This window comes from Sorex araneus, chromosome 2, assembly GCF_027595985.1.
Source record: "Sorex araneus isolate mSorAra2 chromosome 2, mSorAra2.pri, whole genome shotgun sequence".
In the NCBI taxonomy this organism is placed as follows: Eukaryota; Metazoa; Chordata; class Mammalia; order Eulipotyphla; family Soricidae; genus Sorex; species Sorex araneus.
Genome location: NC_073303.1, coordinates 272,808,349 through 272,918,906, shown reverse-complemented (window position 1 = coordinate 272,918,906; position 110,558 = coordinate 272,808,349). Strand labels below are relative to the sequence as shown.

The window sequence follows — 110,558 nt, the reverse complement described above, 5'->3', positions numbered from 1 at the left end:
GCTGGTACCATCCATGGTTCCCTGAGCACTGTCAGGAGGGACTCCCGAGTACAGAGCCAGAAGTAAGCTCTGATGGTGGTGTGGCCCCAAAACAAAAACAAAAAGTACTCATTCTTCGAATTATTTCTATTTATTTATTTATTTGCTTTTTGGGTCACACCCAGAGATGCACAGGGGTTACTCCTGGCTCTTCACTCAGGAATTACTCCTGGTGGTGCTTGGGGGACCATATGGGATGCTGGGAATCAAACCCGGGTTGGCCGAGTGCAAGGCAAACGCCCCACCCTCTGTGCTATTGCTCCTGCCCCGATTCTTCGAATTATTCTTTACACCTTCTGTTACACACCATGGTGAACGACTGGAATGTGGTACAAAGCAAGGTATCGTCATCTGCCCTTAGGAGGCCCCTTCTAAAGAGACAGCCACATGAACCTTTATTAATTCTGTTTTTAGAAAAAAGTGCACAGCTAAGTGATTTTTACTACCTCATTAAGTTATAGCACAGCGGGTAGGGCGTTTGCCTTGCACGCGACCAATCTGGGTTGGATTCCTCCATCTGTCTCGGAGAGCCCGGCGAGCTACCGAGAGTATCCCGCCCACATGGCAGAGCCTGGCAAGCTCCCCATGGCGTATTCAATATGCCAAAAACAGTAACAAGAAGTCTCACTGTGGAGACGTTACTGGTGCCCGCTCGAGCAAATCGATGAACAAAGGGATGACAGTGCTACAGTGATAGTTCAGGCTAGCCCAGTGTTTCCTGGAGGTAGTGAGCACCGTGTGGGTGTGCAAGACTCTCCTCTACAAACCACCCGGGGCTGAGCCATTTCCTCACAGCCTCCCTCATGCAACCCTCACCCCCAACTCCAACAGCCAGAGTCAGTCACCGCACAACAGAGAAGTCTCCGGTCCCAGCTGAATGAGACAATCCTGAACTCTCCTCTGCCAGCCAGGCCCCTCCCAGGGAAACCCCCATAAAGGCTGGGGCAGTGCTGGTTACCATTCCGACCTCTGGGCAGCACTTCATGGCCCCGGGTGGCCGAACATGACGGGTGTGCCTCCTTATCAAATGGAACCGCTTGTTACAAAATCTGTGTCTGAGTGGCCCCTGTGTCATTGCAAAGTCCTCGTGACAAATGAAGGCTCTGGCACACAAAGCAAAGCTTTGTCAAAAGCAGTGTTACTCTACCATGGTAGAGTACTTTTCGTACTCTTGCTACTAACTTGCTACTAACGTGAGTACTAGAAGAGAGTACCAGAGTACTGCAGTAGAGCATTAAACTAATGCTTTTGACAAATAAAACGTTACTCTTAGCACTTCAGAAGCAAGAGGAAAGCGCTCAGGGAGGGTGAGAGAAGAAAATGTTTATAGAAAGTAGCAAGTTCCCCAGGAAAGTTCTGTGAGATCCAACTTTGTTTTTTAAGTTGTCATTATTATTATTGTTGTTGTTGTTGTTACAAAAAAGAATTGAGCAAGCCCTGGAGATGGCTCCAAGGGCTGGAGTTCATGCAGTGTATCGTAGGAGCTCAAAGTCAATTCTTTTTTTTCTTTTTTTTTTAATTAATTTATTCTTTTATTGAATCACCATGTGGAAAGTTACAAAGCTTTCAGGTTTAAGTCTCAGTCATACAATTGTCGAACACCCATCCCTTCATCGGTGCACATATTCCACCACCAAGAATCACAGTATACCTCCTCCCTCCGCCCCCACCTCCCCAGTCCCCTACCCCGCCTGTGTAACTGATAAATTCACTTTATCAAAGTCAATTCTTAAGCATGGCGTCCCAACATAATCATTCTAAAGCGCGTTGGTCCCCTCTCACTGTTCACAAATCATAGGCTTAAACTTCTTTTAAGCAGGACTGGAGAGACAGCACAGTGCGTCCTGCACTTTCCTTGCACGTGACTCACCTGGGTTCCATCCCCAGCACCCTACTTGATCCCCTGAGCCTTCCACTAGTGACCCCTGAGCACAGAGCCAGGAGGAACCCCCGAGCACCACAGGGAATGGCCCCAAAACAACTTCTCTCAAGGTCATGAGAGGAAAGACACGAAGGAGTAATTTAAGTTCTGTCAATAATGATAATAATAACGAAGTCTTCCATAAAGCTGGGAGTCGGCAACACATTCCAGGTTTTCGGTAGACTGGATTTGGGGCCTTACCTTGCCCTTCTGTGGCCCCAACCCTCCCCCGCTGCAACGCCAGGAGGATGAGCCCAGCCTTGACCAGCTCCTCTCCAGCAGCTGGTCAGCAGAGCAGAGAAGGCAGGGCCAGGGCCAGTCAGCCAACTCGGAGTCAAAGTTCACCCCATGACCACAGTTGCCTGCAAAACCCCAGAGTTGCACAATTTCCTGTGAGGGAAAAAATATCCCCATGGTGCCCACAGCCAAAATGACCTGCTATTTGATACCTGTAGCCTCTCCCTGTGGCGCAGCCTAGCACAGGCCTCACTGGACCATTAGTGAATAATCCTGTTGGCTTAAGCAGAGATACAAAGCCAAGTTTATGGGCCAGAACTTTCGTTCTTATCAGTAAGAAACAGACCAGACCAGTGGGAGGGAGGGAGGGATGGGGAGGGAGAGGGAAAGAGGGAGAGGGGGAGAGGAAATGAGGGAGTGGGAGAAAGAGAGGGGAGGGAGGGAGAGAGAGAGAGGGAAAGAGAGAGAGGGAGAGAGAGGGGGCGGATCTTCCTCTCAGAATGCTGAGGAGACATCTCTGGAGAAGACGGCTTCTTGGATGTTAACCAACACCAAGCAACCCACTCATCTTCATTGCTGAAGGCAAAGTCCACTTGTCTAGAAATCTTTAGCACAACCAGAAACACTGGGGAAAACTGTTAGAACTTGAGCCAGGCAACGCTGATCAGATTAACTATAAAGAACTTCATAATTCTTTATAAGTAACTACCAGGGTACACCCTGGCCTCCTGGAGTGAGAACGTTTCTTCATAGAGAACTGAGAGGAAAGGTTGTTTGATCCTATCTGACTCCTGTCTTCTCCCTCAGGCGGCGCTCACACGGGTCCCATCTCTCTCAAGGTCAGAAATTTCCCACAGCAACATTAGTCAACATGAGTTCACTTTGAAGTAGTTCACCCACCCCCCTTAAAAAAAAATTAGACACCATAATTTATAATTGTGTTCATGACAGGGTTTCATATACACCATGTTCCAATTTCAACCCTCCACAGACTGTCTTCTCCACCCCCACCTACACTTCTCCTCACGGTGATAGACTCAGTTCTTCATATTTTTTTTTAATCATCAGGGAGATGCAGATCAAAACAACCATGAGATACCACCACCTCACACCACAGAGACTGACACATCCAAAAGAATAAAACCAACCGCTGTTGGAGAAGATGTGGGGAGAAAGGGACCCTTCTACACTGCTGGTGGAAATGCTGACTGGTTCAGCCCTTCTGGAAAACAACATGGACACTTCTCAAAAAATTAGAAATTGAGCTCCCATTTGACCCAGCAATACCACTGCTAGGAATATATCCCGGAGAAGCAAAAAAGTATAGTTCTTCATTTAAAAAAAGAATTTTTTCACTGAAATCAGTGAGATACCAGTTACAAGGTTGCTCATGTCAGGATTCAGTTATATAATGTTCCAGCAGCCGTCCCTTGTCGCTTCCTGGGTGCGTATTTCCCACCAGATAGGCTCAGTTCTGAAGGTCCAACTTGAACTCCTCGTACTGGGGTCAGAGTCCTCCCCCGGTTCTGGGACCCATCAGGCATCCGTGGAGAACAAGGACTCACCTGGGAAATTTCTTGGCTCACACAGTGTCTTTCCTCCAGTCAGAACAAAGTCTCCCCCTCAGGGAGAGCAGAGCACTGAAGTGGCCCACCTGTGTGGGCCACTGGGGGAAATGGAGCTATTTTTGACAGAAACAACACCGTGCACGGTGAGCCTGGTGGGTGGCGTCTGGCCAAGATATTGGCCCCGTTTACATCCCTCAGTGGACCCGAGGGCACAAGCAATACGCAGTCCTAGGGGACCCCTTAGGCCTGTGACTTCGTGTTCTGTGACCGGACAGTTCAGAGTCTTGCTAACTGGGGCGGGAGGCTCCTCCTCTCCGAATTTCATTCAATCTGAAGAATTCAATTCAGCTCTGCCCTCAGAGGTCAAGATGTCACAGATGAGGAAACGGGCTAGACTGTGGGTCATTAACTTCCCCAAAGTTATTGTTCTGTTCTTTTTTTCCTCATACCCAAAATTCTCCTTCCCTTGTTTTTCTTGATTCGAGCCTCCCCCGCCCCAATACCACCTGCCTGACTTGATATCTCTCCCAGATAGAAGAGAAGTTGGCGAGGGGAGGATTCATACGTGAATATTCACCGTGGGCAAATCAGCATGTAGACCACTGTTTGGGGCTCACTCAAATAACACCTCTTAAATGAAGTAGTCGTATAAGCATCAGGTTGTTTTATCCTAGACCAGTCTGTTCCCACAAACAACTTTTTGCCAATACTTATCTAAGTTGTGGAGGCATTAGAGAGAAAAAAAGACATTAGTACAAATGCACACCATTTGGTCAAGATTTTTCTCTAACTAAAGATGTGACATTGGGGGGCTGGAGCAATAGCACAGCGCGTAGGGCGTTTGCCTTGCATGTGGCTAACCCGGGTTTGATTCCCAGCATCCCAAAAGGTCCCCCCAGCACCGCCAGGAGTAATTCCTGAGTGCATGAGCCAGAAGTAATCCCTGAGCATCGCCGGGTGTGACCCAAAAAGCAAAAAAAAAAGTAACATGAATAAAGACAGGAGATTTCATTTTTCCTAATTATATTGACATTGAAGTAAGTGAATTGTAACATTAAATGTTTCTGCTGAGCATCATTAAACATCAACCTGTGATGGGAATGAATTGGTCCAGCCCCTACAGAACACAGCATGGATATTTCTCACAATATTAAAAATAAAACTATCCTGTAGCCCAGAATTTCCACTCCTAGATATCTATCCCAAGAACACAATCACTCTTTGAAAAGATATATGCCCGTACAGATTTCTTGTAGTTCCTTTTGCAATAGCCAAGACCCTGAAACCACCCAAGTGTCCAACAACAGACGGGTGGATAAGGAAATGGTCATATAATCACATACCAAAGAACAGAATTCAGCTATAAGAAATTATGAAATATCACCTTTTGCTACAGTAAGTATGGAGATCGTGCTGAGTGAAATCAGTCAGAGAGACACAAATACAGAGTGATCTCACTCATGTAGGAGATAAAAACAAAACAAGGAAATAGCCAATGTCCCATGGAAACAAACACTTAAGACTCTGGCCAGAGACTGAAATTATCAACCAGGGAAGGGTGAGAGGCTGAGAGGGCCGTGAGGATCAGATGAAGGATATTGGCATTTAGTGGGGGCTGCCTGCAGTCTCATCTCATCCCTAAGGCATGTAAACATTTGCAATCATTTATTTTTTTCTTTTTGGGTCACACCCATCGATGCACAGGGGTTACTCCTGGTACAAGCACTCAGGAATTTCTCCTGGCGGTGCTCGGGGGACCAGATGGAATGCTGGGAATTAAACCCAGGGTCGGCCGTGTGCAAGGCAAATGCCCTACCCGCTGTGCTATCACTCCAGCCCCAACATTTGCAATCTTGTAAATCAATGTTACCTTGATGTTTAAAAATAAGCCTAAAGACTCAGCATGTGCATTTGGCTACATTAAATTCACTACTGAAAGTTCTACCTTTAGCCATCCCTATGTCCCCTTCTACCTGATTTCCCGCCTCTCTCTTTCCTCCTACAGGTTAATGGTCCTGTAGACCAGACGCTCATTTTCATCCATTTAGTTTAGATAATTTGGTTTCTCTGCAAACTTCTTTAAGAGTGAAATTGAGCAATATTTGTCTTTTTCCATCTGGCTTATTTCACCAAACACCACCCATCAATGTTATTGCAAATGAAGGGGTTTCTACGTATATATAAACAAAGAATATATATACAAGCTAATATATATGAATATATATCATTCAGTTGTATATATGTATATATAGCACTGTAGTACTGTCGTCCTGTGGTTCATCAAATTTGCTCGAGCGGGCACCAGTAACGTCTCCATTGTGAGACTTGTTGTTACTGTTTTTGGCATATCAAATACACCATGGGTAGCTCTGCCATGTGGGCGGGATACTCTTGGTAGCTTGCCGGGCTCTCTGAGAGGGATGGAGGAATCGAACCCGGGTCGGCCGTGTGCAAGGCAAACGCCCTACCCACTGTGCTATCACTCCAGTCCATATGCATACATATAGCTGACGAATAATACTGATATTCTTCAATATTCATTTAATCAGTTAATGGATACGTTGGTGTTTCTAGTTCTTGGCTATTGAAAATTATTGCTGCAATACACAAGGGGTGCAGCTATCTCTTTGAATTCACATTTTTGTTTTCTTCAGGAACATACCAAGAAGTGGAATGATGCAATCAGACAGAAATTCTGATTGTAATATCTTGAGAACTTCCCATCCTGTTTTCTATAGTGACTGTCCCCATACACAATCCCGCTGAAGGTGTAATAGGATTCCATCCTCTCTGCACCCACTACATCACTTTCATGTCTTTGGGATAGCTATGCTCACTGGTGTGAAGTGACCACTCGTTGCTGTTTTGGGTTATTTGAGGGAATGAGGGGCTGGAGCAATAGCACAGTGGTTGGGCTTTCGCCTTTCACGCAGCTGACCCGTGTTCGATTCCTCCGCCCCTCTCAGAGAGCCCAGCAAGCTACTGAGAGTATGGAGCCCACACGGCAGAGCCTGGCAGCTACCCGTGTGTATTGGATATGCCAAAAACAATAACAATAAGTCTCTCAATGAGAGACGTTACTGGTGCCCGCTCGAACAAATCAATGAGCAACGGGATGACAGTGAGGGAATGAGTCTGGGGCCACAGTCTGAGGTGCTTAGGGCTTACTCTTAGGGCTGTACTGAGGAATCTTTCCTAGCTGTTCTGATGGAACCAGGGGTTGGCTGCATGTAAGGCAAGTGCATTATCCCTTGCATTATCTCTCTAATTCTGCTCTTTTGATTTGCATTTCCCTGATGATAAGAGATCATGAAAATCTTTTCATCTGCCTGTTGTGTTGACCCTCTCAATATTCTACTGGACAAAAATAAAATACCCTATCTGCTCTGTTCCTCAAGAGAGAGTTTCAATAAAAAGTTTTTTTCACCCTAACTTTTACATCAAAGAGAGAATTAGTCAACTGAGTCAATAAACTAAGTTTCTGTATACTCAGACCAACATTTGTCTTCATCAACAGGTCAGCCTTTGATGATTAAAATAGAGTTATCAATCAGCATTATTGCGGGGCTAGCCTGTACACAGCAGTATGAAAGAGTCAGAAAAACTTTCTGGTCAGCTCAGATGTCTTCAGAGCTTGCAAATTAGAGAGATCCTTCCAAATAAAATTCTTATGTGGGAGGATCCTTAGATTTGTATCTTAAAAGTGCAGCAAAGTGTTGCTGGACCTTTTAGAAATAATGAGGCGGCGGTTTGGATTTCTTCTGCCTGTTTTTCACCCCGAGTTAAAAGTGTGCCGTGTAGAGGGCATCCTACGGCATATTGCCGGGGAAACAAAGGGAGCTTTGAGAGATGACCCCCCGCCTTCCTGGAATTTGCACAATGAATGAGGGAAAGCGGAGTTATGCACTCTCCCGCCTCCAACAATAACTGTTGACATTTTATTGGTAATCACAGAAGTCTGGCAATGAAGAACTCTTTTTTTTTCCCCCTCCTGGTTTACGAGAACTGTACTGAAGTGGAAAATGCTATTTGCTTAACAAAATCATTTTGTCTTGTGCAACATTAAATTGTGTCAATCAAGCAAATAAAGGAAGAAAGCCTCATTTATAAAATGGACGGCTCCTGGTTTCAGTTCACTGCGTCGCCGGCTCTTCCAGGGGGAAAACAATGAAGATTCTGTGGCTGGCTGTTTTTCTGCTTTTCTATAGTTCCTCCACCTGGGCAAAAACGAAACATTATTATCTTGCAATTACTGAAGACGTTTGGACCTACGCCTCTGACTCTTTGCAGAAGAAACTTATTGCAGTGGACACGTAAGTCAGCATTTCTATTGTTTATTGTGTAGAGATTTTACCAGCTGAGACAGTGAAGCCAATGGGAGCAAATGCTTAAGTTTGCTTGGGGCAGAAAAAGCACAATGTGGACTTGAGATCCAAGATGCTTGACTAGATCTCTTTTAAATTTCTGTTTGGGGCTTTGGGGGACTTTTTAGAGAGACTCTGTTACACTTACCCCTCTGTCCTGGAAGCTGAGTGGGCTTCTTCTTAACTCTCTGATGCCCCTTCAACTCCACCAAGTCGGGGTCTTTTTGTCTGATTGCATATTCTTAAAAGAACAAAAATATCAAGTGTTACATTTATTGTAATTACATTTTGCACGTCAAAGCCTCATTTGTGAAATCAAACATAATTTTAACAAACAAACCTGTGCATGAGAATTGCTGGATGTTTCCTGGCGGTGAGCTAAACTCAGTGCTCTCAGCCTCCATGTCCTCATCCAGAAAATGGACACAATAAGCTCTTGGACAGGGGCTGCTGGAGGCTTGGAAACACGCAAAGCTTTTAATACAGAGCGGGGCATTTCATGCAAGTTCGAGAAGTGTGAACTCCCTTTTCTGATGACCATCAGCAGAAGCCGACGTGATGCAAATGTTCTCCTGTTTAGTGGGAAACCCTTTTGGTTCCAGAAATAGTTTGCCAGACAGAGAAGCAAGAGGATCATTCTCCTGCAGGGACCTGCAATGCAACTTGATCTAGACAAAATTTGTCTTGCGTAAAAATATTAAATCTGATTGAAATGGGGCAAGCCGATATGCAGGGCCAGGGAGACAGAGCAGGACTCTGGGGTGTGTGTGCAAGAATTGTATGCATAATTGATCCCTGCCTCTGCAGGAGCCCCCAGAACTACACAAGATGTATCCTGGGTATCTGGGCTTCCACGAGCCCTAGACATTGAACCGTCCATCCTGGCTGGACGACTATGGCCAGAGGTGACCCCTGGACCCTCTGAACACTGCTGGGGTGGGGCGGGGGAGGGCATAAATAAATAAATAAATAAATAAATAAATAAATACATACATACATACATACATACATACATACATAAATACATAAATACATAAATAAATAAATAAGATATCCAACATGCTGGAAAACTATTTTTAGAAACTTTGGGGGAGACTTTTGAGCAGTGCTCAGTGGCTACTCCTCTCTCTGTGCTCCAAGGTCGCAGCTGGTGGTACCCAGGGAATGACACACAATGTTGGGGATCGCCTTAAAGCCAGTTCTAGCTTTGTCCCCACAAATTCACGTATAAAAATTTTATTTCAGGCATCTTGGCTTGCAAAACTTTTATTAGTGATTTCATACATGAAACATTTCGGCAGTACACCCTCCACCCACACCCCTCCCTCCTCCCCGCCCTGTATGTGCCAAGAGTAAGTATTGCTGGGTCATATGGAAGCTCAATTCCTAGTTTTTTGAGCGGTGTCCATATTGTTTTCCCAGACTGGACCAGCTGGCATTCTCACCAGCAGTAAATAAGGGGCCCTTTTCCCCCACATCCACTCCAACACTGGTTGTTTTTGTTCTTTGTGGTATGTGCTAGTCTCACTGGTGCGACATGATATCTCATTGCTGGTTTGACTTGCATTTCTCTAATGATAATGATAAGTGATTCAGAGCAATTTTTCCATATTTGGCCATCTCCATGTCTTCTTTGAGCAAGTTTCTATTTATCTCTTCCCCCTATTTTTTGATAGCACTGGTTGTTTTTGTCTTGAAAGATTCTACTGGTGCTTCATCTATCTTGGATAAAAACCGTGAGTAAATAATTATCTCCACAAATGTATTCTCATGGTAATAAAGCATCATCATCATCATCATCCCGCTGATTGTCAAATTTCTCGAGCGGTCTCAGTAATGTCTCCATTCGTCCTAGCCCTGAGATTTTAAAAGCCTCTCTTTACTCTCCTTCCCAATGGTGCTGCATTGGAGGCTCTTTCAGGGTCAGGAGAATGAGACCCAGCTTGTTACTGGGTTTGGCATATGAATACACCATGGGCACCTTGTGAGGCTCTCCCATGTGGGCAGGAAACTCCCAGTACTTTGCCAGGTTCTCCCAGAGGAGAAGAAGGCTATAAGGTATAAGTTGGCAGAGAATAAAGCATAAATAAGTCAATTAAAATCTGTTGCTAAGATTGTATCTAAAACATTTGCGACCTACTAGGCACTGCAGTCAACCCTGGTTCAATCCCCAGCACCATGTGTGGTCCTCTGAGCATTGCCCCAAGTGATTCCTGAGCACAGAACCCAGGCTTGGTCCTGAGCACAGTCAGCTGTGGCCCCCAAAAACAAAAAGAATAAATAAAAAATAGATCAACTTACATGTTAAATTTCCTAACCACTTACTGTCAATTGGTCTGTACTATCCTCATCAATTTTATGTGTGCTTGAAATTTTTCAGAGTAAAACCACAAATGCGTAGCTGATAATATTGTCTTCTTGATGACATATTATAATATCCAATTAATAATCTAGTCAAATCTCATGTCTATAATGACATCTTATTATTAATATTAATTTAATGATATGCAGTAAGGAATATTTCTGACCTCGGGATGCGTAACTGTAGAGGCCAGGTAGATGGCCTCAAGGGCTGGGGTGCGTGGTTTGCCTTCTGGAGACCCCACGTTTAATGCCCAGCACCTCATGCTCCCCATACCTGCTAGTACTACCAGGTGTAGCATGGCAGCCCTGGGCTACAGGGCCTGAGCAGCAGAGCCTCAATGCTCTGAGCATCTACCCCATAATTGAATGAAATGAAAAAGGTTGAGTCCATAGGGTGGGTAAAACTGAAAGCACTGGCAAAACAAAACATCAGAACAGAAAAACTCTGAGTTTGTGTTTTGGGAAAGGGCCTTTCAATCACTGTTTGGGGGACCCGGGGGCTACTCCCAGTGATTCTCAGGTGCAGAGTCAGGGGTCCAGTCTAAATGTCCGAGAATATGGTGCTACTCACGCCCTGTAGTACTGGCCAAGCTATGCTGGGTACCTCCAGGGTCACACTTGGTACTGCCCAGTGAACTGTGTCATGCCAGGGACTCGACAGACATCAAAGGTCTGTCACTCGCACTGTCACTGTCATCCTGTTGCTCATGGATTTGTTCGAGCGGGCACCAGTAACGTGTCTCATTGAGAGACTTATTGTTAACTGTTTTTGGCATATCCAGTACGCCACGGGTAGCTTGCCAGGCTCTGCCGTGCGGGCGCGATACTCTTGGTAGCTTGCCGGGCTCTCCGAGAGGGGCGGAGATTGAACACGGGTCGGTCACGTGAAAGGCGAATGCCTTACTGCTGTGCTATCGCTCCAGCCCATCAATGGTTTAGTTCAGGTGAACTTGAATAATAAATTATAAATTCTTTTTATAATTTATTACTCAAGTTACAATAATAATAAATAAATAATAAATTCCTTTTCCATTTGGGAGGCCACATTGGTGGAGCTTAGAGGCTACTCAGAGGACCATATACATTTTGGGGTTCTACAGGTCAGCTACATTTAAACCTTAACCCTCTACTACTTTCTCTCCAACTCTACCATAGAGTTGATAGAGTTGCCTACTGTCTTTTAAATGAAGAAACTAAGGTTTAGTTCTCTTGTATTAGTACCAGAGAAGTTTATTTCTGAGATGGAAAGTATTTCCTTACACTGAGTACTGCCATTTGCTTAGCTCAATGCATTTTCCGTCAATTCAACAAATCATAACAAGATAGTCTATAAAATACTGTCTCTAGCCAAGGGAACTTCCATGGGCCTGCATGTGCGAAAGTCTGTGTTTGATCCCTGGCCCCACAAAAGTATAGTTTCTGCTCCTGTTATTTATACTTAAGTAAGAGTAAAAGACATGTGTATAAAAATAACTTGCAAGCTCAAACTGTGTTCTGGGCCCCAATTAGGCATACTTCGGACTTTATTAACAAGATCCTAATCTCAGACTTGTTCTTTCCTGGTGAACTCTAGGGAATTTGAATCAGGGCTAAATTCTTTTTCCATGTTTGGGGCCACCCTGGTGGAGTTTAGAGGTTACTCAGAGAACCATATATAGTCTGGGTCAGCTACATACACAGCGAGCCCCTTGACCCCTGTCTTGTCTCTCCAGTCCCAAGGGGTGAATGCTTTCGATGGAAAAACACCCACCACAGAGCCCTTTGCCATGGTGACATAGGCTGTCACTCAGGTTTGGTGATTCTGATTTAATATAAAATTCTTATGAATATTCTTTTTTTTTTTTTTGCTTTTTGGGTCACACCTGGTGATACACAGGGGTTACTCCTGGCTCTGCACTCAGGAATCACCCCTGGCGGTGCTCAGGGGACCATAGAGGATGCTGGGAATCAAACCCGGGTTGGCGGCGTGCAAGGAAAACGCCCTACCCGCTGTGCTATTGCTTCAGCCCCTCCTATGAATATTTTATGCCAGTTTTTAAGTCCCTTGTTGGTGTGTGACTAAACCAGAAATTAAAGAGTAAAGGCATTATGAGCAGCAACAATGGTTGAGAAGATCACTGTATCACTATCACTGTCATCCCATTGTTCATTAATTTACTTGAGCGGGTGCCAGTAACATCTCTATTCCTCCCAGCCCTGAGATTTTAGCAGCCTCTCCTTACTCATCTTTCCCAACGATTTGAAGCTCTTTCAGGGTCACGGGAATGAGACCTATCGTTACTCTTTTTGGCATATTGAATACGCCATGGGTAGCTTGCCAGACTCTGCCTGTGCAGGCAGGATACTCTTGGTAGCTTGCCAGACTCTTATATATATATATATATATATATATATATATATATATATATATTACTCTCTATGATTTGTTGCCTACTGTCTGAACTACATCAAACATGGAAATATGGTATGGTAATTATGAAAAATGGGTAGGGAGTGTCTTACAATGTGACTCCATGAAGGAAGCCCAGGAGTCACACACAGTTCCCATGCTTCACGGTCGTGCACTGTGGAAAGCCATCCGGAGTGTGACGGTGGTTGGGTAGTGGAGGTCGGCTGCCAGGGCTGGGTCACTTGGGGTGGGGAGGGTTCTCACCCACCCCCCTCTGGGGTGCCCTGAGTTAAAGAGTGAAAGCAGCCTGGCGTGGAGTCCAGGCACGATTGAGAAGATATAATGGCATAATTTTTGGACCCATGGTACAGAAAGCAAACAAACAGCAGCCCAACCCACCCTATCTAACCCTAAGTTCTCTGATGATGGTAATAAGTGATAAGGATTCCCTACAGACTCGAGTTCATCTTTACTAATGCATTCCAAAAATTGACTTACATGTGTGTGTGTGTGTGTGTGTGTGTGTGTGTGTGTGTAAGGTATCCTCTGTTTGAGAAAACAGGAAATCAAGCACAACATTTTTTGTAGGGAAAACTTAACACTGAAGGCATTGCTTCAACCTCCTTTAAAAAGGCCTTCACATTTTTCAGGCTGTTTCAAACTTTCAGTATTTGCTGAAATGTCTGGAAAAGTCTCTATGAATGACTCAGACCCTAAGGTGGTCGGCAGCAGCCAGGGGTGGCATAAACAAGGAAGGAGGACTGCATGAAGGAATGATTGAGTCATCCTGAGTGTCACATCTTCCAGGCTCGACAATTTGCTGTCCCAGATTCTATTTTTCCTGCCAACAAATCTCAAAGAAGGTGGACAACTAGGGCCTGTTTTCAGGCTGTGCCTGTCGAGCCAGAGCGCTGGGGGGAGCTGGAATTCTCTCAAGTTTGTCTGGGCCCCAGGCTGTGTCCTTGCCAAACCATTAGTTTGGGACTGTCTGGCTCGGGAGTCCTACACAGAGTGAGCAGAATTTCTGAAGGACCCACACAGATGTCACTGTCACTGTCATCCCGTTGCTCATTGATTTGCTTGAGTGGGTACCAGTAACGTCTCCATTTTTGAGAATTGTTGTTACTGTTTTTGTCATATTGAATATGCCACGGGTAGCTTGCCAGACTCTGCCGTGCGGGTGGGATACTCTCAGTAGCTTGTTGGGCTCTCTGAGAGGGGCTGAGGAATTGAACCCAAGTCGTCCACGTGCAAGGCAAACGCCCTACCCGATGTGCTATGATGTACTCCCCTAAATCTCCAGAACCCTGGGGAGGAGTAATCACAATAGCACAGTTGCCTTGCAGATGGAGAGGGTGTCTGGACGGAACACAGCAAAAGCAAAGAATTCTTGAGGGCAGCGTTTCTTAACCCTGGAGCCAGGCAAGATATTCCAGGGGGAATCACAGGTAAAAGCTGCACAGATGGTGGGTCCTGGCAGGAGATTAGGGGCCCAACTGGTAGGAAGATAGGCCGGGGGAGGGGTCCGGGGAGGGGGACATGTAATAGGAAGGAAACAAGAACACGAGGGAGCCATGGGAGCAAAAAGGTTGAGAATCCTTCTCCAGTGGAAAGAGAATTAGGGAGATTCGAAGAGACTTGAGGGGAATTCAGCAAACCAAACCTGCGCTGAAGATGGAAGGGGCCTTATGAGAAGGGCTAAGGATGACACCGTCCTCAGAGACAGCAAGGAAACAGGTTTTAAGGGCACCATCGCAATGAGCCAAACTCTGCCGCTCACCTGAGCAGGACTGGAGGGTCCCCAGAGTGCCAGGGCAGGGCGCAGTGCATCCGACACCCTGATTCAAGGTGGAGCCGGGCCCAGAGAGGTGTGAAATCCTGGGGAGGGGTTGTCTTCAGCTTCTAAGTGCTCATTTGTTCTGCAGCAATGGAGCACATACAAAAATCCCCGTCTCCATGAAGGGAGCCCGGGAGTCACACACAGCCCCCGTGCTTCAGGGGCCATGTCTTCAACAGATTACTGACGATCTTCACTGTGGCACTGGAGCACTGTCATCCCGTTGCTCATGGATTTGCTTGAGCGGGTACCAATAACGTCTCCATTGGGAGACATTGTTACTGTTTTTGGCATATCAAGTACACCACGGGAAGCTTGCCAGGCTCTGCCGTGCAGGAGGGATACTCTCGGTAGCTTGCCGGGCTCTCCGAGAGGGATGGAGGAATCGAACCCGGGTCGGCTGCACGCATGGCAAATGACTTACTCTCTGTGCTATCATTCCAGCCTTCTTTTAATAATAAATAGTTAATTCTTTGATTGCACTATTAAGTCTTTTTAGTGGAATGCTTTAAAAATTAGATTAGGAGCCAAAGAGATTAGATTAGGAGCCAAAGAGATAGTCAGTGGGTAAAGTATATTATTACAGCTATTTTTGAGTCTCCGGCCATTAAAAATGTTGCTTCTGGATCTGAATATACCAGAAATGATAGGGACTGGCTCTAGGAATGTAGCAGGGTGTGTGTGTATGTGTGTGGGGGGGGGGGGGGCAATGGTATGTGTGGTGGAGGGGGAATTGGTAAAAAGAGAAACGTGACTCCTTGGAGGGGGAGCATATCTATTATACAGAGAAAAAAGGAGGTAACAGTAGTCAACGGGAAAAATTTCAACTAATGTGAATTATTTAGTGGGTTCTGGGAAGGGCTCCACCATACTCTTTCCACTGAACATATGGCAGCCAACTTCCTTTGAACTTCCAGGAACTGACCTCTTTGCTCCCTTCTGCTCTAGAAACTAAACAGGCCCCGGTAACCCTTCAGGGCTCTGTGGGGGCCAGACACAAACAGACCTCTGTCGAAGCATCACATGATGCGGATCATTTCTCAGTTTTGTTGAGATAAGTTTGTTTCACACATCAAAAAACAAAATCCAAATTGCCCCATAGCTGGAAGACTGCTTCATAAGCGGAGGGGAGAAGGCAGATAGAATAGAGAAGGGATCACGAAGAAAATGATGGCTGGAGAAACCAGTTGGGATGGGAGATGTGTGCCAAAAGTAGATAATGGACCAAACATGATGACCTCTCAGTGTCTGTGTTGCAAGCTATAATGCCCAAAAGTAGAGAGAGAGTATGGGGAATATTGTCTGCCATGGAGGCAGGGGGAGGGTGGGAAAGGGGGTATACCTGGGATATCGGTGGTGGGGAATGTGCACAGGTGGGGGGAAGGGTGTTTGATCATTGTGAGATTGTAACCCAAACACGAAAGCTTGTAACTATCTCTCGATGATTCAATAAATTTTAAAAAATTTTTTAAAAAATTGGATATTTGAATTTCTATACATGAGAAAGGAATTCCAACATTAAAATTCCTTACTCTATTGGAATTTCAGGCCAATTACTTTACAAGTCATTTCCCTCCAAACAATCTTTGTACCTTGATAGATGAATCCCAGATCTAGGCAATTCTCCTCCAGCCTTGGGGAATGAGAGATGCAGGAGACTTTCAATGCAATCCTTCTGACAAAGCTTGGTGTAGCTTTCTGAAGTAGAATGGGATTTGACCATGTTTAGCCAAACACTAAACACTTTGACCATGTTTAGCAAACTATATATACACACTTTACTGAAATAAAGCCTTTGGAATTCAAGGCCCGGGCTGGAGAGATAGCAGGGAACAGGGTTTGCCTTGCTTGCATCCAAGCCCAGTTCGAATCCCCAGCGCCCTGTAAGTTCCCCGAGCACAGAGACAGGAATAAGCCCTGAGCACTGCTGGGTGCGACCCCCCAAAGAAGACAAACAGAATTCAAGGGCTACTTTTAAACTTTGCCCTTATGTAAAACATGTGTCTGCAGGGCTGAAGAGAGAGTGCAGGGGTGAGGATGCTTGCCTTGTATCCAGCGGACCTCAATCCCTAGCACCATGCCTGGCCCCCCAAGCACCGCTAGGAGTGATCCCTGAGCACAGAGCCGGGAGTAAGCCCTGTACACTGCCCCTTGTGGTCCCACACCAGAAGAACAACAACATGTATCCACAGGCGTGGCAGGGCACAAACTCGAACCTCTCTATCGGAAACAGTCTCTTAGCAAGGAGAGTCAGGTTCAGGCCCCCGAGCAAATTCAAGGCTTGGACTGGCTTGTGTGAGAAGGGGGTCCCAGGTTCTGCTGGGAGCAGACGGGGGACCTCTCTGGGCAAAAGGCTTTGTGGCCACAGCCATGTGCCCCTGGGACACTATATTCCCATGATTTCCTCCCAGGAGCAAAGACCCACGAAGCGGTTCTTAATCTCAGGGCTCACAGCACCTCACAGTTACTCTTGGTCAAGCTTCTAGTGAATAAGCCCAGAGTGGGCTATGCCTGAGCTGCGGTTTGGGGGAAAGAATTTACACTCCCATCCTGCTGGGTTTTCTTGTATTTTTAAATTTTTATTTTATTTTATTTTAGTTTAGTTTGGTTTGGGGACCACACTCAGCAGTGGTCACTTCTGTGGACATGAGGGGCAAAGGCAAGCACCCTCCCCATGGGACCCTCTCCAGCCCCTTTTCTTGCATATTAATGTCCTTTGAAACATCTCTGTACTGTCTTGAGCCTTTCTTCTGCTTTATTCTAACAAAATGGAAACTGCCACTATTAGAAAATGAACACAAATACGAGAGGCAACAGCTGGAGCCATAATCTCCCCATCCCCAACACACACACACACACACACACACACACGCATGCACTCACGCACATACACACATGCACGCACACACACACATGCATGCACGCACACATGCACGCACATACACACACACACATGCATGCATCCATGCACGCACGCACATACACACACGCACACACACCATGGGTAAAAAAGAAGTCACTTCCTTATTTTTCTAATTTCCTGCTCAGTTTGCCTGCCAGCAGGACGGGGGAAGGAGACCCGCCTCGTCCACTCCATTCAGTGAACAATCTGAAAGTCCTGGGGTCCCGACAGTCCTGGGGAACTCGGGGTCCTGGGTGCCTGGTGGCAGCCCTGAGACGGTGGATGCTGAAGCCCTGGTGAGTCCAGAGACGGAGGCTCTGGTCACTCCACACCAGCTCTACCACCTGGACCGAAGCTTTGAGCCGATGGCCACGGGCAGCCAGGCCTCAGGGCAGTCCCGGGGGCTGTGGCTGGGAACCGGCCGTTTCCCTGCCTCGGTTTGTCAAGGACTGTGGGGCAAACACCCCACACGCAGTTTTCCCGGCTGGGGGGACCCAGGAGTTCAGAGCAGCAACCGAACTCACCTGGGGTTTGTGCTGAAGGCAGAAACCAGGCTCCACCTCCAGCCCTCAGAATCCCAGGGGACTCTGGGCTGGTGCCAGGGGCCCCTCGGTTTTGCTCAGATGACAGCGTCACTCAGCGCGCTGGGCCTTTGTGATCCAGTCCCGTAAGCTCTGCAGAGTGAGAGCCTGATTCTGGCCTGAAAATCAATAAGGAAAAGTCTCTCTCCCTCTTGCCATGAGCTGACAGCTGGGAAGCAACAAGACGGAGGTTATTCCTCGGTCAGGCATCCTCCAGCGCACGGGCCCTGGGAGGAAAATGGGGAAGGTCAAAGGTCACATCACACACACACCCAAGCACAAGCACATGTGGTAAATGGCCCCGGATGATCCCATAATTCAGGAGTCCCCAGAGAGTCTCTGAGCTGCCAAGGCCTCCAGTTAAAAGACCCTAAGAGCAAAACCAGTTCAGAAATTTGAATCTCTTAACTATAAATCTTCCCTCTTTTTTCCAGTTTGTGACTTCTTTTGTCAATGTTTCCTGCTTGCTTGCTTTTTTTAGTACTTTAAGCTTAATCACCCACCAATTAGAAGACAAACATTCCCTGTTTTCAGGTATTTCCAGTAGGAAGAACACAGGGGTGAGGAGAATCCCGAAGAAATGAAAGAACAAACCCAGCCATTGCACTAGCTCAGCTCTAACCTTGGTAGAGTGATGCTGAAAGGGAGAAAGCGAGAGAATCAGTTGAACACCACTAACTTTGCTTTAAGGGAACACAGTCACAGGCATACACACAAACGCTTCGAGGTCTTCAGAGTGACGAATGTTTATAAACTCATTTTCCTCCCAGTACCTGGAAGAGCCACACCATAGCTAAGCCGCGTCTCAGTTCTTTACCTTAATATTCCACTATGGAACTGGAGAGACAGTCCAGGGGCCAAGGGGCTTGTGGCCGGCCCCTGTTTAATCCCTGGCATTAGCATAAGCCCCCCCCCCACCCAGTACTCCTGAGAACCTCCAGGTGTAGCCCAATCCCCCTTCCCAAATGAATATTTCACTTCAATTCTGTGACCTGTTTCATATCACCTCTGTGTTATAAATATGAAAATATTGTAGAGTTGCTCTAATGCGGAGACTGCGAGATAGCTCAGCAGTTAGAGTGTGTGTGCCCAGCCCAGGTGGGTTTGTTTGTATGTTTTTCTCTTATCAGGCACACCTGGTAGTGCTCAGAGCTAACTCCTGACTCTGTGCTCAGGGGTCACTCCTAGCAGGGTTCAGGGAACCATATGCAATGCCAGGGATCGAACCTAGGTCTGCTGCGTTCAGGGCAAATGCCTGATTATCTTTCTGCAGCCCTGACCCAGGTTTGATATCTAGCACTACGTGGTCCCCCCAAAATTGTCAGGTGCACCCCGGGAGGCCATCTACACCACCAAGGGACCCATCCTCAAGTCTCACATCCAATCACTGTTTAGTCCTGTGGACCAAGAATCACCAATGGGGTCCCTTCCTGAAAGGAAATGCTCTGATGAGATGTATCATATCTTTATAGCCCTCACAGATGATTCTGCCACACACTACACATGGGACTCCACACAGCAAAGAAGCAGCAAGGTTCTGTGTCACCCCACCCCATTCTGTTCAGGGGCAACCCCAAGCAATGGGCAAATACTTCACATGCCACAGTCATGGGTTTCTCTTTCCTTACACTATCATGCCCAAGGCAATGGCTTCTGCTGGTGACCTCCTTCTCCTTTGCAGGGAACAGGCTAATTTCTACCTCCAAAGTGGCCCGGACAGAATCGGAAGGACGTACAAGAAGGCCTTGTTCGTTCAGCACACAGACGACACCTACGGGGAGACGGTTGACAAGCCAAAGTGGCTGGGCTTCCTGGGCCCCGTCATCAAGGCCGAAGTAGGAGACACCGTCTACGTCCACTTGAAAAACCGCGCTTCTCGGCCTTACACTTTCCACACACATGGCATAGAGTACTACAAGGAGCACGAGGGTAAGTCCAGGCAAACCACCTTTCCCAGCTAAGATTTTCTGGGAAAATTCCTGGGCAGTGAGAATCCCATGGCAAGGATTTCATCGTCAGCACCCAGTTCCTTTCCAAGCCTGAACAAGAGGGAAAAGGAAATGTGTGTTAATCCAAGAGAAAGCCAAAATGCAGAGGGAGGAAACACTCCTAGCAACAGAAATCACCTTAGTGGGGGCTGGATCGATAGCACAGCGGGGAGGGTGTTTGCCTTGCACGCAGCCGACCCAGGTTCGATTCCCAGCATCCCATATGGTCCCCTGAGCACTGCCAGGAGTAATTCCTGAGTGCAGAGCCAGGAGTCACCCCTGAGCATCGCTGGGTGTGACCCGAAAAGCAAAAAAAAAAGGAAATCACCTTAGCTCTGGAGCCCTGTGTGGGAACACCCCGTGGCCATTGTCGCCTCCAGACGACCTCAGGATCAGCTCTGTCCCGTGCAAAGCAGCCCAGGCTTCCTCAGGCATCAGTCAAATGGTGCACGGGACCCCACATTTCCTCAGAGGCCAAACCAAAGGGACATTTGCACATAGGAATTAGGCCGCAGATCAGCGGTGTCTAGAGACTAATGTCGAGGCCTGGGGGCAGTGGTCACTAGCTTAATGCTTGATGATAATGATGGCAAAAGGGTAATATTTTGTTGTAATTATGAGCAAGGGCTTCAAAATCACTAGACTAAAATTTGAAGACCATCTTTGCCTTTTATTGGCTGAATGTCCTTGGCCAAGTTACTGCAATTTTCTGTGCTTCGGCTTCCCGATATCTATACATATTGATAGATATATAATATACCTATATGTATTCATAGATGGATATCTGGATATATACATATATATCTATATATAGATACGCATGTATGTAGGTATCATATATGCACATGTATCTGTATCTATGTATATGCATATACATACTATCTATAAAGATTATACGTATATATGTATATATAGATAGAGAGTACAAAGCAATAGGCAACTAGAGTACAAAGTAATAGCTTAAAAATGCCAATTATAGAACTGAGTGTTAAAAGTGGGTAAGGGGCTGGAGTGATAGCACAGTGGGCAGGGTGTTGCCTTGCATGTGGCCGACCTGGGTTCAATTCCCAGCATCCCATATGGCCCCCTGAGCACCGCCAGGAGTAATTCCTGAGTGTAAAGCCAGGAGTAACCCCTGTGCATGCCGGTGTGACCTAAAAAGCAAAAAATAAATAAATAAAAAATAAAAGTAAGTAAAGGGATATTCTTGATAATCTTTCAGTATCAATATTGCAAACAGCAATGCCCAAAAGGAGAGAGAGAGAGAGAGAGAGAGAGAGAGAGAGAGAGAGAGAAAAGAAAAGCGCCTACCATAGAGGCAGGAAGGGGGCTGGGGGTGGGGGGAGATGGGAGGGAACCTGGGGACACTGGTACTGGGAAGTGGACAGTGGTGTGTGTAGGGATGTGTGTTGGAACACTGTATAACTGAAATCCAATCATGAACAGCTTTGAATGGGTCTGTCTCACTGTGATTCAGTAAAAAACTTTTTTTTTTCAAAAATGTCAGCTATATTATTAACTGAAATGTTGAAACAATGCAACTGCTTATACTGAAACTCTAAGGATCAAGTCTGGAACTTCAGATAAAATTAGATTTGGTTAATTATTAGTCTTCTTTTTTAGAGGGCTTGCTTTAAAAAAGATCAATATTGGGGCTGGAGCGATAACACAGCAGGTAGGGCGTTTGCCTTGCAGGCAGCCGACCCGGGTTCGATTCCCAGCATCCCATATGGTCCCCTGAGCACCGCCAGGGGTAATTCCTGAGTGCAGAGCCAGGAGTAACCCCTGTGCATCGCCAGGTGTGACCCGAAAAGCAAAAAAAAAAAAAATCAATATTGTGACAATATTACTTCATTCTGTTGTTCCAAAACAGTTATATGGATAGCATAGGCCGAGTAGGTATGAATGAGGCCCAACTGGCCCTGAGTGAACCATGGTTCGAGGCAAACTGACATGGATTTTCATCCTACTATTCTCCCCATTTTTGTGTCTGTTTGGAAACTTAAAGAATGAAAAGTAAAAGACATTTTTAACCCCATGTTAACGCATAAGCAAAACATCAGCTATCACATAAGGAGTCCCGTGTTCTATAGAACACGCTGGCATTTTGCTATTTCCAAAATGACTTGGGGGTGAAAATGGCTCGTGAACCTCGTGAAATCACAAAGCAGGATCTCACTGTGTTCCTGCCTGCTGCTCCCTGACGCCTCAGCCACGTCGGAAACAATTAATTAAATGCTCTATAGCGTTCCCTGGCCCTACCACTCAGGGAGCTCTCCTTGCCCTATATTCAAATGCAGCAGAGTCAATAAATATTTTATTTCACACATAAGTATTCATAACATTTTTTAAAAATTATTCATTCATTTATTTATTTTTAATTTTTTATTAGAGAATCACTGTGATGTACAGTTACAAATTTATGAACTTTTGTGTTTGCATTCCAGTCATACAGTGATCATTTACCCATCCCTCCACCAGTGCCCATTCACCTCCACCAATGATCCCCCGTATCCCTCTCACCACCCCCACCCCATCCCCTACCACCCCACCCTGCCTCTGCAGCAGGGCATTCCCTTTTGTTCTCTCTCCTAGTGGGTTTGCAATAGAGGTATTGAATGGCCATCATGTTCAGTCTATAGTCTACTTTCAGTTCGCATCTTCCAACCCGAATAGTATTCATAACATTTTAAAAGGGACACACACTCAAGGTTGACCAAATATGCGCTGAATGAATGAACAAACTATCAACTCTCTCATTTCAAGTTCTGACACATCCAGTCTGAAATTCCGTTCCCCGCTGCTTCCTAGGGGCCCTCTACCCTGATAACACCACAGGGTTTCTAAGAGAAGACGACAAGATCTACCCAGGCCAGAACTACACCTACAGACTATATGCCAGCGAACCTCACGGCCCCGGGCGTCATGACAGCAACTGCGTGACCCGGATTTACCATTCCCACGTGGATGCACCAAGAGACATTGCCTCAGGCCTCATAGGGCCTTTGATAATCTGCAAAAAAGGTATGTGTTCTCATCCTTGCTCAGAGAAGATAGCATCAATAAGGCAAGAGAAAGGCAATCTGGGGCCAGAGCCATAGTTAAGTGGGTAAGGACTTTGCCTTGCATGCGGCCAACATGGGTTTGATCCCTGGTCTCCCATATGGTCCCCTGCCGGGGCTGGAGCAATAGTACAGCGGGTAGGGCATTTGCCTTGCATTCGGCTGACCCAGGTTCGATTCCCCGCATCCCATATGGCCCCCCAAGCACCGCCAGGAGTGATTCCTGAGTGCAGAGCCAGGAGTAATCCCTGAGCATTGCCGGGTGTGACCCAAAAAGCAAAAAAAAAAAAAAAAAAGAAGAAAAGAGTTACCATATGGTCCCCTGCCTCACCCCAGCACTGCCAGGAGTGATTCCTGAGCCAGGAGTAAACTCTGAGCATCTCTGGCATCTCTGGATGTGGCAGAGAGAGAGAGAGAGAGAGAGAGAGAGAGAGAGAGAGAGAGAGAGAGAGAGAGAGAGAGAGAAAGGCCGTTTGTTTGTTTTCCATAGAATTTACATATTTGTCCTGATTGATCCTCCCCCATCTTTCCTTTCTTTTTCCTAGATAAAGAGAGTATAGGAAAAAAAGAATGATCGGACAGGGCCAGATAAGGATTGTGGAAGAAACACTCTTCCGCATTGCTCAATTGCAATACATTAGTGCTGTATCTAACGTCCAGCCACGGTGCTGAAGAAAGACACGATTTTACCTACTGTGACTCTCTTTGTAGCACTCCTTAAGATTGAACTATTTCTAAGCGAAGGGGCCAAGTCGTTAGCTCAAGAATGTGAAGTCAAGTTCTTATTTGAGCAGTAATTAGTTACCTGCAAGTACCTGTCTCAGATTATTGTTGTATGCACCAGAATACACCTACAAAAGTTTTAACAAGCCTTTTCATTTGCAAAAAAAAAAAAAACATTTAATTGTGACGTGTTCAGTAGGCATCCAGATAGGTGAGCTCTCCAAGCTTAGGAGACTGGCCATAAAATTCCTTAAGTATCTAGAGAGAGAGAATAATAGGGTGAGCACTTGCCTTGCAAGTGGTCAAGCCCAGTTTGATGCCCACAGATGAACCCTTAGCATTGCCAAGAGTGAATCCTGAGCACCAAGCCAGAAGTAAGCCATGAGCAGTGCTGGGTATAGCCCCAAACTACCCGACCCCCCCCCCCACAAAAAAAATTCTATATCTATAAAATAAGATGGACTTGTACAAAGTGTGGTATATCAGGAAGATAAATATTAGGGAAAAAATTAACTATAAGATGTGAAACCACATGCCATAGATTTAAGTGCTACATAAATAAAAAAAATAAATAAATAAATAAATAAATAAATAAATGTGACTTTTACTTCAGATTCTCTGGATGGAGAAAAAGAAAAGAATATTGACAAAGAATTTGTGGTCATGTTCTCTGTGGTGGATGAAAATCTCAGCTGGTACCTAGATGACAACATCCAAACCTACTGCTCAGAGCCAGAGAAGGTTGACAAAGATGAGGAAGATTTCCAGGAGAGTAACAGGATGTACTGTGAGTTTCCAGAGAAACATCATCATTTACCTTCTTCCCATTACCCTGTCCCTTCACTAAGCTTATTTCTGTACCTGAAGCAGTAGTGTATCTCTGTGCCCCTGGAAACCAATCAGATTGGGTGTCTAACTTGATGTTCAGTTGTTAGCCAAGGAAAGACAAAGACACCACATTTCTCCCCCAGAGAGCATCAGTTAGGCTTAATGTACCTCTATGGTATACTTGGGTAATGACTTTTCCTCCAAGCTCACTAGAAATATTATCAGTCTGCTTAAAGTTATTAAAATAAATGCCTGAAAACATACTGTAAAGCACTGAACTGTGATTAAGAAAGTAGTTTAAAGCAAGATCTAAAAGTCTGCATATACATATCCCTGGGGCTGGAGCAAAAGCACAGCGGGTAGGGCGTTTGCCTTGCATGCAGCCGACCCAGGTTCGATTCCTCCGTCCCTCTTGGAGAGCCCGGCAAGCTACCAAGAGTATACCACCCATAGGGCAGAGCCCGGCAAGCTCCCCGTGGCATGTTCATTATGTCAAAAACAGTAACAACAAGTCTCACAACGGAGACGTTACTGGTGCCCACTTGAGCAAATAGATAGACAACAGGACGACAGTGCGACAGTGCTATGCACATCCCTGGGTCTCAGGCCCGTGCATTATTTATTTCCTATTTTTAATTCACTTTATTTCTTCTAGAAACATTTTCTTTCTGGCTGGAGTCCTTTGTTCTCAGACACAAGATAATGAGCTCACTAAGCCTGCGTACCACCCAGAATTCGCATAAGAAACCAAATCCCTTTACACCAACTACATCAATTCTTAATGAATCTTTGTGTAGCCTCAAAATAACCTTTCTTGGGGAAACTGAAAGCACAAAATAAATTAACTATCAAAGCAGAAAAACAAGCATATTTACAAAGTACAGGCCCTGATTTCCAACTTTGGCTTAGGGCTGCCTTTGTTATATGCTAATACAAATAAATACCAGAAAGAGATATTCCACGTAGTAAAGAGGAATCACAACTTAAGGCCCAGGCTAGGCCCCAGTTTGCTTCCCAGCACCACAAGTTCCCTCAAGAATCCCCAAAGACAGGGGCTGGAGCGATAGCACAGCGGGTAGGGCGTTTGCCTTGCACCCGGCCGACCCAGGTTCGATTCCCAGCATCCCATATGGTCCCCTGAGCACCGCTAGGAGTAATTCCTGAGTGTAGAGCCAGGAGTAATCCCTGTGCATTGCCAGGTGTGACGCAAAAAGAAAAAAAAAAAAGAATCCCCAAGTACAGCCCTGGAGACCCCCTGAGCATCACAGGGTGGTCCAGGGAACCCATGGGACTTAGGGCCCCAGCAGCACAATTGAACCTTCAAACCTGAGCATCAAACCACAAGACTCTCCCAGAGGGCCCCTCCCAGCCTCCCGAGCACCCCTGAGAAGGCCCCCACATCCCACTTCCCAAGAGAAAAAGATACACAAAGTTCTAAAATATAAGCTTGGCTCTGGATCTCTGCAATATTCGGTGCATTCATAGAACTTCCCAGAACCAATTTTTCACCCTAGTCAAGCTCGTTTCAGTGGTGACCCTAAGTTTTCTCCCAAGGTTCAGGCCGTTCATTCTGTCCGGAAAGTTCATTCAGATCTCTGTAGCTCTGGGCACTGACCCTGCCGCCTTCCCCTACATTTCATTCTTTCCTCCTTCATGTCTGTTCCAATTGGTCTTCTGACCTTTTTTTAAAAAATGATTCACAAAACAATTCATATTCATAATAGAAAATTGCAAACTTCCAATAAGCAAAAAGATGTCAAAATCATTTCTATTTGCCCTGCAACATGATTCATGATTGACTGCTTCAGTCTTGTTTCCATTCACTACATATGTTTATGCTTTGTATAGATGCACATATTTACATGTTTACAAATGCATGCACACATATATGTGTATATATATATATACATATATATATATATATAGCAGGTAGGGCGTTTTTGCCTTGCATGCGGCTGACCTGGGTTTGATTCTTCCTCCCCTCTCGGATAGTCCGGCAAGCTACCGAGAGTATCTCGCCCGCACAGCACAGCCTGGCAAGCTACTCATGGCGTATTCAATATGCCAAAACAGTAACAAGTCTCACAATGGAGACGTTACTGGTGCCCACTCAAGCAAACTAATGAGCAATGGGATGACAGTGACATATATTCTGAGTACATAGGTGTTCTGTTCATTGTTCTACTCATCTAATGATATCGAATGACAAGAGTCCGGTCCAAAATGAAAGATGAAGTAATAGACAGAAAAGAAGTGGCAGGCACTTCCAACTTCAGTTTCCAGAAGACTTGTGTCAGCCAGATTCCATCCCTAACAGACTCTATTTCTGTAGAGGTCAGGATCCCTGTCCCAAACACAGATATGCATGTCCAATCACCATCTCTGTTTGACTTCCAGCGGTGAACGGATACACATTTGGAAGTCTCCCGGACCTCTCCATGTGTGCTGAGGACAGAGTGAAGTGGTATCTTTTTGGAATGGGCAACGAAGTTGATATCCACGCAGCTTACTTCCACGGGCAAACGTTGACTAACAAGAACTATCGAATCGATACGATCAATCTTTTTCCCGCGACCCTCTTTGATGCTTTGATGGTGGCCCAGTCTCCTGGAGAATGGATGCTCAGCTGTCAGAACCTAAACCATCTGAAAGGTAGGAGAGGCATTACCAAATAAAGAGAGTCACGTCTCTCTGCTAGAAAAGGGTGATTGCTGGAACCACCAGCTACAACTCTTGAAATGATCTGAGCTTCGAACAAGTTGTTTCATTTTATTCCCATCACAGGATGCATCAGTTGTGATTTTTTTTTTAGAAAGACTGGAACATTTTTAAAGTAATTAAATCTGAAAATATATTTATTTTAGAAAAGCCTTCAATGGGGGCTGGAGCGATAGCACAGTGGGTAGGGCGTTTGCCTTGCACGTGGTCAACCGGGGTTCGATTCCCAGTATCCCATATGGTCCCCTGAGCACCGCCAGGAGTGATTCCTGAGTGCAGAGCCAGGAGTAACCCCTGTGCATCGCCAGGTGTGACCCAAAAAGAAAAAAAAAGCCTTCAATGTATGTTACTGCCGCCTAAAAGTATAGTACTGTATATGTTTCTTAACTTAATAAATAGACAATATTGGAAGCTCCACAAGATCCAGTATTGTTTTGAAAAGTTGTCTAGTTTTCACAAAACTGATTTCATCAACTAGAGCAAAGTTTGTTCTCTGGTCCAGTTATTCCTTGGTTTAACTCCATCAATCTCTTCTGTATCTTTTAAGTATGAGATGATCAGATATTCTTAGCATTGGAAAAATACTAGTTTGTGATATGTCTCCTCATGACACTAGGTTTCATCTGGATCTCTGTGTATGTTACTTTGACCTTCAAATAAATCTCACCTGTCAAAGGACCTGTACAACCACTTAGTGGAACAGTTTAGTCATAATATTCATTGGCTAAAGAAATAATTGAGCAGGCATTTGCCTTGTATTTTGGGCTGGGTTCAATCCCTGGCACCACCTGTGGTCTCCCAAATCCTGCCAGGAATCATCCTGAACACAGAGCCAGGAGGAAATGCTGAGCACTATTAGTTGTGATTAAAAAAAAAGAAAAAAAATAAAAATTAAAAAACTTCATGGATTCCTCCACACCTCCTCTTCCTAACCCTTAAAATATGACAAAATGTCTCCTTTTTTCCTTACCTACTCAGAAGCCCTGTTTTTCTTATTAGAGAACCCCCCAGGTGAAATTCCACCAGAATAGAACCATATTTGTAAAACAGTACTATAGAGCTTTGAGGACGTGAGTGGGGACTCTATTTGACATTTCCAGCCATAATTTCTTTGTGGGGCTGGAGTGATAGCACAGTGGTAGGGTGTTTGCCTTGCACGAGGCCGACCTGGGTTCAATTCCTCCGCCCCTCTCTGAGAGTCTGGCAAGCTACCGAGAGTATCCCACCTGCCCGGCAGAGCCTGGCAAGCTCCCCGTGGCATATTCGATCTGCCAAAAACAGTAACAAGTCTCACAATGGAGACATTACTGGTGCCCACGTCAGCAAATTGATGAGCAACGGGATGACAGTGCCAGTGAACATTTAATAACAAGTTAATAACAACAAGTAATTTCTTTGTGATGTCTAGCTCATAATATTGTTTCTTGCCATTAATTTCTTCCATTCCCAGCTGCCTTTGGACAGGAAGGTGCTTCTAAGGCAGAAGAGCCACATGAGTAATGGGAACTCTGTGTCTGTCTGTTTGCAGCTGGCTTGCAGGCCTTTTTCCAGGTCAAAGATTGCAAAAAGCCGTCGCCAGAGCTGGCCGCCGGCGGGGAGGTGAGGCAGTATTACATAGCGGCAGAGGAGATCCTGTGGAGCTACGCGCCCTCGGGCACAGACGCTTTCACCCGCCAGAACCTAACGGAACCGGGAAGGTAATTCACCTCGGGCTCTGATTTCCGAACACAACCCCCCACCGCCCCTAAGACCATCCAAGCTGATTCCGAAGTGAAAATTTGAGCTGATACTGAAATGGATGGAGTAGGCTGCTAAATAGCTGTAAGTTTAGTACAGCACAATGACACGTGATCTGCCCTTCCGCTTAGGCTTCTTTGACTTAGCTAATTTCTTTATTCTTTCTTTCCTTCTTTCTTTCCTTCTTTCTTTCTTTCTTTCTTTCTTTCTTTCTTTCTTTCTTTCTTTCTTTCTTTCTTTCTTTCTTTCTTTCTTTCTCTTTCTTTTCTCTTTCCTTCCTTTCTTCTACCTTTCTCTTTCTTCCTCTCTTCCTTCCTCTTTCTTCCTTTCTTTCTTTTTCTTTCTTTTTTTCTTTCCTTCTTTCTTTCCTTCTTTCTTTCTCTCTCTCTTTCTTTCTTTCTTTTGCTCCTTCCTTCCTCCCTTCCTTCCACCTTTCTCTTTCCTTTCTTCCTTCCACCTTTCTCTTTCTTTCTTTCTTTCCTTTTTTCCTTCTTTCTTTCTTTCCTTCCTTCCTTTCTTCTTTCTTTCTTTCTTTCTTTCTTTCTTTCTCTTTCTTTCTTTCTTTCTTTCTCTTTCTTTCTCTCCTTTCTCTCTTCCTTTCTTCCTTCCATTTGTTTTGGGGTCATACCTGACTCTGCTGAGGGCTTATTCCTGGCTCTGTGCTCAGGGATCACTCCTGTCAGTGCTCAAGGGACCATATGCAAGAAATCTTTTTTCTTTTTTGCCAAACCCAGCAGTGCTCAGGAGTAACCCCTGAGGATGTTCAGGGGATTGTCTGAGGCGCTGAGAAATCAAACCAGATTTCGGGGCATGCCAGGCAAGTGCCTTAAGCCCTGCACTATCTCTCAGTCCCTCTTGCTATAGAATAGACCAAGCTTGTTTTCTTGCCACAAGTCATTTCTCCTCACCCCACTCTTCACTGCACACCCTTGATCTTATGTTTAATGCTACCTCTCCTCTGGATTGTTTTAAAAATCCAAATAACACTTCCTCCAAAAGGCCTTTGGGATTCTCTCTGCCACTTGTGCAACCCTGGGAGAAATGCTCCCGAGCACTCGTGCTGATGAACTGTCACGCTATCGACTGCTTCACAGCCGCCTTCTCTGACAGACGTCACGTCACGTGACTGGACTCGAAGCACTCATGGGGTGCTTCTAGCAAGAGCAGACACAGAGGCCTGTGCCGAAGGAAGAGAAAGATGGATGGGGTGGCTCTGTGCAAGTTCAAGACCTCTCTGAGGTGTCACCTTTTCACTGCAAAATGGGAAAAACACCAACTTGGCGACACTACGATGTGAGTTTCCTGGTGAATTTCTGGTAGTCAGAAAAAGCTCCAGAGCTAGTTTGTGCTCATCTGGAAAGAAGAAAAAGAAGAAGAAAAGTTGCAGTGTTTAACGTGTTATAAAACTGTTTAAATACCTGTTCTCCAGCCAGGGAGAAAGAGTGTCGGGGTTAAGGCACTTGGTTTGAATCTTGACACCTCAGAAGTTCCCCCGAGCACCACCAGGGGAGTCTCTGAGATTTAAAATAAGATCAGGCCCCCTCAGCGGGAGGATGAAAGACATTCGCCTTCTCATGGCTGGCCAGGCTCGGTCCCCAGACCCACACCTGGTCCGGGAACCCCACCAGTAATGAGCCCTGAGCACAGAGCCAGGAGAAAGCCCAGAGCACAGATCAGTGGCCCACCTTTCCTTCCCCCCACCACCCTCAATAAAAGATTGGTTGTGTTGACTGTCAGAGATGACATAGGCCTTCTGGAACTTTCCACCGCACTGGAGAAAGCCAACCCTCCCCCCTCCGTCTTTCTCTTGCTTCCTGTTCAGCGCCAGGCAGAGCATGGGGAACAGTCTCCAGGTCCAGGTGCTCCTGGGTCTCTCCCGTTAGAACCCTCCGTGGACGCCTGCTTTCCACGCCGTCACTCAACCCTGTTCTTTCCGCAGCGCTTCCGAGGTTTTCTTTGAACAAGGTGCCACAAGAATCGGAGGCTCCTATAAGAAGCTGGTTTACCGGGAGTACACAGACGGCTCCTTCACGAGGAAGAAGGAGAGAGGACCAGAGGAAGAACATCTTGGCATCCTGGGTGAGTCCGTGCAGAGTCTATGTGACTATTGTCCTCTCTCATCCCCTGGCGACACCAACCTCAGAAAGGACACAGACAGCTGCAGCCTGGTGTCCCCGCAGACACGGGGGCTGTGGACAATCGTGCCCCAGTACAGTGAGATGAGTCAGCAGCATCAGGTACCCATAGTCAAGGGGGCTGGCCTCGAATGATTGTTGTATTTTTTTCCCCCCAAGAGGTAAGAGGGTCTGGGGTTTAAATTAATGATGATGTGGTTAGTTTGCACTTTGAGCGGAAGGTGCATTTCCTTAGAAATAAAATCTAAGGCTCGAGTCGTCTGTTAGGGAGCCGAACCTTTTGTAGGCTGTGCTTCGGGTGCTCAGTCAGTACCCTGGGCAGAACGATTGGGACAAGTCATGACGCCCAGAGGCCGAGCTGCTCCACTCTCCAGCTGTTGGCTCTGACCTATGAAAGGCCTCCACTTCCTGTAAAATGGGATCGATAATAAGAATGACAGTCCTGGTACTTTTATAGCCCTATTCAGATTTTTTTCCTTAGAATATCCTTAATTCAGGGCTGGAGCAATAGCACAGCGGATAGGGCATTTGCTTTGCATGAGGCCGACCCGGGTTCGATTGCCAGCATCCCAAGCACCACCAGGATTGCCAGCATCCCAGGAGTAAGCCCTGGGCATCGCCGGGTGTGACCCAAAAAGCAAAAAAATAATAATAATAAATAAGAATATCCTTAATTCTCCTTAATTAAGCACGGCGGGTAGGGCGTTTGCCTTGCACACAGCCGACCCAGGTTCGATTCCTCTGTCTCTCTTGGAGAGCCTGGCAAGCTACTGAGAGTATCTCACCCACATGGCAGAGCCTGGCAAGCTCCCTGTAGCAAATTCGATATGCCAAAAACAGTTACAACAAGTCTCACACTGGAGACATTACTGGTGCCCGCTCAAGCATATCGATGAACAACAGGACGACAGTGCAACAGTGCTACAGAATACACAGATTCTATACTTATGTTTTTATTCTCTATTTGGTAGTAATATTAATTTTGATCATGGAAAATCCACATTTTATTTTTCTTCACCTCCAAGCCAGTTCAATTTAAGCCACTGGAAATGGCCAAGGCTGCTAATACACTGGCCTGGCTCAGAAATAACACACGGGCAGCAGGCAGCACCAAGAAGGAGAGCACAGATGCCGTGAGCACTTTCTGTAGGTGCTCTAAAGCTCGTGGGCTAAGCTGGACAAAAATAATGACAATTTTTATTAACGTGAATCCCAAAGGCTCCTGATCTCCTTCCAGCATCCTCCTGTCCAATGACAGGGACACTGTCCAGGCGACAAGGTGTACCGTGAGCGCGTCTCTGCCTAAGCCTGTTGTTGATGGCCACATTGCTTCCGCCAGCTGGCGAGACCAAGTGCCCCCCTCCACCGAAATGCTGTAAACGTCTGAGGCTCTATACTAAAGGATATCCTGCACTCTCTCTGACCCTAGGGCCCGTGATTTGGGCAGAGGTGGGAGACACCATCAGAGTCACCTTCTTCAACAAGGCAAATCACCCTCTCAGCATTGAGCCCGTTGGAGTGAAAGTGAATAAGACCCACGAGGGGACGTACTATTCTGGCCAGTTCAACGACCGCAACAGACGTGAGTACGGCTGTGCTGGCCAAGCCCTGTGCAGATCACACCAAAAAACGGTCCTGCCGGGGCCCCACGCAGGGACTTACAAGGAAACCATCTCTCACTCTCACGCATCACATCAGGCAGCCAATCAGTCCCCTCCCCTACTTTCCAATCCTTTATTGAACTTTTCCCTGCCTTTATTGCGAGGTCATCAGCAACGCTGCTGTGCCTTATCTGTGTTGAGTCAGTGACGTGTTTCTGGAATGCTAGTGGCTAACTGATACACTTTTTTAAACGTTTGTGAGGGGCTGGAGAGACAGTACAGCGGGGAGGGCATCGCCTTGCCCACTCTGACTTAGGTTTGATGCCTGACATCAGGTTTGGGTCCCACAGGGGCCCAAAGCCTGAGAGAGATCATCTCTCGGCACAGAGACAGGAGTAAATCCTGAGCACAAGTGTGCCCCCGACACACAAAAAATACAAAAAAAATCTTCTTGCAATTGTAAGAAGAGTCTACACTCCTTTTAGAATATCAAGAAATATTGGAGGGGCTTGAGCGATAGTACAGCAGGTAGGGCATTTGACTTGCATAGGGCTGACCCGGGTTCGATTCCCAGCATCCCATAGGGTCCCCTGAGCACCACCAGAAGTAATTCCTTACTGCAAAGCCAGGAGTAACCCTTGTGCATCTCCAGATATGATCCAAAAAAGCAAAAAAAGTAAGGAAGGAAGAAAAGAAGGAAGGAAGGAAGGAAGGAAGGAAGGAAGGAAGGAAGGAAGGAAGGAAGGAAGGAAGGAAGGAAGGAAGGAAGGAAGGAAGGAAGGAAGGAAGGAAGGAAGGAAGGAAGGAAGGAAGGAAGGAAGATGGGAAAGTCTAGGGGTGTTGGAGATAGTCTTGCATTGAGGGCTAGTGTGTGCCTGACCCGGTTTGATTCAAGGCACCAAATGGTCCCTCCTGCGTTACCAGGTGCAGCCCTGGCGGCCTCCAGGGTAATTGAGGCACCACAGGGGCCTGAGAAGCCCCTCACGTGCAGGCCCAGCTGACTGACAATCCCCAGGGTCACCCTAGGGCTTCCTGAGGACCGCTTGAGCTTCCTGTCCCCCCAAGAAACGTACAAACAGGAATCACCAAAGACATTATTATCCACACCTCTAGAGACAACCACACTTGTGTTTTATATGATTCTTCCCTTCTTTCATCTGTCACTCTATACTGTTTTTATCATGTTGGGATTGGAGAACTTCACCTATAGCCTGTGTCTCCTTGTATTTTAAGCATTTTGTACAGTGATTCATTATAACCTTAATGATAGGGAATATTCCCCTCTGTGGGCACAGCTCAGTATTTTCATCAGCCAGGGCGGCCTTCATCTCAGCCGCCGTTACCAGAGAACCGTGCGCCAGTGATTGGGTCTCTCGACCCTGAGTTTCCTCAGAGGCAAAGGTGGGAGATCCCAGAATATCTGTAAGATTCCAACATTGTTTTCAGTTCAATAGAAAATGCACCAATGGTCCCCTACATCCGGGGGTTATTTTAGCTGGTGGAAATCATGCTGGACCTCAAGAAGGTTCAGTTCTGCTCAGGGAGGAAAGACACATGGCGTGGTGAAAGGTGTGAGTGATATTCTAGGGCTGGAGAGAACAGAGGGCACCATCGGAGTCCACCGTGGCTGTTGCAACTAAGCAGCAAAGACTGGGTGGCAGAGGAACAACAGAACAGGTGGCAGTGTCCCCTGGGAGTCCTGATCAGGGTGCCAGCCTGGCCATCCAAGGGGCCTCTTTCGGCTCTCTCACTCTCACCGTGTCATCACCAGGAGAAAAGGAGTAAAGTCTGGGCCATCTCTCACCCAAGGACACCAATTCCACTCGTGAAGGCACCCTTTAGGGGGTGATTTGGTCAAAATCTTCTGACCAAATCACCTCCTAACGGACCCACCTCTTCCTGCTACCATCATTCGGGACTTAAGTGAATCTGCAGGGGTCACCAACATTCAGATGGTGGCGGGCAACATCCTGATACCCACCTCTGGCCGAGATGTGTAGGTTTCCCGGGGGAACCCACCCTTAGCTGTGTGCGATGGCACCCGTGTGGGAGCCGGATTCCTTCCTGATTCCCAACAAGGAACTCAGAACCGGCTTGTTCTAGACCAACGCAGGCTCCTTTGTGGCCCAGTGGAGCACATCAACACGCTCGACTTCTCTGCTGTGACCTTCCTTACAGATACATGTCATCCAGCCTCCTGTGTGGCACCCGGGAAGACCTGGGTCTACGAATGGTCCGTCCCCGAAGAAGTGGGACCTACTTACAAAGACCTACACTGTTTAACCAAGATGTATTATTCAGCTGTGGACCCCACCAAAGACATATTCACCGGACTCATTGGGCCCATGAAAATATGCAAGCAAGGATCCTTAGATAAAAACGGGAAACCGGTGAGTCTAAGCGGAGAAAATGAAAATTATCATATGCAACTCTTTGAATTATCATTATTATTGGGAAAAGGTGGGGTCTTGAGTGAGGATTTGACACAAAAGCTTGTCAATTTTTCTCAAGTTTAAAAGAGCCATATATTATAGAAATTGTCTGCTAACATAATAGTTGAGAACAAGGTTTTCCATTTCCAAGGTTTATATAATGCAATTAGAAATCAACACATATATGGGCTGGAGTGATAGCACAGCGGGTAGGGCGTTTGCCTTGCACGCAGCCGACCCTGGTTTGATTCCCAGCATCCCATATAGTCCCAGGAGTAATTTCTGAGCGCAGAGCCAGGAGTAACCCCTGTGCATCGCCGGGTGTGACCCAAAAAGCAAAAAAAAAAAAAGAAATCAACACATACCTAAAAAAAATACCTGTAAGAAATAATGTCACAAGAAATACGGCACTCAGATTTCAACTGAGAAAAACATTACTTAAAATATTGATTAGAAATGATGAAATGGCTTTTTAGCCTAAAAGGAGAAATTCTTAATTCCATCCTTCTTAACAACCTCTAAAACCAATATTTTTATTTAACTCTTTAAAAAACAAGGAGTACTTTTAAAATACCCCTAATACAAATATTACACTGTAAAATAATCATTATCATAGTTCTATAATACCATTAAATATCCTGTAGCACTGTAGCACTGTTGTCCCGTTGTTCATCGATTTGCTCGAGTGGGCACCAGTAAGGTCTCGTTGTGAGACTTGGGTAGCTTGCCAGGCTCTGCCATGTGGGACCATTAAATATCCTATGATAATTAATCTTTCTCACACCTGTTTCATATTTGTAATTTGAGTTGGTTCCCAAATAGTTACACACTTTACAATTAATGTAAATTAATCTCTTGAAATTTTTTCTGTTGCAATAATTACCTGTTCTTTGTATGTTTCCTGTGTCTATATTTAACTGAGAATATTTTCGGGGTTTCACTGAACAGGCTTCTCTTCGGGTTACAGCCTTTGGGGGTTTTTGTTTTGCTTTTTTCAAGACTACTTCCTGTGTGACTCCGGGGCTTCTGTGGGCGTGTTTCAAGTATGTGGTGGCTTCAGCTGTGAGCACTGTCAGTCTGAGGACTCAGATTCAGAAATGAATCAGGATATGGAATAGTTGTGTTCTGCTCCCAGTACTCCTCCTTTCTTTAATAGCACACATACTCTCTAGACAGGTCTGAGTGTGGACGTTCTTTTTATGTGGATGTCAGTTGTTCCAGAACCAACAAAGATGTGGCAAAGATCATTTTTTCTTCCATGGCTTTGACTGCTGGCCAAAGTTTTGCTGAACTTATCGATCTTTTCAAATAACCATCTTCAATGTTATTGATTCTTCCCATTCATTCACTAGTTCAGTTGGCACTGATTTCTGTTCAAATTCTGAATTTTTTCAAATAAGTGAAACTGCATATGTTCATTTCCTTCTTCCTCTCCCCCTCGCCCTATTTAATACTATAAGCTAGAATTCCCTCTGAAATTATTTATGGAGACTCTCCTCACTCCTTTTTTTCTAGATATTACTGCATGATGTGGATATGCCACCATTTACAAACCAGTCCATTCATGAGCAAGTGCTTGGATTGGCTCCAATCTTTGTTTTCATAAATGCAATACAATGGGAAGCCTTACTCATGTGTGGCTGTATTTTTGCAAACATCTTTAGGATAATTCCTCTAAACAACATTGCAGGGACAAAGAATAAACATATGTATAATTATGCTGGATGTGGTCGAATCCCCTTGCATGGGAATTGTGCAGTTCTGCACTGCCACCATAAATGAGAATATCTGTTTTTCCATAGTGCTGGGGTCCACGCAATGTCAGGGGTTAAACCCAGGTCTCCTGCATGCAAAGCCTGTGTTCCAGATCTTCGAGCCCCGTTGCTCACATTTTAGTCACTGTTTTTATTGTCTCCATGGATATTGGTCTATTCATGCAGCTTCTTTTAAATTAGTCAATGATATTTCCTCAGCAAATGGTCTTCATTTTTTTCTCAATTATCCTTTTCTCAATTATTATCCTTATGGACTGGAGTGATAGCACAGCAGGTAGGGCATTTGCCCTGCACATGGCTGACCCGGGTTCGATTCCTCTGTCCCTCTTGGAGAGCCCAGCAAGCTACTGAGAGTATCACGCCCACACGGCAGAGCCTGGCAAGCTCCCCGTGGCATATTCAAAATGCCAAAAACAGTAACAAGTCTCCCAAGGGGGACATTACTGGTACCCGCTCGAGCAAATCGATGAACAACGGGATGACAGTGCTACAGTGCTACAGTGCTTGCTTAGACCTTTTTTTATTTGTATTCACTTTTATCTCTGGTTTATTTTTACCCCTTTCTTTTTTCTTCATTTTATTTCTAAACTATTCAGATGCTTAAAATATTGGTTTTGCTTAAAATAAAAATCATTTCCAACTCTCTGTTCATTTGTTTTGTTATAGTCCTTACATGAAGACTTACGGCCATCATGAATGTGGCTAAATCCTTAGTAATTTATTTTTGCTTCCTCTTTGGTGTGAGAAATATTTGGATCAAATACGAGCTTTTTCATGTTCCAACTTTTGGCTCTTTCATGAGTAATGGTTTTGTTGCATTGTAATGAGAAAATGTGACCTGTAACTTTTGACTGAAGTTTTCTCTCTTGGTCAACACATGAGGGTCTACCTAGCCTCTGAAAACATCTTTCTATTCTTTCTCTAGTATAGAATTTTTGTATCATAATCTTTGCCCCATGAAAACACGAACTGCATAAACTTTAAAAAGTTGATGGCTTTGCAGGAACATGTTTAGGTGATTATGTTATTATTGGGGCTCGGGGGCCTAGTCGGGCGTTGGGTTTACTCCTGGCTCTGTGATCAGGGGTCACTCTGTACTGTCTCTCTACTTGGTGGCTATTATTGCTGTTTTGCCTTATTTCCAGAGAAGCTTTTGAATAGGAACATTCTAGATGTTTCCATCATAGTGGTGACCATGGCTACTGTCATTATCATATCTCCTCTCTTTTGTAACCTCTTTATCATTATTATCATATATATTTTATCTTGTTTTTCTGTTTTATGGGAGCTTTTCTTCCTCTGGGGGTTTTGCTTGGTGACTTCTGGGGGTTTTGCTTGGTGACTTCTTTCTCAGGGGTGCTCATAGCGTCCCTGGACTGGAACTTTCTTAACATCAACTACACAGATTCTGTTTTCTGTCTAAATTTCAGGTCTCTGCCATCATTAGATTTTGTTTCTAATTTGGATAATTATGTTTTAGCTAAAAAAAAAAATCTCAGTTTAAAAAAAAGAAATAAAAGCAATCCCCTAGAAAGCTTACTCATCTTCGCAGGAATAACTTGTAACTTGTTAACTTGTTCTCGGGAGTTCATGTGCTTTGATTTCGTAGACTGATTGCTGTCTTCTGAGAATCCTCGAGTCATTCCAGAGACAGTGGTGTTTCTGCTTCCTTGTATTTTCTCTCCTTCCCCCTCCCTTCCTCCTTCCTCCTCCCCCCCCCTCCCTCCTTTCTTCCTTTCCTTCCCCTTTCTCTCTTTCTGGAGAAATTTTAGATTTACCAAACAATGGAGCAGAAAGCAGAGAGTTCCCATATCACCCCCCTCACCACCACCCACTCAATTCCCTCCACTACTGATCTTTCACCAATGGCATCATTTTGCTACAATGATGAAACATTAGTAATTGTATAACTGATGGTGCATTATTAATAGCTTTAATACTGCTTGCGTTTGTGCTCACTCTTAGTTTTTGATAAATGTATGGTGGCATGTATATGTCATTACAGAGTTACACAAGATGGTTTGTTTTTCTTAAAAGTCTGCAATGTTCCACCTTCTTGCCCTGCTCTTCCCTGCCCAAAACCTGATTGCCCTTTTTTTTTTCTTTTTGGGTCACACCCAGCAATGCACAGGGGTTACTCCTGGCTCTGCACTCAGGAATTACTCAGCAGTGCTCAGGGGGCCATATGAGATGTTAGGAATCGAACCCAGGTCGGTCACGTGCAAGGCAAACGCCCTACCCGCTGTGCTATCGCTCCAGCCCCCTGATTGCCCATTTTTACCCTCTCCATAGTTCTGCCTTTCCTGCCATACAGTTAGAATCATATAATTTGTATACTTTCCCTGGGGCTTGTCACTGCTTCTTTCTTTTTTCACTGAGAACGCGGTAGTGGGTGGGGTGGAGAATGCTTATCCTGTTGGCTAAGCTCTTGTTCCAGTCACAGTCACGTGACAGTCTATGATCCTGGCCTCACTCTGCTGCCAACCCCTCTATCTCCAGGAATTCTCTAAGGGCTCATGAATCCACCTGGCACCTTCCCTGATTTCTAGCACAGACCTATATGCTTTCCAGTTTTCACCGTTTTGAGTGGATTCCATTGTTTACGGATAGAATGACAGAAAGGGAGGGAAAGGATCATAAAATCTTTTAGGTGCAGAATGAGTGTATCTGCTTATCTGATAGAATCAAAACTCCACTACCCAGGCATGATAGAAAAGTCTGGGGGTCACCTGGACGCTTCTGTGCACCAATAGGAAACGAGGAACAGAGACTTCTGTCCTTCCCTCAGCAGGTTTGTAATCAAACCCTGCTGAGTCCGTGGAAGTCCTTCTGAAGGCATGAATGGACCATGTCTTTAATTCACTGCTGTGGTTTTGATTTACAGAAAAGCATCGACAGGGAGTTCTATTTGTTTCCCACAGTGTTTGATGAGAATGAGAGTTTACTCCTGGATGACAACATTTTGACATTTACAACTGCACCAGATAAGGTGGACAAGACCGACAAAGACTTTCAGGAATCTAATAAGATGCATTGTAAGTGTGGCCTCACCCCCCCCCCTCCTGTTACTTGCAATGCTTTTCATTAAGCCAAAGTGTGATCAGCTTTGCCCATTGAATAATTATCAGTAAATGAATCATGCAAGGTTAAGCATATTATCGAATTTAATGTCTTAATTCCCTACTTATCTAACTTAATTCAGAATAATAAATCACACAAAAAGATTTCTTTTTTTGGGGGTCACACCCAGTGATGCACAGGGGTTACTCCTGGCTCTGCACTCAGGAATTACCCTTGGCGGTGCTCAGGGGACCATATGCGATGCTGGAATTCGAACCCGGGTCGGCCACGTGCAAGGCAAACGCCCTACCCGTTGTGCTATCGCTCCAGCCCCACACAAAAAGATTTCAATGAGGTGCTGAGTCCCTCAGGGGTGGTTTCCAGATTAAGAACCTCAGTTCCACCCAGGGACTTAGTAGAATTGCAAGATCCTTTCTGGCCGACTGAATCAGAAACTTGGGGGGTCAGTAATCTCTGTTGAACAACCCCTCTGGGTGACAGGTGACTCCCATAGATATTTAAGTTTGACAGCTACTTGACTAGATGCTTCTGGCTTAATAACATCAGGTTCATCATGGGGAACTGAGATTAATCACACTCCCTGTAGTCTTCAAATATGCCTCAAGTATGTTTTTTTTTCTTTTTCTTTTTTGGGTCACACCTGGCGATGCACAAGGGTTACTCCTGGCTCTGCACTCAGAATTATTCCTGGCGGTACTCGGGGGACCATATGGGATGCCGGGGATCGAACCCGGGTCAGCCATGTGCAAGGGAAATGCCCTACCTGCTGTGCTATTGCTCCAGCCCCAAGTATAAATTTTTTAGACAACCTATGAATATTCATATTTGTTGACAATTGGAAATACTAGTACTATCTATTAGAAACAAATGTGAAAGAAAACATCCTGTTATTCTTTCCCCTGTCATTTGAAATCATCAGAAATTTTCCCATTCAAAGCAAGAAACACTTCCCCAGTGTACCATGTCGACAAAAAGCTGCTTCTTGTCACCCGTTTGGGCACTAACCAATACGAATGAGAGCAGAGAGGTGGCCAGTGAGGGCACAGGGCATGAAACCCTGGACTCCATCCTGCCCTCTTAGACAGGGACACCCCGGCCACATCAAGCTGCAGACAGTCCTCCTGAGTCAGTAAACAGGGGCTGGAGAGAGTACAGTGGACAGGGTGACCGCCTTGCATGCAGCCCACCCCAGTTCAATCCCCAGCACTGCCTGAAGACCCTGACAAGTACCAGGGGTGATCTGAGCTCAAAGCCAGGAGAAAGCCCCGTGCACTGCTGGGTATGGCCTCAAAATTAATAATAATAATAATAATAATAATAATTAAAAAGACATTTTAAAAACAAAACGAGTGGAGCCAGAACCAGAGTCCAGTGGGTAAGGTGCTTGCCTCACACACGGCTGACCCAGATTCCATCCCGGCACCACATAAGGAGCCCTGGGCGCTTCCTGGAGTGAGCACTGAGTGCAGAGCTGGGAGTCAGCCCTGAGCCCTGCAGGGTGTGGCCCCCAAACGAAACAAACAAATGAAAATGGGTGCTGGTGCTAGGGGAAAGTCATCCCAGATAGAGAAGGGAACACCAAGTAAAATGTGATTGGAAATCCCACGTGGGGAGGGAGATGCGTGCTGAAAGTAGACTAGAGACTGAACATGATGACCACTCAATACCCCTATTGCAAACCATAACACCCAAAAGGAGAGAGAGAGAGAGAGAACAAACTGGAATGCCCTGACATAGAGGTGGGGTGGGGTGGGGGGGAACGGGATCGGGAGGGAGAGAGGGAGGGATACTGGCTTCATTGGTGGTGGAGAATGGACACTGGTGGAGGGATGGGCTCTCAAACATTGCATGAGGGAGAAACAAGCACGAAAATGTGTGAATCTGTAACTGTACCCTCACTGTGACTCACTCATTAAAAAATAAATAAATTTAAAAAATTATTGAATGTAATCAAAGTACAAAGAGAATAAAGTGAAGATCACTAGCCACACAAGTGGTGGTGGGGGGTGGGTGGGATGGGAGGTATACTGGGGTTCTTGGTGGTGGAACATGTGCACTGGTGAAGGGATGGGGGGTTGATCATTGTATGACTGAGACTTAAACCTGAAAGCTTTGTAACTTTTTTCATGGTGAGTCAATAAATAAATAAATAAAAAGAAAAAAAAAGAAAATGGGTGCTGGGCAGTCTCAGATGTTTCTGGGGCGGGAGATGCAGCCCACTTCACTCACGTGTTCCTCTCCGACTCACACAGCCATCAACGGGTTCATGTACGGGAACCTGCCGGGGCTGCACATGTGCCAAGGGGCCAGGGTCACGTGGTACCTGTTCAGCGCGGGCAACGAGGCTGACGTGCACGGGATCTACTTCACGGGAAACACGTTTTCTTCAAGAGACGGGAGGAGAGACACCGTGAACCTCTTCCCTCAAGCCAGCCACGTGGCCGTCATGGTCCCCGAGTCCACAGGTGACGTGTCCTCGCCCCCTCCCTGGTTCATCACTGGCCGGCATCGTGATGGGAGTTCAGGGGTGTCGCCCCACACCTCCCTGGGTGCCCAGGAGTCAGTGTCCCCCACGGGCGACGGTCCAGCACCTTCGCACAAGCCCCAAGGCCTCTGTGGCCCCATCTGTCACCCACTGTCTCCTCTGTCTGGGGCCTCTGCAGCTTTCACTGTGACGGCTTTTCACTTTCTTTCTCTTTGGGTCACAACTGGCAATGCTCAGGGGTTACTCCTGGCTCTGCACTCAGGAATCACACCTGGGAGTGCTCGGGGACCCTATGGGATGCTGGGAATCGAACCTGGGTCAGCTGCGTGCAAGGCAGACACCCTCCCCGCTGAACACCCGCTCCAGCCCACAGTGGTGGCTTTTAAATTATCATCCATTCTAGTATTGTTCTTCTCACCAGTCCACTGACTTTTGTCACTGCCACTCACGCGTAAGTGAAACCATTCCTGCTAGCGTCTTTCACTTCCGCTTAACAGAATTGCCTCAACTTTCACCTAATTTGACCCCCAGAAGGTAGTTTCATCTTTGTCATGTTGGAGATATCGTCTGTTGCATGTGGTACCCTTTACCACATACGTACCTCCCAGGACTGCCAGGGCTCACTCCTAGGCACAGAGCCAGGATAGTCCCTGAGCACTGCCAGGCGTAGCCACCCATCCCCAATCCAAATTATAAAAAATAAAGAAAAACAAATCCCTGAAATTCGAATGCAACCAGCAAGTCCTGGAATCAGTATGTACCAAGTGACTATGAGTCAGGTGAAGATTAGGGCAGGCAAGGGGACAGAAGTGTGAGGGCCCCGCTGGAGAGGAGCTGGGAGAGATGCTCTGGGCCCGAAGAGCATGTGCCAAGGCCCTGAGGCAGGCACGCATGTGACTTGCATTGAGACTAGCTCCGCAGGAGGCCGCAGTGGGCCTTGGAGGGGGGGGTCACGGCAGAGCCCAGACGAGAGGGAGTGACGTGCTTCTTTGCGCCCATCCCAGGGACCTTCGAGGTGGAGTGTCTCACCACCGACCACTACACGGCGGGCATGAGGCAGACGTACACGGTGGAGCACTGCAAGGGGTCGTCGGAGCCGTCCTCCTTGAACACGGGGCGCACCTACTACGTGGCGGCGGTGGAGATGGAGTGGGACTACTCGCCGCGCAGGGCGTGGGAGACGGAGCTGCACCAGCTGCAGGAGCACAGGTGCGTGAGCCCACGCCCCGCTGGCCGCAGGCGTCCTTCCCTCCTGCTTCCCCGCGCCTCGGTGGCGCCTTGGGCTCTGCTCTCAGGCCGCCCCTCGCCTGTGCGCGCCCCCCCTCCCCGTGCGCGCCCCCCGCCGTGCGCGCCCACGCCCCCCCCCCGTGCGCGCCCCTCCCCTCTGCGCGCCTCCCCCGGGCCAGTGGCCCTGGCCTGGGCACTGCGGCGCCAGCTGGGCCCAGCGGGACAGACGCCTCCAGCGCGGAGCCCAGGCGAGGCTGGGAGGCTGCTTGGCCTCTTCCAGGGAGCCCATTCCCAGGCAGGCGACCGCTCCGTGCCCGTGCTCTGGGGGCGGGCTGGAGCCGTATCTGATGGAGCGGCCTCCTCTCCTGGCTCTGTGCTCAGGAGTCACCGTGGGCAGCGTCCGGGCGGGACGGGGCAATGTGCACTGACCTGGGCCACTGCCTGCAGGCCGAGCCCGGCCCTCCACGCTCAGCCGCCCTCCTGCACACGCTCAGATCACGACACAGGGCGCGGAGAGCAGGGGGGAAAGCTCTCACCTTGCACCCTGTGGCTGGGGTCAACTTCAGTTGCACGTGGGTCCCCAGCCTCCAGAGAGTGAGCCGCCACCGTGTCCCCGACTCCCGGCCATATAAACACTCTGTGACATACGGAAGAGTATTCTTTTTTTTTATTTATTTATTTTTAATTTTGGGGTCACACCCGGCGATGCACAGGGGTCACTCCTGGCTCTGCACTCAGAATTACCCTTGGCGGTGCTCAGGGGACCATATGGGATGCTGGGAATTGAACCCGGGTTAGCCGCGTGCAAGGTAAACGCCCTACCCACTGTGCTATTGCTCCAGCCCCGAGTATTTTCATTTTTATTTTTACTCTTTTCCCTTTTTCTTTCTCCCTTTTCCTTCCCAGTTTCTGTGATGACCAGACCACCTGCTGCTGGCACTATCAGCTGTTTTTATATATACATAAAAACACATATATTCGGATGTTTTATTGACTTTAGGTCAATTAAGAATAATAACCCACATTTGAGGTTTTAAGGTTGTTTCACCTTGTTGGGAGAAAAAAAAAAACGTTCGAAAAAAAGGCTCACGTGCACTTAGGCTGTAGTGAGCAGAAACGGCAGAGTTGTGACATGGGGGGTCCCAAACAGCAGAGCCCCTGGCATCTCGTTTGGGTGTGCAGGCTGGTGCCCAGGTCAGACTGGGCCGCACGAATGCAATGGGGGCTTGCAGCTGCCAAGCTCTCCCTGCAACGCCCCCCTCAACCCGGAAGACTCATTTACATGCTATAAATAACTTACATAACAGGGGCTGGAGATAGCACAGTGGGGAGGGCGTTTGCCTTGCACACGGCCAACCGGGGTTCGATTCCCAGCATCCCATATGGTCCTCCGAGCACCACCAGGAGTAATTCCTGAGTGTATGAGCCAGGAGGAACCCCTGTGCATCGCCAGGTGTGACCCAAAAAGCAAAAATAAATAAATAACTAAATAACTGACATGACAATAATTTGTATAATTTATATCATTCACATTCTCTGCTTTGTTGTTTCCTCCGGTTGTGCTTTGGGGCTATGCCCAATAGCGCTTGGGGGTCGCTCCCTGCTCTGTGCTCAGGGTTGCTCCCAGGGGTGCTCAGGGGCCCGTGTGATGCTAGAATTCAAGTCATGCAAAGCGTGAGCACTACTCCTTGGAGCGATGGCCCTGGCTCCATCATTTCTGGATTATTTCTCCTCCTTCCCTCACCTCTCTGGATGTGCTGATGGCAGGGGTCGGGGGGGAGTGGAGAGGGGGAGGGCGCACAGCCCTGATACTCACACGTTTGCCAGGGGTGGGGTGGTGCGTGCGTTTCATTGTGGTGCTTGCACCCACGGGGTTGTAACACGGCTATAAAGGGTGGTAAAGTCTGTCGTGGCAGACATCACTGCTGCCAGAACCAAGGCCCCGTGCACGTGTGAGCACTAGGAACTGAACTTGAGACCAGGTGCTCGTAAGACGCATGCCCCAAGCTACCGGGCTCTTTCTTCCCTGGGGCCCCTGATGCCTCATTTCAGAGTTGATGAAACAGACTCAGCTATGTAGTGGCTACTGAGAGGTGGTTTGGGGGGGTGGCAGGGTGGCTGCTCCATGCACACACACACACACACACACACACACACACACACACACACACACACACACATCTATCTCCCCTGTTCACTCCGGTCCGGATGCAGGCGCCGGATGCAGGTGCTCCATCCCCTTCGCTGAAAACTCTTTTCTGGTTCAAAAGGTTCCGGGGGAGACTGTGCTTCCACCCAGACAAACACTAACAGCCGAGTTGCCTGTGCGTGTGTCTCTGCAGTGCTCCGAATGTCTTCCTGGACAAGGAAGAGTCGTACATCGGCTCCAAGTACAAGAAGGTCGTGTATCGCCAGTACACCGACAGCACCTTCAGCACGGAGGTGGAGCGAGGCCCCGAGGAGGAACACCTGGGCATTCTGGGTAACTCCCGCGCGTGCCCCAGGGTGGCCGGTGGGCGGACACCCAGACAGGCCAGGGGTCGGGCACGCGCTGTGCACCCACCGGGCTTGATTTTAATCCCTGGCACGGCACGGCTTCTAAGCGCTGCTGGTGTGACCGTGACGCCCACCGGCCAGCAAGGCGGGGGTCCGGATGGTCCCCAGATGTTGGCCCTGAGCAGCGCTGCGTCAGGTCAGCACCCCGGTTGGCCAGGTGTTGCGGGGGCACCCGTCTCCCTCCCCGCCCCGCCCCGCCATCACCACACCCAGAGAGGGGAAGGAAGAAGAGATAGTCCAAAACTGAGGGGGCCGGGGCGAATTGCAGCATCACCCCGCAGGTCCCCAGATCAATACTTAGAAGGTTGCCCCCCCACCTCCAAAGACAGCAGAAATATTCCTCCTTCCTGTCAGAAATAGTTTTATTTATTTATTTTATCCCATTTGCTACGTAAATGGGACAGATTTGGGGTTTGTCAAACTGCCACCAGCGGTTTGGACGGCATTCCGAGAAACCAGTGAGTATTTCCACCAAATTCTCCCTGTTTTCTCCCCCAAGTTCATGGTTATGTGCTTTTTAAATGAAGGTGTCCACTGGGAACTTCAAGAATAACTGTGCCTGTCGACGAGGAAACAAGGAAAGGAGAAAGTGTTACTGTGCCCAGGACAAGGCGGGGGGCAGTGGGGGAGGCTGTCTTCAGCCTTCCTGGAATTGCTTGGGCATAATATGTCAAAGGTGCAAGGACCGGCTTGAGCCTTGCAATTCTGGGGGGGTGGGGAGGACCCTTTCAGGTTCACCCTCCAAACCCCAATATGATGCTCCTACACTATAGGAGTTTGCAGACTTGAGCATCCCCCACTCCTGGGATAAGATGCCCCAGGGAGCCAGGCGGGATTGCTGGGTAAGAGAAACACTCTCCAGCGGGAGACAATTCAGATTAGCAAGAGGGAGTTGAGGGTGATGGCTTGGAGAAACCTATGCATGAGGCCCTGGGTTCAATTCCTGGTGCCACACATGTCATCCCATTGCTCATCGATTTGTTCGAGAGGGCACCAGTAACCTCTCCATGGTGAGACTTGTTGTTACTGTTTTTGGCATATCGAGTCCGCCACGGGGAGCTTGCCAGGCTCTGCCGTGCGGGCGGGACACTGTCGGTTGCTTGCCGGGCTCTCCGAGAGGGGCTGAAGAATCAAACATGGGTCGGCCGCATGAAAGGCGAACGCACTACTGCTGTGCTATCGCTCCAGCCCCGCCACACATGTAAAATACATATATATATATGGCAAGGGGACAGAAACAGAAGGGAACCCCACCTTCTGAAGTGCCTGTAGCACTGTAGCACTGTCATCCCATTGTTCATCGATTTGCTCTAGCGGGCACCAGTAACCTCTCCATGGTGAGACTTGTTGTTACTGTTTTTGGCATATCGAATCCGCCACGGGGAGCTTGCCAGGCTCTGCCGTGTGGGCGGGATACTGTCGGTAGCTTGCTGGGCTCCCCGAGAGGGACAGAGGAATCGAACCTGGGTCGGCCGCATGCAAGGCAAACGCCCTCCCCGCTGTGCTATGGCTCTATGGCTCCAGCCCCACTGGAAGTGCCTAACACCATGAATCCTTTCTCAGAAGCTCCTCCCGGTCAGTGGCTTTGCACAGCCCGACCAGGCCGGGTGTTTCAGGAGCTTCACCAAGCTGGGAGCAGGAAGCTTCAGGCACAAAACAGAAAAATGCACCATCTGGTCCCGAGACCCCGGAGGCTCCCAAGGCTTTGGGCTTTTGCCACGGACTCAGGACTTCCGGTGTGACGGCATCACCTCCCCTTTCTCTCCCTCCCGCCAGGCCCAATGCTTCACGCGAACACCGGAGAAAAAGTGAAAATTGTCTTTAAAAACATGGCCTCCAGGCCTTACTCCATACACGCCCACGGGGTGAAAACGGACAGCCCTACGGTCACCCCAACTTTACCAGGTATGCATGGAGTGGTGGGGGAACGGTATTTTTTTTTTCAGGTGACACCGGGCAATGCTCAGGGATTACTCCTGGCTCTGCACTCAGGAATTACTCCCAGCAGTGCTCGGGGGACCCTATGGGATGCTGGGGATCAAACCCGGGTTGGCCGTGTGCAAGGCAGACGCCCTGTCCACTGTACTATCCCTTCAGCCCAAACACAGTATTTTAAAATCTTTCCCCAAATGACCCCTGTGAGAGAGGTGAACCTTCCAGAGTGATGTGAAGAAGGAGGTGAAAATGTGGGGAGGTGGATATGTCTGTGTGTCTGCATCATGTACCCCCGCCCCCAAATCCACAGGAGAAAGGTCAGAGACCTGTGCATCAATCAAGAAGAAAAACGCCCACCTCCCCCACCCCGCCCCCCCTCCCCTTCTGCCAGCCACTGCTCTGTGGCTGTGGTCCTTGAGGTGAACCAGCTGCCCTGACATTCCTGGCCGCTGGCCACGGGTCCATAGAGCTTAGTACATAACGCAGTTAGTTCTAAGAGAGACGGAGTCCCGTGGCCCACCGAGACGGGGATGGAACTGAAAGGCCTCATGTTAAGGGAACGGAATCAGAGAAGGACAAACGCTGGATGATCCAGTATGTGGAGAGCAATGGACCGAGGGGTCAGTAGAGTCAGTGAGCAGCAGCCGTGGCCCTGGCCTCCAGAACCTGTCACGGGGCAGCGTGGACAGAGCGTGGGAGAGGGAAGACATGGGCTGGAGGGGACGAAAGGACAGGGACGGCAGGACCTGGGCACTCTGGTGGGGGCAGGGGGCGTGCAGTAACTCTGTACATCAATACCGTAAACTTGAGCACTAGTATAACCAGGCTACCTAAACTATCTTTTTTTTTTTTGAGGCAATGCATTTTTATTTGCAAAATGGAACAGTATTGGAAAGTATAGTGCACTTTCTTTTTTTTTTTTTAATTTTATTGAATCACCATGTGGAGGGTTACATAGTTCTCAGGATTATGTCAATTATACAATACTCAAACACCCTTCCCTTCACCAGTGTCCCTATTCCATCACCAACCACCCCAGTATACCTCCCGCCCCCTCCCGCCCCCCCCCCTGTCCCCGCCCTTGTAATTGATAAGTTTCATTTCATTTACGCTTTATCTTGGTTACATTCTATGTTTCAACACATAACTCGCTATTGTTGCTGGGGTTTCCCGCCAAAAGGAAAAAGACAATCCTATTGTCAAGGAATCATTTGATAGTTCTCCATTGCTGAGAATGTAAAGATATTAAGTCCTGTTGTTTGTTACATAACTTTTCTATTTTTTTCCCCCCTCGTCCCGCGCCACCGAGTTCACGTCTGTTTAGTATTCACCACGCTGCCTGACAAAGGAAAAAAAAACAGAAAAGATGGTTATTTCCTGTCATCAGCCGGCGTGGGGCTCTGGCTTAGTTGATAGTCTGGTAGAAAGTCTGCAGTTTCTGGAACCAAAAGTAGTGCGCTGGTATCGGCCCCGACTCGAGATTCCACCAGCATCCCGCTGTTCCATGTACATAATACTTTATTCCCTTGTACCCCATTTCCATGCCACCAGGTCCGTGTCAACTTATTGGACATCATATTATGGTTAACGCCACGCAGCGTTTCTTCCCGAGAAAGAAGGATATTTCTTCTCAGCCGGCGTGGGGATATGGCTTAGTTCAATCTAGAGAGATGGCTACCATTTTGGTTGCCTTCAATATTTCAACAAAAAACTTACTATTCTTGTTAGGGTTTCCCACCAAAGTCCGACCCGTTAAAAAGGAACCATTTCATATTGCTGATGCTTAGATGACATTAGGTCGCGCGGCCTCAGCAGCGGCCGCGCGGTTTTGGGTTTCTGTATAAAGTCCAGGGAAAATTCTGCCTGAAATTCTATCGCTACAATCTTTTACCCTTTTATGGTGCTCATAAGATGGGAAAACCTAGAGAAATACCGGGCCCCCGCACGGGCGGAAGTGGGAAAGTGCCCGAGGTGGGCGGAGACCGGTACTTCCCCGCCCTCGATCTCCCGCCAGCCGCACCGCGCAGTTGGGTGCGTGTCTCCATTTTGTGCTCAGAGAAGTGGGGTGGAGGCTGTGCTGTGCCCAGGAGAGGTTGAGAGAGAGAGAGAGAGATTAAAAAAAAGAGAAACGCCGGGCCCCCGCACGGGCGGCCTGGCGGAAACACTCAAATCACATACTGCAGATTGTTCAGTGGGCTGCTGGTGTCCAAAGCAGCTCCCTTGTCCTCCTCAGTCATACTGGAGCGGCGGGCGTGGTGAAGTGGGCTTTCTTTTTAAAAAATTCTAAGGGGCTGGAACGATAGCACAGCGGGTAGGGCGTTTGCCTTGCACGCAGCCGACCCGGGTTTGATTCCCAGCATCCCATATGGTCCCCTGAGCACCGTCAGGAGTAATTCCTGAGTGCAGAGCCAGGAGTAACCTCTGTGCATCACCAGCTGTGACCCAAAAAGCAATAAATAAATAAATAAATAAATAAATAAATAAAATCTAAGAAAAAAACAACCAGTCCATTCCACCTAAAAGGTTATAGAAACTGAGTTTATAAAAAGTCACTGTGAAACCTTACATATTCATTCTAAATACTTATGTACTATTTCATGTCTTGAGATATCCATTAAAAAATTAAATTAGAAAAAAAACACATTTCTAAGTATCCAGTAAGCAGATGAATCACTGTGACTTATGACTCCTCACAATACTAGGGTATATTTTCTTTTTTCAATTAACCTCCTTGTAAAGCCATAAACTATCATTTTTAAAAGGGTTGAGGGGCCGGAGTGTTAGTACAACAAGTGGGCATTTGCCTTGCATATGGCTGACCTGGGTTCGATAGTAGTATCCCATATGGTCCCAAGTACCGTCAAGAGTAACTTTAGGTACAGAGCCAGGAGTAACTCAAAAGCATTGCCAGGAGTGACACAAAAAGCAATAATTAATTAAAATAAATAATTAAATAAATGTAATTAATTAACTAATAATAAAATAAAATATATAGAGAGATTAAGTATTGGACTGGAGCAAATAGTACCATAGGGCACTTGCCTTGCATGTGGCCACCCTGGGTTGGGTCCCCAGCATCTCATACGGTCCCCTGAGCACTGCCAGTGGGGATTCCTGAGTGCAGAGCCAGGAGTCACCTCTAAGCATTTTCAGGTGTGACCCAAAAGCCAAAACAAACAAACTAGAGAAAGGTTGAGTATGGATATCAAATATACTCCAAATATAACCACACATGATTGATTAGGTGAAACTCGGAACTACTTCTGGAAAATCCCGGCAAGTTCCGGAGCTGAAAGAGAAGACAGCGCTTGCATTCCTTGGGCCTACTATTCAACAGTGGATCAAGTGAAGGTAAATTTTTGATCATTTGTGTCTTGTGAAAATTCTCAAAGTAGGCATAGGACAAGGAAGATGCGGGTAATTGAGACTTTTCCTGTGGACAATCCTATGTTAAAATCCCAGGAAAGTAAGTGTTTCTGCAATTCACAAGCGTGTCCGTTTTGGGTTTGTTTGCTTTCAAGGATCCATTCCTTTGCTTTCCTTTGCTTTCGAGGATCAACTCTGTTTGCGTTGATAGATAGTATAATTTCATATTCCTCCACCCAGTGTCGTATTTATCTTTCCATAGAAAAATAGCTAAATTTAAAAATCCGAGGTAGTGATTTTGCAGCTCTATGACTACACGAAAATAGAAATGCCAATCTTGGGGCCAGGAAATGACCCACATGGTAGAGTACATGCTCTGCACGCAGGAAGCCCGAGATTCGATTCGTGGCATTGCAAAGACCCGTGAGCACTTTGGGTGTGGCTCTGGGGATTTCTGATTCCCTCTTGGATCCAAGCACCAAATCTTCAGGCCTGCCCACTCTAGCATCACTAGATGTGACCCTTGTTTTAAAAATGTCAGTGCCGGGTAGAGAAGATAAGGGAGGGGCAGGGACACTGTTGGGGCCGGGCCTTGGTAGCCCCTGCGTGTTTTCCCAGAGAAGGGAATGAGCGGGGCAGAGGAAAAGTTGGCATGTGGGAGCGCCATGCCCTGGCGGCTCACCCCGACAAGGGGTCCGAAGGGAAGGTGCACCTGATCCGCCTTGGCCGGGCCGGGAGCCACATTCTCACTCCTGTAACTGCCCGCATACGCAGCTGCAGAACAGAATAAGAGGTAGCATGGCCCGCCCAGCTTGTAGCGCTTGGCTTTCCCACGAACTGTCTCCTGCATACTATAGAAGTCAGTGAGCTTTGCAGTAACGTCGCTGTGTGCTTCATACAGTCCTCCCTACCCCATCTTTGCACAGGGGTTACTCCTGGCTCTGCACTCAGGAATTAATTACTCCTGGCAGTGCTAGGGGGACCCTATGGGATGCTGGGAATCGAACCCAGGTCAGCCACGTGCAAGGCAAACGCCATACCTGTCACTCCAGCTATCACTCCAGCCCCCTTATGTTTGGTTTTTGCACCTATTTCTGTTACTATGTCACCCATTTGACCTTATAACTATTCACCCTTGTTCTAATCTATTTCAAGTCGCAAATAACAGAGATGGTGGGGCCCCATGGGGGAGGGAGTATTGATAAAATCACCCTCTAAAATTATTGGGTTCATGGGCACATTTGGGGTCAGTCCCAGTTATCTGAAATCCTGACCCGTATCACAAGGATGACGAAACGTTTTGCTCATTTCCAGGATCTCTATAGTGGATTGATCGGCCCATTGATTGTCTGCCGGAGACATTATATGAAAATGTCCAATCCCTCAAAGATACTGGAATTTTCCCTTCTGTTTTTAGTTTTTGATGAGAATGAATCTTGGTACTTAGATGACAACATCCAAACATACTCTGATCACCCTGAGAAAGTTAATAAAGAGGACGAGGAATTCATAGAAAGCAATAAAATGCATGGTATGATACATTATTCTGAAACCTATATATTTTTTATTTCCTTCTTTCAAATAAAACCACTTTGGAGGCTATTCATGCCCTCGATTTTCTAATAAACCACTTCAATCTCACTTTATATGTGAGACCGGATTCTGTTTAAAGCTATTAACCTCGCTCCACCTGTTAACCATCTGTTAACCTTGCTACCAACTTCCAAAAATCTCTCCTCACTTTAAATAAAATTCAAATGAGGATTCAGCCTTTCGGTGTGAACGACCAGAAAAGCGGTGTGATCTGATTATTGATCTTTAAGAACTCATGCTGCCAATCTGTCATGAAATAAGTTCTGTTATCTCAAAAAGAGGCCATTCCTGAGCTCGGCCACTGGTTTAAAATACCCACAAAGGTCATATAATATCCTGCACTCTCCTCAGCTATCAACGGAAGGATGTTCGGGAATCTCCAGGGTCTAAGGATGCATGTCGAGGAACGCGTCAACTGGTATCTGATGGGCATGGGCAACGAAATAGACCTGCACACCGTCCACTTCCACGGCCACAGCTTCGAGTATCAGGTGAGAGTCACCCAGGGTGGTTAGTTTGGCTCTGTTTGTTTGAAAATGTTTTTCTACAATGAAGAAAGATATTTCCTCGGAGAGATTGATGGAGAGTGGAAGTTTCCAGAGACAGCTAAGCACACAGCCATTTCTACCGTGTTACTGACAGTGGTTAGATCCTCAGGCGTTGGGCTGGAGGAATAGCACAGCGGGTAGGGTGTTTGCCTTGCACGTGGCTGACCCGGGTTCGATTCCCAGCATCCCATAGGGTCCCCCGAGCTCCGCCAGGAGTAATTCCTGAGTCGTGAGCCAGGAGTAAGCCCTCTGCATCACCGGGTGTGACCCAAAAAGGAAAAAAAAAAAAACACCAGATCCTCGGGCTTAGTCCACGGGTTCACAGCTGAAGAGGATGTTCCTGGAGTTGGACTTGAATGTTCCTGGATAGGGCCCTGGAATGGAACTGCTAGCAGACAGGGTGGGATGTTTACCTAAGGATGGATCCGAGTGAAGAAACATGACAAAGGTCAAGGGTGGCTGGGAGGTTACACCTGCCTCAATCTGTGTGGTCTCTTTCCAGTCTCAGGCAGCTGTAAGCTGTCCGTGAGCTCCACCTACCCACTTGGTGTGGGAATGAGTTCCTGCCATCTACACTGGGGGGAGCGGGGATCCTGACACCGAGGTGAGGTTAAGCTCTTCATAGAAGGAACGTTAATCCCAGTCCTCTACTCAGACCTTCGCCCTCGTCTGAGAAGAATTTAAGGTGACAGACCGTCAAACAAAGCCTACTGAAGATTGAATGCAGCTCTGGGAGAGAGCAGAGCAAACTCTCTGGATCGAACCCGAGGAAATAGAATCTTCATTAAATTTTTAAAAAATTATTTCAATATAGAAAAAGCCACAACTGTTGATACAATTCTAGAATTAAAATTGATTTGAGAGGCTGGAGTAATAGCACAGCAGTAGGACATTTTGCCTTGCACCTGGATTCGATTCCCCACATCCCATAGGGTCCCCTGAGCACTGCCAGGAGTAATTCCTGAGTGCAGAGCCATGAGTAACCCCTGAGCATTGCCGGGAGTAATTCTTGAGTGCAGAGCCATGAGTAACCCCTGAGCATTGCCGGGCGTGACCCAACAAGCAAAAAAATTAATTAAAATAAAATAAAATAAACTTGATTCGACAACAAAGCTGCCCACTAAAGACAAAAGATCTAGAAACTCAATTTATATGAAGATGGTTAAATCGGATCGCCAGGTTGCTGAGTCCTTTTCTAAGAATTCATTGGGCTATTTGTTGCTTTAAAAGATGTCGGGGGGCTGGAGAGATAGCACAGCGGGTAGGGCGTTTGCCTTGCACGCGGCCGACCCGGGTTCAAATCCCAGCATCCCATATGGTCCCCTGAGCATGGCCAGGGGTAATTCCTGAGTGCAGAGCCAGGAGTAACCCCTGTGCATCGCCAGGTGTGACCCAAAAAGCAAAAAAAAATAAAAATAAAAATAAAAAAATAAAAAAATAAAAGATGTCGGGGCTGGAGAGATAGCACAGCGGGTAGGGCGTTTGCCTTGCACGCGGCCGACCCAGGTTCAAATCCCAGCATCCCATATGGTCCCCTGAGCACGGCCAGGGGTAATTCCTGAGTGCAGAGCCAGGAGTAACCCCTGTGCATCGCCAGGTGTGACCCAAAAAGCAAAAAATAAATAAATAAATAAATAAATAAAATAATAAAAGATGTCAAGCTGCCTGATCCAGAGACTTCGGGATATGTGGTCTGGGCCAATGAGTCGATGTGGCGGCAGCAGTGGGAGGAGGTGGGCGTGGCTTCGGGGGCTCCCTGAAAGTAAGGTGGGGGGGCCCTTGGGAGAGGTTGTCCACCTCTACTCCAAAAGAAAAACACCAGAGTTCTCTTTCTGGTTTGCAATCAATATTGCAAACCACAATGCCCAAAGGAAAGAGAGAGAGACAGAGAGAGAGAGAGACAGAGACAGAGAGACAGACAGAGACAGAGACAGAGACAGAGAGACAGAGAGAGGAGGGGGGAGAAAAAAAGTGTTATAGAGGCAGGCGTGGGGGGTGATTGATGGGAGGGAACCTGGAGACACTGGTGCTGGGAAGTGTACCCTGGTGGAGGGATGGGTGTTGGAACACTGTATGTCTGACACTTAAGCATGAACAGCTTTGTAAGGGTCTATCTCACAGAGATTCAATAAAAGTAAAAAACAAAAAACCACCAGAGTTCTCAGCCAGGGCACCAGGTACCTGAAACGATTCGCCGATCAGTGTCTCTGCAGAGAATATCTGTGCGGAGGGGCTGAGCCCTTGGCCTAGCTTTAGTGGTGGGGTGAGGGGGCGTCGGCTGGGCAGGGAATCTGGGATTTTAAAGGTATTTCTAAACCCGGGGGTTGGCGTTTATGAGGAAGGTGGGTTTTTTCAGGAAAAGTCAGCCCAAGGACGGAGATTCCTCAGCACTGGAATTTTTATTACCGCTTTTTATTACCGTGTGTGGTAATTTTGAAACTGGAATCACATGTGTGATGGGGGCAGGATTATGGTCATTTTATTGCCATTCATTACAGTGAAGTGAAAAGTTTGGTTGTGGGCCAGTTTTCTGCTAAGTCTCCTCTACCCCCTGCTAGTTCATCCAACTGACTCGTGTGGTTCTTGTGGCCATCGTACTGGCCTGCCTCAATTATACCCTCTGCCTGTCCCAAGTCTGAACCTGAAATGGCCTGATGTGAGCTAGATCCGTCAGCTGTGGTCAAAAGCAGAGAGTTCTCGATTTCAACCCAGGCGATCTGGGCAGAAACCAGTAAGAACTCGGCTTTAAATGAATGGCGACAATTCGGAACCCACTTTTGAAAGTGGCATGCTGCCGTTTTTGATATTTCACATCCACATTATATTCTTGAGGCCTTTCGATCTCAGCCCTGCAGAAATAACCCTCCAGTCCTTACCGATCTGACTCTCCATAAGCTGCTGCTAGATTTGTCTTCTTCACCTATCTCCCTTTGTGCTCCTCACAGTCCTCCTTGTCTCATGTTTCAAAGATGAGCACTGGGGCCGGAGCAATAGTCCAGCAGGGAGGGCATCTGCCTTCATGCGGCCAACACGGGTTCGATCCCTAGCATCTATATGGTTCCCCAAGCACCGCCAGGAGTAATTCCTGAGTGCAGAGCCAGGAGTAACCCTGGAGCGTCGCTGGGTGTGACCCAAAAGGCAAAAAGCCCCCCAAAAGTCAAAGGCAAACACTCCTAGCACAGGCCCCGGCTCAGCTGGGGCCAGAGCTCCAGCACTGGACAGAAGTGACCCGGATCAGAGTGTAAGAAGCTGCAGGAAGTCCCGATAGATGGAATTCCCTCTTCTATGCCTCGTTCACACCTACTAGGTAGCCAAGACTTATTGTTTGTATCAACCCAGAAATACCTCATGCTTTTTCCTTTTAAACAGATTCATTTCCCCCAACTGGCCAATGAAAGGCTATCTGCATGAACTCTCCATATAATAAATTGTATCTTTGTCACTTTTTTTCCAATTAAGAGCATGGACGCATATCGCTCTGACGTCTTTGACATTTTCCCGGGGACCTACCAGACGGTGCACATGCTCGCCAACATACCTGGGACCTGGCTGCTCCACTGCCACGTAGCTGACCACATCCACGCCGGAATGGAGACCACCTACACCGTCCTCCCAAGAGAGGCGGTATCGGGTGAGTGATCCCAGAAGCCGGGAATCACGACTCTCTGCTTCTCCTCCCAGTAGGAAGCATCTTTGGACAGGCTGCCTTTATTGTTCTGGCCCGCGGGGCGGGGCGGGGACCAAACTCATCACACCCCATGCCCTCAAGATAGGTGCTCTGCTACGTTGGTTTCCGCTGGCCACTCCCCCAGTTCTTGCGTCCACCACTGGCCATTTGGCAGCAATTACTGGGCACAGTCCCATGCAGAAATCCTTACATGGGGGTTTATAACAGCCCCTCCTCACTGGATTCGGGGTGCCAGCAGGGTCACCTGGGGCCCTTTTCTGGGTGGCACGCTTTTTATCCACACGCATGGGATGGCAAGTCAGTGCTCTGGGGTGGCTTCTGTGAAAACATCCACCCCATCCTCAGGGGCAACGTTCTCCTGATATTGGGGGGGGGGGAGAGAGAGAGAGAGAGAGAGAGAGAGAGAGAGAGAGAGAGAGAGAGAGAGAGAGAGAGAGAGAGAGAGAGAGAGAGAGAGGAGAGAGAGAGAGAGAGAGAGAGAGAGAGAGAGTGTGGTGCTGGGGACTGAACTCAGAGTCCAACATCCGAGGCAGATGTTGCATCAGCAAGTCACAACCCTAGCCCCTGACAGAAACTGTAGTGCATGTGGGGGGAGCAGTCTCTGAGAAGTGCTTTTTCTCAGTACACCGATTGATTTGTTCCTTCACTGCTGATTTGCTCTCCCGTTGGTCAAATCAGCCCTGTTTCTGTTGATCCTTTGACTAAGGAGATGTTTGCATGCTTTCTCAACTGGATGGTTACTATTTAGGATACTAATTATCTCTTGTAATTCACAAAAATCACATGGGGAGGGAAGTTAATTTTCCTTTAAATAAGGCAAATGAGAGATTTAAAAAAAAAACATAAAAAGCACAAAAATACAAACGAATCAAGAATAATTCAATACTAAAATGAAAGGAGTAATTCAATCCTAACACTGAAAATATTGGAAAATCTTTGAGTATCGACACTAATTCTTTCAACCACATAATAGATACTCATGTTTAATAATGGTCTTAAAATTTCTTTTCCTATAGAGACCAAGCCTGAGAGAAAGACATAAATTGATGATATGTGGAAACAAAACCAAAACAAAGAATGACTCCTAAAGCATGTGAAAGTATTGAATGGAATATCTGTTTTGTAATGCAATAAGTATTTAAAAAAAGAAAACCTGAAAAATACACCTGTGCTGCACTGATGAGAAATAGCATATTCCCTAGCTCCATATGGAAGGCCAATGTTGTACACACGTGACTTATATGCCATGTAACATTCGGCGCTGCTCGGAGCACCTGCTTTACAAAACTACATTTCTCCCCGTGCCCTGCTCTCCCCAAATCTACTGCCTGATGCTCTCTGGGTGGTCCTTTTAGTGTCATTATTCAGAGTCACTGAAATGTTTCCGACCTGAGCCTTCCCATCAGCCCCGAGATGCACTGCTGATGTCATTTCTAACAGACCAGGGTGCTCGGAGCTCGGGCACAGAGGAAGTAAAAATTAAACAGATGCCCACTCTTAACAACACAACCTATTCCATTAAATAGTTTTAAAACATAATGCAATAAAAATAAAATGGCACCAAAAAATAGTAATAAAATAAAATAAAATGGCGCCCATGTGAGTTTTGTGAACCTTTGAAGACACGTGGCCAAAGGATGTTCATCTGAAACAGAGAAAAAGCTGAGAAAAACAATCTCATAAATTAAATTTTGATTGAAAAGGAATACTGTCAGTGGGGTAAAGGTTTCAAAATATAGAAAATGCCAGGGCAGATGCTTGCGTCAAAACATGCTACCAACAAGGGTATGAATTTGTACTCAGAAGTCTTTAAAGAGGCGAAGGGAGGGATGCAGTAGCATAATACAATTGGTACGATTGGATAGTTTTTCCCCCTCATACATTCTAGCTAGAAGAGCAGGAATATGCATCCACAAAAGTTAAAATGGGCTGGAGTGACAGCACAGCGGGTAGGGCGTCTGCCTTGCCCTCGGCCAACTCAGGTTTGATCCCCGGCATCCCATATGGTCCCCCGAGCACCACCAGGAGTGATTCCTGAGTACAGAGCCAAGAGTAACCCCTGAGCACCACTGGGTGTGACCCAAAAAGAAAAAAAATATTATTAAAACGAGTCTTTGGCTAAATAATCAACGCAAACCACACATTCCACAAACCACGTTAACCAGAAAGAGAGCTGGTAAACCTTTACCTCATGACTTGGAGAGAAATACAGCATGGGCACTAAAAGAACCAGGAAAACAGTTTAACATCTTTTACTGTGATGAAATATTAACACCGTTCTTAAAGGGAAACAAAACAAAACTTAAATAAAAAGCGGTCCAGTCAGGAAGTCTGGGGAAATCAGGGTTAAGGCCCAGAGGCCCCGGAGTGATGCGTTTTCAAGCTCGATTGCACAATGTTCTGTGTGTTCCTGTGGTGAAAAAAGACGTGTCCCATCTCCAATAACCGTGAAGTGATGTCCCATGGGATAAAAGTGCGTTTTCCCCTTTAAAAAAAAAATTCTGGAGGAAATTTTTCCGCCTTGCTGCTTTGGAATATTCTGGACAATGACATGAATTCAGTTCATAAATTAAGAAAAAATAATGCCACAATACTGCTGCATGGTCGGGAGGCAGCCAGGACGCCTGGGTATGACTTGTGCATATTCAGCACGGGAACCCTTCATGGGTGTCGGAGCTGGCTTGGCAGTTGCCGGGTTCGGTCTCGGGACGGGACGCCGAGGTGCCGAGGTGGTGCTTTCACTGCGATGACCCTTACGTCAGGGCTTTCTTGCGGCTGCAGTAGAGGAGATAGGGCAGGAAAAAGGCAGCCGTGCCGTCCTCAGGGAGAACCGTCAGGAAGTCCCGCAGCTCCAGCTCCACGGCGACGACTGACAGTGTCTCTGGGAGGGGGGGGTAAGGAGACGAGAGCAGTGAGGCCCGAAAGTCTGTCTGCCTCCCACCCCACCCCTGACAGCTGGCCGACTGGAGGGGTCAGGTCAGAGCGCGTAACCGCCAAGGAAATAGGGGGAAATCAGTCTGTCACTGTCTCTGTCTCTCTGTCTCTCTCTCTTTGGGGGAGAGGATGAGGATGCTTTTTGGGTCACACCCAGCGATGCTCAGGGCTTACTCCTGGCTACGTACTCAGGAATCACTCCTGGAGGTGCTGGGGGGCGGGAGTGGGTGGGATTTGGGATCCCAGGGACTGAACCTCAGTAGGCCGTGTGCAAGGCAAGCGCCCTACCCACTGTACTTCCACTCTGGCCCCCAAACCAGTCTCTGAATGCCACAAGTGGTCCGCAGGCGTTTATCTGTTCTCTCTAGAATTCTCATGAACTGATTTTCTTAGCAGCCCAAGGGGCCTGCAGCTTGCTGAAGGATTCTCCCGCTATTTTTTCAATCATTTCCACCGTCTGCTACAGACAAACGCAAGCACCTGAGTACTGCTTTGGACATGAGGGTGCCATGGCAGCTAATTCCCAGAGCACGCCCTGTTCAAGGCGGGGCATCCTGGAAGCGGCCGGGCCCGCACTGCCCTCACTGGCCCCTCTCTCTCAGGAGAGGTTTCTGTAACGCTTGCACCTGTTTCCGTGACCAGCTCTTCTTCCCTAATGGCAAAACCGTGTGCTCAGCTGAACCTTGTCAACAGTCTAGACCTTGCTTCCCAGGAGTGCCCACGGGGAGGGCGGGCACCTGTCCGGGCTGCCCTCCCCTGGAGGGAGATGCCCTTCACCCCGGAAGCCGTCCTGGGTGGTTCCCCCATGCCCGATCCTCACTCTCCTGCATGGGGAGCAGAGAGAAAATCTCCTGTTCCATGATGTGTGTGTGTATGTGTATGTGTATGTGTATGTGTATGTGTGTGTGTATGTGTATGTGTATGTGTATGTGTGTATGTGTGTGTGTGTGTGTGTTGTGTGCACATGGTGTGTGTGTGTGCAGTCATCGGTCCAGTGTTCAGCAGCCTGACCCTCCAAAGGGAACACTGGTCCCATGGTGAGGGAGTGAGTGAAGCGACAGTGAGGCAGGGAGAGAGCCCGGACTGCAGTGGGCAAAGCTGGGGTGCACCAAAGTCCCCTTCCTCACCGGCGACTCGAGAGCCACCTGCTCACAGAACCATCTTCCCGAACCCCTAGAATGGCATTAAAATGCACCAAGGCACAGATGGTGCCTAAGCCTCTCTGCAGTGCCCCGGTGGGAGCAGTTTATGGAGCCCCGATGTGGAGGCACAGAAACCTGGGCGGAGGAGCCGGGCAACACCGCGCTCCCGCCCGACACAGCGCCTCTGGCCAGCGAGCGGCGACCTCGGGCTAGCACTCCCCGGAACACGATCGCTGTCTGAAACCCGCACTTGGGTGAAATCCGCCCGCCGGTCTAGAAAACACTCGTCCAACAAGTTCGTTCTCTCGGGTGGGATTCTGAAACGACTCCTCCTGCCCCATTTCTGTCCCTGAAGTCAGAGGCATGTCAGTCGGTGCGCTCACCGCGCATTCCGAACAAGCGTCAGGGGTTTCCTTGACCCTCGTCATGGGTAACACCAGTGTCAGGGGCTCAGTGCCGGGGGGGCGGGGGGGCCTTCGCCATGCCCCAGACGCGACATCCGCCAATGTCCAAGGCAGTTCATCATAACTGGGGTGATGCGACTGCAGTGCACCCCAAAACACACAGAAGAATTCTGGGGTCCAAGTAATGTCGGTAGGGTCCAGGCTGGGAAAGGCTGCATCAGAGAGATCACAGCTCACAGCTCACGGCACAGAGAGGGCCTGGGCTCCGTCTCTCGCCTTCCCCAGTTCCAACGCCAACTCTTCAGTCGGTCCAGAATTTCGCATTGGTCCCCGGATGTGAGAGCCTGGCATGCATCAGGACGCTGCGTACGGAGCAGAACCAGAGCCAGTTTCCCTTCCCAGACTCTCACGTGGGCATGTTCCGTGTACTCCGGCGGGCAACAGAGTGCAGCTGCCTGGAGAGGACCCTAAAGTGGTTCCGATGGGACCCTGACATTGTCCAGTGCCTCCCCTTTCTCCACGCACCTCCCAAGGGCTACAGGAAGGTTGGACGCCCTCTGCAGGTAGTATGCCGTCAGGTGTGACACGAGAGACGTGAGAAACGCAACAGCAGCTCCTGAGCTATCACAGGCCGAGTCCTACCAGATGCCCACCCGGCAGAACTTACCACACACACACACACACACACACACACACACACACACACACAGAGACACACAAGCAGAAACAGACATGCATACACTGACATACACAGAGACACACATAAACACATACACAGATACACACACAGAGACACAAACACACACCAATAGAAACAGACACACATACACTGACACACACTATCAACACACACTATCACACACACACATTCTCAGGTCTTGCAAACCTATCCTGAAAGTGGAAATGGAACCCTTCAGGGAATGATTATGAGTAAAGAAGCTCTAATCTCATAACTGAAAGGAACCAATGAACACAAAACGTGAAGATGTGTAGGTGGGAGAGACAATGGAGTTGGGGAGTCACTTCCTGGGTGGGTCCGTGAAGACCCCCTGTGACCACCTGAGAATCAGCTGGGAAAACTAGAGAAAGGCTTCAGGAAGTTACCAAAATGAAGGCTTCCGGGGCCAGAGAGGTGGCTCCAAGGCCTAGCGCACACCTTGGCAAATGGCCGACGTTCAATCCTGGGCCCCGTGTGTCCCCCGAGGACCACTGGGGGCAGCCCCCGCCTCAAATAAAAAAACCCCACAAAATAGTCCAATTAAAAACAAAGGCTCTCGATGAAATGTATGACCACGCCCGAACCATCACATCATCACTGTACCTTTCAACGATGACAGGTAGAGCTGACATCTCTCTCCTCCACGTCTGATTCTCTGGCAAAGTTCAGGCAACAGTTTTCTCCACCACAGAGTCTATCTTAGGGAAAAAAGAACACATTTTCAGTCTGACGCACTTGACATTCTGAGCCCATGATAGAAGGTGTGGGGCAAGCAGAGACAAACACTCGTCGTATCGGGGAAGGTGCCGAATGGGCCAGCAGCAGCTCTCACAGCAGCTGAACTACGCCTAACGCCTGATGCTGGCACATGTCACCGATCGCTTATACTCAAATGCGGCTTAATCGGCATATACGGTAACAGCCATCTCATGAAAGTCTAGTTTGGAACCTGCACTGCTCTTGTGTTTATTATACATACATACACACACATGGCTGTTTCCCAGAAGAAATATACACACATGTGCTCTCGGATCATCATCCCTTAGGTGCCAAGCAAGAAAACCATTCGAGTATAAAACTCTCCTAACTCCTCAGGCCTGAGAGAAAGCACAGCGGGGAGGGTGCCTGCCGTGCATGTGACTAACCCAGGCTCGATCCCCGGCATCCCTGATGGCCCCCGAGCACTGCGAGGAGTGAATCCTGAGTGCAGAGCCAGCGGTAAGCCCTGAGCACTGCCAGATGGGTCCCAAAACCACACAGACCGACTCTCCTAACTTCTCAACTAAACACAGAGCACAGACAGTGTTTTTCCCTCCACATATGATGCTTCAGAAATCCTCAGGTCTAATTCTCATTTTCCAGTCGTGGGACTTTTGACAGGTAACACCCCCTCGCCATGCATTTTCATCACCACCGCCGCTCGAAACACGTGTCACACATGCCCACACATCTGGTCCTTGTCACTGCCCCTCTCGCAGAGAAGGCCACATGGGGAGGGGGGCGTGGTGCTGGGGGCCCAGTGACCGAGCTAGAGGGGACCCGGAAGGGCATACCCGATTCTCCTCCTTCAGCTCGTGGTTGGCGTAGGGGATGACGGCCTCCGGGCAGCGCTCCAGGAGCGTGTCCAGGCACTGCTCATACCCCTTCAGGCGCGTGCGGCACAGGACGTGGACGCTGAGGCCCGCGGCCGTGGCTTCCGAGAGCGGCTCCAAGAACGGCAGTACGGAAGCTATGTCAAACGAAGGACCACATATGAGAGACTATGAACAGAAAAGCGAAAGGTGCTGGAATGAGTCATCAAAACCACGGGCGGAACAGTTTTTTTTTTCTTAAAAAAAAAAGACAAAATTGCCCATGTCCCCCCCCAAAATCAGAGTCTCCGCGCCCGACCTCTGCCAGATCAGCAGGCCCGCCTCTGTATTGCAGACCCCCCGCTTGCACGTTCCACCTTCCTGGTGAGGTCAAGCTCCTGGCCGACATCCCCAGGGCCTTTGGGGACAAGAAGTGAATCTCCCTCCCTCACTCTCACTTGGTTCCTGGCAGCCTCCGCCCCCGGTGGCCTCCGTCTCAGCTGGGCCCGTAACGCCGCTCATGGCTGCCTGTGACAGGAAGCTCTGCAGGTGCCTCCCCTCGCCCCCCCTCAACTCAATAAATGAAAATAATAGCACAGGAGGCCCTCCCAGTACCAACCAGCCCTGTAGCCTCTCACACATGACTAAGAGACACCGCGTCCAGTGAGCACAAGGAAACGAAGCTCCAGACCGTCGGGGAAGCACGATTATGTCTGTGCTGAAATGGGAAAACCACAGACCGAAACTGCAGAACTAAACAGGAGATGTTCTGAGCAGCAGAATGAGAGCAGGCAGGAAAAACAGTCAAAGGGTTCCAAGATGAGAGGCGGGAAACCTCTGAAACACCACAGGAGAGCGGGGATAAAAGGTCTGAAGAGAAATGAATGAACAGCACCGAAGAGAACTACGGGATGAGCTCAAGAGGCGAGTCAAGGATCATCCGAGTCCTGTGGAACAGGAAGGCAAATGCAATGAAGAACCACTGGTTAAAGAAACCACAGGCAAGAAATTCCCAGCTGAGGAGTCCAGGCACCTGATCGAAGAGGCTCCAGGGGTCCCTGAGAAAACGGACCCAAAGAAAACACTTCAAGACACTGTAATCAGGATGACAAAAGGCAAAGGCAGAAGACCGAAAACAGCAAGATTCGAGAAGGCACTTATGTGCAAAGGAAAGTCCTTAAGATGCACAGCTGATCTACGAAACGAAACTACGTGCCAGGAGAGAATGGTAGGATATGGTTTCTAAAGCCTCACTGCAGAAGCCAGAGAGACAGCGCAGCAGGTAGGGTGCTTGCCTTGCACGTGGCAATCTCCGGCATCCCACATGGTCCTCCAAGCACTGCCAGGAGAAATTCCTCAGCAGAGAGCCAGGAGTAAACCCTGAGTATCACAGGGTGTGGCCCCAAAACAAAGTAACTCGGCGGGGGGGCTGGAGCAATAGTACACCGGGTAGGGCGTTTGCCTTGCACGAGGCCGATCCGGGTTCGATTCCCAGCATCCCATATGGTCCTCTGAGCACCGCCAGGGGTGATTCCTGAGTGCAGAGCCAGGAGTAACCCCTGTGCATTGCCAGGTGTGACCCATAAGGCAAAAAAAAAAAAAAAAAAAACCAAGACCATCATTCTGATGTGAAGGAACAATGCAGAGCTTCATGGACAAGCAGGGCAACTCCGGAAATTCAGAGCCTTGAAACCAGTTTTGCGTGAAGTATTAAGGGAGTTTCTTTAAAAGACAACTTCCCAGCACTTTGCCTCTGCGTATGGCATTTGCTCTTGGCAGTTCTGACTGTCCTTTCCTAGACTAAGAAAGGTCTGCTTATTTCTGGCTAGATAAGGGTCAGGTAATTTAAGTAATGAATTGATGTTTCATTTACTTTGAATGTCATTTCTATGTCTTTCAGGTGATTTTTTTTCATTCTGTAGAGATTTTTTTCTATCACTTACTAATGCAGGTCTATAATTTTTTTTTGCTTTTTGGGTCACACCCAGTGATGCACAGGGGTCACTCCTGGCTCTGCACTCAGGAATTACCCTAGGCGGTGCTCAGGGGACCATATGGAATGCTGGGAATCGAACCCGGGTCGGTCACGTGCGAGGGAAACGCCCTACCCGCTGTGCTATCACTCCAGCCCCAGGTCTATAATATTTTTCAACAAAATTAACATTATCTTTTTAGGATATAAAACTAAGTTAATAGGACTATTTAGAGTTTCCTTTAAATTCTTTGGTTCTCTTTTTCCTCTTGTGTATTTGTAGATACATCTGTAGATATATTTATAGAAATAATATTTTAGTTCACGTAAATCTCAAAATGTATTAGCACAGAATTATTCACACTATTAATTTTTCAACGTGTATGTCTGTAAAAAAAGGACACAATTCGGGACTGGAGTGATAGCATAGTGGGTAGGGCATTTGCCTTGCACACGGCCGACCTGGGTTCAAATCCCAGCATCCCATATGGTCCCCTGAGCACCGGCAGGAGTGATTCCTGAGTGCAGAGCCAGGAGTAACCCCTGTGCATCGCCGGGTGTGACCCAAAAAGAAAAAAAAATATAATAATAATAATAATAATAATAATAATAATAAAAAAGGACACAATTCTTGGGGAAAATTTTTCATCAACTTATCAATGATTTACAGAAGTTTAGCTTTATTCACCTGTATGTGTAGGTATCACAGCTTCCATCATCAAAAAAGGATCTCTCTCTCGTGAAGAATACAGAGAAACATAGTAAGGGAACAAAAATGGCCACAGAACTGGGAGTTTTGTCTACAGGACTGAGCTAGCTTGTATGGGTCAGAGTCCAAGAGTCCAGAGGACACGAGCGGAGGGAAGTGAACTCTGTGGTGCCGGCTGTGCGGCAGGAAAGTATAACTAACCGCGTGATAAATCATGGCACCTCAAAACATGGCAAAGGGGGGGGAAAGATTGCAAGATTGCAAGATTGGACTATAGCCTTTTTTTTTTTTTTGCTTTTTGGGTCACACTCGGCAATGCACAGGGGTTACTCCTGGCTCTGCACTCAGGAATTACCCCTGGCAGTGCTCAGGGGACCATATGGGATGCTGAGAATCGAACCCGGGTCGGCCGCATGCAAGGCTAACGCCCTCCCCGCTGTGCTATCGCTCCAGCCCCGATCATCTCTTCTGAACCGGGGCACATGCAGTAGAGCTGGGTGCTGAGAGGACTGGGGCTTCTCCCAGCAATGCCGGGGCGGGGGAGGGGTTAGCCGGATGGTACTCAGGGGCGACCAAGGCTACACCCAAATGATGTTCAGGGCCACTTAGTGCTGGGACCAAAACTCGGGGCCTCAACGTGCGAGGCAGGTGTTCTACCACCTGAGCTCTCTCCCTGGCCCCCAGAAGGCAACCAGTTTGTAAGCAATATTTTATTTGCTTTGGACACATGGTGACTTAAACTCAGCAAGAATGCTTTAGAACTGACATGTGGTCAAAGATTTGTGTCCTGTGATGTGTATCACAGGAATAACTGTAACAGCAAATACGTAGGTGCAATGTAAAAGTTAAATAAGGAGGGGCTGGAGTGATAGCATAGCGGGTAGGGCGTTTGCGTTGCACACGGCCGACCCGGGTTCAAATCCCAGCATCCCATATGGTCCCCTGAGCACCGCCAGGAGTCATTCCTGAGTGCAGAGCCAGGAGTAACCCCTGTGCATCTCCAGGTGTGACCTCAAAACAAAACAAAACAAAACAAAAGTTAAATAAGGAACATGGAAATAAATGATGGGGACATTCATAAGAAGGAATGTTATATAGAGACTAGTATATGAATAGCTAGTGTGAAGCTAGCTCAGGATAAAGCTGAGAGTAAAACACTCAACACAAAATTACATTCTGTGTCTGATGAGTTTTGTAAAATCTACTTTTTGCAAGAGCAAAAGTATTTCTACTGCAAATAAATATTTGCAATAGAAATTAGCTTCCTGTACATAAAGAAAAAGTTCATTTTTGTTTCCTATTTCATTCTTTTCTGGGAGTAGAAACTATGTATGTAACCAAAATGAAAACATGGCAATTAAGGCAACTAAAGCAAGTGTTAAGGCTTTAGTCACTGATTACCAATAGCATCTGTCACAAGTCGAATGACAGAAAGTAGGTACTATTTCGGTATTTGGAAAATTACCAATATTTACTTTTAAACATAAAGATAACGTTTGATTCTGCCACCCAAATAATCAGTCTCCACTTTCCCTTTCTCCCGGATAAAGCATGGCCCTACCCTGACCTTCTTCTTCCTGTATTCTCTTCGCTACAGCTTCTTCTCCGACTCACTGGAGGGCTTGGAACTTCAGCTACCTACTCATGTTCAGCATGATGATTGTGCTCCAGGTATCTACCAAAGAATGGCTAGGAGACTAAGGCGGGACCTTCCCTTCCTGAAAACTTCACAATGACTCTCACGGGAACTGCTTCCTGATGATGAGAGGGCCAACATAAAATCAGGTGATAATCTTCCAACGCAAAGAAAACAGATGATTTCTATGTTCAGTCAGGACTAACTGGGATCATGAATGGCCTGCATAACCCAAATGAGGGACAAAATCAAAGTGTTGGCTTGGAGAGATAGTACAAGGGTTAAGGCACTTGCCTTACAGGGCGCTCAATCCCTAGCACCACAAAAATGGTCCCGTAAGCACTGCCAGGAGTCATCCCTGAGCACAGAGCCAGCAGGAACATGGTCAGGAATGGACCACCCTACTCCAGAGGGTGTTGGGAGGACGAGACTGAAATTTAGTCCCAAATGCATTATCCAGAAATGTTTCCACTTGGCCTCGTTCATATCATCAAGACTTTAAAACTAAAATGTTAAGAGGTGGGAGCGGTACCCCATAGGGTAGGGCACTGGCCTTGCAGGCAGCCAACCCAGGATGAATCCCTGGCACCCCAGATGGACCTCTAAGCACTACCCGGTGTGACCCATATGCACAGACAAGAAGTAACCCATGAATACTGCCAGGTGTGGCCCCAAAAATATAGCTGGCGGCACCAGGAACACAAACTACGGGATCAAAATTGGGCCACATGTAACACGCTAAACGCTGTCTGCTTCTAAGGGGGGGGCGGGGGGGCTCCAATTTTTTCTCTTTCCGGTCCTGGAAGTGGACGTCTCTCCACCCCAACACATGCACATCCATTCCCATCTCTGACCTCGAGCTGTCGGGCCCCTTGGCTGACCCTGACAGCCCCAACCCCCCCCCCCCCCGGTCTTTAACCACCGCCTGGGAGGGAACCAGAGCGGGGCCAGTGGGCATAGCTATGCCCCGGGCAGGGAGTGGCCAACAGCTGCCTTTGCTCTCCAGCCTGTGTGCAGGGGCCGTGGGGCCGGAGCCGAGGCCGTCACACGGTTCTGAAAAGGTTCTCGGGTTCTCTGGGCCCTCCCTAACGCCCCTTCCTCTGCCCAGACAAAGGGCCTCTTTTGCTACCAAATGCTTATGTTTTCCTGGAGGAACTGACCCACAGGGAATTTAGAAAATTGCAATTAGGAAAAGGATTTTAAAAAAAAAAAACTCAAGCGGGGGACAGAGCCATTGTAAGCTGGGGAGAGAGCAGGAATAAATGGACAGGGCACTTGCCTCACATGTGGCTGACCCGGGCCTGATCCCTGGCACCCCATATGGTGCCCCGAGCCTACCAGGAGTGACCCCTGAGCACAGAGCCAGGAGTAAGCCCTGCACACTGCCAGGTATGGCGGCACGCACGCATGCACACACACACACACACACACACACACACACACACACACACACACCCCGCAAAAAAAAAAAAAAAGAAAACTTGAGGTTGACTAAATTTCTACCTGCACAGCAAAGACCCCTGGAAAGGGCCCCTTTAAAGAACATCAAGAGAAGCCCGGACATTGCAGGGGTCAGGTGCGGGGGGCAACACTCCTACAAGCAGGACCTTAAGCCTGCAGGCCGCCCGTGCAGGAGAAGCTGCCTGCACCCCCTTCCGAGTGACTGGAAAGTGCCCGCAGCCTCAGTGGCACTAACAGCAGCTTAGACTCGGTCTCCAGGCCCCTGAACTGCTCTTGCTCAGCCCCGGGTGGCTTAGCCGGGGCCGCCAAGCCCAGGAGAGCCGGTGCTGGTCCTGCCGGCATCCCTGCATGAAGATCCACATGCTCTCACTGCACATGAACAACTTCTCAGGAGCAGACCAAGCAGCCAGTAACACAAACAGGGGCCTAAACTGTGAGAGAGAACACTAAGAATACACACACACACACACACACACACACACACACACACACACACACACACACACACACGAAAGAGAGAGAGACAGAGAGACGGAGAAAGAGACAACAGAGACAGAAGCAGAGAGACAGAGGGAGAAGCAGAGAGAGAGAGAGAGACAGAGACAGAAAAAAGCAGAGAGAGAGAGATGGAGACAGAGAGAGAGAGATGGAGAGAGAGAGAGAGAGTCAACCTGCTGACCCCACGCCCTGTCCACAGGGGACTTGGATTGAGTCCCCAGCAGGCCACAGCACCCATGCACTGCTGGGGGTGACTCCTGATCACTGCTGGATATGGCCCCCAAACAAACAGAATCAAATAAGAACAGAAATAAATACAAGCACAGTAAAATGTGCACCACTCCCATTAATCCCAAAATGCTCCTGAGTACCTCGAGGCCTGAGGCCGGTTAGTCATGTGGTCGGGCAGGAAAGCAGCCTTCTCCCCAAAGGGCCGGCCTCCCCCATAGTTCCGGGATTAAGGTGGGGGGTGGGGCTAACCATGGATTGTACTTCCCGCCAAACCAGGAGTGACCCCTGGGTGCTGCCAGGTGTGGCCCCCAAACCGAAACAAACCCCAAGCCCACCCCAGATGGTAACAGGAATACTCTGCCGCATACTCCCGAACAGGCACATTCATATGAGAGGGGGTGTTTCTATTTACCTGCAATTTTCTAAGGTCTTCAGCATAATTTTTCTCAGGCAAGGGATCGGAGGATATTAAGATGCTAACCCACGGGTAGACCAAGCCATAGTGACCACAGGCGCTGATCTGGAATGCAGAAGACACTTTTCATCAAGAGAGTGCAGCGGCGGGGGGCTTCCCGCACCCAGGGCTCGCTCCTGGAGGGTTCCACGGCCCACAGAGGGTGCCGGGATCGAACTGGGGTCAGCCACGTACAAGGCCAGTGCTCTACCCTCTATTCTACCTCCCTGGCCCTAAAGTGGGCATTTCTGGATGCAAGGAACAAGCAAGGGACATTGGAGAGGGAGTCCCCCGTCCCCTGCAGCTGGGCGCCACCTTCCCAGGGCAAGAAGCCTTTGAGATGGGATGCGGTAGGGAGATTTTCAGCTTTATGCACACATCGGCACCAAACACTGCCTGCTGGTTGCAATTTTAAAAGATTCCTGAGAAAAGAGCACGGCCAGCCTGGTTTGCACACAGCCAGCCTGGTTTGATCCCTGGCACGGCACATGGGGACCAAGTGCCACGAGGAGGGACTCCAGAGCACTGAGCCAGGAGGAAGCCCTGAGCACAGGGGGCTGTAGCCCAAACTGCACCCCTCCCTGATAAGTAACACTCCAGAGAGGCACTGTCTCGGAACAGAACCACGGTACTTTTAAGTTAATTACATTCCAAGAAAGTTAATAGTAATGAATACCATTTCTATTTTCCTTGGGAGGCAAAAAATCTCTTTAAGACAAGTCCCTATGAGCCCTCCGGTCCTCAGGATGCGGGTGACTTCTCAAGTGGGATGGAGGGGGGCTCTAGGGGAGGGGAGCTTGAGGGCACAGCTGACGGGACCGGGGTTCTGTCCCACACACCACCCTGATCCCGAGGGAGGAAGCAAGTGGTGATGCTCGGGGGACACTTCCTCCCCTGTTCGTTGGTGCCATGTTAGCAGGTGAGGTGGGACAGAAGGGGCTGTCCTTGAGAGCAGCTCGGGCTGGTGTGGTACCACAGCGGGTAGGGCATTTGCCTTGCACTCGGCCAACCCGGGTTCAAATCCCAGCATCCCATACGGTCCCCTGAGCACCACCAGGGGTGATTCCTGAGTGCATGAGCCAGGAGTGACCCCTGTGCATTGCCAGGTGTGACCCAAAAAGAAAAAAGAAAAATTGAGAGCAGCTCCCTCACAGACCCGTGTCAAGAATATTTCCAACCCCGCTTCAATAAGCTCCCGGGAACCTGTCACCCAGAGGGCTCGTTCCCCCAGCGCACGACAGCCAAGCTCAAGGCCGCGTCCCACCCCATCGCCTTACCAGGTCTTCAGCTGTGCGCAGTGGCGCGGTGTCGGGGGGCTGCCCGCTGGCCAGTCTCCGCACGTACTGTGACGCGAGCTTGAGGAAGAGGTCCTGAAGAACCACATCCGGGACGCAGGCCACCAGCTGAGCCTCCCAGAAGTCCATCAGGAGCTGCGGGATGGCGCCGTCCTCCTGCCCGCAAAGCAGCTGCAAACAGGGTGAGCGGGTTCGAGGGGGCACTGGCGGACACTCAGCCGGGGGCCCACCTGCCCCGCCACTAGCGTCACGACGGGCCCTGCACAAGCGCACGGAGACTTGTCATTCCTAACGATGCTATCGGCTCCGTTTGCTTCTACTTCTGAGTTCCCGGGACACACCTCGCAGTGCTCGGGAAACACTACAGGGTCTGTCCTGGGGGGTGCTCCCAGCAGTGCTCAGGGGGCCTGGAATGAGGGTCCAGGTGTCCTCCCTGCCAAGCACACACTCCGGCCCCCAGGGCGAGCGCGGGGCCACCGCCAGACACTGAACCAGGAAACACGGATGAGACTTCTCCAGCCAGCATCCTTCAACTTGGATATTTAGCTTCTTAATTTTTTATGTACCAATCTGTTTTTTTTTTCCAATAAAAAAAAAATATGCTCACTTTCTAATTCTGCTCCCCATCACTAATTATTTTTATGAGGTCGGGCAGGAAAAAACGTTGTGGGGAAAGGAGGGGAGGAATGTGGATTTGGAGACGCAACCAGCAGCGGCCAGGACTACCCTGACTCAATGTTCAGGGGTCACTCCTGGCGGTGCTTGGGGGACCATCTGGGGTGCTGGGGGTCAAACCAGGATCGGCCGCCACACGGCCAGCGCCTTCTCCCTGGGGCCACGGTTGAAGCCCCGCCATACCTTGAAGAAGGAGTCTGCTTCTTCCACTCCGATCTGGCCGTTCCTGAGGCAGCCCAGGAGAGACGCCACGAGCAGGCCAGGCCTGGTGTCCTTCAGGTGGTGCGCAAGCTCGGTTGGAACCATCTGTCCCTTCCTCTGCTGGATCAGCAGCCGGGGCTCCAGGACGAAGCCGCACACCAAGCTCATCTTGCGAAGAAAGAGGGAATTGGGGAATGAAAGGCCTGCAGCATTGAGGCGGTCCACGTCAGAAACACACACGGAGGCACTCGACGGTCAGGGCTAAAATATCCATCAGCTCAATCTCAGTTTCTCTTTCACTGCCAAGCCCAGCTCTCGGGTCAAAGGAGAGCATCACAGGTAACATCCTCCAAGAGGTAGCTGTTCAGGTCAACATTTAGGGGGTTTGGGGAGGGGACTGCATACCCTGGTGAGGTTCACAGGTTACTCTTGACTCACTCCTGGCATTGCTCAGGGGACCCTATGGGATGCTGGGGATCGAACCCAGGTGGGCAGTGTGCAAGGCAGGCACCCTACTTAATGTACCTATCGCACCGGCCCGAACCCCCAATTTTATATAGCATTTAAAATTCAGGTCTCTTTGTTCTATAGCACCGTAGCACTGTCATCCCGTTGTTCATCGATTTGCTCAAGCGGGCACCAATAATGTCTCCATTGTGAGACTTGTTGTTACTGTTTCTGGCATATCGAATACGCTACGGGGAGCTTGCCAGGCTCTGCCGTGCAGGCAGGATACTCTCGGTAGCTTGTCGGGCTCTCCAAGAGGGATGGAGGAATCGAAACAGGGTCAGCCGTGTGCAAAGCAAACGCCCTGCCCTCTGTGCTATCACTCCAGTCCTCTCTCTGTTCTTTAAAAAAAAAAAAAAAAAAAAGACAGACCTGAAGTCTTTTGCAGTCATGGAGGAATTTTTTTTTTTTTTTTTTTTTTGCTTTTTGGGTCACACCCAGCAATGCACAGGGTCACTCCTGGCTCATGCACTCAGGAATCACCCCTGGCGGTGCTCAGGGGACCATATGGGATGCTGGGATTCGAACCCAGGTCGGCCGCGTGCAAGGCAAACGCCCTACCCACTGTGTTATCACTCCAGCCCCATGGAGGAAAATTTATCTTCTGAGAATTTCTTCAAAGAAGACCTTCCTCACCATCAATGCTGGCTTGTTCTCCTCAGCAAAACCAAAGAAGTAATTTTTTAGGGCCACAGCACTTCCTCCTGTATGGGTTCAGAAATCAAAGGCATCCTGTGAGCAACTGACCACAGCCAGGTTCAGAACACAGGTGCCAGACTACTGAGGTCAAACCCTGGCTACAGGGGTTGGAGAGATAGCACAGCAGGTAGGGCGTTTGCCTTGCACGCGGCCGACCCGGGTTCGAATCCCAGCATCCTATATGGTCCCCTGAGCACCGCCAGGGGTAATTCCTGAGTGCAGAGCCAGGAGTAACCCCTGTGCATCAATGGGTGTGACCCAAAAAAGAAAAAAAAAAAAACCCTGGCTACACCACTGGCGGTGTGATCCTGTACGAGGTTTATTTTTTAGGCTCTTTGTGTCTTAGTTCCCTCATCGCTCCAAAAGCTACAGCAGCGCCTCTCTGCCAGCACCGTGTCACGGACTAAGAAGATACACTCAAGAGACCTAGAGCTGGCCGGGGACAAGTAGGTGCTCAATGAACATCACTTCTCCATTTCCCCCCTCAGAAGCCCATCTTCGGTCACATCCCTAAGTGGCTCGGGGTCTCTTAGTGGCTTCCAGAGGCCGGCTCCCATTTCCTTGAAAACCCATGCAAAAACCCGTCCGTCCGGAAGTCACCTGAGCTGTTTCCCCCCAGTACAGACCTGAGCTTCTCAGACTCGGGACCCAAGCGCACACCGGGCTCATACCCCTACACAGAATTGCTTTACAAGGAAGTTCTTAATGATTTATTAACGGGTTAATGTCGGATCTGTGTAGCCATTTTATACACCTGCATAGCCAGGGTCCCATCGAGGCTGTAGCGAGAAGTGCTCCCGAGAGGAGAAAGGGTGCAGGGAACCCAGGGGCCGGCCCTTCAGCCTCGTGCTGGCTCCCGCCCCGTCTGCTGTGCTCGAGACCTCATCAGTGGTGCGCTTGCAGTGGCCATCCGTCACTCAGGCTGGAGCGGGCTGCTGGCCGGGGCAGGGCTGGCCTCGGGCCTGAGGCTCCCCACCGTGCTCTCCCAGCCTCCCGCCTTTCTCACTCGCCAGACCCCGGCACACCCCCCCTGAGTCTTCCGTTCCCGGATGATTTTCCTACAGCCAGTAACAAGGAGCCGGTCAGAAGCCAGATGCCGGCGGAACCCCTGGGCCCGTCCGGGTCCGACGCTGTGAATGCCAGGCAGGGCGGCCTACCTCGGAATGGCTTGTCATTTCACTTCTGTACGTGTCCAGGTCGCCCATTTTCAGAGCCACGGTGGCCTTGGTCAACGTCACCAAGACAGATGAACACAGAGGCGAATCCAGCCTCTTAAGGTAGCTCATGGCGGTGGGAGGGCTCAGGTTCTTCATGGAAGGAGAGCAGAGGATGTGGGGCAGTTGCTTCGGCTCCGCCACGAAGAACATCTCCGCCACTTTGGCTGCCAGCTCCTTGGGGGGGAGGGACAGCAAGACACGAATGGTCTGTCAGTCACAGGGGGGGACAAGCGAGCAAGGGAAGATGAAAGACGCAGCCACACACTTGTATGTAGAGCCGTGCACTGTCTTATGCTGTGACTGCAGGACAGCACGGGCTGGGAGACAGAGAGAGAGCGCGTAGGAAAATGCAGAGAAAATATAAACGAATTAGACAAAAAACAAAATAAAGCTTAGTAGAAAATACACTTCCTGAGGTCAAGTGTGAGCACATTTCACCTCTCTAAACCCTAAAGCACCGGGCAGCGCAATACCCAACTTTGTACACTTCAGTTCTTTTTGTTTCTGTTCTTGGCCCACACCTGGTGGTGTTCAGGGGTCACTCCTGGCTCTGCATTCAGGAATCACTTCCAGCAGTGCTCTGGAGACCATCTGGGATGCCGGGGATTGAACCCAGGTCAGCCGATTGCAAAGCCAGTGCCTGACCCGCTGTGCAATCTCTCTGGGCCCTGGACTCAATTAGTCCTTAGAAACACTGAGGGTCAGGCTGGAGTGATAGCACAGCGGGGAGGGCATTTACCTTGCACGCGGCCGGCCCGGGTTCGATTCCCAGCATCCCATATGGTCCCCTGAGCACTGCCAGGGGTGATTCCTGAGTGCAGAGCGAGGAGTAACCCCTGAGCATCGCCGGGTGTGATCCAAAAAGCAAAAAAAAAAAAAAAGAAAAGAAAAGAAACACTGAGGGTAGGGGAGAGTCTGCAGCCGAGAAACAGAGTTTGTTCCTGGAGAACCACCCCAGGGCCCATTAACAACCTGGTAGGCTGAGAGTTGCCAAGGGGATCCCGGATCCCCTGAGCTTCCTGGGCACCACTTCGGAGCCCCTGCCTGCCCCCACCACCAAAAAAAAAAACCCTTGACAGATCAAAGAGATAGCTGCTGTGCAGAAGGCTCACAGGCTGTGCAGGCAGGAGGCCCCGGTTCAATCCCCAGTATCACATGGTCCTCCCTGAGCACTGTTAGCATCAGGCCGAGAGTTGCACTAGCACCCACGGGTGTGGCCCCCACATAATCACCACAACAATCCACTCCGGACTGAAAAACGCCCCTCAGGTTGCCTTCAGGTCGCGGGCTGAGTGCAGTTTCACACACCGAGGAAAGGCAACCAGGACTGTGCGGGAACCCCTGAGGAAAAGGCACGCCAGCCGTGCTTGGGTCGTTCTCCTGAAGACGCACCACGGTCATCCGACCCCAGTGGGCCCCGGGCCCTCGCCGTCTCCCAGGAAAGCACAGCTTGGGCTGCCAACTTGGGCTGCTCCTCCGGGCCCGACCCTATGAGCACTGCCGAGGAAGAGAGCATGGAGGCTACTCTCTCAGGAAAAGGAGAAGTAAGGTCACAGAGAAGTTTCTGGAACGTGACTTCTACACCTCACCATATCACAGAGCCAAATGAACGAAAAGCAACACTTACATCGCTTAGTTCTTCCTCCAGGTTTTCATACAGTGAGTGATTCATATAAAAGATCAATCCCTGCTCATACTTCTGCGATCCGCCGTCCACTGCCCAGTCTATGCGAGCCAAAACCTCAGCCATGGACAAGCCGGACATCTTGTAGTAGGGCAGGGCGAGGTGGGAACGCTGCGTGTCCAGCCTACAGGGAAGGGAGGACAATCCCTCAGACGCGCTGTCGAGAGCCTGAGTGTCTGACGCCGTCGGGAACGAGACAGACCGTGGTCCTGGAGCCATAAATAAATCTCAGAAGAAGATAGAAATCTCAAAATATTTTCTATCCCCATCTAAAATCGGCAAGGGCTGGAGTCATTTTGATTTTATATTTTTATTTCAGAGGCACTCTGAAGTCTAAGAAAAACTCAGTTTCCTTTAATCATAATAAAACAAAAAATGATCCAGTAAATTATTACTATTCCAGGTGAAGTTCTACATGAATGGGAGTATATAGTAGCAAATTTCTATTCTATTCTTTCCTAAGGGCCGAGTAAGGCTTTGAAACAATCCTATGTATAAATATTCTCAAAAATAAAAGTCACTAGGGGGCCAGAGCGATAGCACAGCGGGTAGGGCGTTTGCCTTGCATGCGGCCGACCTGGGTTCGATCCCCGGCATCCCATATGGTCCCCCAAGCACTGCCAGGAGCAATTCCTGAGTGCAAAGCCAGGAGTAACCCCTGAGCATCGCTGGGTGTGACCCAAAAAGAAAAAAAATAAAATAAAAAAATAAAAGCCACTACAGGGGCTGGATCGACAGCACAGCGGGTAGGGTGTTTGCCTTGCACTCGGGCGACCCAGGTTCAATTCCCAGCATCCCATATGGTCCCCTGAGCACTGCCAGGAGTAATTCCTGAGTGCAGAGCCAGGAGTAACCCCTGTGCATCGCCAGATGTGACCCAAAAAGAAAAAAAAATAAATAAAAAAAATAAAAGTCACTATATAAAACTGAACACACACACACACACACACACACACACACACCACACACTCCGACACACCAATGCACACACACAAGAACAAGTCAAACTACAGAGTCATGAAAACACATCAATGGTTTTCCACCAATGTCAACAATAAGTGGCAATACTGCACACGACATCTGCGGTACCGGGGGTCTCTCCGCTCCTCTGACCAGTGCACAGGAATCTGAGTATGTCAATATCGGCCTAAGACACCCTGCATGGCAGAACATGCACTGCATGGGCGAGGCCTGGATCCAGCGCAGCATACCTCCCCCAAAATTAACGCCTAGAAAATGCACTCACCATACCCTAAATACACCCTCTAAAACAAACATCAACGAAAAAGCCATAGATCACTATGCATCCTTACACCTTTTTTGATCTCATAAAAACATCAACTACTAAGATCAGGACTGTCTAACTGCTATCGCTGAAGGCACAGACTAGAAACGTGGCTGCCCCAGGGGCTAGGGGGCTGGACGGGGTATAGAGGTGGGTCTGGGGGCCACACCAGGAGTGACCCCTGGAGGTGTCCGTGAGACCATATGAGCGGGAGACCGAAACCAAGGCCACGGTCACCACAGCCACGCAGCAGTAAAATGTGTCGCGTCTTACGAGCACACCTTCTCTCCAGCCCTGTCCTGGGGATGTTCATGGTCATGAAATGACATTTCAGAGGAGTAAATGATGTGGTGGAGACGCAGGACCTTGAGGCACTCTCCTCTCAGACCCCTCCCTGACAGCAGGTCGGGCTCCCCTGTGGTATGTGCAGCCCCACAGAGCCCCCATGAAGGTCCGCCTGCAAGTGTCGCACACCCCCACTCTGCGGTCACTACCGGGGCAAAGCCAAGGCCGCGTCTCCCCCGCTGAGCAGCGCGCCCACCTGCTGTAGCAGTCCCCCAGGTGCCCGCAGCTTTCCCTGAAGGCCTCCAGAAGCTCCGCCTGCTCGCCAGGCTCCAGCTGCCCGGCGTCCATCAGGGCGGCTCTCAGCAGCAGGTGCGCCTCGCTGAGAAGGTGGATGCAGCTCTGCGTCCTGGCCGTCCTGTAGGCGTGACTGTACTCAATCTGCAACCAGGACACAACAGCCAGTGTTGCTGCGACAAACCCGCCCAAACGCCCGGGCTGTTCAGAGACTCCCTCAGGGAGGGTCTGAGAGGAGAGTGTCTCCCTTCAGGGAGGGGTCTGAGAGGAGAGTGTCTCCCTTCAGGGAGGGTCTGAGAGGAGAGTGTCTGCCTTCAGGAGGGTCTGAGAGGAGAGTGTCTCCCTTCAGGGAGGGTCTGAGAGGAGAGTGTCTCCCTTCAGGGAGGGTCTGAGAGGAGAGTGTCTGCCTTCAGGGAGGGTCTGAGAGGAGAGTGTCTCCTTCAGGGAGGGGTCTGAGAGGAGAGTATCTGCCTTCAGGGAGGGGCCTGAGAGGAGAGTGTCTGCCTTCAGAGAGAGGCCTGAGAGGAGAGTGTCTCCCTCAGGGAGGGTCTGAGAGGAGAGTGTCTCCCTTCAGGGAGGGGTCTGAGAGGAGAGTGTCTCCTTCAGGGAGGGTCTGAGAGGAGAGTGTCTCCTTCAGGGAGGGTCTGAGAGGAGAGTGTCTCCCTTCAGGGAGGGGTCTGAGAGGAGAGTGTCTCCTTCAGGGAGGGTCTGAGAGGAGAGTGTCTCCTTCAGGGAGGGGTCTGAGAGGAGAGTGTCTCCCTCAGGGAGGGGTCTGAGAGGAGAGAGTCTCCTTCAGGGAGGGGTCTGAGAGGAGAGTGTCTCCCTCAGGGAGGGTCTGAGAGGAGAGTGTCTCCCTTCAGGGAGGGTCTGAGAGGAGAGTGTCTCCTTCAGGGAGGGGTCTGAGAGAAGAGTATCTCCCTCAGGGAGGGGTCTGAGAGAAGAGTGTCTCCCTTCAGGGAGGGGTCTGAGAGGAGAGTGTCTCCTTCAGGGAGGGGTCTGAGAGGAGAGTGTCTCCCTTCAGGGAGGGTCTGAGAGGAGAGTGTCTCCCTCAGGGAGGGTCTGAGAGGAGAGTGTCTCCTTCAGGGAGGATCTGAGAGGAGAGTGTCTCCCTCAGGGAGGGTCTGAGAGGAGAGTATCTCCTTCAGGGAGGGGTCTGAGAGGAGAGTGTCTCCCTTCAGGGAGGGGTCTGAGAGGAGAGTGTCTCCTTCAGGGAGGGGTCTGAGAGGAGAGTGTCTCCCTTCAGGGAGGGTCTGAGGGGAGAGTGTCTCCTTCAGGGAGGGTCTGAGAGGAGAGTGTCTCCTTCAGGGAGGGGTCTGAGAGGAGAGTGTCTCCTTCAGGGAGGGTCTGAGAGGAGAGTATCTCCCTCAGGGAGGGTCTGAGAGAAGAGTATCTCCCTCAGGGAGTGGGTCTGTGGCAGGAGCAGACCCATGGAGAGAGGGGACAGCAGGTAAGGTGCTTGCCTTGCACATATCCAATCTCTGGCACCACTTCTGGTCCCCCAAACCACAGCACGAGTGATTCCTGAGCACAGGTCAGGAGTAAGCCCTGAGCACTGCTGGCTGGGGCCCAAATACCAAAACAAAAAGTCCCACTCGACTTTGCAGGTCAAATGAATATTTGACACATTAAATGCTTAACAATAAATCTGAAAGGGGTGAATTCTCACTCTGGTGGGACCTAGTCACCGCCCCCCAAAACTGTGAGTCAGTGTACTCTGTGTAGACATTAAACAGCATCATACAAGGTAGAAATGTACGGGTCAAAGGGAGAGTACAGGGTGAAGGTGCTTGCCCTGCACGTGGTGACCCTGATCCAATCAATCCCTGACACCCTAAGGTCCCCCAAGTCCCACAAGGAGTGATCCTAAGTACAGAGCCAGGAAGAGCCACTAAGCATCGGTAGGTGTGGCACAAATGCACCCACCCCCAAAAGAGTCCATGGGAAGGAAGGAAGGAAGGAAGGAAGGAAGGAAGGAAGGAAGGAAGGAAGGAAGGAAGGAAGGAAGGAAGGAAGGAAGGAGGGAGGGAGGGAGAAAAGGAGGGGGATGAGGAGGGAGGGAAGGAAGGGGGAGGGAGGAGGAAGGAAGGAGAAAGGCAGGCAGGCAGGCAGGAAGCAATGGAGGGAGGGAGGGAGGGAGGGAGGGAGGGAGGGAGGGAGGAAGGAAGGAAGGAAGGAAGGAAGGAAGGGAGGGAGGGAGGGAGGGAGGAAGGAAGGAAGGAAGGGAGGGAAGGAGGGAGGGAGAAAGGGAGGGAGGGAGGGAGGGAGGGGGAAGGGAGGATGGGAAAGAGGGAGGGGGAGGGGGAGGGGGAAGAGAGGGAGGGAGGGAGGAGGGAGGAGGGAGGGCGGAGGCAGGGAGGCGGCTGGCGGGTCCGGCAGGAAGTACCATTTCCCTGTAGAGCTGCACGGGAGAGATGGTGTCCACAATGTAGAGATTCCACCCGGCCTCGGCCGCAGGAGGGCCTTGGAGCTTCAGATGCGCGTCTTTTCTAGAACTAAAGGGAAAATGAGGGGGAGAATGAATCCGACACCTCATCACGGGCACTGAGATTCCTGGTGGGGCGATCCGCGTCCCTCAGCGACTCAGCTCGGGCTCCGTCCCGGCTCTCTGGCGAGCACGGCAGGCGCCACGGACACTAACCATCAACCCGGCCAGTCCCTCGGAAGGATGAGGCCTTCTCCGCCCATGCCCCGCACCCGCTCTCCCACAGACGGTCTTCCGGGGCCACCAGTTTCACTAGAACCTTCCAAGAGGCAAAACCGAGCCCCGGGGCTGCGGGGAAACTGGCAAGTGCTCAGAGCACTAGCGATGTCCCTTCTCTGCGTGCCGGTGCCCTTGAAAAGTGGGGAGTCTAAGCAAATAAAATCGCCTGGACCCCCCCAGCCAGGCTGGAGGTTCAAGGGCCCTGGAGCCCCGCCTGGCCGGGGATTACTGGGCCACAGAGTGACTGCGGGTGGGCGGAGAGGGGCGACAGGCCCGGAAAGCTCCCCTGGAAACAAACCTCAATGCAAGACAATCTCCCGGCCCCTGCGATTTCATTTTAGAGCAATAAACACACACGAGCAATAAACGCACACGGGTCCAGCAGGGACGGGCCCCGAGGTAAGGCAGTCAGGGGCTGCGGAAAACTCCTGCTTGGCTCGCGGCCAGCCCCAGGTGAGGCCCTGGTCTGACTCACGGCCCCTCGAGGCCACGCCAGGAGTAAGCCCTGAGCACCGCCGGGTGTGGCGCCAAGCACCAGGCCCCAGAGGAAGGTGAGAAATTCATCACTGACACACTTGAAGCTCCTGTGACCCCCGTGTCACAGTCAACAGAGGTGCTGAATTCCTTAAACACACGGGGCACTGTCTGTTGATTATCTCAATAAATTGGAGGGGGAAAAAAAAGGAACACATGAAAAAGTAAAACCTTAAGAAAATTAACAAAATAGTCCCTACATGGTAAAAAAATAATTTTTTTTGGAGGAGGGGTTGTTTCTGGGCCACACCCCATCGTGCGCAGGGCTGACTCCAGGATCTGTGCTCAGGAATTGGCCCTGGTGGTCTCGGGGGACCAAATGGGCTGCCAGGGACGGAATCCAGGTCGAGAGAGCCTTATCTCTCTACTAGCCCTCTGACTTCTGAAAGAAAATCATCTGCTGGGAAGCATCGAAAGGTCGAAAGGCTGAAGAAGACGAAAGTCAAGCCTTGTTTGGGCTGGGCCATCTTTGGGGGGGCGTTGGGGGGCACACCTAGCTGTGCTCGGGGCTCCCGCATGGCTCTGCACCCAGGGATCACTCCTGGCAGGGCTCAGGGGACCATGCGGGATGCCGGGCAATGAACCCAGGTCAGCCACATGCGAGGCAACCGCCCTCCCCGCTGCTCTCCGTCCTGAGACCCCGTCTTTCCATTCTCCACACAGACCGTCGAGGCCCAACCTTCTGACCTCAAACACCACAGATTTTCATGGCCTTTATTCTATCCTTTCCACAGTATGGAAACAATTCATTTTCTTCCAAAAGTTTCTAGGTCAGGGGGCTGGAACGATAGCACAGCGGGGAGGGCGTTTGCCTTGCACACGGCCGACCCGGGTTCAATTCCCAGCATCCCACAGGGTCCCCTGAGCACTGCCAGGAGTAATTCCTGAGTGCAGAGCCAGGAGTAACCCCTGTGCATCGCCAGATGTGACCAAAAAAGAAAAAAAAAAGTTTCTAGGTCAATTCCAAAGACTATTATAGAACCTTTACCTTCCCCTCTGGAAAAAGGACACCCGAGAAAAACATCTGGACTGGAAAGGGGGTCGGCTCGGAGCACCCCGCAGGACACACGAGCGACAGCGGCTTACCGCGACCTCCTGGGACTCTCTCTTCTCTCCTCGGGGTCCGCCTTGGTTAGAAGGACAAGGTGGTTCCGGAAGTGGCAGAGGGCCTTCAAGCCGATGAACAGCTGGATCCTCAAGGCGCAGACGTCCATGCTGACTGGCGGACACGCCTGGCCGGGAAGAGCCACACACGGGCACACGGACTGAGGCGAGAGAACTTGATTCTCTGCGCATCTGGCAGAGCACTTTGCTCCCGCCTCCCGCCCAGGCCTGAGCACCCGACCGACGTCCCCGCTCTTCTCGGGGGCGGCTGTCACAGCTAAGGCAGGCAGTGCCGGGCCGAGGGCCCGAGACTCCAGGGAGCCGGGGATTCACGGCCTCGCCTGCCGCATCCGCTTTCCTCCTAACCAAAGTCCCTCTGTGGGGCCTGTTTTCGAGGACAAACGGCACATGGTCCCGGCATGCGTGCCGGGACTCTCTGCCAACGGACACGCCAAGTCTCAGGATAGAGAGTTTCATCGTGAAATGGCCTGCACTGGCTTTGCGGCCGAGAACTTTGCCGAGACTAAGCATATTGCTTCGTGCTCGAAAATGAGGTCACCGGCCTGGCAAATCTATTAGCTCCTGCATTATTAAACAGACAGCGGAAGGCTTCTTATAGGCAACCTAGGAATTATCGGCCAACCTAGTACCCGTGTCAGTGAGTCGCCTGAACGCGCTTTATTCAGACCTTGCATGTCCGACTGGGGAGCGCTTCATGAACTGCCTGGAGAAATTCCCACTCACACAGCAGCTTGAGAAGAATAAACGCGCCCCGCCGAGCGGTGAGGTGCTCTCCGCTGCAGTTTCTCTACACATATCCACTGGCCAACTTTACAACAACGCCCTCAACCGATTCTAAGTGAGATGTTCTTACAGGAATCCTGCAAACCCTCAGCTGAGTCTGGAGCTCAATGGCTGAGTTCGTGCTCTGCGTGCAGAAGGCCAGATTCAGTTCCTGGTACCCCCGTGGTCTCTGGGCCATCCTCTGGAGCAATGCCCTGAGCACAGAGCTAGGAGTGGCCCCCAAGCACTGCAAGATGTGCCTTCCCCACGAAAGAAAGAAAGAAAGAAAGAAAGAAAGAAAGAAAGAAAGAAAGAAAGAAAGAAAGAAAGAAAGAAAGAAAGAAAGAAAGAAAGGAAGGAAGAAAGAGAGAGAGAAAGAAAGAAAGAAAGAACCAAAGAAAGAAAGAAAGAAAGAAAGAAAGAAAGAAAGAAAGAAAGAAAGAGAGAGAGAGAGACAAAGAAAAAACAAACCCAACGTTGGGGCTGGAGCAATAGCACAGCGGGTAGGGCGTTTGCCTTGCACGCGGCCGACCCAGGTTCGATTCCCAGCATCCCATATGGTCCCCTGAGCACCACCAGAGCTAATTCCTGAGTGCAGAGCCAGGAGTGACCTCTGTGAGTTGCCAGGTGTGACCCAAAAATAAATAATAATAATAAAATAAAATAAATAAACCCAACGCAAAATTTGGGGCCAGAGACATAGCGCAGAGCTAAGGCACGTGTCGTGCGTGCTGCCAACCCTGGCTTGATGCCTGGTGCCAGATGTCCCCCGGGCATCCCCAGTACAACCCTGGAGACCCTTGGCCCCACCCACGGCAACACAGCCCTGACAGCATGGGCCTGGGATCCCCGCACTGAGAGCCACCGGCCCTGCTGGCTGACACTCTGGGGCAGTGGGGGGGTACCTTGGCCCGAGTCCGCTGGGGAGGCCCACCCCTACAACTGAATAACGCAAAGAACCCAAACCCTCTCCCCTTAGGCAGGATTCCTTCCCAAACCTACCACGCTACGCCAGACAGTTCTAATTCAACGGACAAGGCGCGCCCGCACTTCTGGACTGGAGCGACGGGACGGGGCCTGGGGCTCTTGCCCCACACACTGCAGACCCCGGGTCCATCCCTGGCACCACAGACGGGCCCCTAGCACTGCCGGGGGGTCACTCCTATTTTTGGGGACGGGGGGTCACAGCTGGCAATACCCAGGGTAACTCCTGGCTCAGCGTGCTGGAACTGCTCCTCACGGTGCTGGGATGCTGGGATCGACCCCCTGGATATTCTCTCCGGCCTGCGGGGGTGGGGTGGGGGCTGGGGAATCGCCCTTCTGAGCACAGAACCTGGAGTCCCTGAATACCGAAGGGTTTAGCCCCTCCTCCCGGAAGCAGACCGGAGCCACCGACTTCTGGCCCGAGCGGGCCCCCGGCTGACCTGCAGGGTGCTGTCGCCGTAGGGGTCCTCCTCGCCAGCCGCCGCCGCGCCGCACCGCACCGTGAAGCACTGCAGGCTGTTGCTAGGAGAGAGGGGGCCGCGGGGCCGCCGTCAGCGCCCGTCCCGCCCACCGCCCTCGCTCCCGAGGTGCTCGCTGTCTACAAACGGACCCGACCCTTCCCCGATGCTCCCGGAGCCCCCGCCCCCAAGTCAACGTCGATTCAACTCCTCTCGGGGTGCACACCCTTCCGGCCCCACGCTCCCCGGAAGTGACCTGCCAAGACGCTTTTTTTTTTTTTGCTTTTTGGGTCACACCTGGCGATGCTCAGGGGTCACTCCTGGCTTTGCACTCAGGAATTACTCCTGGCAGTGCTCAGGGGACCATATGGGATGCTGGGAATCAAACCCGGGTTGGCCGCGTGCAATGCAAACGCCCTCCCCGCTGTCCTATCGCTCCAGCCCTGACCCTCCGTAATGACTACCAGCAACTCTCCCTCCGCCACGCTCTCACTCCATCACTCTCTCTGGGAAAATCCTTTCAACCCTCTGGGGCCAGAGTGGAGGGGGTACAGTGAGTAGGGCGTTTACTTTGCATGCAGCAAGACTGGGTTCAAGCCTGGCACCCCACATGGGCCCCTGAGTCTGCCAGGATGAGGCCCTGAGCGTGGCCGGGGGTGGCCCCCCAAACAAAACCAAACCCGAAGAGCCTTTCCACACTCCCTCAGCTGAATCTCCAAAGGCCTGGGGGTGCCACTGAGGCAGGCTTGCCGCTGCTCTCTGCTTCGAGGACGTCACGGGGGACAAGGCCATGGAAACTGTGTGGGTAGACTTCCTCGGGGACACCGGCCCTCACGACGGGGCTGGGAGCGTGCAGAGTGCGGGTCAGTGTCCCTCGGGGTGCTGGGGGGTCTGAGCGTCTCTGGCACCCGCTGGCGAGTCTGAACCTACCCCTCGGGGTGAACAAGAGCGAACCACCACCCTGGGCACCTGCAAAGCGGACAGCAAGGCCACCCGGGACTGACCCGTACCCCTCCCCGCTTCTGCCCCGATCCCGGCGCACTCCCTCCCAGGCCTCGCACGAAACCGAGAGTCCATCCCCTCCTCCCAGAGCCAAGGCCCCTTTGCCAAGTCGTGAGACAACTGGCACACATCTAGGCCTGTGCCTCTCGCTGGCAGCTCTGACCCCTCATTGGTGCCCTGGACTCACGGCTGCGTGGCCGGACCTCCCACGGACCCAAGCCCCAACGCCCAGGGAATAAAACCCAAAGCTGCGCCGCAGCTGTGGGAAAGGAAATGAGCTCAGGGCTGCAGCAGCTGCCCCACCTGCCGGGCGTGGGGCCACGGCAGGCGTCTGTCCCCCAAGAACCCACAGCCCGAGCCTGCTGCGACAACTTCCCCATTCGCAGTCAGCACAGGGTAGCATCCGCCCTCCCGGCTCGGGGCCTTGACGCGGGGACGGGCCCAGGCTGAAAGGAGCCGGCAGCGGCGGGGGAGGAGCAGGCAGGAGTCCACGATGAACGAAGAAGCCCCGAGCGAAGCCCAGGCCGGCTCCACCGCGCTCTGCAGTACCAGAATTCTCTAGAAGCCCCTTCCCTCGCCGAGAACGCCGTGCCTCCTCCCAGAGCAAGGATGTTCCTGGCTCGGAGTGGCGCAGCGACCCACCTGGTGATGACGTGCAGGAACTGGGGCGTGAGCGCGGCCTGCCGCGCCCTCTCGGGGTACTGGTACACCGACAGCAGCTCCACCGACCTGACGAGCATGTAGAGGTAGCCCAGGTGTGGCAGGGAGAAGAAGCAGAAGAGGCTGAGCAGCTCTCGGTCCTGCGGCGCGTGCGGCCCATCGGGAGGCGGAGAGGCTGCGGAGCGAGCACACGGTCAGACCAGCCCTGGAGCACGGGGGTGGGCGCTGAGCAGGGAGGAGTCGGGGGAGCGGCTCTTTGTGCGTTTATTCGGCGCCGACGCAGTGCTCCAGGCAGACTTTGGGGTCTCGCACACAAGCCCAGCGCTCTGCCGGCGAGTGTGTGCCAGGGAAAACGGGGGACGCGGGGGCTGCCGGGGACCAGCCCCAGGCCGACGGGCCCCAAGAAGGGACAGAAACGGGAGGGAAAACATGCGCCCAGGGGAACTCACAGTCTCGCAGACTGTCTGTCGCCCACGTATGACATCTATTGCCTAGGGCCGGGAATCAGCACTGGAACATTCTTTGGGCCAATGACTTCATCTGTCGGGGCTAGGAAGGATTTTCACACCCAGGACCTTAGTTTATCCGGGGGTGGGGGAGGAGGAGCAGGAAGGTCCCGGCTCGTGGCCGACCGTCCGGGGGTTGAGGCTTGGGGGTCCTGCTCTGGGGGTCAGGGAAGGCCTCCTGGGGAGGGACGGGCCCTGGAGCGGGTGGGCTGGCTCAGAGGGGGAGCCCGGGGGAGCCCCCGAGAGGAGAAGCAGGTGTGGGGAGAGCGAAGACGGAAAGAGGTGAGACGCACAGAGCAGACCGCAGGCCACGCTCTGGGCCACAGTTAGGAGGCGGGAGGCCCAGGGCCACATCTGGAAGCTGGGGGCGACTCTCGGGGTGGGCTGCCCGCTGGGCTCCTAAGGAGGGACCATTTCAAACGGTCGACACCAGGGCCCCCGGCCCCGAGCCCGGGCATCAGTTCTGAAAAGCATCCCAGGCCAACACGCAGCGTCCGAAAGCCACCATGCCCTGCCAACGCCCATTCGGCCGACACCCCCGTGCCCACCCACCCTACCTGCAGGACCGTCCTAAGAAGCTTTGCTGAACCTCAGCTGAGCCCGACAGACCCTCGGGTACAATGAGGCTCCGACAGGGCAGGGGCCGGGATGGGGGGTAGGGGTTGCTGAGAGGGAGCCTTAAAACGTTTTCTGAAAGGATTTCGACAGTGGGTTTGTCTGTGACCTCTCTGTGGCTTGTCCTGGCAGACACAACTTCCTTTTTTGAGTGCTCCCGGGCAACTGTGCGAAACTTATGGAGGTCCCCGAAGACCCTGAATGGAGTGGGGGGGACAGCAGCTCTGCTCTGCCCAACCCAGGCCGAGCTCCCGGCGCGGAGTCACTCACCGGGGCGGTACACGGGGAGCAGCTGAAGGGAATGTAACCTGACGTCATCGAGGAGCTCGAAGGCTGAGATGTCAGGAGCGAAACGCCTGTGTGTGCGAAAGGGCGGGAGAGAGAGCTCATTTCCATGGACCCGAGCAGGCAAAGACGCGGGACACGGGCAGGGGCGGAAAGCTGTCGCCGGCAGATGAGTGTGCTCCAGGCCTGAGCTACTTCACTGCTTGTGTGTTTTGTCTTCCTAGGTCGAAGGCGTTTCTGGGAGAAAGCCGGGGAAGAATACGGCCCTGCAAGGCTGTGCTGAAAGCCAGGACGATGATTTAAGGAAACGGTTTGGAGAGCAGCACGAGGTGATGGCTGGGAAGGCTGGGGCGAGGCTCTGCATGACGGGACTCCGGTGTTGTTCCTGTACCACGTGGTCCGCCAAGCACTGCCAGAGCACCAAGCACCCCAATCCCAAGCACTGAGCTGGCAGTAGTTCCGAGCACCACCCAGTGTGACCCAAAAACCCAAACCACCAATATTCTGGGTAAACAAATCCCCCCAAAATGGGGGAAAGAGATTCTAATACCTATAGAGCAGATGCTGCACGTGACAGTCTTTGATTTTCTCCTCGGCCAGCCCGGTGGACTCCAGGGTAACCGTCAGGCCACACTGTTCACTTTTTTCTCCAAGAAGTTCTAAAGGCTTTTGGCAGAAAACAAAATCATCTGATTCAAGCTGCAGACTTTCATCCCTAGGGTCTGGCCCAAAAAACAAAACCAAAACAAACCGATTCAGAGGTTCAAGTACTGCCGGAACAGAAATGAAGCAGAGTTATTTCCCCGCTGGACACTTTACCCCCAAATACACACACACACGCACGCACGCACGCACGCACGCACGCACGCACGCATTTATATGACCCTGTGGTCTTTGAAAACTTGGCACTTTCTCATTCATGCTCCACCACAACTAGAAAATGGCAATTGGGAGGTGGGGGTCCTGACCCACGGCCGGGAACTGGTCTACAAGACCTGGAGGACACTCTGCCCCTCCAGCTGGGGGCTGCAGTGAACTGGCCTGCAGGGGGAGCAGTGAGGGCCCTCGGGCAGAAACCTGAAGTCCATCATCGATCAGGAATAAGAACTGAACAATAACATGTACAGCCAAGCCCCACTAATGCTCCACATTCATACACACACATGCGCACAGATGTATTTTACATTTAATTACTTCCACTACTTTGTGCATGTGCGTGTGTGCTCGAGCAATAACATATACAGTCAAACTCTACTAATGCTCTACATTCATACACACACATATGTATTTTACATTACTTCTACTACTTCGTGTGTGTGTGTGTTTGTGTGCATGCGCATGCGTATGTGTGTGCGTGTGTGTGTGCGTGTGTGTGTGTGTGTGTGTGTGTGTGTGTGTGTGTGTGTGTAGTCACACATGGCAATGCTCAGGGCTGACTCCTGGCTCTGTGCTCAGGCATCCTGCCTGGCAGTGCTCGGGGGACCACAGGGTGGTCGGCGAGTGCCCTCCCCACGGGACTCCGACTCCCGTCCGGTCGGAGCCCTGGGGCAGTTTCCTCTAGCCCTGGGGCAGTTTCCTCTAGCCCTGGGGCAGTTTCCTCTCGCCCTGACACAAGCCGAGCCCGCAGAGCTGCTGACTTACCTCCAGGCTTCTCCCCCGCCCCGCTGGCCTTAGGGGGCTGGGGCGGAAGACGCTCTGCGTGTTTCATGCCCGACTCCAGCTTCAGGATGAGGACCTCCAAGTCCGACATGACGGCGATGTGCCCCAGACAGAAAGAAACCTCGGTGGGGGTGATGCTGTGTATGTGCACAATCAGGGCCCGCTCGAAGTCCACCGTCGAGAACTCGTCCCCGACGCGCTGGTACTTCAGAGTGAACAAGACCAGCTTGTCGGCACAGCCCACCAGGAGGTCACCCTTCACAGGGCAGCAGGAGAGGCACAGCGGGGCCTCGGCCAGCGGCATCTCCACGATGGACATCTGGTCCCTGCAGCTCCCGGCGAGGGGTGTGTCCACGCGGTGGCCCTGCATGCGGATGCACACTCGCGCCTCCTCCGTCCGCCTGCTCCGCCAGTTCACGTAGGCGCGGAGGGACGTGGTCCGGTTCTTCTCCTCGATTGCCACCAAGTAGTCTCCTGAGTAGGAAACAAGAGTGTGCCCGGGGTAGTCACAAACAGCCACCCACCTGGGGCCAGGAAGAGGCTCATGAATGTGCCAGGACAGGCCCAAGCAAAGGCCGAGGACGATCGCGGCAACGGGCCCCAGTGCCTGGCTCAAGGGGAACCAAGCTCGGGCCTGGGCCCGTATCACAAGCTCTCTTGGGTTCCGGGAGTGAGGATGAGCCATTCATTATGCATGCTGCTTACCCAGAAACTTTACGGTTTATTACTTCTGTGAGCTCTTAAGTATTTACCGTTAACACTGAATCTCAAGTTCCAACAAAACTCTCCCGAGTTCAGCTGTGCGACATTAAAATTTGATGTAAGTTACAGAACTTGGGGAAGAGGGCAGATCTGACCTCAGAATCCCCCCCTCATAACGGTCCTCTCTTCAGGACTGGAGAGATCGTACAGGCATTATAACCCTTGCTTCGCATCCTACCAACCCTGAATGGATCCCCCAAGCACCACTAAGGGTCACTCCTGAGCAGAGTCGGGAATCGACCCAGAGCACCTCTGGGTCAAAATGTCCCAGCTATTCACATCCTCCTGAGGAACAAGATAAAGCCGGACACTGCAGCACTGTAGCACTGTCGTCCCGTTGTTCATCAATTTGCTCGAGCGGGCACCAGTAACCTCTCCATTATGGGAATTGTTGTGACTGTTGTTGGCATATCGAATACGCCAGTGGCAGCTTGCCAGGCTCTGCTGTGCAGGTGAGATACTTCCCATAGCTTGCCCGGCTCTCCAAGAGGGACGGGAGGAATCGAACCCAGGTAGGCTGGGTTCCAGCCTCCCATCGAAATTACAAAAGCAGGGTCAGAGAGATCGTTAGGGCACTTGCCTTGCATGTGGCCAGCCCCAGTTGACCTCCAGTACCAGGCAGGGTCCCCAAAGCACTGCCGGGGTCACCTCTGAGCACAGACCCAGGCACAGCCCCTGAGTACCACTGAGGATGGTCCGAAAACCCCACTCCCCAAATAGTCATAAAAAATTACCAGGACAATCTTCCAACCACCTTGTGCTGGAAGAAGCCAATGTGGTAAAAGGATGCAAAACGTTGGACATGACCATCGGCCCTGCACCGTCCCCCGCCATGCATGTAAGCTGCCACGAGAGGTGGTCTATGTTCTTGACACCCAACGGTTTTGACTTACAGTATCTAAGACTCCGGGATGCAGGAGTCTCTGCCCTGCCCGTCCCCCACAGTCAGAGCTCCAGGACCACCACCACGCCGTCGCCAGGACCCCCAACCTGGTCCCTCCACCCCCTCCCCTTTCCTGCCACCGTGCCTGGCACTGCATCTAAGAGCAACTTTGCGTCAGGAAGCCGAGGGCTCTGCACTTAGCACAGGCACCTCGACTGCCTGCTCTGCCGTCCCCAGAGACGAGACATGCCACGGGAGCCACACCCCAGCTTCCCTGTCCTGAGCTGCCCCAGCCTTTTGCTCTGTGCCCTTGGCTTTCGGTGCCTTACTCCGGGCTCACGCTGTGAAGCGCTGGGCAGGCACCGCCTGTGTGGACACGGCTCTTTCCCAGCACATCCCCGGGTCCTTTGTTTTCGCTTGCTTGGGGGACACTGCTGGCTCTGCTCTCGGGAATTAAGCATGAGGGTCAGGCATGCCGGGAATCAAACCCAGTATGCTGGGGGTGGAACCCGGGTTGGGGGCGTGCAAGGCACACGCCCTCCCCGCTGTACTATGTTCCGGCCCTCCCTGTGTCTGTTGATGGGTAAGTTCAGGCAATTTGCATCCATGGTCATCACCGATATCCGGGGCTTTCCGATCCCATTCTGTCTTTCGTGTGCTGGTTATTCTGTTTGTTTGTTTGTTTTTTCCAATCATTTTGTTTTGGTTTGGGGTTACACCTCACGGTGCTCAGGGCTTACTCCTGGTTCTGTGCTCAGGATCACTCCTGGGTGGGGTGCCGGGGAATGTAGCTGGGGTGGTCGCCTGCAGCCCCTTCCTCTAAGCCTCTCTCTGCCTCTTCCTTGAGAAGGTTGCCCCTGGGGACGCATTCAAGGCTCTGATTTCTCTGCCGAGTGTCTCTGCCCCAGACGCTTGCTTTGTGGGTCCCGTGGGAGCCTGAGCCGGTCTTCGATGTGAAATGAATGTGTTATATCTGCACTAAATTATATCTGTTCTATGCTTCCTCCCCTCCGATATTCTGTTTATTCCCGCTTATGAGGTAGGGTTGGGGGCCTGGTGGGTGGGGGGGGGGTGCTGCTGTTCTGCTACTGCGCCCTCGGTGGGCACCTGCCCAGCAGAGGGGCTCTGGGAATTTCGGCAGGAAACATCCGGGTCTGAGTGGGGCCATGGTGAGCGGGGCTGCAGGAGGAAGGGGAAGGCGGAGGGAGGAGATAAGCAGTCTGAAGGTCAGGGGCAGGCGGGCTGGGGATTAACAGCCCTGCAGCTGGGGAGGGTGAAAGTCAGCCGTGAGCGCCTGGACCTATGCTCGCGGGCCACATGACTCCAGAACGTTCTCCAAGGCAGCCGAGCGGATCATAAGAACATCTTTTGTTTCCCAAGACCTCACGAAGGAGGTTATCACGCTCCTCACGGCCTCCGGCGGCCAGGTCCTGGTCAGCAGTTCCCGGTCAGCAGCTCCCGACCCTGGCGCCCTGGAGCCCGGCCACACCCCGGGAAACTGACGCCGTCTCTCTCTGGGAACGGGTGGGGGTTTTTTTCTTGATTTTTAAATTGTGATTATTTTGGGTGGGGCATCCCAAGCAGTACTCAAGAAGCCCAGGGGAGAGGCCAGAGCGATAGTCCAGCAGGCAGGGCACTTGCCTCCCATCCGGCCGGCCTGGGTTCGAGCTCCAACTTCCCAAATGATCCCCTGAGTAGTGCCAGGAGTAATCCCTGAGCACTGTTAGGTGTGGGCCTCAAACAAACAAACAAAAAAATAAAAACACAAAATAACAAAAAGAAGGGGGGGAGGGGGAACTCTGGGTGAGACTGCTAGCCAGCCAGGACTGTTGGCCACTCGGCACTACAAGAGCCCCCGGGGGCCATCCCAGCAGTGTGGGGGTAGGGGGCATCTCCAGGGGCAGTACCAGCAGTGCCCAGGGACCTCCAGGCTACATCGGGAAGTCTGCGAAAGGGGGTCATGCAGAGCCAGGGACCTAACTTGGAGCATCACGACCCTGAGCCTTGCACTATCTCCTCAGTCCCCAAAATGGGTTTTTTGGAAATTCTCCCAGACCCCAGGAATCACCAACCACTGACAGGTAGGAGCCAGGGTGCATACATCTGCCGTTTCCTGTTCTAGAATGAATATGAAACATGGGGTTGGGCTGGCTGTGCTCTCTCTCTCTCTCTCTCTCTCTCTCTCTCTCTCTCTCTCTCTCTCTCTCTCTCTCTCTCTCTCTCTCCTCTCTCTCTCCTCTTCTCCTCTCCACTCTCTCTCCCCTCTCTCTCTCCTCTTCTCCTCTCCACTCTCTCTCTCTATCTCAGCTTGAAACTCAGGAGTGTCCAGAGCTCTTGAACGTCAGAATTCCCGTTCCTGAAAGGTGGAGGTAGCAGGGGAAACGCTGGGTGTTGTGAAACGAGAAGGAGAGCAGAGCAAATACGGAAATGAGAGCCCTGTGCTTGAGAGAGTGTCAGCCCTCCAGAGCAGTTTCCAAACAGGCTCAGGACAGCTGCACTGCAGGCCCTATAGGCATTTCCACTTGTCAAAAAGAAAAAAAATAATAGGTCTGGAAAGACAGTATAAAAACATTATCTTTCTTTGGCATACTGAACACCTATTACGTATGGTAACCCTTCAGTTTTTTACTGATTCAAATAATTCTAATGTCTCCAAACCCTGATCTGATCTAGTATCTACTAAAAAAAAAAAAATTTTTTTTAATGGAAAACCAACCAACCTTAGACAGAAGAGGAACCACATGCAGATGAACAATTCCGCAAACTGAATCTCAACACTTCGCTTACATGCACCTCAGTCCCACGCTTTTTTTTTCCACCATAAAATGCATAACTTGACACCTTTACATCGCTCTCAGAAAACAGGAATCAAATGTTTACCTGTAATCTTAGACAGTTAAATGAATCCTTAGTTAAGTCCTTCCATAGTGAGAAACACGCCTTTTATTTTTGTGTCACACCTACTGGTGCTCAGACGCGGCTCCTGGCTTGATGCTCTGGGTTACTAGAGGGAGCTCCTCGCGGGATCAGGAGACTGAGAGACTCTGGGACACCAACTAGGGGGAGAAGCACCTATTTTGGGGGGGATGGAGGGGAGGAACCACACTTGGCAGTGCTCAGGGCTTACTCCTGACTCTGTGCTCGAGATAACTCCTGACACGGTCCAAGGGACCATATGTGATGCCGTGGGTTGAACCAAGGTGAGACGAGTGCAAGGCATGAGCCTTAAGCACCTCTCTCCGGCCCGCGCTAATTTCCACAAGGAGTTTTCTAAAGTTGTAATACACACACACACCCCTGGGTATTTCCTTGCAGTTCTGTTCTAAGAGTATCGGATGCTGCTACCGGGCATCCAGTCTGAGGGCTGGGAGTGGCAGTCTCTAACTCAGCTCCACTTACGCACATGCAAAACCCAGCATGCAAAGTAGACTTCCAGACTTCAGCAGGGCACGGACAGGGTTACAAGAGAGAAAAGGATTAGGGCGGAGATGGGGATTAGCGGGCGCCGGGAGGCTCTGGACACCTCGCTCCCCACTCACACCTTGTTCTCCACTCCTCGGTGTGTCTGGAACGTTCTACACTGGAGTGCCGTTTGCTAAGAGCGTCTGGAAGGCGTGGAACTAACTAACCCACGAAACCTCCCGGGTCCTCCGGACTAGGAAGAGCTGACAAGGGGCAGGGTGGACGGCGTCTAGCGGGCGCTCGCCCGTGACCGCAAGGCTCGCAACACCCCTTGCAACGTGCAACCCGGCCCAGGACACCCTCCGGCGAGTTCGCTCCCCACCCCGGGCGGCGACCGAGGATGCTCGGGGGGGGGGGGGGGTGTTCCCGCAAGGGGGCCAAGCCCGGCTCCTGCGTCCCGCAGCCCGCCGCGACTCACCAGGCTCGCTGTAGGTCAGGCGCAGCACCCGGCCCAGCGTGGAGAAGGTGCACCTGGGCTGGCACCGCTCGGGGCCGGTCACCGCGAACGCCTCCACCTTGCAGCCCGCCGCCACGAACAGCGCGTCGCGCCCCCCGCCGCAAAACCGCTCCGGCTCCAGCTTACAGGGCACTATCTGCTGCGACCCGAACGGGTGCAGATTGTACAGGTGCACCATGCCGGCTACCGGCCCGGGCCCCCGCCGCGGCGCCCGCCCCGGCGTGCCCGCCCCGCAGGGCGCCGAGCCTGGGACCACTTCCGCGAGCCGCCGGTCCGCGTCACGTGAGGGCCAGGGCGCCCCGCCTCTTAAAGAGGCCGCCGCCCCGGAAGGCTGGAACGGGCGGAGCCATCATACCCGTGCGACCCCGCCCGGCTGCGCCTGACCCCGCCCTCCGCGATTCAGCCACGCCCCCATACTAGTCACTCCCCGTATTCAGCCACGCCCCACCACGCCTCATACTCAGCCACGCCCAAGTCCTCCCACGCTCGTGATTGGCCTTTAGCCATTCGGTCCCGCCCCCTAGCTTTAGGCCCGCCTACGCCGCGCCCCTTTAGGTTTCTGCGCTTGTCACTCCCTTGTCCAATGCTAGTGGGCTCTAGCCAACACGCACCTGTTACCAGGTGCAGGTAGCGCTGTGTACTTCCCCAAGTCAGTTGTGTTCAGGCTTCTTGGGACGCGTTAACTCGCGGCACCCGTTCTCTCCTAACCCTCCGTCTTTGCTGCCTGTTCAGGTACCTGGGAACTGAAAAAAAGGTTAGAGAGATCTAGCGAGTACAGAGCTCAACTCAGAGGTGCTGAGCATTCTAGAACAGTTCTCTTGGAAAGAACAATGCCTGCTTTGAATGTGCTTGACTCAAATGCATATATATTTGCCGAATGAAAGGATCCGTGGGTGCTAGTGAACCAGATAGAGTCTAGAATCTAGTGATTTAACAAACTCTAGGCATTGGACAAAAGATTAGTATGGAGCCCCAAAGTAAAAGGACTGGGGTGAAATGCATTGGCCCTCGGTCCTAAAACTCCCGTAATGTACTCGTGCTCTCCCTGACATCTTAGTATGAAATTCATGCATGCAAATACCCCCTCCCCCTTTAAAAACAGACAGATGCAGCAGGTATTGTGCATTCTCTTTCCTACTCAGAAAATGAGGAGTATGAAGGCACGAATTAAGGAACACTATTTTACTTTTTTACAGGCAGGAATGATCAGGCATCCATTCTGTTAGTTTCCAGCTCAGTCAAGCTTTTCCAAGATTTTACAAAGTGGGTGCAACCAGATTGCAGTTCCTTTGCCTCCTGCTTCTGATCGCCCAATGAGTCATGTGCCCCTAAGTGCCAACCAATTTGTCAAGGAGACAAACCCAGTGAGTCCTAGGGTTGGGGGATTTGGTGGCTGAGCAGCCTGCAGATAAAAAAATAAACAAAAACGCTCAAAGCTCCTGTAATGCAACAATACCATCACTTCAGATGCAATTATCTTGGACACCCCTTTTTCTTCCCAGTGTCTGCTATACTGTCCATCTTTTGGTTAATTTTCTCCTACAAGAACGAAAGTTGGGGGCCGGGGAGTTAGTCAGCCAGTAGGGTGTTTGCCTCTCATGCACCCACCTGGGTTTGATCACCAAAACTTCACCAGGAGTGATCCCTGAGCACAGAGTCAGGATTCCTGAGCACAGTTGGGTGTGGCCTCCAAAGCCTAAATAAATAAATAAAAGTTAATTTCAGTGCCAAATTAGAATTTCAAGGCTATACTTACAATTTTTAAAAATTTTATTCTCTATTTATTTTAGCTTTTTTAATCACTCCCGGCAATACACAGGGGTCACTCCTGGCTCTGCACTCAGGAATTACCCCTGGCGGTGCTCAGGGGACCATATGGGATGCTGGGAATCGAACCTGGGTCGGCTGTGTGCAAGGCAAACGCCCTACCCACTGTGCTATCGCTCCAGCCCCTATACTTACAATTTTGCCTGTATTTAAAAAAAAAAATCTATTGGAGGGAGAAGGTAAAATGAAAAAAGGTGAGATGAAAGGAGAAGGTACGATTAAAGGTAAAATTAAAGAGAAGGAAAAATTAAAGGAGAAGCTGGAAGACCAGCCCCTTCAGAGATCTGCATTCCCGTCTTCCCGCCCGCACGGGGCTCACTTCTGATTCTCTGGAATAGAATGTGAGTCCAAGGAGGGATTGTAATGTGGCTTCTATATTTTTTTTGCTTACGAACATGAATTTATTCCTGAGCTTGGGGATTGTGTGAAAGATCTTCGTACAAAACTCAGTTACTCAAGAACTTCAAGTCGACCGCGCAGTTGAGTAGATGGATCCCGCGGTGACTCGTGCTGTCCCTCACTGTCGCTCCCCACCAGCGTACGATGCCCTGTGTTGTTCCTGCATCATTCTCTCCCCTCTGTACACCTTCCTAGTCTTGTAGCTGCACCCCTGTCACTGTGTCCCCTCTCTGGGACAGCTGCTCTGTAGCGTGCCTCTCCAGGACTGTAGCCCTCAGCTTTCCTGAGACTCCAGCCTCGCACTCCTGGGTGACATCCCTTGTCTGGGCATAGGTGAGGGGACCAAGAGTGTTGCCCACTCACAGGCTTCTTTCTCGCTCTCTGATTGGCTATCTTGGCTCACTGTGAGATTTCAGATGACCGGGTGGTTAATTAGTTCTCTACCCTTCCATTCCCGCCGCTGCTGTTGTTTATTTGTTGTTATTTGTTTTTTCTTTTCTTTTTCTTTTTTTTTTGCTTTTTGGGTCACACCTGGCGATGCACAGGGGTTACTCCTGGCTCTGCACTCAGGAATCACTCCTGGCGGTGCTCAGGAGACCATATGGGATGCTGGGAATCAAACCCAGGTCAACCGAGTGCAACGCAAACGCCCTACCCGCTGTGCTATTGCTCCAGCTTTTCTTTTTGAGTCACACCTGCTCAGGAATTACTCCTGGCGGTGCTCAAGGGACCAGATGGGATGCCCTGGATCGAACCCAATCCCAGGTCTGCCATGTGCGGGGCAAATGCCCTCCCCGCTGTGCTATCACTCCTGCTGCTGACAAGGGCGGGCAGAGAACGCCACTTGGCATAAAAACAGTGCTCACTGAGGAATGGAAGCCAGGTGCCCGCGCTGGGCTTCCTATGTGCGTGACCGAGGGCCCACCCGCGCCTGCCTTCCTCCAGCTACCCCCACACCTTCTTCCTCAGCCCCTTTCAAACTACTCTCAGGAGCGCGCCCTCGCTCACCTGGGGCACTCACTCGCCCTTTGTTCTTAATAAAAGCTCACTCAGTTTGGGGGGCAGTAACTCACTTCTGGACCCTTTGTTCTTAATAAAAGCTCACTCAGTTTGGGGGGCAGTGACTCACTTCTGGACGAGTGTTGCCCCCCAGCTGCTGAAAATGAGTGTGTGCGTCGTCTGATTGATCTGTGGCCCACCGTACCACCAGGATAGCGACATTAATCATGGAGCGTGTGCTGAGACAGGCGGCCACCAAACGTTATCTACCTCTACCCAAGAGAATTCTTTAGTCCCTTTTTTATTTTTGTTATTTATTTATTTATTTATTTTGCTTTTTGGGTCACACCCAGCGATGCACAGGGGTTACTCCTGGCTTTGCACTCAGGAATTACTCCTGGCGGTGCTTGGGGGACCATATTGATGTAGGCAGGTAGATAGGAAAAGACCCTTGGCAATGAAAATTGAGATTTAACAGAGTCTCTGGGAAGGAGACTCTTAAGATGTGCAGATTCAAGAAAACAAAAGACCCGGAAGAAACCATCAGCAGACCCTGAGGATAATGGACCCCTCCCCAGGAGGTTCCCCAAAGAAGGCCATCACCACTCCCAACCTCCCTGGTAACCTTAGCAACGAACTTTTACCTGGAAAGAAACCCCATGTGGGTGGGGGCAGGTTGGAGAAACCCTATAAAAGACACCTTGAACAAAGGAAGTGCGCGTATGTTGCCTGAGCCCATGTGCTGCTTGTGCCATGTGGCCGAGCACATGTGTCGCCCGCATCTCCCCCCTTGAGATGTGTACTTTCATGCTTTCGTGTCCAGTGCTAGGGTGTGTGTAGAGCTCTCTCCATCTTTGGAGGAGCCCGCGTTCTTTCTTGAGTGCGTTACTCCTACTGGTTTTCCTTTTCCACTTATCCCTTCCTCCTTCCCTAAGACCTTCTAAATAAAGTCTGTTACTTCACTGCTTGTCTACTCCTGAAATTCTTTTCCGCGAGCGAGACAAGAACCCAGTAACCCTGGGTCCCGGGTGTTTGAGGTGGTTGGAGAGAAAGTGACCGTCTTTCTCCTCCCCGCTTCACGAAAGTCACCCGTGGGGCCCACCGACATCATTTTGGCGAGCCAGCCAGGAGTAGCAGTGAAGAAATCCACGAGGAAGGAGGTAATCTGTGGAAAATCTGCTGTGGAGGTATGCTCCCTTGGAAATCTCTAGGGGGGATGAGGGAGGAGTGTGATAACCTCTGTGTGAATGTGTGTGTGCATGAGCACCCTGATAGGTCCTCCTATCAGGCGTGATTTTGTAGCTCCACGACCTGGCACTCTTAAAGTCCCTCTAAGTCACGGAGCTCGAGTGGGCTGCCTGCGATTCCACGGAGAACGTACGGTCAAGGGTGGCACTGGCATAGCTGCCGGTCGCAAGTCACAATGCTGAACCACTAAGGCTAAGTTCTCCACCGGCCAGGCAAGCATCTGAGTGGTCTCTGCAAAGAGGCACCCCTCCTTTGTCTGTCTTGTGTCACCATTCACTATGGGAGGAATGGGAGGGAAGCCCACTAGTGAGAATAATCCGGGAAACTAAAGTGAATCAACATCCAGGTAGAACATCCTTTCCCCACCCAGTCACTGTCCGATTAAAGGATTAGCTAGAGGTCGATTGTAATGCTAATGAAGGCAGCCAGCATGTTTAGCTCTAGGTAAAGTGAGACTGAAAAAAAAAAAAAAGAGGTGAAAGCAGGGAAGATGTAGCAAGCTAAGAAAGGCAGAACTTCTTTCAAGGAGCAGGGCTTCTTTAAGACCACAGCATTAGGTTCGGCTCGGGCACACAGCTGTGGGTCTGCCCGGTGCCAGGGACACCCAGGGACGCCTGCGGTGGAAGCAGAGGCTATTGGTGGAGACGTCCAGATCCAAGAACCCTCTGAGAAAAGGCCTATATAGGAGGGGTTAGAGTCCCCTCAGGAGAGGCCAAAGTAGAGGCCAGTGTATGGGGGGTTAGAGTCCCCTCGGGAGAGGCCAAAAGAAGGCCAATGTAGGGGGTTAGAGTCCCCTTGGCAGAGGCCAAAGGAAAGCCAATGTATGGGGGGTTAGAGTCCCCTCAGGAGAGGCTGAAGCGAAGCCCTGGAGAGTAGCTTTGCTCAAGAACCATCCTGTCTTAGGTTTTTTTCTCTTCCCTAGGTTGTTGCTGGTACTCAAAAGACATGGGCAACTCAACTTCAATACCTAAAAATTCCCCTCTGGGTTGCTTGTTAAAACATAGGAAGAGTTTACAGTTAGGTAGTTTAAATAAAGATCGTCTTGTCGACCTTTGCAACATCACATGGCTTGAATATAATCTAGAGCATGGGGAAAGATGGCCAGTGAATGGCAGTTTGCATTACCAGACCATTTTGCAGTCAGATCTTTTGCAGGTAACGAAAGAAGTAGGATTATCAAAGCAGAGAAAGATTTAATATCAAGAACGAAGAAGTGTGTCACTAAGGTGGTTTATCCCCACATTTGATAAGAAGATACTAGCTCCCTGCCTCAGAAGTAATCTTGATCTTAAAATGGTAACATCTGGCAACCTTAAGTTTCAACAACTTGGTCATAGTTTTGCCGGCTTGTATCAACAAAAGCGCTTTCTTGACCCATTTTTAACAAGCAGGAAACTGGCTGGTCAGGCAGAGAAACAGGGAGCAATGTTCCCAATCGGCCGACAGGGCTTAACTTTGCCCTGGGAACTGCTCCTTCCTTTCTCAGTCTGTCAGTTCTCTCCCTGCCATTTTTTGAAGGGTCAGATTGATCGATCAAATGCATACATGTGCACATGTAGTGGTGTTTTTGTTAGTAAGTTCATTGTCTGTCTGTCTGTCTGTCTGTCTCTATGTGGAACACTTGAACTTTTGAGTGTTGGAGCCAGAGTGAAAATCAGCAGTAAAAATTAGACCAGGGAAAGCAAGATCATCACGAGAGATCAAAGTGATATGTAGTCCAGCAATTTAAAGGGTTGAAGTGTTTTTGGAACTTGTTAGACAAGGTTTTAAACAAAGATTTCTTATCAGAATGTTGAGCCTACAGAGAAGGCAAAATTCTCAATCTGGATTTCTTATTGGAAGAACATTAATGGCTATTACAGTTGTAATTCATCTGAACTTCAGAATCTACTATCTAGGAAGAGCTGCAGAAGTAGTGCCTAAAACTAAAGTGAAATAAAGCGTTCAGAGGATGCAAGGCTTTATTTTACAAGATTCAGCCAATCTTAATGAGGAATTTAGCCAGTTTACAGAGGTACAGAAGCCATCAAAATAGTTTTCTTATGTTTCCACAAACATTGACAGTCCAAGTGTTTTTTTCTATGCCATTATCAAAGTTTAGTTAAAAAAGAGGAAAAAAGGGCTCTTTTTGTGTCTGAAAGCATGTTTGTATTGTGGAATTGTTAGAGAGCTCATGATTTGAAATAACTAAGATACAAGAACTATTGGATTTAAGCCAAAGAATGTTTACTCATGTTTCATAAAAAAATTGATGGTTTAAAGGTTATGCCGTTGTGTCAATGTACATATGCATCTATATTGGATTATTAGAATGTGAGCTGAAATAGTTGTGGTTAAAAACAGGTTTGAAGAGTAATGGTTTAGTTAAAATATGAGTTTCTAGAGTTATAAAATTGGTTGTAAAATTTATTCTACAAGTGTTTTATTTGATCTGAGACTTGTGGTAACTAAAATTTCTAGAGGTACTTAGCAAAGAATTATAATAGATTAATCTCAGGTGTCAGCCTGATAGTATGAAGCCATAGCATTGTGCCTTGGTTAAAGTTTGAGATAAGAATGGAGTATTTCATGGAAAATGTGGGAAATTTTACTGACTATTGTTAAATCAGTCTGTCCAGTACATGAAAATGCATGTTATTATTCTGATAACTTTATTCATTGCAAAGCTTTGTCACCAGTATCATATCTAGCTCTGACCATCACAGAGAAGTTTGTATGCAAGTGTGAGATCGTTAATATTTTATGGTAATCTATGAGTGTTTTAATCTTTATATTTGTGTTTTCCTAGAAATCAGAATTCTAAGATGTCTCCTGGTTAATTTCTAATGTGGAGTGAACCTTTGCCCAATGAATATGTTGTAAGAACTTTAGTTGTGAGCATCTTTAAAGTTGTTGAATATCTATAGAACTGACCTAATGCTTTTGAAATAACACTGCAAGTAGTTTTGTCATGTTAAATGAGATGATTGGTAATTTGTGTCCAAACTTTGAAGATCATGTTGTACTAACTTCAGTAAAAATAGGAGTTTAAACTTGTGGGACTATAAAGAATATAGATGTATGTCTTAAGTCAGAAAGATAATGGATGCAGATATCATCAGTTGGAAAAAGGAAAGGAATCCTGTTAAAGTGAAGTTGATTTTGAAATGAGTTGAAGGAAAGTTACAGGACAGAATGAATATAAAGGAAAGTGTAGAAGGTTTGAGGTTGTGTTTGAAGGAAAGAAACTGATCACTGTTTTAAGAAACTCTTTAAATCACATGCAGAATTGTTCTAGTATGTTTTTGGTAGGATCTATGGAAAAGATATTGGATGGATTGTCTGGAACTCCTGTTACAGTGCTCTTAGATTATTGAATTCTTCAAAAGTTGTGGAAAATCAAGTGTTTTTTTCAAATGGGATTAAATGAATTAGACATGTTTAACTGTACACTGGACTCCCAGTACAGTGCTCTTATTAATGGGAAGTCAAGGTTTTCAACATGGAATTGAATGGGTTAAATATGATGTTAAATTGTACACTTTTTCTCTACAGATTTTAGCTTCTTTGACTAGGACCCACAACAAATGGGTGTGTTGCATCTCACTGTGAGTAAAGTGAAATGTTTGCTTTCCTCTTCTTTTGTACCTTCAGTATGTTTTTGATGCTTCATGGCACTATGTTGGTTTGCATAAATCCAGACAAAAGTCTTTCCTCTCTGTAATAGGGTCTACCCCTCATGCAGACAGGAAAATCAGTTATGGGACCCCAAAGCCCTCTTTCAGGGAAAGAGTCAAGGGATTGGTCTAAATGACAGGAGCAGGTATTTAACAGGTACTGTTTCAAGTACCCTACAAACCTCAGGGAGACCCTAGAGGCCAGTTGGCTCAAGGAAAGAATGGAAATCATCACTGCTATGGAAAATGAGAAATCGGGGAATCTGTGTGACTGACACAATCTGGGCCTACTCAGCATCAAGAAAAACCCTGGAAACCAGGATCTCTCCCAGCCCTGAGGAAGGGAGGGGATGGACTCCTTTCTGCTAGAATGCATCTATGGAAAATGAGGCCCAAGACCACCTCCAGTTCAACCTGAAGGCTCGAGACCATCCAGTTCATCGTGGGACATTTATGGCCAGGCCTGGGTAACTCTGACGTGCCACATAGAATTAATGCCATTATTGGTGTGCCTCCTGTCTTTAGCCAACCCCCAGGACTTCTCAGTAAATAATGGGGTACCCCAAATGGAGAGTTCTCCAATCTTGCTGTATTTATGCAAAAGAACAAGTCAGATTTGTTAAGCCATCAGGCAAATTTTAAAATGAAGGTGGAGAGAAAACCATGTTTCTGTAACTTGCTTTTTAAAGAATCAGATTCAAATTCTACAGAGTGATCTAGTAAATGTATTCTAATCTTGATCTGAAAGGTATCCCCTTTGAGTAATTCAGGTACAATGTGTTTTGCTGACTGTAAAATAAGCAGTCTAGTCTGTGAGACTCAATGTTGAAGATGCTGTCACTAGTCTGACCAGGGTATTGGAAGCCAGAGCTTTAGTGGGGGGAACCTCAGCTCAAAGTGCAGAATTAATTGCTTTCCCCCAACCTGTCAATTGGCTACAGTGCCAAGTGTGGACATCTAAACTGGTTCTAAGTATTCACTTTTAGTTCTATGAACACAGTCATTTGGAGAGAACTAGAATTTTAACAGCTCTTAATTCTCGTTCCATCATGGGATTAATACCCCATCCAGAGAATACTCATCTAAGATACTCTGCAAAACAGGAACAATAGGCATTGGAACAAGGTTTTCAAAAGGAAATTGATAAAGGGTTACACTAAGCTTCCAACACAAGTGAAAGCCATCTTTCATGGGAAGGAACTCAGAACTGTGCTTTCTGTTTCATTAATGAATTGTGGGCCTCCTTTCCTAACACTTGTAACTTCAAGGAACTTGCCGAGGAAAGGATTGGCAGATTGACATGCAAATGATCAAACGCTCATATATTCAAGATACAAACATCTACCGCTTCCAAATGACAGCTTCAGTGGATGGGTAGCTTTTCCAACCTGAGAAGCGGTGTGGTGCTTCTAGGCCACTAGAAAAATCTGGACATAGGAAATCATTTTCTATCAACCAATGGGTGAAGCAGTTATTCCTTTCCATTGTTTTTATGACAGAAATGGGTATGGCATTACGTTGCTTTGGTTTCTGTTGCTTTAACTCTTATGTTTTCTAAGATAGCAAACTATTTTCTCCTTACTAGGTCAGAAAGGACCTTCCACATCTCCAGGGTCTAATCATTTCAAAGTGCCATCCCTCAGTCTAATTGATCTGATCTTTTCTTTCAGATAACTTCAGGAACCCAACAAAGTCATTGCCTGGGGCACATAAGGTAGCATGAGGTTTCACCCCTTACATAGTGAGAGTCTGCGCCCATCTGTCAGCATGAAGCAGCTTCAGAAGATGGATCACCGACCATTTTCCCCTTAAAGATTTAAGGTGGTGAAATCTCTAGGGGGGAATATGATGTAGGCAGGTAGATAGGAAAAGACCCTTGGCAATGAAAATTGAGATTTAACAGAGTCTCTGGGAAGGAGACTCTTAAGATGTGCAGATTCAAGAAAACAAAAGACCCGGAAGAAACCATCAGCAGACCCTGAGGATAATGGACCCCTCCCCAGGAGGTTCCCCAAAGAAGGCCATCACCACTCCCAACCTCCCTGGTAACCTTAGCAACGAACTTTTACCTGGAAAGAAACCCCATGTGGGTGGGGGCAGGTTGGAGAAACCCTATAAAAGACACCTTGAACAAAGGAAGTGCGCGTATGTTGCCTGAGCCCATGTGCTGCTTGTGCCATGTGGCCGAGCACATGTGTCGCCCGCATCTCCCCCCTTGAGATGTGTACTTTCATGCTTTCGTGTCCAGTGCTAGGGTGTGTGTAGAGCTCTCTCCATCTTTGGAGGAGCCCGCGTTCTTTCTTGAGTGCGTTACTCCTACTGGTTTTCCTTTTCCACTTATCCCTTCCTCCTTCCCTAAGACCTTCTAAATAAAGTCTGTTACTTCACTGCTTGTCTACTCCTGAAATTCTTTTCCGCGAGCGAGACAAGAACCCAGTAACCCTGGGTCCCGGGTGTTTGAGGTGGTTGGAGAGAAAGTGACCGTCTTTCTCCTCCCCGCTTCACGAAAGTCACCCGTGGGGCCCACCGACATCAATATGGGATGCAGGGGATCGAACCCAGGTCGGCCGCGTGCAAGCAAACGCCCTACTCGCTGTGCTATCACTCTGGCCCCTATTCCCTTTTTAAAAAAGTATTATCATTACTTGTTGGGGTCGGACTGAGCCGTCAGGACGAGCCCCTATAGACTGTACTGCCCACAGGCAGGAGCAAGGGCCCCAGAAGGTGGGCGAGATTACTCGAGTGTCCAGATTGGTTAGGATAAGGCTGAACCTGTCTTTCTTTAGGCTGCTTTCAATGAATAACGTAAGTTTCAGCATACGGGAGGGTCAGTTTCCCCCTTCTCGCCAAGCCTGGGCCCAGCTTGTCTTTGACATGTAGATTCCAGGCTCCGCCCAGCCTGGTCCTTGACAGCAGATCCCAGACGCCCGCCCAGCTTGCCTTTGGTATGCAAACCCCACGTGCTTCTGGTTTTGTATTTCTCTCCAGAGGCCAAAACCCACCGACTTGCAGACACAAGGAAACAATACATGCCTTGCTGCCTCGGTGTTCTTCCTGTAACTGCTTTGATGACGTCACTGTCTTGAGCCCTTTAGAGGTATGTAGGTAGGATGATAATAAAAGGAGATCTCTGGACGGTCTACCTTTTGTCACAGGATCTGAGCAAGTCCCATGATGCTCCGTGAAAATAATTTCTCTCGCGTTCCTTGTCTCAGCGCCTCCAAATGAATGAATGAATAGTCATGCAACAATGACTACTGTATCATATCTACTGTATCATTTCTACATTATCAGAGAAGCGTGTTCTGGGAAAGCCCCAGAAATCCAGCAGGGGAAGGATGAAGCAATTCCACGGAGGTAACCCTGCTTTATCCTGCAGCACTGGGAAGTCTGTGGGAAGGCGGGGGGGGGGGGGGGGGGGGGGGGGAGGGGGGGTTGGGAGGGGCTGGGGGGGTGTTGCTGCTGCTTTTATCCACCCCTCCTCCCTCAAACACCACCCCCCTCCAAATCCCCTGAATATTTTTCAATTAGCTGACTCAGGCTGAAGAATAGGATGTGACCGTCTTGGAGCAATATCCAGGGCTCTGCACCCCAGGGAGTGGCCAAACTCCAGTCTCCCCGCAGCCCTACCTGCCTTCAGCCCCCTCCTCACCCCGCTCCCTGCCTGACTCCCACTCCCCTCCCCTCCCCTCTCTTTCCCGACCTCTTCTCCCCTCCCCCATCCCCACCCCATTGTACTGGCTGTGTTTGGAGGATGTTTCAGTTTGTCTGGACCTTAAGTGCCCTCACCTTGGACCCTAAGCTTCCTCCTGCCCTCCAGCCAGATGGTCACTCTCTCTTCCAACACCCTGGTCTTCACTTGGCTTCTGACCTTCCACCCGCCCCACATTTCCTCTTCTCTCTGGGTCTCCTTGCTGCCGCCACCCTCCTTTTCCTGACCTCTAAAATTAGACGTCCTTAGGCACTTCCTTTCTAGCTAGAATCTCTTGCAGAAATCAGCCACGGCTTTAAAAGGACCAAAACGCACATTTCATCTCTCAGCGCTCAGCTTTATCCCTTGGGCTCTGACCTTGACTGTCTCACTGGCTAATTGGATTGTGCCATTGTATAAAAGTCATTTTCTTTCTTTTTTTTTTTTCTTTTTGGGTCACACCCAGCGATGCTCAGGGGTTACTCCTGGCTCTGCACTCAGGAACTACTCCTGGCGGTGCTTGGGGGACCATATGGGATGCCGGGGATCGAACCCGGGTCGGCCGCATGCAAGGCAAACGCCCTACCCGCTGTGCTATCGCTCCGGCCCCAAAAGTCATTTTCCAACTTTGGGATATTCAACAGTAAACATCTATATTATTTGCTGGGGGGGGGGGGAGGTCGGGGAATTAGGTCAGACCTGGCCATGCCTGGAGGTTATCCTGGCTCTCCTCAGGAGTCAGTTCTGATAGTGCTGGGGATCGAACCAGGCTTAAGGTTGCAAGGCAAGTTGTACCTCCCCTCGGTACCTACTATCTCTCCAGCCCCCTGAACGTCTTTGCTCAAATTCTTTTTCTTAAACTCCATGCCCAGTCCTTGCACAAGTTCTATTACCGGTGCCTTCAGAACGGAGCCAGAATCTGCCTTTCTCACGTGACCAAGTGTGTGTGACCTGCAATCACTGCACGAACAACCAAAGGAAGGAAATGGGAGAACAACAAAGTCTAATTTTCAAGGTAGGGGAAAATGTTCAGAAAAGGCTTGTTCCAGAAGGAAGGCGTCTAGAGAAACCCGACAGCTTAATGCAGCGCATGGTTCTTTGTTTATAAAGGATATTATTGGGACCATTAGCAAAACTGAAATGAACTCTGGCAATGAGATGCAGTGATGTCTCCCGTTTCCTGACGCTGTGGGTCGTATTGTGCTTAAATCCAGCTATGTCCTTCCTAGTAGGAAATTAAAATAAGGTCCAAGGGTAACAGATCAACATTTTACACTCAGTTGGTTTTGTGGGGGAAAAGAGGGCTGTGGAGGGGTTGGAGCAATAGCACAGCGGCTAGGGCGTTTGCCTTGCACGCGGCCGACCTGGGTTCGATTCCCAGCATCCCATATGGTCCCTGAGCACCGCCAGGAGTCATTCCTGAGTGCAGAACCAGGAGTAACTCCTGTGCATCGCCAGGAGTGACCCAAAACGCAAAAAAAAAAGAGGGCTGTGGAATCCTCTGCAGTGCACTTGCATCCTTTCTGTAATTCCTGATCATTTCAAAATTTCAAAATCAGAAGCAAAAGGCCATGAGCCAACCCATAGCCGAGCGGAAGTAACAATGAAACGGGCCCCAAGAACTGAGGAATGGAAAAGCCCTACTCAAATGCTCTGCCCTCTGCCAAGCCAGGCCAGGAGCCACATTTGTGCCTCACCTTATCAGGTTTGCAGAAGAGATGACAAGTGCCCTGGGGCACTGGCCCACCTGGAATTTCTATTGCTCCTTCTGGCACCCACTGATTTGCAGTCAACCCTTTCTTCCCTGCTCTAGTAAAAGCTCTGCTTGTGACCTTGCTGATTAGACAGGAGGCCACCAGCTCCCCACCTGCCAACTTGTTGTCAGTAAAGCTCTTTGGCCACCAGTTACTGTGTCTCTCCCTTGAGCGGCACCAAATCGTCACAATCACACGCCAGATTCATTCCTTTGCCCCAAACAACGTGACTCCAGAACAGTTTGTGCAACTGCCGTTTGCAAAACCTCAGACACTGGACATTCTCCCCACGATGGGCAACCAATGAGGTGACGGCCCAGCTTCCTGCTTTGACAGGGTCTCTAGGTCAGGGAGTAAAGCAGAAGACTCGAGAAGAATCCAGAAGGACTTCCCAAGTGCGTGCAAAGCAGGCAGGAGGCCTGGGTTCAATCCCCAGAGTCACGTGGTCTCTCAAGTACTGCGGGGAGCTTCCAGGATCAGAAGCACAGCCCAGGGGATGAGGATATTACAGGACGTGAGCATGTGGGACCAGCGGGCCTCAAATTCCACCTCTAGGAGAAGATCGAGGGAATCCAAA

The 110,558-nt window shown here is 49.8% G+C and overlaps 2 protein-coding genes across 6 annotated transcripts; one reads left to right on the top strand and one right to left on the bottom strand.

Annotated features, from left to right (window-relative positions):
• Positions 1–7,708: 7,708 nt before the first annotated feature.
• CP (ceruloplasmin) lies at positions 7,709–89,701 on the top strand. Of its 2 annotated transcripts, XM_055127507.1 has the most exons (20): positions 7,709–8,078; positions 19,884–20,131; positions 23,002–23,214; positions 24,589–24,762; positions 27,201–27,455; positions 29,050–29,218; positions 31,198–31,337; positions 32,823–32,975; positions 35,173–35,384; positions 40,086–40,236; positions 42,535–42,747; positions 43,772–43,976; positions 46,337–46,476; positions 48,327–48,455; positions 51,730–51,836; positions 53,166–53,382; positions 53,796–53,935; positions 57,452–57,623; positions 68,728–68,801; positions 89,409–89,701. In XM_055127507.1, exons 1-20 carry the CDS (start codon positions 7,933–7,935, stop codon positions 89,628–89,630), a joined length of 3,480 nt encoding a protein of 1,159 aa, XP_054983482.1. In that variant the 5' UTR covers positions 7,709–7,932; the 3' UTR covers positions 89,631–89,701. The 2 variants fall into 2 exon arrangements, with proteins under 2 accessions (XP_054983482.1, XP_012791634.2); XM_012936180.2 differs by lacking the exons at positions 68,728–68,801; positions 89,409–89,701 and adding an exon at positions 58,697–59,207.
• On the bottom strand, positions 59,918–96,672 carry HPS3 (HPS3 biogenesis of lysosomal organelles complex 2 subunit 1). Of its 4 annotated transcripts, none has more exons than XM_004602926.2 (17): positions 96,369–96,672; positions 90,826–91,317; positions 89,735–89,906; positions 89,170–89,255; positions 87,761–87,953; positions 86,099–86,180; positions 83,874–84,019; positions 81,936–82,044; positions 79,515–79,696; positions 77,632–77,812; positions 75,945–76,178; positions 73,564–73,749; positions 72,688–72,876; positions 71,369–71,476; positions 64,432–64,638; positions 63,482–63,572; positions 59,918–60,561 (listed from the first exon to the last, which is right to left on the bottom strand). In XM_004602926.2, exons 1-17 carry the CDS (start codon positions 96,583–96,585, stop codon positions 60,434–60,436), a joined length of 3,003 nt encoding a protein of 1,000 aa, XP_004602983.2. In that variant the 5' UTR covers positions 96,586–96,672; the 3' UTR covers positions 59,918–60,433. The 4 variants fall into 4 exon arrangements, 1 of the variants encoding a protein (XP_004602983.2); XR_008628567.1 differs by having other exon boundaries at positions 60,423–60,561; positions 63,482–63,576; XR_008628569.1 differs by lacking the exon at positions 59,918–60,561 and having other exon boundaries at positions 63,482–63,576; positions 64,432–64,607.
• Positions 96,673–110,558: the final 13,886 nt, after the last annotated feature.

Bases quoted from the DNA above. Each gene is read 5' to 3' on its own strand.
- CP (XM_055127507.1), top strand. From the start codon at position 7,933: ATGAAGATTCTGTGGCTGGCTGTTTTTCTGCTTTTCTATAGTTCCTCC. The intron at 20,132-23,001 runs GTAAGTCCAGGC...GCTGCTTCCTAG, and splicing joins GTACTACAAGGAGCACGAGG to GGGCCCTCTACCCTGATAAC. The intron at 53,936-57,451 runs GTGAGAGTCACC...TTTCCAATTAAG, and splicing joins GCCACAGCTTCGAGTATCAG to AGCATGGACGCATATCGCTC.
- HPS3 (XM_004602926.2), bottom strand. From the start codon at position 96,585: ATGGTGCACCTGTACAATCTGCACCCGTTCGGGTCGCAGCAGATAGTG. The intron at 82,045-83,873 runs GTAAGCCGCTGT...TTTTCCCTTTAG, and splicing joins GAGAGTCCCAGGAGGTCGCG to TTCTAGAAAAGACGCGCATC. The intron at 64,639-71,368 runs GTAAATAGAAAC...TTCTGTTCATAG, and splicing joins AAGACCTTAGAAAATTGCAG to TCTCTCATATGTGGTCCTTC.